The sequence below is a fragment of the Furipterus horrens genome, unplaced genomic scaffold, assembly GCF_987537825.1.
Source record: "Furipterus horrens unplaced genomic scaffold, mFurHor1.1.pri manual_scaffold_5, whole genome shotgun sequence".
Taxonomy (NCBI): domain Eukaryota; kingdom Metazoa; phylum Chordata; class Mammalia; order Chiroptera; family Furipteridae; genus Furipterus; species Furipterus horrens.
The window spans coordinates 128,594,058-128,715,953 of NW_028327175.1; the positions used below are offsets into that span (position 1 = coordinate 128,594,058).

Sequence of the window (121,896 nt, forward strand, 5' to 3'; positions counted from 1 at the left end):
GTAACTCTTGTTTCAAGTTGAGAAATTAAGGGCCCAGATGAGCTTGCCGTGGCACCACAAACAAGAACGCGGGTGGGGTCAGAAGTGACTTTGTAACAGAACCCTTGGGCTGCTCCAATTGAAACAGAACCCATGGGCTGTTTAGTTAGGGGCCCGATTGCCCGCCGCCAGAATTATAACTCTGAATACCAGAGTTTAGTGAAAAGAGAAAGAATTGTTTATTTACACATAGTTCTGCCTCCCTCTCCCAGACCTGGACAGTCTTAGGAAAGTCAGAAACACCGTTTCCCTACTTCCTAGACACAGTTCAGCTTTACCAGTAACTGCCAATCACTCAATTCTGATTGGGGAGGTCCTTTCTGTGCTGTGGTGCCCTCCAGCTCTCAATGCAGAACCGCCTTGATTCTTAGCCTCCTTGTAAACTGCCTTCTTCTTGTAAAACGCATGGATCTCCTCTCCTTCTCAAAACCACATGGCGAGAGCTTCTTCTTTAAGCAGCCTGGAGACCCCTTCCCCAAGCCACATGGAGGGAGCACACCAGAGCGAGAGCCAGAGAGAGAGAGAGTCAGACAGCCAAAATGTCCGCACCTGCTCATCTATCCCCCACTGCGTCCTCTGACCCAGTGGGTGTTCCAAACAGTCCTGACCATTCACAGAACCTTACGTAGGCTCTGTAGGCTTCTTCCGTACCATCCCACAGTCCAAGATCCCTCCCATCTTCCTGAGCCTTGGAAGTAAAGCCGATCTTTGTGCAACAATGTTTCCAGTCACTAGCCCCAGGCATGCAAGGGCATCCTGAAATCTGCTTCCTTTTCCCTATCTCCCAGCCACAAACTCTGGGGTTTGTTTTTGGACTCCCATGTTTCTGTAACAACTTCAGACAGCTATCAGGTTGTAACCAGGGGAGTTACGTGAGGCTGCGGCTCCTAGAGCCCACATCTCAACAAGGAACCTTCCAGATGTGTCCCACCACCCCCGGCATGCTGCCTCATTGAGTGCGGGGGCCCCCTGTCCTGCTGAGCATGGCGGCTCTCACGGGCTGCCTTTACACTCAGAGACATCACCTCACGGGGCAGGCGTCAGGAGCAGAGCTGGGCCTTCCACCCTGCGGAGGGGATTCAGGGCACACGGGCCAGGGACAGGAGGATGCACACACATGCGCGTCCCCGGAAGACACGGCTCGGCAATGCACCGCTGCGACTTAGGATCCAAGCTGCACCAAGGACAGGCTTGGTCACTGGTCTTCTCCCCCCTGGCAGACACCCTCCCAACCCAGCCAGCAAACCAGCTGAGATACCACCGCCCGGCCCCAGTGGGGTCGTTCTGGCTGATGCTGTCTGTCTGAGCCATGGCACCTGTTTGATGAGGGTTTTCCTTCCTTTGTGATTCCCCAGGCGCGCTTCTGTTATGTTCCATAGGAAATGAGTCTGTGAGCAGAAGACCTATATTGATACGTAAATATATCATTTTTTGTTAATGCTTGACATTTTTTTTCATCTAAATTTCAGACACTGACATTAAAAAATCAGTTTCTCTTTATTTGTAGTTATTTTCAATAAAATTTCACCCAGGCTTGGGAGACTTAATATTTACACCCACTATTTCTAAAAGTCTAATGTAAATAAAGATTGAAATGTGAATTGGAAAAGTCACACCTCTTGATATTTGAACAGACTATAGCTGCATATGTCTTCTTTTTCTAATAATATGGCTAGTTTCCCTCTGTTATAGAGCATTTGCGAGTAAAGAGGACACGAGGCAATTTAGAAGTAAATTTGTGGCGTTTATTTACCTGGCCAGGGATGGGTCTTCCCACTTTCAGAAGCAGAAGATGGGAGAGCTGCACCGCCTCACAAACTAAAGGGTTTTTAAAGGCAAAAAAAAAACCCCCCAAAAATTACACTCATGTCCTTGCAGCTGCAGCTGCCAGATAATAGCGGTGGGCGGGAAAAACTACACAGGCGGGGGAAACTACACATACATATACTTTCTATTTTAAGAGGGGCTTCAGCTGATAAACACTTGGCGCACCTGGGGTTACTGGGAGTTAAGATAACAGCCAGCGTGAGCTAGCAAAGGAGCCTCACGGTTGCTGGGATAAGTGAGCAAAAAATAACCTGCCACTGCAGTAAAAAGCAAAAATAGCAAAATAGCAAAAAGAGTAAAAAATGACCTATCACACCCTCCTAAGCTTTTAAAATAATAAGACACTATTTTTGTATTGCAGAACACTCAAAGTTCAGTGTTAAATAAAAAGCAAATAATATTTTTAGCGATGCAGGATCCCAGGGAGCAGTACTTAACATGGATCACTGGGGGCAGTGGGTCCACACATCGGACGGCTACATCAGCATGCCGCTCAGTCCCCAGGTGCCTCTGCCCCGGCCGCGTCCCCAGGGCTTACCCAGGGGTGGCTGGTGTGGGACTCCCAGCGGGAATCTGGCATGTGATCCTCAGCTTATTTGGTGCCTTTCCCAAAAACCCCTTCACATTCTAATTCCCTGGTGTGTTTCTCACCCAGGGGAATATCAGCGGATCTGATCGGTTCTGCTCTGAATTCTCTGCCTGGCTGTCTCAGTGTGGTGCCCGAGTTCCTGTCCTCCTCCTGCTCCTACGCTTGTCCTCACTTCCAATGTGAGTCATTTCTCACGAAGGCAGGGTCTTGACTTCTCACACATGCAAGAATTTTCCATAGATCTTCTCTGTTTGGTCCATGCCAGCTCATTGCTGCCATGGTCGCTATTCTAGTAGTTGCTGGTCGCTGCTCAGCTTCAACTACAGTACGTGTTATTATCTGAAAACATATCTCAGCCCCCTGAGTCACTCTGCTCGTGTTACTGACAGTTGGAACGAAACCGTCCTCTGCTCATGCAGCGGGACATGGTGTTCTGTCATTTGGGGTGTCTCCGCGACACCGGGGCCAGGCTGCCCTCTCTGCTGTGCACTGTCCCGGGCTGCAAGCGCAGGAGCAGTGCCTATGGGCACCGTCGCTGGCAGGCTCCCTCTTCTTCCACGGGGGCCCCAGAGCCAGGCCGGCCCCTGGGAGCAGGCATGTTTTCTCGGGCCAGCTCCGCCCACAGGGTCCCAGGTGCAACACGGAAATCACGCTGTTCTTTGTAAATTCAGACTCATTACAGGCAACCTAGCAAGGCTGCCAGAGCTCTCCAAAATAATCCAAAAAGATACCTGACGAGGGGTGGCGTTGTGAGAGAGACCATGGGGACAGCAGACTTGGGAGGTGAGTTGACTGGAAGATGCCACGTTCTCAGCACCAAGTTTTCCGAGGGGTTTCTGGTCCCTGACACTCCAGACCCCCCCCCCCCCCCCCCCCCCCCCCCGCACAGGAGTCCTTCAGGGAAGAGGCTGCCCTCAGATGGCCTTGAGCCAGCATGACAGGCAGTGGCCTGCGTCCTCTCAGCTCCGTCTCCCAGCTGGGTCCCCCCAGCTCTCTGTGGGAGTGCTGCGTTTCCAGACTCCCTTGCTCTGGTTCCTGGCGCTGGACCTGAGCGTAGTTGGGAGGGGGGTGGGGGCGCTGGTAGGCGGAGCACTTCTCCCTCCCTTTGCTTAAGGGCAGCCCCTCAGCGCCTCCCTCCAGGGTCCCAGCTCCTGCAGAGGCATCTCCTGTGGTCCCAGCTCCTGATGGCACTCCCAGCCTGAGGGTGGGTGTCCTACCTCAGGGGTTGTTGGGTCTCCTGCTCACCCTGCCCTGTGTAGCTTTTCTCTAGCCCTTGTGACCTTGATTCCCACGTGACACCCCTGGGTTGTCAACACCTAGATGGGGATTCTGTGCTCTGATAGGACCCTGGTGAGTGGACACATTCCTCTGGGAAAATAAAGGGTTGAGGTTTTAAAGCCAGGCCCCTGGGTCTTTGTGCCATCCCCTGCCCCAGCGCTCAGGTCTCGGTCCAGCGCTGGCAATGCGGAGTGTTGGCCCCGCCAGCCCTCTGTCAGTCACGTTGGGGGAGGTGGGGGGCGAGGGGGTCAAATGGAAAAACACAGCCGGACCCTTTAATACTGCCCGTCACTGGGGTTCCATAGCTGGCTTTTATCTGGTGCCCAAACTGAAAGCCAGTTTGGAAGCCGTGGTTTTGGTGTTGTGGACGCGTACGCCCACCCCCACCTCCTGACCAGTCCATCGTGGGTCCCAGCCTGTTCCTTCAAGCCCAGGGCGGCTACCAGGGAGGGGTCCTAGGAAGCAGGTGTGCCGTTCACTTGTCCACGCTGACACCGTGGTCTGACTGGTCGGTCGGGTGGCGCAGAAGTAGAAACAGGGCGAGGAGGGGTGGCTCCTTCGCCTGTGCCCTGCAGAGGCAAGCAGGAGGGGCCCAAGCAAGACCACTGCCCTGACTCTAAGTGGACATGTGTTTTCTTGTCCTGTATCTCCACACGGGGGACCTCATCGATACTTGTTTTACGTGCTGGCCTGTTTGTCTCACTGCTGCCGGCTTGGCCCCCCTGTGGCCTCTGAAAAGCCTGCCATGGTGCAGGAGCGGGGCCGGGCCCCTGCGAGGGCAAGCCCGCCTTTCTGCTGTGCCCGCTTGTGCCCTGTGCCACAGGCCCAGGGGTCAGGCCGGGATAGAAGGGGACGTCCGACACAGACAAAGGGGGAGCGACGTGGGCTGCTGCGCCTGTGGGTCCTGTTCCAGCAACAGCTGGTTCGCGTCAGCCCCTCGCCCTTCCGTCCTGAGAGAAGAAAACGCAGTCACGAGGCCGCAGCGTTTCACCGATGGCCTGTGAGAACGACGCCGGGCACCGTGCACTTCCCCTCAGGGTGCCGGGGACCCTAGCGCTCACCGGTCCAGCCTGTGGAGTGAGAGGTGAGGGCAGTGAGGCCCGCAGGTCAGCATGGGGCTGCCGTGCACCAGGCCCTCGGGGAGGCCGCATGCAGCCGGCCAAACAGCCCGACCCCCGCCTCAGGGTGGCGACCCGTCTCACCTCCCCAAGGGTCTTCGTGGACTCGCCCCGGGCATGCTGGGCGCTTCGGGGCTCAGACACAGGGCGGAGCTATTCCGACCGCAGGAGTACGCTGGCCGGGAGGAAACTCAGCTGTCCGTGCAGCCAAGTGCGCATCCCCAAACAGACGCGTCCGCGTAGACGCATGGGCCAGCCTTCGCTTGGGCTTCTAATAGGAAATGTTTCTGTGGAATGCGGATACCAGGAACGGGTGTTGTTAAAACGGTGATTTAGACCATTCTTAGGCTCTGAAGGAAGCCAGCCTGCAGACGAGGTGAACAGAACCCAGACCTCTCTCTCTGGGAATAAAATATGTTCATCTTTGAGGAGCCGGGGAAACGGAACAAAAGCAAAGTTGGCACTTTAAGAAAAATGCACTTTAGACTTGCACGTGAGACTAAGCTAACGCAAGTGTGTCCCCTCCTGCTCCAGACGAAAGCGTTAAATACATAGTTAATCATGTAAGAGTGGCGAGAAGACAGAAGCGAGACAGCAGATGCGCACACGTCCCTGTGGCTGTCCTCACGCCTTGGCCTCTGTTGGCTTTGGCCTGGGATGGGGCCCAGGGGCTGGGGCTAGAACTCTGATTTCCAGAGGTAGATGTGGCTTTGGCCGGTGGAGTGTGGGAGCTAGGATTTGGACCCTGCATCAACTCCAGAGCCTTGAAGATCTGCCTATACCTTAGAAGGGGATTAGGAATTCAAACACGGGGCCCTGCTTGGTGGTGGGCTCTAATTTTATTCTCTCTCAGCAGTACAAGGACCCAAGCCAAAGCATTAACATAGTAACAGATGCAAATGTTGGAGTCCTTAAGGTCTCCCATAGTGATAAATGCGGAACTGTCCCGTGGCCTTCGACCACCCAGAGTTTACAGACTTCGAAGAGAAAACAGCTGAACCAAGGATGAGAGAGCAAGAGAAAACCACATAGATTCGCCATTGTTGGGGGCAGAGCTCAGGAACTATCACAAATGGGGGAATACAAACCTCCGAGAATCTGAAATAATAAAAACGAAATTTGCAAAGGTAAAGATTTTATTTTTAGAAGTGGCTGAGGAAGAGAGAGCCCTAAGGAAAGAAGAGGACAGTGTGAAGGAAGAGGAATTGGAAGGTTCAGAAAAGAATGTCTAAAAGTGAGTGATATGGTCACTAAAGTTAAAAGAAAAACCAAGTTGGGTTAGACAGAGTTGAAGAAAGATTTTGTGAATTAGAAGATAGGTCCGGGGAAATTTCCAAAACACATCAAGAGAAATAAAGATGGCATGTATGAGTGTGATACGGAGTTGTAGGGGGAAGAGTGAGAAGGTCTCTTAGGATATCTAGAAGGAAGGAGTTTAAAATGGGAGAGGAAGAGAAAATGAAAAGATTTGAAAAGACAATGGCCGAGAAACCCCTAGAACAGAAGGAAGCCAAATAGGTTTGAAGCAGAAGAACAAGGTGAGGAAGATCCCCTATCAGATATCAAGATACAGGATGAAGCTGTGATCATTAAGATGATGTGTTATTGGCCCAGGACAGACACATGGGCCGGTGAATGAAATCAGGGGCCTTAAAAATGGACATGGGATAGCTTGATGCGTCGCGGAGATGATTCTGAGTCGGTTGGGAGTGACACGGTGTGCTATGCATTGTGCTGGGACCCTTGGCTGTCTCTAACATGAGGAAAATAAAATCAGACCTCTGCCTCCCGCAGAATGCTGGGAGTGGGGGAAACTAAAGAGCCTAAATGTGCAAAACCAAAACAAGCAAAAATATTTTTAACTTTTTATTAGAAAATATAGGAGAATATATTTATGAGGTCAGGTGGATTTATAAAATGCAATTAACCTACAGGGTTTAATTTAATGTATTTGACTTAACTACATGAAGACATGTTGCATGTCAAAATTCCCTCATCACTATTTAAGAATATATCCTAAAGCAGGGAAAATATTTGCAACACACAAAATAGAAAGTGGCAGGTAAATAAATGGGCAGAGTATATAAATTGGCAAGAGAAGAGGAAACCCAATGAGTCAATAAGTATAAGTGGATGTTTAACCTCACTAGTAATTAAGGGCATGCAAATTAAAGCATCAAGTTAACAAAACTAAAGCTAACTGATGGTGCTGTGGGTGAGGATAGCATTGAGATACAATTGTAAACATGTAGAACACTTAAACATACTAAAACAGCCCTGAGAATGATAAATGTCACATTCGGGATGATGGAATGTGTGTCTGCTGAGGGAGGGGGCGCCCAGGACTCAGAGGGCATTTCAGTGAAATCCGTGAGGTTCTCTTGCTCAGCTGTGTGATGGTTCCCGGGTCCTTATTCTGTTCTCTGTACCTTCTGTGTGCCTGAGGGACCACAGTGGTCCGCATATTTACCACCGTGCGACTGCAGAACATTAAAGATGAGGAGGAAGGTCTGTGAAGCTGCTGGAGGAACGACTGACCCTCCACGAAGGACAATGAGTCGACCGATGACAGACCTGTTGTTGGCGACAGCAGGCGCTAGAAGACCTTGGGATAAAATCATGGAAATAATACGAGATCGTGCCTGCATGAGCCTGTGGCGGCCGTCCTGGGTTACACAGCCAGGCCGCCCCGGGTGCTCTTAGAGGGTGAAAACAGTCCTGTGTGGAGGAGCGCAGTGGTGACTCCACATTAGAAAATGCCGCACTGTCTGATCAAAAGAGGTAAAAAAGGATCATAGTGATAAATGTAGAAACAGTGTTCAGTTACCTGCAGATCCCGTTTGTGATAAAAACTTAGCAAATCAGCAATCCAAGGGTTTATCCCAATAAAGGTTAGGCAACATGATACTGAGCAGAAGCACTTTTGCTGATGAAAAATAAAGGACAGTCTGCTTGTCATCAGCACTTTTGTTTAGTGTGATAGGATTCCTAGCTAATACAATAAGACAAGTAAAGAAGAAACAATAGATGTAGAACTGGAAAGGAAAAATTTAATTATTTCCAGAGGATAGAGTTCATAGAAAACCCAAGTAATGTACAGATAAATTACTAGAGCTAATACTCATCAAGGCTGTTAAATATAGGATGAACATGCAAAAGCTGAGTCTTATTCGTTGGTAATAATTAATTAGAAAAATCCCATTCACTTTATTTCCTCGTGTGGGTTTGAGTTACTATCCAGTGTCTGGTAATTTCAGCCTGAGGGCCCCTTCGCTGTTCCTTGTAGGGAAGGTCTACTAGTAACAGGTTTTCTCTTTCTGTTCATATGGTGTTGTCTTGAGGGATAGTTTGGTTGGGTAGAGAATTCTTGATTGACGTTCCTTCAGCACTTTGAATGTGTCATTTCACCGCTTTCTGATGTCCGTATTTCTGATGAGACGTCCGCTCTTAATCTCATGGGGCTCCCTTGCATGTGGTAGGCCCCTTCTCTCTGCTTTCACGGTTCGTTGATTTTTTTTGACATTTTTATTATGATGTGTCTCGGTGTGGATCTCTTTGGGTTTATCTTAGTTGTAGTTCATTGGGCTTCTTGAATGAATAGATTTGTGTTTTCATCAAACTCGAGATGTTTTTGGCCATTGTCTCTTCAACTATTTTTTCTGTCCCCTCTCCTCAAAATCCTATTATGTATATGTTGATACATCGATGCTGTTCTGCAGGGCTCTGAGGCTCTGTGCATTTTCTTCATTTCTTTTTTTTTTCTGTTCTTAAAACTGAATAATCTCAACTGATTTCATATTTACTGTTTCATCTCTGTTTAAATCTGCTCTCGAACCCTCCCAGTAATATTTTGTTTCAGTTATTTTACTTCTTAACTTTAGAATCTCTGTATAGTTCTCTCTCTTTTTTTTTAATTCATATCTCTTTAATGATACTCTCCATTTGGTGGGAATACTTTCCTTTAGTAGTTTGGACACATTTGAAATAGATGAGCTAAAGTATTTGTCTAGTAAGTCCATTGTTTGCCCCTTGGATCCTCTTTCCACTTCCCCTGCCTCTGCCCAGGAGGTCAGCACTGCACGTTCGCACGTGGGCCCTCGGGCTTCCCTTCTGGTTTGGCACCAGGGGGTCTTGGGCAGCAGTGGGAGACGGGAGCAGGAGGGCTGGGCACTGGGCTGTGTCCCTGGTAAGCCTGGCTGCTCCTCCCTCCAAGCCAGCAGCGCATAGCACACTCTCCCTGTGGGCCCTGGTGGCCATCCCCTCCCCTGTCCCTCTGGTTTCGCCCCTGCACCGACCCTTGCAGTTCCCCTCTTCAGCTTTGTGACTGGTCTCTGCGTAAACTGCCCGATTGTGAGTGTCCTGTTTGTGCGCCCTGTTTCCTGCCAGGACAGTGGCTGATACAGGAGGGTGCGTGCCCACTGTGGGGTGGTGTCGCCTCCCCGGAGGTCGGGGGGAGGTGAGGCAAGTGTGTCACGTATGTGAAGTCTGCCTGGGTGGACGTAGTGTTTGTTATAAGGGATTTCATTGCACAAAGCCTCGGGCCTGCTAAGTTGGATGATCGCCTTACGGGATGAAGCTTCCACCGTGGCCCTTCGAGGAGTTCTGTTGAGAAGGGACACGCTCTGTGGAGCACCAACGGCTGTGCTGTTAGAGAGGACAGTGGCTCCTCAGGCAGGTGGGGATGGTGGGCATCAGCAGCGCAGAGACCTCTGAGCCACAGCGGACTGCACAGGGTGAGGCGGCGCCAGCCATGCCACCCAGGCCCTGGGCACAGGTGGCAGGGGCGCCAGCAGAAGGGTGCGTGGCGGGCTTCCCACTCGCCCAGGGTGCGTGCATCGATGTGTCAGCCTGTCGATGTGCTTCCCGGGTGGGGGAGGTCCTCACTGGTGGCCTTGCCATTCCTGCAGCCCAGGCAGGTGAGGGAGAGCGGGCAGGAAGCTTTCAGTAACGGGGGACTTTGGAAGGGGTCGTGCACTGTGGCCAGCACCCTGTGAGGGGTCCCTCCCACGAGAGGCTGTGTGCACAGTGAAGCAGGAGGAAGCCGTGCCAGGGGTTCGGCTGTGGGAGCAGCCAGAGCGGTGGGACCAGAGTCCCTTTTGGTCCCAATATGAGAAACAAGCTCTTCAGAAAACCCCCTTTTCTTGCTCCGTGAAAACATTGGAATTGGGTTCCGTCAGAACTGTCTCCTACTGCTGCTTGTCAGGACACCTCACACCTGACCCGGCGCTCAGCGAGGCGTCTGCGCTGGCAGCAGGGGCCTGCCAGTTGGGCACAGCAGGCCTCTCCTTCCTTCTGACCGGCTGTCGAGCCCGCGACTCAGGGCCCGGCCAGGCACTGCCCTCAGCCGCGCCCCGCAGAGCTGGCCCAGGCCATCGGCCACCTCAGGGCCCAAGGACTGGTGGCCTCAGTGCACCGCCCCGTGTCTGGACCAGGGGCAGGACAGGCTGCTCTTTGACTGTCACTGAGGCTCCGGGCTTTGAGAGGGAGATTGACAAACCAGAACCTGTTGAGTGAACAGGGCCACAGGGGGACCAGATGTCACGTCAGGGGACGGGGTGTCAGGTGGAAGCCTCAGTGATCCATTTCTGCAGGTTCTCTTGTGCTTAAGGTTCCAGGTGCTGCTCCTCTTCTGCTGTGGCTCTGTCTATGTCATTGTCCCCAAGTCTTATTCGTTCTGCCTCCAAACATGTCTTCAGATACATCCCGTCTGCCAGGGCGGTGGGGGCGGGGCAGCAGTGAGGCGTGTCAGTGAAGACTGAAAACTATCACTATGTGCGCCCCACCTGCCCAGGCCCCGTCTCTGCTGAGGGAGGCCGCCCCGTCCTCTGGCCTCCTGACCCCGCACTCCACTGCGTTGTCCCGCACAGCTTGGCTGGGCTTCCCAGGCATCTGGCCTTGCCCGACAGCACCGGCGCCTGGAGCTGCTCCCCGACCTGGGATCCCGCTGCTGAGGGTCTCGTGACAAGTTTCCCGGCCGAAGGAGTTTGAGAAAGGCTGCCTCCTTTGCTCCGCTCTTTGGAGATTTAACGTGCATTAGACTATTAAAGACCCCGAGAGCCCCAGTGAAGGAAGAAGCCAGCTTGGTTCCCTTTGGGGTCTGTTTCCAAAGCGTCCCTTTGCGAAGGGCGCTGGCCGCACGTGTGCTTCCGAGGCTGCGGCCACAGGCCGGTGGGCACACTCGGCCCCCGACTCCCAGTGGGGCTCAGAGCTCCCTCAGCTGCGCACAGCCTGGCCTTCCGCCGCCTCCCATCACTGCCCGTGGGCGCCGTCAGTTCTGGAACGTTCTGCCTTCATGCAGTCCGCCCTGCCTGGGACGTCCTCTGCCACCTTGTAAGACTTGGCTCAATCCTCGCAGGCCCCTTGGGACACCTGCTTCTGCGTGGCGCCTTCCCTGACCTTTCAGGTGGACCCAGGGCCACCCTGGCTTCATGGCAGTCACCCGAGGGGGCCGTTCCATGGGACAGCTGCTCTCAGGAAGGCCTGCGTCCCCTGCCGGGTCCCCGTGGCTCCAGCAGCACCCCCTGTTGGGAAGCTGGGACATCACCTTGGGCCTGGTTACGTTCTCCCCGTCACCTGGCTCGCCTCACCGTCCTTGGCCTCCACTGGCCCCGCGGCCCCTGCCACCTCAGGGTGGCCTCGGAGAGCAGGCTCCCTCTGCCCATGGGCCACGAGCCTCGCTGTTGTTCCCCAGGGTAGTGCCATGTGTGACAAAGGTTTCTAAGTGCTGGACAGGACCCTTCACTGCCCACGGCATAGTATCCGGCCATCTGTCCGCCACCTGGCTCCCCATTATTTCTGCAGAGAAGGGTGAGAAGGTGGGAGGCCTTCCCAGGAGACGGAGGCAGGCGGGGGGGGGGGGGGGGGGGGCGGGGGCAGAGGCCCCAGGCGGGCTGGTGACAACCGGCTCCTCCACATCCCGGCCCCCCGAGAGGAGCCGTGTCTGTGTTGAATCCCAGGTGAGCATTTGGACGTCATTTTTTAAAATGCTATTTTATAGATGTATGGATATCTTCATTCTCTCTTTTCCTTGTGGGCAAGAGGAGAAATCACATTTACTGAGACCTTGCTGCGTCCCAGGCCCACAGGAAGGGCTCCCCCAGACTGCCGTGCTTTCTGGACTCGCAGGGCGTGTCCTGCTCCCGTCTGGGCTCCGCGGAGCACCGCAGGTGCGGGGGTTTGCTAAGGGAAGGCCTGAGCGGCCCCCCGTCCCACCCACCCCCCCACCCCCGCAGGAAGATGCAGACGCGCTGAAGGCTCGGAGCGTAGATATAGCGTTTTTATCCCTCAAATATCTTAGTTAAGACACATGCATGCTGAGGCATCGTGCTGTTACTGCACAGACTTCGTGTAGTGCAGGCACCTTCCGTGTGCTCCAGGGAACCGTCGCATCCGGGACTTAGTCCTGTTGAGATCCTCGCGTTGTGGCGGTGGCTGCAACCCAGCCACAGCGACCCGGCCGCAGCGTCCCGCCATGTGCCCACCTGGGTGTGAGCGCGCGCCTGCCCCAGCAAGGCCCCCTTGCTCACAGGGGCAGCCCCCCCTTCCCCCTCCGGGCACTTGCAATGCAGAGCCGGGTGCCAGGGAGCGCGCAGCCCCGGCTGACTGGGTCGGTCGATGAACGTGAGTTCCCACATGTGCTCTTCTGTCATTCTCGGGGCATTTTAACCACACGGAGAGTCATTAGAAGATGCGAGGTGGAAAAGGGACGTTCCAGTTCTGGCTCTGAACCTCCGTGCGATGGCGAACGTAGTAGCCCTCCTGCGGATGGATGTGGGCGCCTGCCGCTCTCCTGTCCAAGGAGCCGCCCTCCTCCGCGACCTCGCCAGGAGCCCCGGCCACTTGCCGAGAGCCTGCGAAGTGTGAGCCTGCTTCCCACGCCTCTGGGTTGAGAGGGAGCTCAGCTGCATCGTTTAGAAATTTTAACAACTTCAGTCTCCAACGTCCTTTGAGGTTTGAGAGCCTGTGGCTTGGGGAACCACAGCCTGAGGTGGCCGTGCTTCACACCGTCCCGGGTCTTGTGAGTGCACCAGGGCTGCCTGTGGACTCTTTTTTCATGAAAACCATTAGTTTTGTACTTTAGTCCTCTGCAACCTTAAACTGACTTTTAGTAAATGCCGGTATCCACACTGTCCCATGTGATTCTGCAAGTGAGGTGTAGCAGGCATGGGGCCCCTTGGGTGTTAAATGACCATTGGTTGTTGTATCATGAGTGGGTTTTCAGTGTATCGTCTGACTGGGGAGACTGGCGTCCTTTTCCTGGGGTCTGAAGGCTCCCCGAGATGTCCTGGTCACCTAGTGGACAAGGTCCTACTGGCGCAGTGGGTGACAGGGTTGCTCTTAGGTTCTTTCCCTTCCCGGACCAGAGGCAGGACGAAGCCCCTGTGCCCAGGTGATGTCACTGCATCACCCACATGGGCCAGTTCTCTGCCCAGACCACAAACCGTCGTGTGGATAGTCACAGAGGAAGCTTTGTGCTGGAAGGACAGATGGGAGGGGACAAGGAGCTGGAGCACACTGGTAAGTGCCATCTGGGATGTCACGCTCCAGAACTGTGGGGAAAAAAAGCTCACGTGCCGCCCCAGCATCTGGAGGCCACTAGGTCACTGCATCTAACCTGAATGAGGTCACAGCTGTGACAGATGCAGGCACACCCGTCCCTGCCCAAGGACCAAGGCTCAGAGAGAGAGGGTTCAGATCGTGGCCTTAAAATACATATTTTCAAAGACCTTTAGTTGGTTCCTCTCTTTATATACATCTTAATTTTTATAAGGAAAATGAAGTCTTAGATTCATGACATTTTCTTTTTGTGTGTAATTGCTTCTTTCCCACCAAGTTTATGGGGAAAAGCGCTGTGCACACATTCAAGGCAGATTTTCTGGGACGTGAGGCAGCAGGCGCACAGATTGCACCCCGCCCCCCCCCAACGCACGTGACTTGGAAGTTTTTTGTAGGGACATGCCCTGTGCCGCATCCTGCCTGGAAGAAACGCAGGCTTTAGAACCGGACAGGCAGGTTCAAGTCTCATCTCCCTGCAACCGGTGTCCAGCCCGTGACCTTGAGCATCATTAGTGTCCTTGTGCCTCACCGTCTCCTGTGAAATGGGATGGTGACCCGCGGGGCTCTTGTGTGTAACACAGGAGGGCACCCGGTGGACCTTGGTGACCACTCAGAGCTGGCTGGCTGTGATGAAGGCACCTGGACATTTATTTGAGGGGTCAAGGTCAAAGTCGAAGGGCAGGGATTTGGGTCCAAATTTAGGAGCCATCATCAGAATTCTGCATGCCCTGGAATGGCCTCCCTGGCCTCTCCTGGGGGGAGAGGAAGACCTTCTCAGGGCGCCCTAGGGAAGGTGCCCCATTGGGGGCATTCCCTGGGCCCCTTGGGCCATCCCTGGTGTCCACTGCAAAGTCCTGGCGCCCTGTCTGGCTCTTCCAGCTCCAGAATTAAAGCAGAAGCCACTCCCTCCCTGGACGGGGGCAGCACTTGCTTGTCGGGGAGGCCCCGTAACTGCAAACCTGTGGCCCTTGCCAAGGCTCACCGGTGGCCTTAGTGCCCACGCAGGACACGCTGCCCATCTGTGCGGCCCGGACTCTGAGCTCTTCTTCCCTTTCAGTCAGAGCCCACTGTACATAAGACAGCGCTGGGCCCACCTTGTCCTCCTCCGTGTTTTCCCACATTGTGTGCCATTGAGTTCAAATGCCAAACTGCGATCGGAAGACTCCCGTTCTGATCCATGTGCTTTCCTGGTCACTGTGTAACTCCCTTCACTCTCTCCACATGCTAATAAAGAATGCATACCAGTGTTTTAAAAGGTATTTTTACGTGTTTTTAAAGTTTTAAAAATGAGCCTGACATCCGTTTCTGCACCTGGAGATAGGCCCACGTTATTTTTTTTTAAATGTCTGATTACTGATACTTTTGTTTAACTAAGTTGTGTTTAATTTATGTGCAATTTTATATGTATGTACTCAGTTTCAGCTATCACGCTTTCTTTTAGTACATTTATAATTTGATTTTGCTTTGGTTATAACACCAGTGAATGTCGTTGAAATCTTTGTATGTGCCAATGGCAGGGTCTAAACCGCTTGGGTGCGAAGATAAAACTTACTTCTACTCCCAGCCCATGTCTCTTTATTGAGGAAATCTCTTCATTTCCCCCCTGGGCCTTACGTCCTTTCAGACAAGATGTTCATTGGGAGGCAAACATTGATTTACATAGACAATGAATTTCAGGCTTCTACAGGTCCTCTCTGAGCAGGCGCAGGAACAGCCCCCCCGCGTGGGTGGGCACGGTGCCCAGGGCTCGCTCGCTCGCTCCGCTGGGCTCAGGCCTGAGTGTGCAGGCGGGGAGCTCTGAGCCGTGACCCACCTCTCAGGCAGGGACCTGAGCTTGGAGCAGATCTGCCAGGAACGCGACAGTGTGCTTCAAGGGCACAGCCAGGTGCAAGCAGGAAGCCCTCGCTCGCTGCTTTTCCTCACCAAACCTAACACCCCACCATCCTCATGGCTCTGGCTTCCCCAGCACGCTCCCCGCCGTCCACCTGCACCTCCCTCCCTCCCGGCTTCTTTTCAGATATCCCAGGCCCACTGTGGGGCTGCAACTTATGCTTTCATTATTCGCTGTACTTATGTAATACATTTTATGAGCCTTGTTTTGTTTGCTAAAATGATTTGAAAATCCTTATTCCGCTCTCCCAAAAAAGGGGCACCTGCAATGAAATGCCATTTGCTCCTGTGGACCCTTGAGTTCCAGGGTTTTCCTCATGGGTCTGTGTGCCTGTCCCTTAGGTAAGTAGTCCCCTCTGCTCTAGGTTTGGTGGGCTCGGTCCAGCTGGAAAAGTGGAGGCAGAAGACCCACCCTGAGGTGGTGGACAGAGGAGGGACCTCAGTCAATCAGGGGCCAGCTGACTCAACCTGCCTGAGCGGCGGCCTCAGGAGGGTCTGCATTGTGTACATGTATGTGTATGCATGTTTGTGTTGGAGGTGGGTCTTGCTTATGAGTCCTAACCCAGACCTACCACCCTGAATGTGCTGTGTAAATACTGTGCTTACGAAGGTGAAAAAGTATGCTCACATGTGTTAGAGATTTTTGGTTGGGATTGAACCCTAAAGGGTTTAATTAATCAGCGTATTCCATTCCACAGGCATGTGGCTAACGGAAACTTTTCTGTGTGTGGGCGTCCTCATTCCGACTGAGACTGAACGGCTCGAAGACAGGAGACCTGTTCCTTTCCTTGAATCTGGTCCACCTGTGTGACACATCTGACTCACGCCTTCAAGTTGTGTGTGTACCTTTGTGATGGGGCCACTCTGCTTCCTGGCCCAGCTCGACCGTCACCAACCCCAACATATGCCCCCGCCCCAGCCTTTCGGCAACCTGTCACTCCCTTAGGACTTAGACACACAGTCCAGAGCTGCACTGTGGCAGCCTAGGTACCAACAGCAATGACCAATGAAGACAGTCACACCCCAATTCACTCAAACATTTATGTTTACATGAGCCTTGTTCCATGCCAGACACAGGAGAGGAGCGGGAACAGATGGGGAGAGCCAGGAACAGCCACTTTCTTATCTCTGTACTCACTGCAGCCTGGCAAGGCAGGTGTATGGGGAGGAGTCCAGACAGGTGACTGGACAGAAGATGTGCCGTCTTCTGACTTAGGGGACACAGAGGGACAGGACAATGGAACGTAAAAAGAGAGGTCGGTAGTTAGATGTACGTCTAGGCTTGAAACGAGAAAGAAGTCCGGGCTTCAAAAGAGACTGGGAGGTGCGGGCAGCGGGCAGAGCGCAGGCCTTCGGGAAGGGCCCCGTGCCGCCGCCACCAGCAACGCTTTGTGCAGGGACAGCTGTGTCGCTCCCTGCACACAGTGGGTGCCAGGCACCGAGTAGGCAGACAGGTGCAGTCAGAAAAAGCTCATGTGGGACAGGTGGGTAAAAAGCTCAGAAAATGTAAATGCCACAAAAGCAGAGAAGCTAAAAGGGTATTAGCCTGGAATCGGCGGCACCCGGCCGGGGTGGGGTCGGTCTCAGACGAGAGCGGGCCTAGTTCAGGCAAAGACTCACCAAGTGGAAAAGGGCACCGACCAGCCAGCCCTCAACTGTGCTGACCGCTGAGCCCTGAGGATGGGGTCACAAGCCACGCTCCAAGTCACCTGTATTCCCTTAGGTGGAAGACCCCGAGGAGAGGAGCGTCCTGTGCAGAGAACTGACAGCCCTAGGGCAAGGACCACGTGCGTCCCCACTGTCCAGACATGTCCTGAAGCACCATGAGTCCATTCACTGATCCACTCCTAGTGTTCCCTGAGTACCTGCCCAGTGTGGGGACACTGGGACAGAAGCCCGTGACTCTGGGGCTCTGACGGGGACACAGAAACACAGAAGCATCTACTACGCAGGTGCCGGGGCCCCAGCATCAGGTGGATGGCAGGGACCCATTTCAGGGCTGTGTTTGGCCAAGCTGAAGGCCACGGCTCTGACCTACCGGCCCCACTGGGCCCCCGTCTTAAAGTTGATCATTTCAGCAACCCCAGGAGCCTCCTTCACACTCTCGGGGTGGGGGTGGGGGTGGAACAGACCTTCCAGAGCCAGAAACATATAAAAGCTTTCTTCCCTGACACCCGCAAACAGCATGACTTACAGAACTCACTGAAATTCACAGCAGACATTGTATTAGAACAGATCGCAGGACCAAACACACCACTTTCCTCCCTCTGAAGCCCCTCAGCTAAATATCGTCATCATCCTGACGACGTCCGCTTCTCATTCTCTTGACACACACCCCGTCGTTCTCCTGTTTGGGAAGAAAAAGACGCCTCTTCAGTCATTGAAAATGGTTTCTGTAGCCGCTCTGCTCGGCAACGGCCAAGCCCCCTGCCTGCCAGTGTTACTTTTGTCCTTAAACTCTTGACTTTTTGGTTTTATGAACTTAAATATCAGGTCTTTTAATAAAAGTGTTTGTAACCTATTCTTAAGTTAACACACAATTTTTAAAATTTCCACACAAATACATAGAAACTTTACTAATTAAAAAATAGCACCAACAAAGGCGAACGCACTCAGGGTGACACCTCCCGGCCCTGCAGGCTGCGCCCGCCCCGCCCCCCCCCCCCCCCACGCGGTGTGCGAAGGCGCACTTGCTCAGCTCAGCGCCAAGAACTGTGACCCAGGCCACCTGCTGTGTGAACCCTGAGAAGCGGGGAGAAGGAGGCTCGCCCAGAAACCTAACACGCAACAAAAGATGACCCGCCTTTTCAGAACCTGCGCCCCCAAGCCTGGGTGTCGGCACTGCGCTTACAGGGAAGCGGCCGCGGGTCCGAGCTCCCACTTAGCAGCCCCAACCCAGCAGCCCGGCAGAAGAGGCTCCTTGTGACGTGGGGCAAGCACTTCCCACCAAGGACTTTACCAGGTGGTCTTTAAGGGGGTTTCGGGGGGGTCAGAAAAACAAAAGGATCAAAAGCTGGAGTTGCATGCAGGTGATCGTAAATAATGGAATGGCGACTGGAGCTGTCTCCTCGCCAGAGTGCAGCCCAAGCGTCCGGCAGTGAGCGCGCTCTCGGGGGGTCAGGGTAGCCGTGTCCCCTCTCGGAAGGTGAAGTGTGACAGTGTGTTAGATTGCAGAGGATGGTGAACGTGCCTGCGGGCTCATCACCCCGACTTCGCTGACCAGTCAGCTGCACTGTCCTGGCCCCTCGTGACTCTAGGGGGCAGGAACATCGAAGCCACTCTGAACGTGGGTGGGCCACGTCAGGCCTCAGCGGCTGGCACCTGGCACTGCACCTCAAGGTCACATCAGGCAGGCAGTCCCCATGGGGTCACATTCTCAAGCTGGGTCAAGATGGCTCCCGTGCGCAGAAAGGGAACCTCTGTAACTTTTTCTTTTAAACTGACCAAACCAAGCACTCCAGAGAAGGACCCTGACCGAATTGGATCCAGCTTTGTGGACTGACTCATGTGACAGGCAGCCCAAGGACTGCTGAGTTCAATGTGACATTAGGAGCACTCACCGTCCCTCAGCTTCAGTGGCATCTCACTCGGAATGGTGACAGGACAAAGCACTGCCTACTGACCCGGGACTCTTACTAAAAAGAGCAGAGGTGCCTTATGGACACACCCTCTGGGATTCACTCTGGCTTTCCAAAGGGACCCCCTGGAGACCAGTAGGGCCGCCTCGTAGCCTAGTCACTTCTGCGGGGCTAAGGGGACTCTGCCTACATGACGTCCGCCCTGGGCATGCGTTGCAGTGAGCAATCAGCAAGCACCGGCTGCATCAGCCCCCGGTTGCTCCTGCCCGAGGTCTTCCTCCTGTGACTATCCTGTGGAAGTGGGGGTTCCCAACCCAGAAGTCACTCAACAGTGACAAAGACAAGACGTGCTCTGGCTTCACGCTTCCTGCGTTGTGTAACAGGGAGCCTACTGCTGTGGACAACATGTTTCGTTTGCTTGTGCAACATGACGCAAAAATTACCCGGAAGCGTTCCGTGCTTATTAAAAAGCAGAAGAGCAAACCACCTGCCTTTGTTGCATTTTCCGCAGACCTCTTGGCAGGCCGAGGACCTCTCTGCTGAGACTGAGTCTCCGGCGGGTGCCCTGTAGGAGGGAATGTCACCCTTCTCGACCTCAAGCTTATGAAGCCTGAGGGTGGAGGATTTCCCTTGTCTTCCCGAGTCTTCCAATGGGCTCCCACACTGCTCGCCCTGGCTTTCTCCTCGGCTCCGCTGGGCATGGGCACTGTATCCCATCTTCCGGGTCTCGGGCACGTCCTCCCCTCCTGTACTTTGTCTCTGGAGGTAGGCTTCTGGGCTCCATCTTCTGGGTTTTGAATCTCCACCTTCTGGGAGGGAGTCCCAGGCTTCTTTTCATTCCTCTTCCTTTTAACCTTTCCTGCAGTTAGAAGCAGCACAGGCCTTTGCTCTGCTCCGTTGGTTTTATTTGGGACACTGGACCGCAGGGACGTTCCCTAAAGAATTCAAAAGACATCCACAAAGTGCCAGTCATGAGTAAAGCAAATCTGGAAATCCAACATGGGGAGAAAAAATCAAAAGGGAACTCAAAGGGGAGCGCATTTGGGCATTTTACGTGGGTTACTTTTCTAAGACGCCAGTAGTCTAAGATACTCGCTTTGTCCCCATGGAGAAATCACCGCCTCTGCCGATAAGCCATAAATAAGGCATTTGGCATAAATTCCAGCCCCAGAGTCATATATGTGAACTCTGGTTCTGAGGAGCTCTGGAGGGCATTACAGACTAACACCCCCAGGTCAGGCAGTGAACGCCCCCTCCCCGCCCCCCACCGCTGTAACGAGGCTAAAGCAGAAGAGGAAAATCTACACCTGGAAGTGGGCAAGCCTCCCGGTTAGAACCAACTGTTCTGTCGCGGCTGTTGACAGCTCCGTTCCCAGGAAGTCCACACCCGGGCCAGTGCTGTGGGGGGCTCCGGTGTCTGCACCGAGGCCATTCAGTTCCTGAGAAAGGCTTGTCAAAATCTGGAATGCCCGTTTGGGGCAGTTATTTTCCCAAATTAGCCTAGTGTCTCTCTAAAGCACCACAGGGCTCTTCACTGGGGTCTGCAGTGACTCAGCACTGACGACAGACCCCTTCGGGAAAGGACACCCATGTCTACAAGCAGGGGGAACATGAGGTCTTCCTCTGCCATGCTCTCACAGTGCGTCTTGTGCCCCAGGGGTGGACTGTACAGCCAGAGTTCCTGGGCAAATGATGCAGGGTGGGGTCTGAAAAGGGAAAGCAAGAGAATGGGTGCTGGGGCTGTTGGCGAAGGGGCTGGCTCACTGGCACCTCACTGGAATGCCACTGGTGACTACAAGAGCCAGCACACTCAGACTGAAAACTACAGCTATCTTTTGGGGAGGCACTTGGCAGGGAACACGTAGGAACATTTTAAATGTACAAACCTGTTGTCCCAGTAATTTCACATCCAAGAACTCAGTGCTTAAAGCACGGCAGGGAAACTAAATGCTTCTTTAAGCAACTAGAGTTATCTTTTTAGGACATTTAGATCAAGTGATTCCCCTGCTTAACACCCTCCCCTCAGCTTCTCTTCACATTCTTGATAAAATCTGTATGCTTTTTAAGGTTCCAAGACCTGAGTTATCTAGCCTCTACCCACCTCTCTTCCAGCTGTGGTGGCTTCCAGGCATACTGGATTTCTTCATATTCTGCGAAGGTGGGGAACCCATTCCCCACTCAGGCATTTGTACTTGCTGTTCCTTGTGCCAGGAACACCCTTCCTAATTTTCCAACACAGTTCTTCCTCATCATCTGGATCCCAGCTCAAAAGTCACATTTCTAGAGAAATCTTCTTTGACTCCTAAATTCAAAGAACCCCTCTCATTCCTCAAACAATAAAAAACAGAGCTACCTTGACAACAGCCTCTGCCAGCACTTCTGCCTGGGAGATAGCTGACCCCCCCCCAACCCCCCGCTGCCCCAGCTCATACGCTAATATCAGACATTTAGTTCCTCCCCATATGTCCTGGTGCCTTTCAAACTGCTGCCCTAGTGCTGGAGCTAAGAGCCAGTGAGTCCAAATACAGTCAACCATATACCACAGTATTTAAGTTATGGAATATTAAAGGAGAAGAATAAACTTCATCAAAGATTTTTGCATCCTTTTCTTGGGAAAAGGCATTACCCTCAAGAAATCTATCATGCTCCAAACTCCATCTCAGTGCTTGTTTCCCAGAGGTCTCAACTAACTCAAAAGGGCTTAAGGTTATCAACTCTGACCAATACCTTTCTGTAGCAAAATTCATGAAGCCTGGGCAATAACCACCATGTCTGAGAAGTTGAAGAAATATATTATGAGGTAAAAGGAACAAACTTGGGATAGAAAGATATAGAACAATGACAAATGGGCACCAGCTCCTCAGAGCCATCTTGATTGTCAGAATTCACACATTTAGCAGCTTCTAAGGCAGAGAATACAAGTGGGAGGACAAAACTTGCTCACAGGAGGCCACTGTGGCTGGTATTTGGACCACATTTCTTCAACAGTGCTGGTCACACCTAAGGCAACATCAGGGTCCCTTCTGACCACATGATGCAGGGCGAGTAAAAGGATGTCAGTCCTTTTGAAGGGTTCCAGCTAGCCTAAACTGCTCCCCATGATGGCATGAAGGAGACATTGGCTACCAAAGCAACAAGTAATATGCTATGAAAAAGAAGCATCAACATCACTAAGAAGTTCAGTGGTGGCTGATCTCTGTGGCCAGAACTAACAGGAAAAGGTGCTGTGACAGGCCAGGGATCACTAAGAACAAAGGGGATGGTTAGAATCTGAAACAAGAGAAGCAAGTGATAGTCTATAACTACTCAAAGCCAAGTAGGCACATTCATTATGATCAACAGCATGATCAGAGCAGCAGCCAGAAGGTCACAGTCTGGCCCAAAGAGGTCTGAACCAGAAGGACATCTTGTGGGATGTGACATGGGTCCACTAGGGAGATAACATCATGGTTATCTGGCTAGATGAGCAAAAAAGTGGCTAGTACTTTGGAAGCCTTGGGAAGGCACAAGCAGATGGGTAAGGCTAAGAGATAAACTCTGAAGATTTGGTGTTTTAGTTTTAGGGCTCCAGTAGTTTAAAAAAAAAAAGCCTACCTTACAACCCAGCAATCCCACTTCTGGGTATTTATTTGAAGAAACTCAAAACGATTCAAAGAGATATATGCATGCTTTGTCCACTGAAGTTTATTTATAATAACCAAGACATGAAAGCAACCCAGTGCCCATCAATAGACAAGTGGGTGGAAAAGTGGTGTACATATATACAATGGAATATTACTGTACCATAAAAAAGAATGAAATCTTCCATCTGTGACAACATGGGTGGACCTAGAGGGTATTATGCTAAATGAAATAAGTCAGACAAAGACAAATACCATATGATTTCACTTACGTGGAATATAGAAAAGAAAATAAACAAACAAAACAATAACAGACCCATACATACAGAGAAGAAACTGATGGTTGCTGGAAGAAGAGGGGCTTGGGGGTTGAAAGAAAAAGGGGAAAGACTAAGGTGTACAAATTGGCAGTTACAAAACAGTCTATGCTGTACACCTGAAACTAATATGACATTGAATGTCAACTGAGATTGAAAAATAAAAAATTATTTAAAAAAAAGAATCCCTCTCAAACTCATACTCAGTCACTCCCTTAGCACATAGCCCAAGCTGAAATCACTTCATTCACTTATTGTCTATGTCCCAGTGCCTCAAAAAGTGCCTGGCAGGGCAGGGACTCAATTCACATCCCATAATGAATGAGTGGCCCTCAGAGTTCTCAGTAACAGCCTGTAATGCTCATCAATGGAGGCTTGCTCTACACCATGAGAGGCTGAGAGACTGTCACAATGGGAGCTCTGGATACACACAGACAGGCAGATAGTCAAGAGAGAGTTCAGCAATGTTGTAGAATACAAAAAGCAATACTATTTCTATATACTAGCAATGAACAACCCAAAAAATGAAATTAAGAAAACAATTCCAGAGAGGGAAGATGGCGGAGGAGTGAGGGGAGGCTGCGGTTTCAGGCTCCTGAGACCCGTTTGCAGTTTGGACTAATTGCAGACAGAACATCTCAGTGAACAGCTGGACACTGGCAGGAGTCGAGCCTTGGCACTGCTGGATTAGAGAAAAAACACCTGGGAACAACCTGTTTAGTGAAGATAGTGAAAGAAAAAGGGACAAAACGGGATTCCTGACTGGGGCGGCTGCCCGAGCTGCGGCTGAAAGGACACAAAGGCTTTTTGGCGACCACAGGCTACCCGGGAGAGGAGTCAGGAGGAGAGCGGATCTCTGCCCGCTGGCAGAGACGGGACTCGGCCAGGCAGCATTGGCGCTGGAAGACGGGAGACAGCGTGCTGCCGGGCAAGTGAGAACATAATTCTCCTTTATATTTTTCTCTTGTGAACTGCGGAGAGGGGGGTAAAGTTTGGGGGTGATAGGACATTCTTGAGGAGCGCAGGCGCAGAAGTGCGCTCGCCCACTCCCCACCCTCCCCTTGGATCGTGGGCGGGCATAGGGAAGTGCCCTCATTCACTGGCCCAGGTGTGCAGGGCCGCACGTCCAGGTGCCCCTCGGACACACCCCAACAGACATAAGATCAGTGCCCCAACGGGCGCATGGAGGGCCCACGGAGGGCCCACTGGATATGCAGAAGACTGTGCACAGTCGCCCCTGGCCAGCTCCAGTGGGCACCAGGCCCAAGTGCCAGGCCGGAGCTCAAAGCATTTGCTCAGGCTCTGCTCATGCCCACCCAGGTGGGTGCGGGAATGGTGGGCGGCTGCAGGGCCGGAACAGCAGGCAGCAGCAACTCACAGGCACTCACTTCTGCTGAGCACAAGTGTTTGGGGCCCCACCCTAAGAGGCGAGAGACCAACTCCTGGAGCACTTTGTGGCAGGCCTGAGGCTAGCTCTCGGGTCACCTTATGGGCTCACAGGCGTGCCTGCAAGGACACCTTGGCTAGCTCCAACAGACACCGAAGGAACACGCTGTGCGGGGGCCCACTGCTGCAAGGAACAGGAACCTCTGACCCACCTCATTAGACCAGCTGTGGATACAGAAAAACAAGACAACACACAAATGCTGAACTGATATCTCCACAAAAGAATTCAAGATAAAGTGGATAGAGTGACTCTCAATCAACTAGCCAGAAGGAAGATCCTAACAAAAAGCATCTGAAATATAACCAGACAGCATAAACAAATGACATAAAAGGTACCCCAAGAACATCAGGCTCAGGAGATCAAAGAGACTGCACCACTGAAACCCCCAGATCTACCATAAAGAATCTCATACCACAAAGGTGGGAAGACAAAGCAGACAAATCCAAATAACAAAAACAAACAAGAAGAATCCAACATGGTAAGACGCAGAAACAACCTCTCAATGAAAAGAAAAGAGGAATCCCCAGAAAGAGAGGTAGATGGAATAGACATAGCCCAAATGTCAGACATGGAATTCAAAACAATGGTGGTGAAGGAGCTCAATATACTCGACAACCTCAAAAACAACTACGACAACCTCCAAGGAAGTTACCAACAGCTCCAAGAAAATTACAGGGAACTTGCAGAGAACCACACCAGCATAAAAAAAGACATAGAAACTATCAACAAGAACCAGGAAGAAATGAAGAATACAATCTCTGAACTGAAAAACACAGTAGAATCAGTCAAAAGCAGACTAAATGAAGCAGAGGATTGTATTAGTGAGTTAGAAGACAATGTAGGAAAAAATTCTCAGATGATACAGCAAAATGAAAAAAGACTGAAAAAGTATGAAGAAGAGGTAAGGGAGTTACAGGATAGCATAAGGAGGAACAATATAAGAGTAATCGGAATTAAAGAGGGATCAGAAGAACAAGGAATAGATAAACTGATAGGGGAGAAAATGACAGAAAATTTTCCCAACCTGATGAGAGAAAAAGTTATGCAAGACCAGGAAGCACAGAGAGTTCCAATGAAGAGGAACCCCCCAAAACCCACTCCAAGGCACATCATAGTTAAAATGGCAACATTCCAAGACAAAGAGAGAATCCTAAAAGCAGCAAGAGAAAAACAGCAAATAACTTACAAGGGAGCTCCAATAAGGCTATCGAACAATTTCTCAACAGAAACACTACAAGCCAGAAGGGAATGGTCAAAAATATTTCAAGCAATGAAAAACAAAGGCCTACAACCAAGAATAATCTACCCAGCAAGGCTCTCATTCAAAATGGAAGGTGAAATAAGGAGTTTCTCAGACAAAGGAAGACTAAAAGAATACATCTCCACCAAACCAGCATTGCAAGAGATGCTAAAGGGAATATTCTAAGAAAAAGGAAGAGAAAAAACAAAAAAGAAGAGTAGAGGAACAGAGGTACAAAAGGAAATGAATAAAACATGTCAATAATAACTTTAAATGTAAATGGATTAAATGCTCCAATTAAAAGACATAGGGTAACGGAATGGATAAGAAAACAGGACCCACATATTTGCTGTCTACAAGAAACACACCTCAAAACAAAAGATTTACATTGACTGAAAGTAAAGGGATATAAAAAAATATTCCAAGCAAACGGACCTGAAAAAAAAGCTGGGGTAGCAGTCCTCATATCAGACAAAACGGATTTCAAAGCAAGGGCAATAAAAAGAGACAAAGAAGGACATTTCATAATACTTAAAAGAACAATCCATCAAGAAGATATAACACTGATAAACATATATGCACCCAACATAGGAGCACCCAAATACATAAAGAAAATACTAGAAGACCACAAGAAGGATATTAACAAAAACGCACTCATAGTAGGGGACTTCAACACTCCATTATCAACAATAGACAGATCATCCAAGCAAAGAAACACCAAGAATATACAGGCATTGAACAACACACTAAACCACATGGACTTAACTGATATATATAGAACTTTTCACCCCAAAGAAGCAAAATATACATTTTTTTCCAAAGGCACATAGGACATTTTCAAAGATAGACCACATAATAGGACACAAAACAAGCCTCAACAAATTCAAGAAAATTGAAATCATATCAAGCATCTTTTCAGACCACAATGCCTTGAAACTAAAAATCAACCTCAGAGAAAAAAAATCAAAGACACCCAAACTCATGGAGAATGAATAACACGCTATTCAATAATGAATGGGTTAACAATGACATCAAAGAGGAAGTCAAGAAATTTCTAGAAACTAATGACAATGAACACACAACAGCCCAAAACCTATGGGACACAGCAACAGCAGTCCTAAGAGGGAAGTTCATAGCAATACAGGCATATCTGAGAAGGATAGAAGAAGCTCAAATAAAAAATCTAATCCTAAAGCTACAAGAACTAGAACAACAACAACAAACAAAGCCTAGGGCAATAAGAAGAAAGGAAATCATCAAGATCAAAGCAGAATTAAACAACATAGAGACTAAACAAACAATCCAAAAAATCAACAAAACTAGGAGCTGGTTCTTTGAAAAAATAAACAAAATCGACAAGCCTCTAGCCAGGCTCATCAAGAAAAAAAGAGAGAAGACCCAAATAAACAAAATCAGAAATGAAAGAGGAGAAATCACAACTGATACCTCAGAAATACAAACAATTGTAAGAAATTACTACAAACAACTGTATGGCAAGAAATTTGACAACCTAGAAGAAATGGACAAATTTCTAGAAACATATAACCTTCCAAAACTGAATCAAAAAGAAGTAGAAAGTCTCAACAGACCAATAACAAAGAAGGAAATTGAAACTGTAATCAAAAATCTCCCTGCACACAAAAGCCCTGGACCAGATGGCTTCACAGGAGAATTTTACAAAACATTTAGGGAAGAACTAACTCCTACTCTCCTCAAACTATTCCAAAAAATCCAAGAAGAAGGAAGACTCCCAAACTCTTTCTATGAAGCCAGTATTACCCTAATCCCAAAACCAGGTCAAGACAACAAAGAAAGAAAACTACAGGCCAATATCACTGATGAACAGAGATGCTAAAATCCTCAATAAAATTTTGGCAAAAAGGATCCAGCAATACATCAAAAAGATCATACACCATGATCAAGTGGGATTCATCCCAGGGATGCAAGGATGGTTTAATATTCGCAAATCAATAAATATAATACATCACCTAAACAAAATGAAAGACAAAAATCACATGATCATATCTATAGATGCAGAAAAAGCATTTGATAAAGTACAACACCCATTGATGATGAAAACACTCAGCAAAATGGGAATAGAGGGAGCATACCTTAACATAATTAAGGCTATATATGAGAAGCCTGAAGCCAACATCATACTCAATGGACAAAAACTGAAAGCATTCCCCCTGAAATCAGGAACTAGACAAGGCTGTCCACTCTCTCCACTTCTATTCAACATAGTGTTGGAAGTCCTAGCCACAGCAATCAGACAAGACAAAAAAAAAAAAAAAGGCATTCAAATCGGGAAAGAAGAAGTAAAACTATCACTATTTGCAGATGACATGATAGTATACCTAGAAAACCCTATAAACTCCACTAAAAGACTACTCGATATAATAAGTGAATTTGGCAAAATAGCAGGGTACAAAATAAATATACAGAAATCTAAGGCATTTCTGTACACCAACAATCAAATATCAGAGACAGAGGCAAAAAAGAAAATACCATTTACTATAGCAACAAGAAAAATAAAATACCTATGAATAAACTTAACCAAAGAGATAAAAGACCTGTACACTGAAAATTACGCAACGATGAAGAAAGAAATTAAGGAAGATACAAATAAATGTAAGCAAATACCATGTTCTTGGATGGGAAGAATCAACATCATCAAAATGGCCATACTACCCAAAGCAATTTACAGATTCAATGCAATCCCTATTAAAATACCAATGACATATTTCACAGACCTAGAAAAAATACTCCATAAATTCATATCGAACCAAAAAAGACCCCGAATAGCAAAAGCAATCTTGAGAAAGAAGAACACAGCAGGAGGAATCACGATACCAGACATCAAACAATACTACAAAGCCACTGTGATCAAAACAGTCTGGTACTGGAATGAGAACAGACATATAGATCAGTGGAACAGAATAGAGAGCCCAGAAATAAACCCAGGCCTCGATGGTCAATTAATATTTGATAAAGGAGGAAGGAACATAAAATGGAGTAAGAAGAGCCTCTTTAACAAATGGCCCTGGGAGAACTGGACAGGGATGTACTAAAAAATGAAACTAGACCACCAACTTACACCACACACGAGAATAAACTCAAGATGGATTAAAGACTTAAATGTAACCCGTGACACCATAAAAGTTCTAGAGGAAAACATAGGCAGGAAACTTTCAGATATCCCACGTAACAATATCTTCATGGATACATCTCCTAAGGCAAGAGAAATAAAGGAAAAAATAAACAAATTGGACTACATCAAACTAAAGAGTTTCTGCTCAGCAAAAGAAAACATCAGCAAGATGAAAAGGAAACCAACCATATGGGAAAACATATTTGCCAATGACATCACAGACAGGGGACTGATCTCCAAAATATATAAAGAGCTTATGCGACTCAACATCAAGAAAATAACAACCCAATTAAAAAATGGGCAAAGGCCCTGAAGAAACACTTCTCTGAAGAGGACATACAGAAGGTCCATAGGCACATTAGAAAATGCTCAACATCACTGGCCATCAGAGAGATGCAAATAAAAACCACAATGAGCTACCACTTTACACCAGTCAGAATGGCCATCATCAACAAATCAACAAACAACAAATGCTGGCGAGGATGTGGAGAAACAGGAACCCTACTGCACTGTTGGTGGGAAGGCAGACTAGTGTAGCCACTATGGAAAACAGTATGGAATTACTTCAAAAAACTGAAAATGGAACTGCCTTTTGAACCAGGGATTCCACTGCTAGGATTATACCCGAAAAATCCTAAAGCCCTAATTCAAAAAACTTATGCACCCCTATGTTCATAGCAGCCCTGTTTACAATAGCTAAGTGCTGGAAAAAGCCTAAGTGCCCATCTGTAGATGAGTGGATCAAAAAACTGTGGTACATTTACACAATGGAATACTATGTAGCAGAAAGAAAGAAGGAACTCCTGCCATTTGCGACAACATGGATGGAACTGGAGAGAATTATGCTTAGTGAAATAAGCCAGGCAAAGAAAGCAAAATACCATATGATATCACCTAATACAGGAAACTAAAGAGCAACACAAACAAATGAACTAAACAGGACAAAGAATAGAATAGTAGTCAGTAGGGGAAAGGGGGGAGGTATAGAAGGGGGATAAGTAAGGGAAGGGTCTAATCAAGGAACGTGTGTAAATGACTCATGGACATGGACAATGGGGAAGGATATGATTGTGGGAGAGGGGATGGGCTGGGTGGGGGGAGCAATGGGGCAAAAATGGGACAACTGTAATTGAAAAACCAAAAAATAAAAGAAGGAAAAAAAAAAAAAAAGAAAACAATTCCACTTATAATACCATCAATAAAAATAAAACAGCCCTGGCTGGTGTGGCTCAGTGGATTGAGTGTTAGTCTGCAAACCAAAAGGTTGCTGGTTTGATTCCCAGTCATTGCACATGTCTAGGTTGAGGGCCAGGTCCCCAGGTATGGGTATGTGAGAGGCAACTGATTATTTCTCTGGCACATCAATATTTCTCTTCCTCTTCCCCTCTCTTCCCCTCTCTCTAAAAATAAATTTTAGAAAAAGAATAAAATACTTGGGAATAAATTTAACAAAAGAAGTACATGAGTTGTCCACTGAAAAACAAAGCATGTCAAAAGAAATTAAAGAAGACCTAAACAAATGGCAAGGCATCCTGTGTTCATAGATCAGAAGATTTAATATTGTTAAGATGCCAATACTCCTCAAATTGATGTATAGGTTGAACCCAATCATTATGAAAATCCCAGCTGACTGCTTTGAAGAAATTGATAAACAGGTTCTAAAATTCACAAGGAAATTCAAGGGACTCAGAATAGCCAAAACAATCTTGAAAAAAGTGAAACAAAGTTAGAGGGGTCACACTTCCTGAATTGAAAACTGAGCTACAGTAATCAAAACAATTGGGACTGGCATAAGGACAGACATATAAATCAATGAAATGGAACTGAGAGTCCAGAAATGAAATTTCACATTTATGGCCAACTGATTTTTGACAAGGTTACAAAGACAATTCAATGGAGAAAGAATAATTTTTTCAACAAATGTAGCTGGAACCAGTGAATACACACTGAAAAAAGAACGAAGTTGAAGCCCTTCCTTACACTATACACAAAAATGAACTCAAATGGATCAAAGACTTAATATAAGGCCTAAAACTCTCTTAAAAGAAAATCTTTGTGACCTTGGGTTAGGCAAAAATTTCTTAGAAATAACACCAAAAGCAAAAACTACAAAAGAACAGATGAACTGGAAATCAAAATTTAAAACTTTTGTGGTTCAAAGGACACCATCAAGAGAGTGAAGAGACAAGTCACAGAATAGGAGAAAATTTTGCTCATCATATATTCAATGAGGGATTACATCAAGGACTCATGTAACTTAATAATAAAAAAAAAAAATGGACAAAGGATTTGAATACACATTTCTTTAAAGAAGGTATAGATATGGCTAAAAGAAACATGAAATGATGCTGAACATCATTAGCCACTAGGGGAATATAAATAAAAACCACTAGGATGGGTATAATTTTTAAAAATGGAAATTAACAAGTATTGACAAGGATGTGGATCGACAGAAACCGTCACACACTTTAATGGGAATATAAGATGGTGCAGTCACTTTGAAAAACAGTCTGCTAGTTCCTCAACAAGTTAAACACAGAATGATCCAGCAATTCCACTTCTAGGTATATACTCAAGAGAAATGAAAATAAGGTCCACACAAAATGTGTGTACATGTTCACAGCAGCATTATTTATAAGAGCCAGAAGAGGAAATAGCCCAAATGTCCATCAGCTGGTGAATAATTAAACAAATGTGATCTATTCACACAATGGATAGCCATAAAGAATGAAGTATTGACTCTGCAGTGGGACTGAGCAGATCGGACTTCTCTCGTTCATGCACCTCGCTCCGCTTCCTCCTCAACCATGTCTGACAAACCCGAGATAGTCGAGACTGAGAAGTTTGATAAGTCAGAATTGAAGAAGACAGAAGCACAAGAGAAAAACCCACTGTCTTCCAAAGCAACCATTGAACAGGAGAAGCAAGCGGGAGAACTGTAATAATGCCAGCACTGCCAATATGCACTGTACATTCCACAAGCATTACCTTCTGCTAATCCCTTAGGCCTCAGCTTACATGTCATCACCTCCAGGAAGCCTCCACCAAACCCCAGGTGATAGGCACTATTAGCTTCATCCTTCAGATGAGGAAATGGAGGAACAGAGACGTTAAATGATTTGCCAAAAATCACACAGCTAGGAAGTAGAGCAGATGAGTTTGAAGCCAGTGCAGACTGAATCTGGGCTTTCACTCAGTTATCACTTGCTAACCCAGTCCTAAAAGCATGGTCCTGGGGCCACTAGCAGCAGAGGCAGCTTCACTGGGAACTTCTTGAGCATGCAAATTCTCAGGCCCCACTCCAGCCCTACTAGATTAAACTCTGGAGATGGGTCCGGCAATCTGTGTTTAAACAAGCCCCTCACCTGCTTCTCATGTGCCCTTAAGTTCAAGAACCACTGGCCCAGAGAAATTTTCTGCCATCAAATCACTTGCTTTTCGGCACTTGCTCCCTCTGGAATCCTTGGTAGGTCTAGAAAGTGCCACAGCTGAAGAACTGAACACTGTCCACCCTCTGACTTTCTAGATATTTAAAATGTTTTCTGGAGCTTTGGGGACCCAGGGAATGTCATCTTCCCCCTTATAATAAGTGTATGTGTGACTCATTCCTTCTGCTGTTTAATTTAAAAGCCTTCTTTCTTGTGCCCATCAACCTTGGCTAGGAGTTTAATAAAAAAACACTTTAAGGTCCAAATCACTTTCATCCCATGATGGTAACTACAGCCACCTTCTAGAAAATTCTTTTCTAAATTATATTTTACCGAGTAGGCTATTACAATTGTCCCAATTTTCTCCCACTGCTCCTCTCCACACAGCACCCCTGACTCCCTCAGGAAATCCCCACATTACTGTTCATGTCCATGTGTCATGTGTATCAGTGCTTCGGCTACTCAATTTCCTATACTGTACTTTATATCCCCATGGCTATTCTGCAACTACCTATTGTAATTCTTAATCCCCACACCTCTCCACCCATCCCCCTACTGCCCTACAATCAGGCAACCATCAAAACACTTCTCTGTATCTATGATTCTGTTTCTGTTGTTCTTGTTTGCTTAGTTTGTTTTTTAGATTCAATTGTTGATAGATATGTATTTATTGCTATTTTTTGTTCATAGTTTTGATCTCCTTTTTCTTAAATAAGTCCCTTTAACATTTCATATAATAATGGTTTGGTGCTGATAAACTCCTTTAGTTTTTTCTTGTCTGGTAAACTCTTTATCTGCCCTTCAAATCTAAATGATAAGCTTTGCTGGGTAGAGCAATCTTGACTGTAGGTCCCTGCTTTTCATGACTGAATATTTCTTGCCAATCCCTTCTAGCCTGCAAAGTTTCTTTTGAGAGATCAGCTGACAGTCTTATGGGAACTCCCCTGTAGGTAACTAACTTCTTTTCTCTTGCTACTTCTAAGATTCTCTCTTTAGCTTTAACCTTTGGCATTTCAATTATGATGTGTCTTGGAGTGAGCCTCTTTGAATCCATCTTGTTTGGGACTCTCTGTGCTTCCAGGACTTCCATGTCTATTTCCTTCATCAAATGAGGGAAGTTTTCTTTCATTATTCTTTCAAATAGATTTCCAATTTCTTGCTCTTTCTCTTCTCCTTCTGGCATCCCTATTATGGGAATGTTGAACCTCCTGAAGTTGCCCCAGAGGATGCTTATACTATCTTTGTACTTTTTGATTTTCTTCTTCTTGTTCTGGTTGTTTGTGTTTTGCTCCTTATGTTGCAAATCCTTGATTTGAATCTTGGCATCATCCATTCTACTGTTGTTTCCCTGTAAATTGTTCTTTATTTCAATTAGTATATCCTTCATTTCTGACTGGATCTTTTTTATGCTGCTGAGGTCCTCACTAAGATCCTTGAGCATCATTATAACCAGTGCTTTGAACTCTGCATCTGAGAGATTGCTTATCTCCATTTCATTTAGCTCTTTTTTCTGGAGTTTTGATCTGTTCTCTCTTTTGGGCCATGCTTCTTTGTCTCCTCATTTTGGCAGCCTCCCTGTGTTTGCTTCTATGTATTAGGTAGAGCTGCTTTGACTCTGTGTCTTGGTAGTGAGGTCTGATGTAGTAGATGTCCTGTAGGGTCCAGTGGCACAGCCTCCCTATAATCCAAGCTGGGTATTCACAGTGCACCCTCTGTGTGGGCTGAGTACACCCTCCTCTTGTAATTGAGCCTTGGTTGCTGTTGGTAGATCAATGGGAGGGATTTATCCAGGCCAGTCAACTGCACAGACTGGCTGTGACCACTTACCACAAACCTCAACCTCTGTGGAGGATCAGCTGTGCAGGGGCAGGGTGGTGGTGCTCTGATGTGGTCTGTGGCTGTCCACTGGGTGCACTGGCCATGGGGTTTCCTGGGTGGTACAGGCCATGGTCAGCCCTCACCTGTGTTATACCCAGGGCCATCCTGCTTGGGCTATAAAGCAATCTGAGATGGCTGCTACTAGTGCTGGGCTTAGAGATTCCCAGAGGAAGCCAAGCTGTGAATCTAGGCTGGCTGCTGCTAGTGCCAGGCCTGGGGCCACTTTGCAAGATGTACCTGGGCTAGGGGCTCACTGAGACCAGCTGTTGTTTGTTTGAGAGGGTTTAGGAAGTTGTGAAGCATTCACCAAGACCAGCCATTCATATAGAAAAGCCACTTTTAACAGCTTCGGTAGGCCCGGCCCATAAATTGAGTGGGACGGAGCCTCAGGGGTTCTCTGGGGTGGGACAAACAGTGTTAGCCAGGTTGATGGAATCTCAGATATGGCACCCTCCTGCTGGCTCTTTGGCTCTGTGGGGTTAGAGTTCAGAAAGGGAAAATGGCCTCATCCTGCCTTTCTGTGTGGGAGAAAGCTTTGTCCCAGATCTTGCCTTGATGCCAGACACTTCAGTTCCTCCTCATATGCTACTGGTACCTTTCAAGCTGCTATCCTGTCACTGGAGCTCAGAGGGAGTGGGTCTGAGTAAGTCATTGTGTGGGTTCTTCAATAGGAGCTGCTTGGAACTCCAGCTGCTTATTCCACCGACTCAATCCCCACTGGTTTTTGCAGCCAGAAGTAATGAGGACTTATCTTCCTGTCACTGGCATCTTGGATTAGAGCTAGGGCTCCTCACTCCCAAGATATCCCTCCTGAATTCTTACCCACCACACATGGATATGGGACCAGCCCATTCTGCATCTCCCCCAACACCACCACCAGTCTGGATGGACGTGATTTCTTTAATTCCTTAGTTGTCAGACTTCCATTCAACTTAGTTTCTGACAGTTCTGAGTGATGGTTATCCTATAGTTTAGTTATAATTTTGATGTGGTTGTGCAAGGAGGTGAGCCGAGTTTATCTATGCCATCATCTTGACTGGTAGAAAATTCTCAGTTCATGGAGGCAACAGTCTGCAGCTTCTCCCTAACACAAAAATTCCTATTTTTGAATAGTCCAGCCAATTTCTATTACTCTGAATGTAGTCCTGATCATAATGTTGTTCTGCTTCAGCTTTAGGATTGAACCAGAAAGAATGAATCCTAGAGAATGAGCTGGAGCAAATCCAAGTTTCTGCTGTTGACCCTCTGCCTCCTTCCACACTCCTCTCAGTGTCCTGGCACCTGGACACAGTCCTGCCCAAAGCTGGACAACTTCTTTAGGGGATCAGATCAGCATCAGAAAAAAGGCATAAGGAAACCCTTCCCCAGTGACACAGCTCAGCCAGAACACCTCAAGGGGAACGCCACAGCCAACAAGCCCCATTCACACCCCCAGACCTTGGAAAGAGCTTACTGGATCCCATTCTCTTAAAACTGGGGGAGGGGGACAGAAAGGAGATGCTCTGTCTGCAGTCACTCAGGGGCCCAGGCTCCATCAGACTGGTGACTCTGCCCTCCTCCATGCCCAAACAGTCCTCTCAACTGTGCTGGTAAAGGGGGTAGAGGCACAAGTTTTTAGGGTCAAAGTTTGTAAGGGGCACAAACTGTTTCTGCTCCACATTGCATCAGCCAAACTCAGTCACAGTGGCCCACTGAACTGTAAGGGAGCCTGGGAAATTCATCTGGGTAATACCCCAGGAAGAAGAGAACATGGATAGTGGTGACCAATAGCTGTCTGCCAGATAATGCACTCAAGATGTTTAAAAATCAAATCAGTGATGTATCCTTAATCAGCCAAAATAGTACTGTACTGTCACACACAGCACAAAAGAAAAAAATGGTTAATCATATAGGCAGTACACAATAGATTATACATACAAAGACCATTTCAACATCAGCAGGCCTGAATTCCTGCCTCTCCCACCCCCTGCAGAGGATAAGAACTTGAGACTCCATCTTATCCACCCACTTTGAGAAGGGGACTGAGAGGAATGGGGGATGGCAATCCCAACCATGTTATATCTGAATTCACGTTATCAAGACGTTTTACTGTATTTGTGGAATTCATACATGAACACAGGAATGGCTCTAAGGTGCTGTGAAGGCTATAGAGAAGAAAACCTGCATACCTCTCTTTCTAAACCCCTACCTTCCTCCACTGGAAGGCATCCTCCAGGAAGCCCTCTCCACCAACGCTACCCTGCAATCCCCCCACCCCCACCACACATCAAGTATTATCAGGTTCCACCTGCTTGCTCTGCAGTGCCCCCTTTACTTTGTCCATATTGCTAATTAAGAGTCTGCTGTTGGCCACCCAGGGCCTCAGTGTTTTCCTCTGTAGTCATCAGGGGAGTGCACTATGTTACTCCACTTCCTGGCTGAGCGGTCCCAAGGCCACCAGAGCCCAGGGCCAAGGCCCCAGATGTCAGGCTCGCATCCCACGCAAGCTCACATCACACTAGGGGCATAGACCAAACTAGGCCAGGGCTTACCTGGGAGGCCCCGCCCCGACGCCTCCACTTGCATATTTATGATCAGCCCTTCGGCTCCTGAGTCAACCAAACCTGCCAACACCCGACTCTCGCAGCAAAGGCTAGTCTACCCTATCCTCAAAGTTCCCGGAATTCTGGCGTCTTGTTCAGGGCTGGGGTGGAGGATGTGGCTCCAGGCCCTTCAGGGGACAGAACCGCAGCACTGTTCCGGTCCTCTGCGGGTCCCGAAGCGCCCTGGGCGAAGGCCCCAAGCTGCCAACCCCAGTCCTTCGCATGCCAAGTCTTTTTCCAATAGACACCGCAGTTAACCTGCGCGGATCATCCATTTTACAGAAGCCAACACTGAGCCCGAGTTTAACTAGAGAACTGCCTACAACACTCTCCTTCTGCGCCGCCTAGGGCCCTACTTACTTCCAAGCTCCAAACTCAGTGAGCTCTGGGAGTCAGCCGCACCGGGGCGCGCACTCATGCAATGGCGGAGCCCGCACCCATTCACACCAACCAGCCGCTGGCTGCCACACCTCCCTCCCTCAGGGGGACAGAAGCGTGGCCGCTGCCCACGGCTGCGAGGATCCAGAAGGGGTGGCAGAGGCTTCTAGCCCAGTGCTCCAGGGTGCAGGGCGGGCTGCCCCCCCCACCCCCCCCACCCCCCAGTGCCGGGGAGCGGAAAAAGGGGCGCGCGGGCCGGAGCTCCGGGGAGGAAGCGGGGACCGCTCCGAGCAGATGGAGCGATAGAAGGGCGCGGGGGCCACTGGAACAATCCTGGGGCACGAGGAACTCACAGGGATGCTAGAAGAATCCGGGGCGATGGGGAGCGTGCCAGGGCGCGATTGTGGGCGACCGTCCACAGAGCCGAAACAGCTGTGCTGCGCTGTGTGTAGGCATCGGGTCCGTCCACAGCAGAGCTCAGGCTGGGGAGGGGTGCGGCCAGACTGGTGCACCGCGCAGCGTTCACGTGGCCACCGCAGCCTCGGCTGTCCGTCAGCGTGCCAGCAACCGTCTCCCAGCTCCAGCGAGATAACCAGCGCTGAGCTGATGACTGCCCCGCCTGCTGAATACGCCGCCTTCGGATGTAACGTACAAAGGTGGTAGGGACACCGTTCCAGGGGGTAATTCCAGAGGAGGCAGCCAACTCCTCCCCGCTCACCCACCTGCCTTCACATTCTCTGCTGTCTGCCTAGTATTTCAGTACTTTCCAAAATCACTAGTAATCCCATTTCAGTGTTTGTAGAAATTTCTATGTATAAGGTTAGAATATTTTTATTATAGGAAATTGCTTGATTATTTTTCTGATTTCTGCTTCGTAAAAACATGACAGTTGCAGTTACTTGTGTCATTATTTGATTCGGCGGCGGCGGCAGCCGTCCGTCTCGAGAGACGATGGTGTAGCTTCTTAAGAGTCTATCTGCACCGCCAAAAATGGCTGTGCAGTCCGACTCGGGAGTGACACGGTATCTGTCTCCTCCCGTGTTGAATCGACATCTTGCGATGACGCTGGAGTGTCCTCTCCAGTGAAGCTGAAGCTACAGAGCCTGGGCAGGGTGATATGGAGGGTCTGCTGTTGCCCATGCAGCAGACCCCCCCTCTCTTCGCAGCTGAAGGGTCCAAGGGAAAGACGGAGTCGATACAGCTTGGCTTCAGGTGTGCCGCAGGAGTTGCCGGTGTTGACTACAACGTCAAACCGCCTTAGGGACTCCGGCTCCGGATTTTCTGTCGGGGTTTACTCCCTTAGCCTTTCCCCTGAAGAGGTATGCCGCAAGGCAGCGGAGGTTTTTTGGAGTCAGAGTTTTCCTTCTCTGATGTGCCCTGACTGGAAGATCGAACCAGCGACACTTAGCTCGCAGGCCGACGCTCAATCCACTGAGCCAAACCAGCCAGGGTACATTATTTGATTAATGTAATTAAATATTATGTTCCTTACCTGTCTAGGGCGTTGCTGTATTCTTACCTCTTAGAACAGGCCTGGCATAATAAAATAAATACCTGTGGAATGAATGGATAAATATGGAAAGGTATAAAGAAGAAAAGGGAATACAACTAATGATAACTACTGTGAGGATTTTGATAGTATATCCTTCCAGATAGTTTTCTAGTGAAATTTTAGAAATTTCACAAATATTATAGTAATAATAATGGGGATATTTATTGAGCAATTTATCTCATTTCATTGTCACGACAGCCCTATGAAGGAGGTTCCATTAACTCTGTTTTACATATCACAGAACTGAGGCTTATAGAAATAGATTTGCCCAAAAGATTTCTAAGGCAAAGGGCATGCATACTTCAGGGCTGTGCTACTCTGTGTTGTAAAAGGGGAGAGGAATTTGAAGGATCTCACAGGTGAGAGGGAGGGAGGAGAAAGGGAAAGGCTTCCAGTAGGGCAGCGATTTTCAACCAGTGTGCTGCAAGAATTTTTAAAACATGCACTATCTATTTAGTCTGGGGCACTGACCTCTTTTTCCTTAGATTGCCAAATAAAAAAAAATGACAACAACCAAAATAGCCTTTTGGTGTGAATGCCCTGTCTTGAACCATAACTATATAGGCCATATAACAGATTTGCATCTTATTGGTCATGTGGCATAATAAGGCTGTGTCTGGTTAATTCTTGGTACCAGAAATCCTTATATAGGCACCTACCTGAAAAGTCACTTTGGAGAAAAAAAGAATAGTGCAAATCAATCAAAAGTACACCTTTTTTAGGTCAGATCAGCAAAAAATATATATTTTGGTGTGCCACAGAATTTTAGTTTATGTGTGCCATGAGAAGGAAAAGGTTGAAAATCGCTGCAGAAGAGCAATGGAGATGTTTAAATAGTTTGCTAACCTCACTCCCTATGCCCCAAAGAGTTTTAGTCAAAGACGCCTTGGGCTGGAATAGTGTAGGACCAAATTCTCCCATGGAACAAGAGGGAGTGCTGAGGCTTTGTGAAGGTGAGCCCCAGGCAAACACAGAGACCACCAATGCAGCAGACCAGGGACAGAGGGACATTGACATCTGGGTATGTGTGTGGATATGCAGTTGACCCTTGAACAACACGGGTTTGACCTGTACTATTTTTGATCTGTGGTTGGAAATTCGTGGATGTGGAGAGTCAGCTGTATGCACTGAGCCACACCATTTTATACTGGAGACTTGAACATCTGTGGATTTGGGTATCCGAGAGTGTCTTGGAAGGCAGAGTCCAAGGAACAACTTAAGTTTGGGGGAAGTCAAAAGCTATATGTGGATTTTTAAAAAATCCTCACCCAAGGATATGTTTATTGATTTTAGAGAGAGGGGAAAGGAGAGGGGGAGAGAGAGAGAGAGAGAGAGAAACATCATGTTAAAGAGAAATATCTATTGGTTGCCTCCTGTATGCACCCTGACTGAGGATCAAACCCTCAGCCATTTTTTAAATTTTTATAAAATTATATTTTATCAATTTTGCTATTACAGCTGTCCTGATTTTTCCCATTTGCCCTCAGCCCCCGACCCCCACCACCTAGCATCCCCCACTCCCTCAGGCACTCCCCACATAATTGTTCATGTCCATTGGCCATGCGTGTAAGTTCTTTGGCTACTCCAATTCCTATATTGTACTTTACATCCCCATGACTATTTTGTAACTACCTATTTGTTCTTAATCCCCTCAACTCTTCAGCCATCCTCGCATACCCCCTCTCCCCTCTGGCAACCATCAAAGCACTCTCCGTTTCCATGATTCTGTCTCTGTTCTTCTTGTTTGCTTAGTTTATTTTTTAGATTCAATTGTTGATAGATAGGTATGTACAGTATTGCCATTTTATTGTTCACAGTTTTGATCTTCTTCTTCTTCTTAAACAAGTCCCTTTAACATTTCATATAATAATGGTTTAAGCCATGGCTGGTGTGGTTCAGTTAACTGAGTACCGATCTGTGAACCAAACTGTCGCTGGTTCAATTCCCAGTCAGAGCACATGCCTGTGTTGCAGGCCAGGTCCCCAGACAACCACGCATTGATGTTTCTCTCCCTCTCTTCCTCCCTCCTTTTCCTTCTCTCTAAAAATAAAAAAAGTCATTTAAAAAATGGTTTGGTGATGATGAACTCCTTTAATTTTTTCTTGTCTGATAAGCTCTTTATCTGCCCTTCAAATCTAAATGATAAGCTTTGCTGGGTAGAGCAATCTTGACTGTAGGTCCCTGCTTTTCATGACTGAATATTTCTTGCCAATCCCTTCTAGCCTGCAAAGTTTCTTTTGAGAGATCAGCTGACAGTCTTATGGGAACTCCCCTGTAGGTAACTAACTTCTTTTCTCTTGCTACTTCTAAGATTCTCTCTTTAGCTTTAACCTTTGGCATTTCAATTATGATGTGTCTTGGAGTGAGCCTCTTTGAATCCATCTTGTTTGGGACTCTTTATGCTTCCAGTACTTCCATGCCTATTTCCTTCACCAAATTAGGGAGGTTTTCTTTCATTGTTCTTTCAAATAGATTTCCAAGTTCTTGCTCTTTCTCTTCTCCTTCTGGCATCCCTATGATGGGAATGTTGGAACTCCTGAAGTTGCCCCAGAGGATGCTTATACTATCTTTGTACTTTTTGTTTCTTCTTTTTTCTTGATGTTCTGGTTGTTTGTGTTTTGCTCCTTATGTTGCAAATCCTTGATTTGAATCTTGGCATCATCCACTCTACTGCTGTTTCCCTGTAAATTGTTCTTTATTTCAATTAGTATATCCTTCATTTCTGACTGGATCTTTTTTATGCTGCTGAGGTCCTTACTAAGATCCTTGAGCATCATTATAACCAGTGCTTTGAACTCTGCATCTGAGAGATTGCTTATCTCCATTTCATTTAGCTCTTTTTTCTGGAGTTTTGATCTGTTCTTTCTTTTGGGCCATGCTTCTTTGTCTCCTCATTTTGGCAGCCTCCCTGTGTTTGCTTCTATGTATTAGGTAGAGCTGCTTTGACTCCGTGTCTTGGTAGTGAGGTCTGATGTAGTAGATGTCCTGTAGGGTCCAGTGGCACAGCCTCCCCTATCACCGAAGCTGGGTACTCAAGGTGCACCCTCTGTATGGGATGAGTACACCCTCTTCTTGTAGTTGAGCCTTGGTTGCTGTTGGTAGATCAATGGGAGGGATTTACCCAAGCCAGTCAGCTGCACAGACTGGCTGTGACCACTTACCACCAATCTCCACCCTCCATGGAGGATCAGCTGTGCAGGGGCAGGGTGGTCGTGCTCTGATGTGGTCTGTGGCTGTCCACTGGGTGTGCTGGCCCTGGTGTTTCCCAGGTGATGCAGGCCAAGGTCAGCCCCCACCTGTGTTATGACCAGACCCACCCTTTCTGGGCTATAAAGCAATCTGAGATGGCTGCCACTTGTGCTGGGCATGGAGATTTCCAGAGGAAGCCAAGCTGTGAATCTAGGCTGGCTGCTGCTAGTGCCAGGCCTGTGGCTCACTAAAGCTGGCTGTTGCTTGTTAGAGAGGATTTAGGAAGTTGTGAAGCATGAGCCAGACCAGCCATTCATATAGAAAAGCAGCTTGGATGGGCTCTTAAGTTGAGTGGGATGGAGTTTCTGGGGATCTCCAAGGCAGGTCAAACAGTGTTAGCTAAGTATCAGTTTGCCGGCTCTCTGGGGGGAGGGTTTAGGAAAGGGACAATGGCCTCTGCTCATCTTGATGCTAGACACTTCAGTTTCTCCCTGTATACCACTGGTGTCTTTCAAGCTGCTACCCCTCTTCTGGAGCTCAGAGGGAGTGAGTCTGAGTAGGTGAGTCCATGTGTGGATTCTGTAAGAGGAACTGCTTGGGGCTCCAGCAGTTTCTTCCACTGACATAATCCCCACTGTTTTTTGCAGCCAGACATTGTGGGGACTTATCTTCCTGGTACTGGAATCCTAGCTGGGGGGGGCTGGTGTGGTGTTGCGACTCCTCGCTCCCGAGAAATCCCTCCTGAATTTTTTATCCACTACACATGGATAAGGGACCAGCCTGTTCCTTGTCTGTACCCCTCCTACCTATCTGGATGGATGTGGTTTCTTTTAATTCTGTAGTTGTCAGACTTCCATTCAACTTGATTTCTGACAGTTCTGAGTGATGGTTATTCTATATTTTAGTTGTAATTTTGATGTGGTTGTGCAAAAAGGCAAGCTGTGTCTGCCTATGCCGCTGTTTTGACCATAAGCTCCCTTATTCCACTTTGCCTTCTACCATTTTAGTGCATGGTATGATGCTCCAATCAACTGAGCCACCCAGCCAGGGCAGTTTTATGGAGATTTTAAACCACTTTGCAGTTGGTGCCCCAAACCCATATCATTCAAGGGTCAACTGTATTTACATATTTCTTAACAAGAGTGGACCTCTATCTATTGCTCATTGTCCCCTTCACCACTAGGTTGTAGATACATTTCTCTGATGAAGAGTCACCTGTAATTTGCAATGCCTGCTCTGACATGCCTTTTTGGGGATGCAGAAAAAGATGATATTTACAGAGCATTCACTCTGTGCCAAGCATTGTTGTAACTGCTTCATGAGCATTATCTCTTTTAATTCTCATCACAATTCTTATTTTCCCGACTTCATACACAGGGAAATGAATGTAGGTCAAGTGACTTTCCCAAAATGGCAGAGCCAGGATTTGACCCATGTTTGGGTATATATTGGCCCCTCCAGTGTCCTGTCCCTAAGTCTAGACTCTTTAGTTTTGAGGCCCCTGAAAATACAGATTACTTTGGGAGAGCAAAGTCCTTCAGCTTACCACTGTTATGGCCTCTGCAGAGAGTAGGTTCAAGTTTATGAGGCATGGGGTGGGGGCCAATAAATATATAGGCATCATCTTAGTAGGTGGTGGGATAAATGAAAAAGAATGTTCCTGAATACCATCATTGAGTGTTTTACCCTTTGGTCTGGTCAAGTTTTGAAAAATGTAAGACCTAGAAGATATTATTTTGGTTTGAAGTGTTGGCTCTTTTGTCACCTTAAAAAACTCCTCTAGTTTTTGGAAAAACACAGAATTGTACCTGAAATTCTGACCATAGGAAAGTCAGGCAGAAACAAAGAGTCTGAGTTAATCTGTCCAAGCCCAAAGCCAGAGGAAAAACAAATAAACAAACAAACAAAATCCAATATGTAAACAGACTGAACAACTTATAGCTCTGTAACCATGGGCAACTTCTCTGAGCCTCTGTAATTTTTGTCTGACCAGCAAGTGTCCTCTTTCTTTGCACAGGCATCTTCATTTGTCTTCAGGGAACCATCCCCCACCCCATTCTCAGTTAATGGGAACAGCCCTCCCTATCCCCCTGGCTTCAAGAATAGACCCATGACCAGACCTGGCCAATCAGCATATTCCACCCCTTTACCCCACTGATTGGTTCTGAGATAAGCATGTGACCCAATCCAGGCCAATGAGACATTAACCTGGGTCTTTTATAGCAGCTATATAAAACAGAATCTCTCTTTTCCAGAGTGTTGTTGAGCTGGAAGAATGTAAGCCTAAGGTTTCTGGACATTCATTCTTATGGCAAATATTTTTGTGCTCCTATTGTGTGGCAAGTATTGTGCTAGGAGTTGGGGGAAAGGGAAAACAAAAGTTTCTCACAGCCATTATTCCATACTGTTATAAACTGAGAAGTGTGCTATGAGTGAAAAGCACAAGCCCTGGATGCTTTGGCTCAGTGGATTGAGCATTGGCCTGCGAGCCAAGTGTCGCTGGTTCGATTCCCAGTCAGGGCACATTACTAGGTTGCATGTCAGGTCCCCATTTGGGGGCATGAGTGAGAGGCAACCACACAGTGATGTTTCTCTCCCTCTCTTTCTCCTTTCCCCTCTCTCTAAAAGTAAAATAAACAAATAAGTTATTTAGAAAAAAAAAGAAAAGAAAAGCACAGGGGGCAATGAGGGATTATAAAGGCAAACCTGGTTAAGAAGGCTTCTGTGAATAAATGACATTTGAGTTGAGCTCAGAGGGAGGGGTAGACATCACTTCCAGTAGCTTTAGGAACACAGGTATCCTGGGTGGGTCAGCAAGGAGGTGTAGATCAGATCATTCTCCTTTAACCACCATACAAAGTTGTTTATTGAATAATTTTGGGGGTAACAAAAGAGAATTAAATATAGGAGGGAAACAAACTGTTTCCTCAATGTTACAGTGTTCAAGAGGAAAAATAAACCCTTCACAGGGGACCCTTTGTTGGCACACTCCAGTTCTAAGCCTTTCTCTCCTGTCCTGAAGCCTGCCCTTTCATCTCTCACAATGACAAACATCACCTCTTCAAGTCCTACCACAAAAATCCCTCTCCCTACCCATATGGATTTGGGTTTTCTCCCTTTCTCCTTCACCAGAGTAATCCATGGGACTCAGCCCACAGGATGCAAAAGATATCATCAAGAAAGTGAAAAGATGACTTCTGGACAAGATGGAGGCTTAGATAGACATGCTGCATCTCCCTCCACAACTAAGGAGGAATACAACTACCTCAAAACTAGAGACAACCAGAAGTTCCAGAAAATAGAGCTGCATGGAAGTCCAACAAAGATATAAAGAAGATATACTCATCCAGACAGGTAGGTGGGGTGGAGAGGACCCAGTGTGGTGGAGGCAGCAGCAGTGATGGTGACTGTGGCAGGCTGGCGGAAAGTGCAGTCACACATTTTAAGAAGTTGGAAGGGACACCTGGGAAAGATTCCCAGCCCCAGACCAGACTGCGCAGCTCATGGTCCCAGTGCCAGGGAAAATAAAGTCTCATTGATTCTGACTGTGCAAACCAGTGAGGGTTGGGGTGGAGGAAGAAACTGCCGGTCTCTCAGCAGAGTCCACTTGTTTAAAGGGCCCCCACAGTCCTAGAACATCTGCAAACCAACCTACTCTGGGAACAACAGCCAGGGCAACAGCTAGAGCCTTGCAGAAGCTATGACATGACCACTCTTGTCTTTTGGTGTCAGATAAAATTTCCCAGGCCAAGAGACAAGACAAAGAGGCTGACAATTCCATCACTACATTAAGAGTTTATTAAGCACGTCTGGCCAAGATGGAGGCCTAGACTGACAAGCTCCATCTCTCTCCACAACTAAGAAGGAATACAACTACTGCAAAACTAAAATAACCAGAAGTTCCGGAAAATAAAGCTACATGGAAGTCCAACGTATGAAGTTATAAACAAGTGGTGCTCGTCCGGATGGGCAGGAGGGGTGAAGTTGGGGTGGAGAGGTCAAGCTGTGCTGGCGGGGCGGCAGCACCAGTGACCAGCGGCGGGACAGCGGTAAGCAAAGACACCAATATTTAAGGGGAGGCAAGAAGCACATGGGGAACACCCCTAGCTGCAGACCGAACCCTTTAGCTTGTGATTCCAACACCAGGGAAGGCAGACCCCCATTGCCTCGGACTGTGAGGCCCAGAGGGTGTGGGGACGGAGGAGGAGGCTCCCAGTCTCTCAGCGGAGAGTGAATAGCAGGAATCCATCTTGGACCCCAGCCCCCACACAAAGTGCCACAGTGTGGTGAGAAGCATCACCCAGTAGTGACGAGTGCACGGGGCTCTGCCCCTATAGTGTAGGAGGTGTGACAGCCCCACCCAGGAAGCAAAAACTGCCAGGATGGCAGGGATAATGATAGAGATCCCAATCACGCAGCTGACCAGAAAGCAAATACATGAATTAATGGACGAATAGACAGATAACCTATCTGAGGCTCAGTTCAGAGCTATAAGACAGCTTACAGAAATAACAGCGGGACTTAATCAAGACGGGGAAGGAATGAAGACTAGTCCTGCTGAAATGAATGAAAACACATACGAAACAAGTGGTGAGGGAAAGAAAATCAGGGGTCAAATCAATAAATGGGAACATAGGGTAGGAACAAACAGTCAGCCAGTGCACTGAAAGAGGAAACAAAAAGTGAGGAAAATGAGAAGACACTCAGAAACCTCTGGGACAACTATATGAGAGCAAACATCTGAATTATAGGGTTGCCAGAAGGTGGAAAAGAAGAACTAGAAATTGAAAAATTATGTGAAAAAATAATGAAGCAGAACTTCCCTACTTGGGGAAGGAAATAGACTTACATGTCCAGGAAGCACAGAGAGTTCCAAATAAACTGGACCCAGAGAGAACCACACCAAGACACATTATAATCAAACTGTCAAAAATTAAAGATAAAGAGAGAATCTTAAAAGCAGCAAGAGAGAAGAAGAGACGTATGTACAAAGGGGTCCCAATTAGACTATCAGCTGATTTCTCAAAGGAGACTTTACAGGCAAGAAGGGACTGGCAAGAAATTTTCAAAGTAATGAAAATCAAAAACCTACAGCCACGATTACTCTATCCAGAGAAGCTGTTATTCAGAATAGGAGGGCAGAGAAAGTGCTTCCAGAATAAAGTAAAACTGAAGGAATTCATTAGATTCAAACCACTGTTATATGAGATGGTAAAGGGATTTGTTTAGAAGGAGGATCAAAACTATGAACATTAAAATGAAAAGTGTATCACAACAACCAACAACAGAAGCTAGGGAATCAGAACAAAGGCAAACTAAGTAGGCAACAAGAATGGAAAAAGAATTATAGGTATGGGGAACATTTTTGGGGGAGGTCAGCGGGGAGGGGGAAGGGGGGAAAGGGAGGGAGATGGTCCAGGAATTAAGAAGCATAGTAGGAGGGAGTGGAGTAGACAGGAAGATGTTGAGAAAAACTATATGCACAATCAATGGGCATGGACTCGGGTTGGGAGGGGGACTACTGGAGGGAGGGGGAGTCACTAGGTGGAGGGTTAGGGTGACTGGGAGCAAATGGTCTGACTACTGGAGAATGCTTTAAGTAACTGTGGGGGGATTACCTAGAGAGGTCTCTGCGTCCTTCTTGTGGCCACAGTGGGTGATCATCCTGAAGATCAGACCAGTCTGGCCATGTCCAGATTCAAGTTCAGTGAGTTCTTCTGTTGGGTAGCTCCAAAGAATAAATTTACTTCTGATTTTTTCTAATTCCACATAGCAAGAGGGAGTGGCCTTAACCAAGGATACAAAACCACTAGTTCCAGGAATAGTCTTGCTGCCAACACTATACTGGGTCCTGGGGATATAGCATTGGATGAATCAAGACACCATTACTGGCCCTCCTAGAGTTGACATTCTAGCAGAGGCAAGTATCATCCCAGGAGAGACTCATGCTTGAGGCAGGGGGTTGGGGAGATTTATGTGGAATGCCACCCAGTGATTGGTTCCCCTGTAAGAACTCTCACGGTGATCATGCTGAGGTACTGAGAGGGTGTGGACACCCAGGTCCCTGTAGACCCCACCATAACCCCCTCCATATGTACAAGGATCTGTTTAAGTGCATGACACACATTACCACATTTAATCCACTATGATGTGGCCATGTGGCCAGAATAGTGCCTGACACATTGTAGGTGTTCAAGAAATATTTGCACAGTAAATTTAATTCTCACATCAAATTGTGTGAGGTGGGTACTATTATCATCACCCCATTATCGGGATAAGTGACAGGTCCAGAGAGGTAGCTTTCTTAAGGTCACAGAGCTAGTTAAGGCTAAGGCTGTGTGATTTTGGTGTGGGTGGGTTTACCCACTCTATTGGTTTCCTAGTGCTGCTATAATATAGCACCACAAATTTAGTGGATTAAAACAACAGTTATCTTACAGTTCTGGAGGTCAGCAGTTCTAAAATCAAGCTGTCAGGCACCCTGTGTTCCTTTACAGGGGCTCTAGGGAAGAATTATATCCTTTAGTGTTTCCAGCTTCTAGAGGCTGCCTACATTCTTTGACTTGTGGCTTCACCATTCTGACCTCTGTTTCTGTCTTCACACCTCCTTCTCTAATTCCTGCCTCTCTCTTATAAGGGCCCTTGCGATTACACTAGGCCTACCTGGATAAGTCAGGATAATCTCCCCATCTCAAGATCCTTAATTTAATCATATCTGTAAAGTCTCTTTTGTCACATAAAGTAACATAGTCACAGGTTCTAGGAAATTGGATGTGTACGTCTTGGTTGGTGGGGGGCATTATTCAGCCAATTACATCCACTTACCTATCTTTACTGTGCTGGATTTCTGTTTGTGATTTTCCTTAAATATGCACAGGAATGGATAAGTGTACGTGTAATTATAATTAGAAAACAGCCCTGGCTGGTTTGCTCAGTGGATTGAGTGCAGTCCTGTGGATCAAAGGGTTGCTGGTTGATTCTGGCTCAGGGCACATGCCTTTGTTGTGGGCCAGGTCCTGTGTTGGGGGCATGTGGGAGGCAACCAACTGATGTTTCTCTCTCTCTCTTTCTCCCTCCTTTCTCCTCTTTTTAAAAATAAATAAAGTTAAAAAAAAGAAAACAAGTAGACTAAAAGGAATTGCAACTCCTGGGGCAAGAGGAAGGGGAATAGAACTTGGGGATGTCAAAGTTGACTTGACTCATCTCAGTGTTCATTTGTTATTAGAAAATATTTAAAGCAAATATACACAATGTCAAGCACATCTGGGTGGCGGAAAATAGAGGTTTGCTGTGTATTTACTGTATGATGTATTTGCTCTGTATTTACTGCATTAAAAAACCACACTGAAACAGTCAACGCAGGAGAGACCCGCTTCTGCCTGAACAGCTGAGACCAGTTACTGGCTTCTCTGGGTGCGTTTCTCTCAGTAAGATGATGGAGGGGCCCGCACGTGCCAGTAATCTACAACCTTCAGTGATTTCACTGCCTGGACCTGTGGTTCTTACACTGCGGGGCCAAGGGGCAGGGACCAGACCACCGGGCCACGCAGGGCTGCAGGGCTGATCCAGGAGGTAAGAGTAGGGAGCCCGTGGGACAGGGCCCCCCTCAAGCCGGCCGGGAAGAGCGGCGGCGATGTACCGCCGCCAGGTGGCCGGGCGCAGTATATACCACATTTAAGGAAGATTAAATGCACACATACCTGAGAATTAAACATTGATGTTTAACGTTGAGGAACTCCTCTTACCTTTTTAGCGCTGTGTTCTGACAGTAGTTGCTGCTGTGGATAATGAGAGAACTATGACTCCGAGACACAGAGAGAAACCCGGCGAATAACATCTTGAGAGGCCTTGAAGAGCCCGGCGACACTGGACATGCGCACACCCACAGGGGCGGGATTTGTAGATCACGTACTGCCGCGTCATTAAACTAATATAGTCACAATGGAAAGGGCAGGCAAGCGGGAGGTAGCGTGGCCGAGTGGTCTAAGGCGCTGGATTTAGGCTCCAGTCATTTCGATGGCGTGGGTTCGAATCCCACCGCTGCCATACCGTTGTTGGCTTATTCTTTTCCATCCTTCAGCCCATTCTATCCTTTTTTCCTAATCTCCTAATTAATTTCTCTTCTCCCAATTACTCTTCTCCTAATTTCTCTTCCCCTAATCTGCTTCCTAGGGCTCATTTATTTATTTATTTATTTTTGGTTTAATGGAATTGAGGGGGAGGGGTGGGAACGAAGAAACTGCAGCACACACCACAGGCCCTCTCACTCCCTAGCCTAGTACACAGACTCACCAATCCTGCTACCTAAATAAGAAGGAAAACACTTCCTATTTCCAGGAGAAAGCATCTAAGATCTTTTGAAAAGTTCCCAACAGTCATTTAATGCTTTGAGGCCTGAGGCCACAGGGAGTGGGCCTCTTAACCCAACAAGTACAAGTTAGGTGGGGGTGATTTTAATCACGACCTGAGTTAAGGAGGGTCCCTTTCTCGCTAGCTCTTTGTACTTTGGAGTACTCCACTGACTCCAGACCTCCTTGGCAGAAACCTGCCAGGTGTCCCTGGGAGTCAGGGTGGAAGGCTAGGGTATCAGGGGCCTGTCCCACATGGGGGTTATTAACTTTAAGGTCCAAGCTTCATAGATCCACCTCCTTCTTGGTCTTCAGTCTTGGTTTAGGGGCCCCTCATTTATTTATTCATTCAACAACTACTTATGAAGAATCTACTATGGGCCAGAAACCAAGCTTACCATGAGGCTATAGAACAAACAAGGCAGATACATCTTTGCACTCATAGAGTTTATAGACATTGTAATCTCATTAATTATACCTCTGAGGAGTGTTATGCAGTGCATTATGCTAACCTTGCCCAGGGTCAATGGAAGAAGTAATATTTAGTTGGGACTTGAAACTGAGAGATTAGCCAAGTAAAGGGGAGAAAGAGGGTTCCTGGTGAGTCTGAGATGCTGTGAAAGCAACTCAGGGAACTGAACAGAGAGCAGCAGTGGATGAATAGCAAAAGATGAGGCTGAAGTGTTAGGCAAGGAGGGCCATGAATGCCAAGGTAAGGCTTTGAACTTGATCCTGAACTCATTGAAAGGTTTTAAACCAGAGGGTGGCACGTTCTGATTTTGGATTTAGAAAGTTCCCTCTGGCAGAAAGAACAAGAGGTTTCCCTCAAAACCCACAGCAGATGTCTAAAAGAAAGGAGAGCAGCTTGTACCATGGTTGTGGCAGAAGGGGTGGGATAGAGAGACATTTTGGAGGTGGATCTGACAGACTCACTGATGAAGACATGAAGAAGAACGTGTTTAAAATGTTACCAGGTTTTGGGTTTGGGCCACTGGGTGGCTGGTGGTGTCTATTCTCTCCGTTGGAGGGAACACAGGATGAAGAGGAGGTTTGTGAGATAGATAATTTCAGTTTGATTCATACAAATTTTGGGATGCCTGTGGGACATAGGGTTGAGTAGGAGGTTGGACATAGAAGTCTGGAGGTCTAGAGAACACTTCACACAGATTTAGGAGGCATTGGATACAGGGGCCATGGGAATGTGTGAACTCACCCAGAAAGAGTGCATATAGGAAGCAGAACGGCAAGGATAAGAGTCCTTGGGAACATAATCTCAAAGCAAGGACAATGGAAGAGAAGCCAGTGAAGGAGATAGAAGACTGGCCAGAGACATAGTTGGAAAACATGTGTGGTGTCATATAGACCGAGAGTATTTCAAGAAGGAGGGAGTAGCCAACTATGTTGAATTCTTAGTAAGAGGCTTGGCAAAATATAGACTGAAAAATATCCATTAGATGAATGATTTATGGACAAGGTCATCGATGACCTTGATTAAAACCATTATGGAATGGGTTTAAGAGAAGAAATAAAAACACAAGTGTAGACAGCTGATCACAAAATTTGGTTTTGGGAAGTGGTGGAGTGATAGCAGTAGTGCGAAGGGGAATGGGGAGTCAAGGGATGGAACTGGAGGATGTTAAAACAATAGAGAAAGAGCTTCAGCACACATAGTGATTTATTATGTCACCTTGGGCTGTCCATGGTGACAACTCTGTTTTCTGTACTCATGTTTCTGCTTAATGTCTACAAGTAAGCTTGGACCTCCTACTTGCCCTCTTAGAACCTCATAGAAGGCTAGCTATCTAGGCAGCCTCTAAAATGCTCGTGGGGACTCAGTTTGTTGGGTGGAGCTGTTTCCTCCTTTTCTGCTGGGTAAAGACACTTGAGAGGAAGGAAGCTTTCTTGGTATAATAATCCATGCTTTAGATATTAGACCTTCTGAGTATCAGGAGAAGAGGTTATTTAGAGAGACCCCAGAAAACAAAGAAATGATTTTGCTTTTGGGTTTCAAAACCTGAGTTTTGCCAGTAGATGAAAAATTTAGAAGGCTATGTGAACAGGAAAAGCCTGTTTTCCCTGTCCTAAGAACATATTTCTCAGGGTTGGTAGAGAGAAGAAGGTGAGAGCAGGATAGTTTACATGCAAGCATTTTACTGAGAAGAAGGGAGACCAAGAACTTCCAGTCCCAATTGGAGCTGAGAGTGAGGAAGATCACAGAGCTCTACCCAAGCCTGACTTGGTCCAGGTGCACAAGAGAAGAAACGACCATGTATCTTGTTTAGGCCAGTGGGCCTGGGGCAGCTCCTCCAAATTACCCCAGCTGCAGTTGTAATCTCCACCCCCTCTTTGACATTAGACACAACCCCAATTTCCTCACATGCAAAATGATAGACTCTACTGTAAGGGTAACCCTAGAAATTAAATAAAAACATATGGGTGAAAGCCCTTTCAAATTGTCAAGCATTAAACAGACATAAAAGATTATTATTGAACTTTTAAAAATTAAATGCACATGTACAGTTCAACCTAGCAAAGAAGAGCATACACATTGTAGCTGCTTCACAAACTTTCTTCATTGTTCAGCAGAGGGACACATAAGCTGTGGATGCCCAGCCCCCACAATGGCCACGTTGGCTCTGATTAACACTTTCCCTCCCCTCCGCCACAGATTTTTTAGGTATGTCATTCAATAGTTTGACAGGCCAGTTCCACATGTGTGTTTTATGATATATACATAGATGTATTTATACACTGATCTTGGTATCCATAATTACCAAAATGATAGGGAGGCACTGCTTCTGTGGAAAGCAGGGCTAGGTAAAGAAAGTGTGTGGTTTTAAACATCAAAGATTGCGGTGATCACCACTGATCCTTCATTAACTAATAGAAACAATACTAAATTATAAAATATGACCAACTAAGTTCTAATTCTATTATAATTATATTGGTACTTTTTTGAGACGTTTAATTCTTTAAAAAAGTTTTTGTTGTTTTATGTCACTGTTTACTACACTGAGTGACCCCCAGACTCGTAAACTGGAAACCCCAAACGGCCAGCCTGGGTTGGACAGAAGCATAAGTCTCGTGTGTTCCTCCAACACTAGCTATAGACCTGCGTAGTGAGCAAACCCAGAACACGACGGTAGGAGAGGTCAAACACAACGCTCATAGAATGGGTCTAATCCAAGATCCCAAGAGGATCTCAGGACAAGCCCAGAGAAGCTTGGGCAGCAAGGAGGTCAAGAGTCCATAGAAAGGCTAGAGCAGACAAGAAAAACTTTGCAAACGCCTCAGCCTGCACTAGCCAGTAGAGACGACAGAGGCCAGGCCCCGGGAACTCCCCTGGTGTGGTGGAGGCTGAGCAGAAGGGTTTCGAGGGGTTAGTGGGGAGGGCAGGGACTGGACCCAGAGGGAAAAGCAACCAAAGGCTGAGCAACCAAGGGGCGGGCTCGGGTGCACCCGTAGGTCCAGAAAAAAGGAGATCAGAGCAGAGGAGAATCTGGGGGCGACCCAGGACTGGACGAGGTAGGGAGAAGACCCGTTAGATGGAGCAGGCCTAAGGCTAGGACCGCATCGCTAACCGGGCCAGACCGGTGGGAGAAGTAGGACCAAGACCGAGAGGGTGGGCTGGGGCTTGGCCCTGGTTCAAGGGACGGGGAAGGGGTTTGCCTATACCCAGAGGGAGGGCAGGGCGGGTCTGTGGCCAGACCCCCTGGGGGCAGACGGTCAGACCAGGGACCGCTGCAGGCCTAGGAAGCACAGGACCAGGCCGAGCAGGCCAAGGAGCAGCAGCAGCCCGAGCAGCAGCCGCAGGACCATCCGTGCCGTGGAGCCGCGGGGCCTCCGGGTCGTGGACTGCACATATACCTCCACTGCGTCCGCGAAGTTGAACTTGTCAGGCGCGTAGCCAAGCTGCGCACGGGCCTTAGCTATTTGGAAGGTGTGCGTCACCGCCACGCTGTGCACCTGCGGAGAGAAGCCTGGCAGTTGAGGGGCGGGACTAAAGGGAGTGGGAAGCAACCTCCACGGCAATTTAAAAGGACCGTTGTACTGGGTCTTGCTCCTACGAAGCCCTGCTCAGGGAGGACCTCCTCTCTCTTATTTCTATTTTCCTACGAGGCTCCGCCTTCAGGATGCCTTTTCTGCATTTCCCCACCCTACCACTGCACTCAGTCCCCAAAGAGCAAAAGCATCACCTCTGCACTTCCCCTGCCGTGGCCTAGCACAGCACTGTTGCGCGAGAGGCCCTTGATAATCTGGAAAAATGCCTCCAGGAAACGCTCTTGGCTTCTTGGTCCTCACCCCAGACTGAGGCGGAGCCCAGGGCGCAAACTTCAGCCCTCGCTAAGTAACTAAGCTTCTCCAAAAGAGGAATTCAATTATGCAGCGGTGATTATTCTTCAGGGTTTGAGCTGAGTTTCTGTGTCCAGGTGGCCTGGAGCCCACAAGCTTCGAGAGCAATAATGCAGCTGTTAGTTTCAGAACTCACATTCTGTACTTGACCTGGGCTAAATCTCCTTTAATCCTCTGAGGTGGTACTGTGAGTCTCCCATCTCAACCTATTTGAAAATTGAAGTTCAGAGAGATTAAGTGACTTGCCCAGGCTCACATAGGGAGCCAGATTCCAGCTCCTGCTCTTCTGTACTGTCCTGGAACTAAGAGGATGCCAGCCTCTGTGGACCCTGGGAAGGGGTTCACTGGCTGCTTGATTCTCCCATGGCACTGAAACAGCAACCGGTGGTCAAGCCCTGAGTCTTAGATCCTTGTGTGAAGAGACAAGGAGAGAAGTCAGTTCTTGTCCCTTTTTGCCCCAGCTAGTAAGTTCAGGCTTTGGGGTAGGGGCAACAGCTATGAACTAGATAAACAGGGTTCTGGAACCCAGTATTCTCAGAGCTCAGGCTTAGATGTCACTTCCAATGGGAAGCCTCCCTAACTTCCTCAGAACTGGCTTAGGTGACCCTGGTGTGTGACCTGAAGTTCTTCCTAACTTCCCCCAATCACTCTTAGGCATAAGACCTGGGTTCCGGGAATTCAGGTCAGATTTTTGCTAGCTCCCAATAAATCTGCTGCCCCCAGGAACTGTTGACACAAGTAACTGCCTGTGCCCTGCGGTCACCCTGTTTAACAAAGATATCTTTCTGCTGACAAGATTTTAGCAACTTCCCTGTTCTTAGAGCATACTTCCCTATCATTAGCTCCATCTGGATCTTTGAAAGTCCCACCAACACCCCCCACCCCCTTAAAAATCCTCACTCTGCTGTGGCTTGCTGCTGCAGTCACTCCAGACTCAGCCCGTCTGCTTGGACCTCCCCAACAAGGGCTTTGAACTGGTTTACATGTTTCCTCTCGTCTTCCTCACAAGAATCTAACAATCACAGTATTGAACTGTCTGGTTATTGGGCTTCCTTCCCCTCTGGGCTGTGAGTTCCTTGGGGTAAGGACTATGTCTTGAAAGGACAAAGTTGGTACCATTTGCTATCATGGCGCCATTTGCCAAACAGGCCTATGACCTTGACCGCCATTTTACTCTTCTGAGCTTATGTCCCAGGACTGGAAAACTGGAAAAGAACAGAATGTGACGGCCACTCCCGCCCGCCCCTGCCAACCACTGGCAAAAGATAACATTGGAGCAAACTTCAGCTTATGCAAAACCAACTGAAACCTCCTATGTTGCAATGCCGCTAACAGCCCAGCAGCCACACAACATCAATCTCCCCACCCCCCAACCCTTTTATAATCTAATAAAAAACGAAAGCCCCTGCATCTTGCTGCTGGTAAATCTCTCCATATTTAAGCCCCTTTCCTCCCTTGGAAAGTGAATAAATCTTTGCTCTCTGCATTTTCTTTGTGAATTCTTTCACAGCTTTTGTCACCAGCCACCTTAATTAACATGTCTTGCCTTCATTGCTCAGAAGAGTGGCTGGCACACAGTACATGTTGAATGAAAGGCTATCAAGTCAAACTAGAGAGCTGGTTGCTGTGCCATAGACTGACGAACAGAGGGCGCCAGAGCCACATTGCCCAGAAACTTCCCCAGGTAACTAAGGATCCTTTGCCGATGCTTCTTTCTGTGGCCCAGTCTCCATTTCCTAAATTAGCCTAAGCTTGGAGTGTGAAAAAAATTCCAGAATGGTGTGACTTTGGACAAGTCACTGACTTTTCTAGTTCTCAGTTTCTGTCAGAAAAGGAGATCATAATCATAATTTTTTTTGCCCTTCCTAACTTACCAGGGTATCAGAGAAAATCAAATGAGAGAGTGGACTGGAAGCATTTTGCAAATAACATCAAACAGCCAAAAAGTTTACAATCTGTAATAAAACATCCTCTTTTAAACTGTAAATGCAAATAGAAACTACGTCATCATTATTTGAAAACAGTATTCTGTACAGAGTGCGTACTTAATATATACTTATTCAGTAAGCATAATGGTAAAACTAGAACCACAAGGCAGTGTGTGTGTGTGTGTGTGTGTGTGTGTGTTGAGAGTTGGCAGAGATGGTGGGGAGTGAGTGGTGGTGTTCTAAAAAGTAAATGTCATGGAGCCTGCTTTTTGGAGCCTCCAGTTTGGCTGGGAGGATAAGCTTGATGAAATGGCAGTAATAAGGGATGGGCTTGAAGCTGTCATGTTTCATCAAGAGAGCACAGCCCAAGCAGAAGCCGAGAGTCTGGATGATTATGAAGGATCTAGCACTAGATTTGAGCCCACATGGAAGGTTCTGAGACCTCTGACAAGCATCCAGCTATGGTGTCAAAGGTGTGAGGGGTGGTGGCAGTGGAGAAGGAGTGGGGAGGCAAGTGAGGGTGCCCAGGGACACAGGGGCTCCCCCAGCAACAGCTGGCTTACCTCACTCCGGGTGAGCAGTGGTGGGACACTGCAGATGGGCCTCAGGGCCAGGTGCAGGTACTCCATCACTGTGGCTGTGTGGGAAGAGAGGTGCCAATGACCAGGATGCCTGGCTCTAGGCAAGCTCCATGGGGTCCCTCAGAAACAAATCAGTTGGGGGTGTTATTTGCCTTGCTAGGGGTAGTCTTCACTTTGCAAAAATGTTCTGTCCTTGGATTTCTCTAAATCAGCAGTTCTCAGCACAGGCTGGGGTGCCTTGTTTGGCTGAGAAATGTTTCACAAGTAAGTTGTTATTACATTTTAAGGATGAACTGAGCAGATTCAAACCTATCTCACAGTAAGGTCTGCCTCACTTCTATTTCAATCTGCTCTCTAGAGTAGGAGAGAAGGAAGCTGGTGTAGTGGTTCTCCACTGGGCTGCACTCGGGACTACTTTTAAAAATGCTGATGCTTCCTTCCTCTGTCCCCTTGCTTCCCGCTGATGCTGATGTCATTGTTCTGGGGTATGGCTAAGGCATTTTTATATTGTAAAAGCTCCCAGGTGATTCTAATGTGCAGCCAGGGTTAAGAACTTCTGAGTTATAGTTAGCTCCCCAGGAAATGTGGGTTTCTATACAGCCCTCTAAGACTGGCTCATCTTTTCTCGGCTGGTTCAAGGAGTATCAATCACTGTGGTGATGTTGTGCTTGAGAAGCACCTGTGTGCCCTGGTGGACAAAAGTGTGCAAGCATCCAGTACAATTAAAACACAATAGGTCCAGTCAAGATTTTTCAGGAATACAGCCAACTGTTACTTGAGGGCCACCTGTCTCCTGGGTGGAATACTTCATGCCTAACACATACTCTGCATTCCAGCTGGAGGGAGGCCAGTAGAGGGGTGCTGGAGGTATGAGTAGAGACTGATCTTCAGGGTGAGGAAAAGAATCTAGGGTCAAATCAGGATGTCCATGTGTCTAAAAACAGCCTTAACTTCAGGGTGACCTTGTGGGACAGGACAGTCCCATGGCTCCCTTTCCTCCTGATTTGCAATGCCTTCCAGCACAGGCCACGGGGCTGCGGAGTCAGCCACCCAGGTGTGAGTTCTACCCCTCCTGCTTCTCACTGTGGCAGGTAACTAACCTATCAGAGCCTAGTTGGGTCACTATTGGGTCACTTTGACAATGGACCCAATACTACCCACCTTGCAAAGGGAATAGGGTTTAAACACGGCCAGAACTAGGGTGAGTGTAGTGATGTGTTGGGGCCAGGTGAGTATAGATCAGGCTTGGAGCACTTGGACCATGAGAATGAGAGTCTCCTTAAACTTTGTGCCTTCAGCGACTCACTCACCTCCACCTGGTCCTGGCTCTGGGTTTAAAATGTTGTAAGGCATGTCTATCTAGCACATGGAAGTCTTTTAGTACCTACATTCTTTTCCTTACCTGTCAGGTAAACCCAGGAAGTAGGCACCTGGATCCATGGTTGGCTGTACCCCAGCTTCTCAAACTGCAAGGAAACATGGCCTGAGATGAAAACAGTCCTTCAGGGGCTATTGTGGAAAGGCCACATATTCCCTTTACCCCAGGCGAACAGAAGTACCTCCTGGACCCTTGCTCAACCACCCCACAGCCCGTCCCAAGCTAGTCTCAAAATGATATCCACACCTTGACCAGGAAAACTCAAGTAGGAATTGAATGCATGGGGGGAGAGGTTAACTTGAGATCATTCAAGTCATTAAAAAAAAAAATCCTCACCTGAGGACATGTTCACTGATTTTAGAGTGAAAAAAAGGGAGGGAGGGAGACAGAGAGAGAGAAACATCAATGTGAGAGAAACATCCATCAGCTACCTCCTGCAGGCACCCCAACTGGGGATCAAACCTGCAACCTAGGTATGTGCCCTGGCTGGGAATTGAACCCACAACCTTTGGTGCACAGGATGATGCTCCAACCAACTGAGCCACCTGACCAGGGCTCATTTTGTTTTTATTTACATCTGCCTACATCCAAAGACACTCCAAGGCATTTGCATAGAACCTGATTTTTCTAAAATTTCTATTAAAGGGGGAAAACTAGTATATGTGTGGAGGGTGGTAGAAGATGCATGAAGAAATGGGCTGGTACAGCATAAACTGAGAGTTTCACTTGTATAAAACCATAGGAGTCAGAAAGACAGACAGTAAAAAATGGTGTCAAGGAGGTGGAGAAACTAGAAACTTACTCTGCTGGTGGGCATGTAATATGGTACAGCCACTTTGAAAAACAGTCTAGAACTCCTCAAAAGGTTAAATACAGTGATACCATGTGACCTAGCAATTCGACTCCTATATATTCTATGGAAATATAACCAAGAAAAATGAAAACATATGTCCACACAAAAACTTATACATGAATGTTCATAGAAGCATTATTGATAATAGCCCCAAAGTAGAAAAACCCAAAATTCTATCAACTGATGAATAGATAAACATAATGTACAATATCTACAGAATGGAATATTTTTGGCAATAAAGAATGAGTACTGATATGATCCATGCTATGACAAAAATGTGTCTTGAAAACATTATGCTAAATGAAAGAAGCCAGTCACAAAAGACCACATATTGAATGATTCTATTTATATGAAATGCCCAGAACAGACTAATCTATAGAGAAGAAAGTAGATTAGCAATAGCCTAGGGCTAGGGGGGAAAAGTCACCACTAAAGGATAGTTTTTTTTTTGTGGGGGTGGTTCCTCTTTTGGAGGGTGATGAAATGTTCTAAGATGTATTATGGAGATGGTTGAACAACTCTGAGTATACTAAAAACCATTGAATTGTATGTTTCCAGTAGGTGAATAATATGGTATATGAGTTATAGCTCAATAAAGCTGTTTAAAGTTGACATTTGAGGGCCTGAATGCCTCAAGGGTGTATCCTTCAGTACAGGGTTCTGCAGCCCCTTTGGCCAGGCCCAAGGAGGAGTTTGTGGGCTGCTGGGAGAGTTGGCCAGGGTTCTGGGAGGGGCTGCCATCAGGAGGCCCAAGAGCGAACACCTCCCTTCGTGTTTCAGGCCACCTACTTACCTTTTTGTGAGCCTCACCACACAGTATGATGGATCACAAGCCAAATTCCATAGAGTGAGCAGTCGACATAAATCAGGAAGCAGGCTGGGATGACTATGGCGAACTGGAGGAGCACAAGGCCCCCCAAAGGGGCAGCCACAACTCAGCTCCAGTCAGTTCCAATGTCACCCAGGGAACACTGTTTCCAGAACTGATTTTGAATGTGAAATCTTCTGATTTTTTAGAAGTAGAAAAGGAGGACAGGGAGAGAAGAGGTGGGAATCCCTGAATTCTCACTCAAGGTGGGGGTGGGGCATCTGGGCACCTACCAGTGGGGCCATCCACTCAAAGAGGTTGACGCTCTCCCCGTCGTTGATGTAGTATGCCTGCCCGCTCTGGGTTGGGGGGATGCCAGGAAAGGGGAACAGTCAGGTACCTGCTCACCACCTGACTCTACCTGTCAGATGGCTCCCAACAGCTGCCCAACCCCCGAGTTCTCCTAAGCAGCCACTGAGGAGTCAAGGCCAGTCCTCAGCCCTGGACAGACCTGGGCAATTTCCTTTCAATTCTGGAACTGACTAGCGGTATGACCCCGATGGAGTCATTTAACCTTTTTGTACCTTAGTTTCTTCATCTGGGAAATGGACGGATAGGAATGGAATCTCTTGGGCAATATATTATAAAGATTAAAGGTGACAGTGGATATTAAATGCTTAGCATTTGGTGACCATCATTTGGGATCAACAACACCTACCTCACAGGGTCACTGCTAAAAACTAAAGATGCTCTATAAAGACTCTCTCCCCTGCTGCACTCCCACCCCAAGCACCCCTGGGCCAACAGTCCCACCAGCTATCTTGGGTTGGGGAGAAATGTATGTGAGCCAGGAATCCCTTAGGGATGGGCACCCGCCTGTAGCCTGTGGTGGGGGGAGGAAGAGTGGGGAGCATTGCAGGAGACTCACGGCCACGTAGCCCTTGGCCGCGGTGAGGGCCTCAGCTGCTAGCACATGTGCCTGCACCAGATTGTGTACATGCACCCAGTTCATTCTTGTCCTGCGGTCCCCAAATCGGAACATGAACAGTCTCTTCTTGATGTGGCTCTGGATGGGGGTTGGGGGGTTGGTGCAGGGAGAGGAACAGTGAACACAGACCCAAGCCTGGGTGGCTTTAAATTTCTTCTCTTTGTTGGCTGGTCTTAAATTTGTAGCTCTAGACCAGAGCCCTCAGCATCGACCCCATGTACCAGGAGTCTGGTTGTCCAGCAGTCAATGCAAACTTGGCCGGTCCTGGAGCCAGCATCTGATCTTTGCTCTCTGTCGACTTGCTCCTCTCTCCCATCTCAACTGACAGCACTCCAGGCACAGGCTGAAGCCCTCGGCCACCTTGCTCTCCCTTCTCTCACATCCCTATCCAGCTCACCTGCAAGTCCAGCTGGCTCAACAGTTACAATCTGTCCAGAATCGACTGCTTCTCATCACCCTGCCTGCCATCCTCTTCTCTCACCTGGATCCCCAAAAAGCCTCCTAAATGAATCCCCCTGCTGCTGGTATCCACAAGGCCAGGGGATCCTTTTAAACCCTAAGTCAGAGTACGCGTCTTCCCTGATCAGAACCTTCTGGGGTTCCCATTTCGCCAGGCTGAAGGCCTGTTCTGACAATGGCCCTTCTGATCTGGCCCCAGCTCTCTGACTACAAACCCCCTTTGCTTTTCAGGCTCCAGCCCAGCCTCCTCCCGGGAACATGCTGGCAGGTTCCCACCTCAGGGCTTTGCACTCGCTGTTCCCTCTGCTTGGAGAGCCCTTCCTCCAGATTGCTGTGTGATGTACTCTCACCCATTTAAATTGATGCTCAATGTCCCTGCTTGATGACACTCTTGACTGCCGGCCCTCCCAGTTTCCTCATCCTTTAACATCTTTCATTTTTCTCCATAGTACCTGGTACACTTGAATATTCCTTGTCACTTACAATGTTTATTACATATCACCTTGTGTGAGAACATAAGCCCCACAAGAGAAGGAACTGTGGCCTGTTTTGTTCACTGATCTGTTCCCAAACCTAGAGCACTAATCTTTCTCATATCCAGATTTGTGCCCAAGCTTTCTCCTCTGCAGGGACCACCTTCTCTCTACCACCTCATTTCCTTGGTTAGTTCCTGCTTCTCTTTCCAAACAGGTCAGGCATCACTTCTTCCAGGAAGTCCTCCTGGACTTCCCCTCTCTAATGTACTCCCATCGTCTTGTTCTTCCCTCTAAACAGCCCTTACCACACTGAATCTGTGACCATGGAATCTGTCTCCCTGACCAGGCAGTGAGAAATCTGAGGACAAGGCCTGCCAAAGCCCCACTTGTACCCAGCTTTCTCTGGAGAGGGGTTTTTTGCATGAAGACCCTTGTGCTGGTGGCATGAGATGAGCCATCTGTTCCCATGGAGCCCATGTCTGAATGGGGACAACAGGCTCCCTTCTGTCTCTTTGGAGCCATAGCTCTGTGTCTGCCCAGCCATGGCTGGCAAACACTGAGAGTTGTTCTTGGTGGGCCTGATGGGGCCTGGGTACCTCCAAGAACTAAGGGACCCAGGCTAGGGACACTGTCCCAAGACTGACGCAATGACCATGGGTTGGGAGGACCCTATACACGAGAATGAACCAGGCTCCTCTTGTGTCTCAGACCCAAGGCTGAAAGACATACCGCCACACGGGGCAAGTGCCTCTGCTCTTCAGGGCCGTAGATCCCCGGGGGCCGGAGCACACATGTCCGCAGAGTGCCTCCTCCTAGGACACAGGGGAGGGCAGACGGGGGAGGGATAGACCAGCAGGGAGATGGAAAGAATGACTTTCCACATCTCCTGGTCCTTACCTGGACAGGTTAGCAGGGAAGACAGGCCCTTGGAGTTTCTTCATTCAATTAACTGTTCTCTTAGTTAATTAGTCATTCAACAAACACTATTCAGAGATTTCCCCCTCTTCCCCTGCCCTCTGCACTGGGCATTGGCATGGATGCTGTGGGGAATCTAAAGATGACCAAGAATGGTTCCTGCCCTCATGACGTTCACAGGCCAGTAACAGATAAGACCTAGAGTAGGTATGTGCATGGCCTTTGAGAGATGTGATTTCCTTTGACTCCCTACTGTGCCCATTACAGATGTACACGGACCCATACTCCCTCATGCCAAGAGCTGCAGTTTTTTCCTTTTTCTGATCATCAGTTAAATAAAGACTATGATGACTCTCAGGGAGCCCCTATTATGTGCCTGGTGCTCTGGTAAGCTGAAATTTTTCTCCCTAAAGGCAACCCCCTGAGTCCAGGCTCAGGGGAGGGATGTGATTTGCCTAAGGGCACACAGCTCAGCCTCATGGAGCTGAGATGGAGGACCAAGGCCCAGCCTCTTTCCACTAATACCCCTGCCTCTCTGTGATATGACATAAAGAAAGGACAAGACTAGAGCCGTTGGCACAAACACCTGCCCCCACTAACTCTCATGCTGCCCTGTGCTACAGGGTTCCCCAGAGCAAGACAGAGTTTGGTCCAGGGCTTCCCAAATTCTCTGCCAGGGAGCCCCCACTTGGAGGGGTGGTGAACGTGTCTCTCTCCCGTGGGAAAGCCTGGGAGTTTAGTCTGAAGGGCTGCCACAATATTTTTATTGATTGATTTTAGAGAGAGGGAGAGAAACATCAATTTGTTGTTCTCCGTATTTAATATACTCATTGGTTGCTTCTGGTATATGCTCTGCCTGGGGATCAAACCTGCAACATTGATGTAATGAGTCAACGCTCTAATCGACTGAACTATCCAGCAAGGGCTATTTCTTTCAAGTCTTAAGAAAGCCTAAAGAATTTTCAGTGCACTCCCACACTCCATTTGTGTTTAAAATTTACATTTTTAAAAATTAGTTATTTGTAATTATTTGACTGTCAACTCCAACTCCTAATTGAGATGGAGTCTTCTGGATGATGTTCTACCTGGGGAACCCCAACCAGCTGCATCCCCAGTTTGGAAAGCCCAGTGTAGACCATATTCTAGGACCAGAAGCCCATTTTCTTTTGGGGACCCCCACCCCCTCTACATGAGGTCTAGGAGGACTGTCAGTCTAAATGTGTCACTGTCCCCTGAGCTGGTAGCCATGGGACCCAAGCTGGGCCAATGACACGTTCTCACCCAGGAATGTGACTCTAGCATCACTGATATTGGGACCTAAAATCCTAGGAGTAGGTTTACCCAAAAGACTGTTCATCCACTCCTGCCACCCAGGTCCCCTGAGCTGCCCCATCGCTGTTCCTTCTAAGACCTGGCAGTCATTTTTCTGGAAATATATTTTCCAGAAGCTGTCCCACATCTTTCCAGTGGAAGTTCCCTTTTCCCCATAAATTAGCCAGAGCCAATGTTTCCAGGTCACAGCCAAACACCTTGTCTGCTTCTCCATCCAATACCCTCACTTGACAGTGAGGTCCAGTGTAGTAGATTGAGTGGTGGCCCAGAAAGATCTGTTCACGTCCCAGAATCTGAGGACAGGCCCTTTCTGGAAAAAGGATCTTTGTACATGTAACTAAGGATGTCAAAATGAGATTATCCTGGATTATCTACGTAGACCCTGAATTCAATGTCAAGTGTCTTTATAAGAGACTCAGAGAGAAAAGACAGATGGAGAAGGGAAGGCCATGTGAAGACAGAGGCAGAGACTAGAGTGATGCACCCACACATCAAGGAACAAATGGAAGAGACAAGGAAGCATTCTACCCAAGAGCCTGGATGGAGTGCAGTCCAAATGATATTTTGATTTCAGACATTTGGCTGTGACCTCTGATAACTGTGAGAGCAGAAATTAGTTGCTTTAAGCCACCAAGACTGTGGTAATTTGTACCCAGAGGCAGGAGGACACAGCCAGGTTCACACTGAGCTGGGGGTTTGCAAATCTCAGGGCTCTGCCTCAGGGACCAGGCAGGGCCTTTCATGCCAGATTAGAGGTGGAGTCTCAGAGACCTGCTTGGGTAATAAAGACTGGAAATAACCCAGGGTGATGGTGGCTAAGCTCTTGGAAAGCAGGTGTCAGGTGAGCTTTTCTGTAAAGAGCCTGCAGCTAATTTAAACTCTGGGTGACCTGAGGAGGTCAGGTTGCAGGGACAGTGCCTGGTAGGGCACTCGGCAGCCACGTCACAGAGGGGCCGGGCCCAGGGTATCCATGTCTCTTTTGACCATAGAAAGCTGGGGATGCTCATATAAATAATTCTTGGTCAGAGGATTAGGTGTCTAGCTTGTATGCTGCTGCTCCAGTAGGGGACGCCCTAGGTAGAGAAGGGAATTCAATTGCACAGGGTCAAACCTCTGAAAAAACACAGCTGGAACTTCCTGGCAGGCCCAGGGTGACAGGGTAAGATAGAAATGATTTTGGAGGAAAGAGCGCATTCTCAAAGAGATTTTAATTGCAGCTGTAGTGTAGCATGGTAGTTAGTCCCTAGGCTCTGATATTAAAGCCCTGGGGTAGAGAAGAGGTTCAAATCGCATCTCTGCTACCTAATTTCTGTGTCATTGTGAGTTAAGTCAGGTAACCTCTCAGTCTCAGTTTTCTTCCCTGTAAATTTCAGGGGTTTATAATTGCAAGCATCCTTTGCTTTCCAAATCCAATTGGCCCCTGAGTTTAGGTAGTGAGGGTAACTGAGTTTTCTGAATTTTTTTTTTTTTTTTTTTTTAGTTTCTGAATTTTGGAAAGCAAATAATGAATGTCTTTGGTTCCTGAGTTTGGAAAATAAGAGACCTACAGATGCTGTGAAGAGTTATTAAGATTTTTGTCTATAAAATTAGCAATGTAAAATAAGGCCTGGCATGTAGTAAGCAACTGATAAATGCAGACTGTCCATATTCTACTTTTTAATAGTTTCTGTCATTATTTTATCCTCATACAAGAATCTTGAGGTAGACTTCACCCTCATCCACATTACTTTACAGATGAGGAAACTGAGGCACTGAGAGGATAGGTACATTGCCAAGATCAGGTAGCTAAGAAGTGGTGGAGCTTGGATTTGAACTTGGTTAGGCCTGATGTCAGTTCGTGCGTGCATGGCCATGGTGCCATATTGCTACCTGTCTACATTCTATTATCATTTCTCTATAGCCAGAAAAGGCAATGCTGTGAGGCACAAGGCCAGTTTTTCTGGGACTTATTGAGAGTTAAGCTTTAGGGCCCCTCACTTGTACCACCTGTCCAAAGTGTCATATCTAATTCCATATTCATAATTGTGTGCTCTTTTATCTACAGAGGTCCTTAAACTGGATCCACTTCAATCTGGTCTTTTCCCCATCAGACCATGAACAATGTGAAGACAGAGACTGGGCCTTTTTCTGGGCTCTATCCCTAGTGGGGGGTGGGCACGTAGCAAGTGCTCAGATTTGTTGAATGATGAGTGACCAAGGCCCTGGGGAATGTCCTTTGAAAGGAAGGTGGACCTCAGAAACATGTCAGCTATAAGCTAAAACCACACATATCTTTCAGGGAAGGCAGCAGGGGGCACACACATTTGTTGTGAGCAGAGCCCCATGATACTTACCTGGGAGAGGTGTTCCATTGGCCATGAGGGTCAACTGGTCAGCGATGGCTTTGGTTCGGGAGTAGTGGTCCATGTGCTGTCAGAGGACAGGGAGAACAGAGCCCCCACAGGGGACACCGACATTGCTGGCAAGGTCTGCACAGCCTGGCCAGGCCTAGCCCAGCCCCAGGGCTGACCTTGGCTTCAGACCACACAAGGGTTGGATTCTGGGGACTCTCAGTGGGAAATGGCCAAGCCCTGAGCCACACTTTTCCCTCTGGGGGGAAGCCATAGGAGCAGTTCAGGGGAAAGGAGCTGAGTTCAGGGTAATAACACAACCAAGGGCTCCTTGACTCAAGGAGGCTCCTGCCAGCCCCACATGCCTGCTCTGGGACACTGATTCTGAATGTGCCACATGTAGCCCTTTAGGGTTCACATGGTACTTTTGCATACATCATCTCACTTCCCACTCTCCACAGCCTCACAGGGTGCATATCATGCCAAGAAGAAGAAAATAGAGGGTCAGAGTAAAGTGACTTGCTCAGGGTCAGACAAGGAGCAAGTGTCCTTCCTGGCTCAAGACCAGGTCGGTCTCATTTCAAAGTTCCTGTTAGAATGCCCAGCTAAAATAGAAGTGGGCTCGTGTCACACGGTGTTGTGACCCCTTCTTCCTAGGACTCACCCTATGTTGTGGAATGACTCTGGATCTACCCACCCCTTCCCCATGGGCTGTGGTCCCAGGCCCACTTCTCCTGGAAGCCGGGTACCTTCTCCAGAGGGAAATATGGCACAGAGTCCTCATCACCCTGTTCTATGGGCTTCCCGCCGAAAGCGACATTGACGGTGCTGGTGTAGACAAGCCTTGGAACCCTCTGGCGGACACAAACTATGACGACAGATGCACAAAATCACACTCACACACATGGACAATATGTGCCCCTGAGGCGGTGCTAACCCCTGGAGCCCTCCCTGAATGTACAGCTGCTCAGGACGGAAGGATGTCCTTAGCTTAACTGGGATGAGGGTCTAGTCCCTGGTTTGTGGCCCCCTAGATGCCATCCCAGCTCACTCCTCCTTCTCAGTGTGGCTGTGGTTCCTGAACTACCTTGCTAGGGACAGGTCATAAGAAAGTCTCACTCAATGGGGACACAGAAAAAAAAAAAACACTCTAAAAACAGAATAAAGAGAGATGCAGGACGTGCCCAGAGAATCCAGATGGGGATCTTCTATTTTGGTACTTTAGTGACTTTACTTACTCCCTAGGCCCTGAGTGCAAACTCTGCTTCCCGTGTCCCCAGACATGTGAGGCCACGGTAACCCACCCCATGCAGGAGTCTGGGCAAGTCTGCAGCACAGGAAGGACGTGCTTCCCACAGGCCCTCCGCTGGGGTGGGCAGAGGTGGGCCTGTGGCAGGAGGGAGAGAAGCAGCAAACACATGGCAGGCCACACTCGGCTCCAAGTGCCTACCATCAATCACCAGTTTGGTGCCACCGACATTTATAGATTCAATCTGTTCTTTTTGAAGCTAAAAAAAAGATAAGGTGGGAAAAATCACAGAGCTGCCTCCCGCCTTGTCACTGAGGCTGTGAGGGCAGACATTTATAGATTCAATCTACTCTTTTTGAAGCTAAAAAACAAGGTGGGAAAATCACAGTGTTGCCTCCCGACTTGTCACTGAGGCTGTGAGGGCAGGGACTGCAGAATGTCCAGCTCAGAGCCAGGGCTCTCAAGAGGTCCAAGAGCAGAGCAGAGCCCCGGGCTCCAGGCCCAGCCCTGCCACCATCTCCCTGGGCAATCAAGGAGGCTCTGTCCTCCTTTGGCCCTCAGTTTCTTCCTCTGTAAAATCAGGGCAGACCTCTTCTTGTGGTCAGGAGGAGCTGGTACAGTGCTTAGCACAGAAAGGGGACTCAAAATGTGTTGGATTGTTTCCTTGCCCCAGAAGTGTGTTTCCTTATCTGTACAATGGACACAGTGACACTGTTTACGCCCTAGCAAGGGAGCCAGAGTGTGAAATACTGTATAGGAACAGCTGGTTTTCAGTGACACCAGCTTGTGTGCCAGGGACAGGGCGAAGCTTTACATGTCACCTAATCCTTACAACCACACTAGGAGGTGGGTTCTACATTGACTTTTAAACTATATTCTTGCTGCAGTTGTCTTTGTTTAACAGGTAATTCAATCACAAGGTTAAAAATCATTCAAACAGTTAAAAGGGTTTACCGTGAAAAGGAAACTAAGTTCCCTCCCACTCCTGATTCCATCTTCCCTTGCCCTCCTCAGAGGCAACCACGTTTCCAGTCTTGTATATTTCTAAGGATAATCTACACTTACTAATATTACCACATATGGATGTGTAAATATATAAATATTAACTATAGCTTTTTTTTTTATTAAACAAACAGGATATCAAACACTGTTTCTACTACTTGGAAATTGTTCAGTATCAGCACATATTGAGTTATCTCATTCTTTTTAACTTCATTGGGTGGACATATCACAATTTATATAAATAGTCCCCACTAATGGGCATTTTTTATTATTTCCTTGTTTTGTTATCAAAAACAGTGTTGCAAATATGCAAATAAATATAATTTCTGAGTCAGAGTATGAGTAGATTTTGATAGATACTGTTGATGTAAGTACCAGTAACATCCTCACTTTACAGATGAAGAAAGGGAAGCTCACAGAGGTTATGTTAACTTGCTCTAGGTAACACAGCTAGAAGTGGCAGAACTGGCATTTGGTCCCACGATGCAAAATGCAGGCTGGATGTAGCCTAAACCCTTCCTTGGGTAGGTGAAGAGCATTAATGAACACACAGGCCCAAGGGGTAGGGTAGGCAGAGCCAGGATCTGACCTGTCTGTTCACTCCAGGTACTGCATGTGAGGTGCTCACCTTTTCAGCACCAGACATTCCATGGGAGGCCACATGGAAGACACAGTCCACTCCTTTGAAGGCATGGAGCAGGGCTTCCTCATCTCGGACATCAGCCTGAAACAGAGAAGGAAGAGATGGGGTAGGAGGTTTGAGTCCAAGGCAGAAATACCAATTGTGCACCTTGCCAGGTCCCAGTCCTGGCCCTCTGACCCCACCCAGGCCGAGCACCTGTAGGGCCAAGAAGGCTGTGGGGCAGGATTTATATGATTCTACAGGTTACCATCACCATCCTCAGCCCCACTTATCAAGCTGGGTCACAGGAGCTGTGATCAGTATTTCCCATGCACTCTCTCATCAAGCCCCCATGAGACCCTTGTGAGGCAGATATTGTAGTGTCCCCTTTCTATGGATGATGACATGAGGCTCAGAAGATGTGGAGCCTTGTGGCCATGGCTGTCCAGCTGGGAATTGCCAGGGTTGGAGCTGGAGCTTAAACAGCCTGTGCTCTTTTTCAACACTATGCCACTGGTTTCATACCAGATACTGTCTCTGGACCTCCACCACCCCACCACCAGCCGGGTGCCCAAGCAGTCTCCCAAGACCCTCATCACTGCACCTGGATGAACTCAGTCCCTGGGGACAGCTCCCACTGGGGTCTGCGGAGGTCAAGCAGGATGACAGAAGTACCACTCTTGGCCAGGCTGGAACCCAGGCTAAAGCCCAGGTAGCCTCCTCCTCCAGTTACCAGAACCTTCTGCTTACGGGTCTGCACAGGTATGGCTTGAGTCTTCTGCTGCGGAGCTGGTGGTGGGGCTGTCATTGGCTCACTGGACTTGGAACCAGTTCCAGACCCACGTCTGAGCCCAGACCCTACCCCTGATCCAGGTAATGATGCAGCTCCTTGCCCAGGGCCCAGACCTGAAGAAGCAGTAGGTCCAGGCCCAGGCCCTGAAGCAGCACCGGGCTCCAGGCCGGGTCCCGAAGCAGCACTAGGCCCCTGAGCAGCACCGGGTCCTGGCCCAGGTCCTGGCCCAGGTCCCGGAGCAGCACTGGGTCCTGGCCCGGGTCCCGGCCTGGGTCCCGAAGCAGCACTGGGCCCCTGAGCAGCACCAGGTCCTGGCCCGGGTCCCGGCCCAGGTCCCGGAGTAGCACTGAGTCCTGGCCCGGGTCCCGACCTGGGTCCCGGAGCAGCACTGGGTCCTGGCCTGGGTCCCGGCCTGGGTCCCGGAGCAGCAGCAGGCCCTGTCCCGGATCCCAGAGCAGCACCAGGCCCTGGCCCGGGTCCAGACATAGCACCAGGCTCAGGTCCAGGACCTGAAACTACCGCAGGCCTCGGCCCAGGCCCTGACTCAGGTCCTGGGTCTGAGACCCCTCCGCAAGCCTGGCAGACAGGGCAGCTCTTCTCCCTCTGGCCTGTAGCTTTGCAAGCCTCTGGGGAGGAGCTTGTAGGGTTGGGCTTCATTCTCTACTGAGCCATGTGGACCCAGGATCTGTCCACCTGTAGGGAAAATAGAAGAAGGTATGTTCTAGAGTTGTTCAAGTCACATGGATGATCAGACCTCTAGGGGTTAAGGGGAACTCCTGGGTTTTCAATGAACCTGTCCCTTTCAGGATCTTGAGAACTTCCAAGTTACCTTACTCAGAGAGTCAGAGACAAGGCAGTCAGGTCTTGGATTTTACATCTGGGGATAATGAGGCCCAAAATCATCCTGCATGGCTGAGATTTACACCAAGTATTTGTGACTTCTCTACCAGTTCCTTAAAATCCCAGTTCTGCCCTGGCTGGAGTGGCTCAGTGGATTGAGTGCTGGCCTGCAAACCAAAGGGTTGACAAGGGTTCCCGGTTCCATTCCTAGCCAGGGCACATGCCTGGGTTGTGGGCCAGGTCCCCAGGTGGGGGCATGCAAGAAGCAACCACACATTGATGTTTCTCTCTCTCCCTCCCTATCCCTCTCTCTAAAAATAAATTTAAAAAATCTTAAAAAAAAAAAAAGAATGGTAACTCTATTTTTAAAAATCCCAGTTCTCATGTAGTACCAGAGGAAGACAGATCAAATAACATCAAACCTCACCAGATTGGGGGGTGACTGCTTTCTGAGGAGCTATAGAGGGCTTCCTGGAGGAGCAAGAGGAGGAAGAGGAGGAAGAGGGGGAATCTATATGGGATCCAAAAGGGCTCTGTGCCCTGGAAACTTACACATGCTTCCAAATGCTGCACCAACCCCTATTCTGACAACTGTTGCCTCTGGCTCTCCCAGGTCCTCTAGCAGTACAGGTAGCTAGCACTACAAGGTCTTCCCAGGCCCACCACAGGCTTCAGGGTTAGGTCTATGGACCTCAGGGGCCAGCACTTGAGGAGCCTGTCCTCACTCTAGACTTAAAGGAAGCTAGGTTGTCAATCCGTGTCACCATCATCATCCCACCCTTCCCCACCTTCTGCTGCACCTGAGGATGAGGCTGGACCAAGGGGCCAGAAACCATCATCATCATTAATAACAGCAGGAACCATGTTCTGTAGGCCCACTATGTGCCAGGCCCAGTGGATACAGAGATAGGTAAGTCTCTGCCCCAGTGGCTATAGTGGCTGTAAAAAGAACAGGTGTGACTGGGTGAATGAATGAGGAGCCCCACGGTTGTTGTTGGTGGTTGGTGGCAATGGGGCAGGGACCCTGACAGCTGTAGGGTCTGATCTTTTCATTTCCTCTGTCACTGCCCTGTTCTCCAAAGCTTTGAGTGAGGAATAAAGTCATGCCCTGTACAAGCCCTGGCACTCATGGGTTTAACAAGGGGAAGACAGCCCCAAATCTGAGTCATCACAGAGGATGAGTCTGATTCCTCCAAAGGGAGGAGAGAGGATGCAGCCCCAGCATAGGGTCCACCTCTACCCCGATCCTGGGGACTCTGTCCTAGAGAAGTTCTGCGGGTTGGACCAGAGCAGTCTTTCTATCCTATGGGATGATTTTAGTGACCAAGGCTGGACACTGCCTTGGGTACATTTTTCTGAGTGTGCCCTTGGACAAGATGCTTAAAAGCTAACAGTACCTCAGTATCCACAGATGTAAACGGACCCAAATAACCCTGGCCGCTCCATTAACCTCACACGGAGGTCATGAGACGGAGATGGCAATGCCCTGGACAAACCACTGGACGCACAGTCTGGAAGGGCCCTGTTGGGTGGTGTCCCCAGCACCTAGAACTGCACCAGGCACCAAGCCAACCTTCACTAACAGCTTCGGAGAGTGGGAAGCCCTTCAGGGCTGCGTCTGGGAGCGGGTGCTACAGCCACTGATGGCGGCCACTGATGCATTTAGTTCTGGGGAGTAGAGATTACTGTTCTCAGCATGTAGAGATGGAAACTGAGGCTCAGAGAACATTTGCAAACTTTGATGTGACTCTAAAATAGGGTTTGGTGAAAGGGGGTTGGGATCGACCCCGCGTCCATTGGCCTCTCCGGGCGGCTAAAGCGGGTGCCCCCCCCCCCCCCCCCCACGCCGAGACTGGCCTGGTGCCCGAAGCTCAGGGCGAATCCTCCCTTCCATCTCCCCCAGCCTGCTCCTCGCAAACAGCGCTCACCTAGCTCCGCTCCCAGCGCTTGTGCTCCCCTAGCTCTGCTCCCAGCGCTTGTGCTCCTGGCGCTAGGGCTAGCGCGCTGCAACCTCCAAGGACCTCCCGCCAGACGAGCCTGGCGCTCCAGGGCCTCCGCCTCCTCTGAGCTGGGCGGGAGCAGGGGGTGGTTGGGAGGTTTGGGGGCGGGGCCGGGCTCCCGGACTGCCCAGTGTCTCTTCCCTGCTGGCTCTGTATATCGGAGACCCTCATGCTCTTACGGAGGGGAAACTGAAGCCGGTTGACGGGTGAAAGGGATTGTGCAACCTGTCCTCACTCCTCAGCTATCCATCATCCCACTCATTGTTTCGTCCATCTCTGTCTATTCAACCGTCCTCCCCCCACTAAACAAATTTTTGCCCATCCATTCTTTCGTCTATACGTCTGTCTTTCCACCTATCCATCGAACTGTCCATCTATAATTCACTTCATATGTCTTCCTCCCACCCACTGCCTACTCTTCCTTTCTTTCATTCTTTCATCCATCTCTGGGTTCACCCATTCTCCACTGCCTTCATTTCATGCTTAAGGAATACTTCTTCAGCGCACGCCTTTCTTTCCCTTGCAGAAGGACCCAGATGGATCACACCATCCCTGGAAAACTTATTTGTAAGTGGCAGTAAGCTGAGAGAGGGACAGGCATGTGCCCAGCAACTGGCACAGCCACTCTGACAGCGCTGAGAGAGCTGTGCACCCAAGGCCAGTTCAGCACAAGGGCTGGTTACTTTGGTCTGAAGAAGGCCACTGGAAAGGCTTCACCCACAGGAATACCCAGTGGGCACAACTGGCTGTGGGAGAGAATAAACTAAATCTTAGCCAGCACGTGCTATGTGCAGAGGGTAAGGTATCTTGCTTAGTCCTCATAACTGTTTCAGGTCAATTTTAGAGACAGGGAAATAGATTCAGAGAAATGAAAGAGGCTCAGAATGTAGTGGGCAAGGCATGGGGCAGGGTTTAAATCTTGGCTCTGCGGCTTTGGGCAGCTACAAGGCTCAGTTTCCTCGTCTATAAAGTAGAACTGGTGTATACTTTACAGTTGTGACATTGTGAGGCTTGTAGCTAACAAAGTATATGCAGAATGCTGAGTGCAGTGGCTGCTCAGTCGGTGCTGAACTGGTGGCAGCTGTTATCACTACATGAGAGGTTATGATTCAACCCCCATTCCTGTGCTTCACCACTTCACAAACCATGTCTCTGGTCCATCCTTCCATTCACAAAGATCAGCCCCTGTCTCCCACCAGCAGAGCCAAAGAACTCATGTTCTCTCGCCCAACTGGCTGGTGCTGTCCTGCTAGGAAACATAGTTTATAACACAGTGGTTATGGGTTGACTTATGCCCTATCCCCAATTCATACATTGAATTCTTAACTCCAGGTACCTCAGAATGAGACCTCAGTTGAAAAAGAGCTATTACAGATGTAACTATAGATGAGGGCATACTACAGTAGGGCCCTAATCAGTATGAGTGGTGTCCTTATAAGGGGAAATTTGGACACAGACATGCACTCAGGGATTCCATCACATGAAGATTGCAGGGATACTGCCACAAGCCAAGGAACTACCAGAGGTTAGGAGAAGGCCCAGAACAGACCCTTTCCAGTGACTTCAGAGGTAGCACAGCCCTGCTAGTACCTTGACCTTGAACTTCCAGCCTCCGGAACTGGAGACACTACATTTATATTTTTTAGTCACTTGGTTTGTCATATTTTATTATGACAGCTCTATCAAAGTAATACAGCCACCATTAGCAATTTTTTCTGTGTGGAGGTGACACAGAGGGCAGCTGTCCAAGACAGTGACCAGACAAATCCACTGTGTCAGAAACTGTGGTCACTGCTGTCAATGGAGATTGGCCAAGCCAAGGCTGTGTTTTTGAACAACTTGATCAAATTTTACTTATATAAACATCAATGTATCCACCACCCAGATCAAGATAGAGAACATTTCCAGCATACCAGATGCCCCGTGTGACCCTTTTGTGCCCTCCCCACATGCTGGGTAACCACTATCTGACTTCAATAGTTTTGCCTGTTTTTGACTTCATGAAAATGGAATTACATAGTATGTACTCTTTCTTGCTTTTTTTTGCCCAATATTGTTCATAAGATTGATGCAGCTTGTTGAATACAGCTGTCATTCATTTTTAAAAACTGGTAAGTAGTATAGTATTCCATTGTACAAATATGTCACACAGATGAATGTTTATGTTGGCAGCCGTCCGTCTCGAGAGACGATGGTGTAGCTTCTTAAGAGTCTATCTGCACCGCCGAGAATGGCTGTGCAGTCTGACTCGGGAGTGACACGGTATCTGTCTCCTCCCGTGTTGAATCGACATCTTGCGATGATGCTGGAGTGTCCTCTCCAGTGAAGCTGAAGCTACAGAGCCTGGGCAGGGTGATATGGAGGGTCTGCTGTTGCCCATGCAGCAGACCCCCCCTCTCTTCGCAGCTGAAGGATCCAAGGGAAAGACGGAGTCAATACAGCTTGGCTTCAGGTGCGCCGCAGGAGTTGCCGGTGTTGACTACAACGTCAAACCGCCTTAGGGACTCCGGCTCCGGATTTTCTGTCGGGGTTTACTCCCTTAGCCTTTCCCCTGAAGAGGTATGCCGCAAGGCAGCGGAGGTTTTTTGGAGTCAGAGTTTTCCTTCTCTGGATGAATGTTTATATTGTTTGCAATATTTGGCTTCTATAAATAAAGTTTCTATAAAACATTCTTCAATATGTCTTTTGTCATACATATGCACTCATTTCTCTTGGAGTAGAATTGCTGGTGTAGAGTATGCATAGTTTTTACTTTAGTAGAAATTGCTGCACAGTTTCCAAAGTGGTAAAACCAATTTACATGCCCCTTCCATCCCTGCTATGTACAAGAGGTCCAATTGCCCTGTATCTTGATATTATCAGTCTTTTTATTTTTAGCTACACTGGTGGGTATGTAGTGGTATCTCATTGTGGTTTTAATTTGCGTTTCACTGATGAGTAAGGTTGTTGAGCACCTTTTCATATACCTATTGTCCATTTGTATCTGTTTGAGTCTTTTATCCATTTAAAAAAAAAAACTGAGATGTTCATCTTTTTCTTATTGATTTGGAGTTCTTCATATATTCTGAATAAGTCTTTTAATAAAGCTTTATCTCACCAAAATTTTATACACACATGTACCAATGATCACTTCAGTTTAAAAGTAACTTTGATCCTATTATAAAAAGCAATTTTTCCTGTCTTAGAAAATGACCCCAGATTACATAATATGTGATACATTCATTTCATATGTACATGGTAGGACTGGGCCAGCAGACCCTGCCTAATTCTCACATGCTTAAATAGGAGACTCTCTCTGGACTGGGATTCAGAACTGACTCATTCAGTTTGGTTGAGATGGGGGAGGGGGGCTGGCAATGAGGCTCCATGTTTCTTCTTCCTCCAGGATGGGCTGAGGTGAATCTGCATATACCCCTGGACCAGGGTGATGGGAAGCACAGAGTGAGGGGACCAAAATCTGGCCTCTGGTTTCCAGAGCTGGGCTCCCACAGCTTAGCTGCATGCTCAATGTTTACTACATGTCTACCACGTGGCAGGTTCTGGGTACCAAGAGATGGTTAGGGCACCAGCCTCTTGCTGAGAGAACTCATGGTCAAAGAGAAGAGTTGACAAAGGGAGCAAGGAAGCATGGCATGGAGTGCAAAGTGCCGTGAAGTGATGTCATCTCTACAAAGATGGATGTTTGATCAGGATACTATGGGAGGAAGGCTGGAGGCTTCCAGCTCTTGATGGGTCACAGGGACATCTTCGGAGTAGAGCCAATGCCATTTGAGCTGTGCCTTGGTGGATGAACAGGAGTCACCAGTCAGAGGATGGCAAGAAGGACATTCTAGGTAAGAAGCTTGCTGCAGGGCTTCTCAGCGAGTGACAATTTTGTGACTGGAGTGTAGGGCATGTTGGGGGACAGGGCAGGAACATTAGGGTAGATCCTGGGATGGCAGAGCCTTTCCTCTCTCAGCTTCCAGGGAACCCTTGTGCTGGAACGGTGTTTCCTGAGGTATGGGCCACAGTTTGCCAGGGCACCTCACCTTCAGGGTCAATATGTGCTTAGTGGGTGGGTCTTTGTAGAATGACCTTTCTGTTTAGAGGAAACATTATTTTTGATCCCTTCCTATAGTTACTACTGTCCACAAAACAGAGCATGCTTCATTGCCCTTAGTGGGCACTCAAAAGGTGGGGAGTCCATCCTCTTACCTGAGATGACTTCTCTAAAAAGAATGACCTTTTGTTATGTATTGTTTTTCTTCTGTAACTGAGACCTAGTGGACAGGAATGAAGGAAGATGGTCCCCTCAGTGCTCAGGTTTCTGGGCCCGGGGGAGAAAAGCATAGCAGAAGGAACTCTTGGAACAAGGGTGCCGTGACCAGGGCAGTAGGACAGGCACCACATGGCAGGTGGGAGGGGCTGCTTGAAGGGCATACCTGAATGACTGGGCCTGTCAGAGGAAGCTTCTGGCCTTGGTGATCTCCTGGGCTAATCTTCTTAAATCATCTCCTTCAAATAATGGTAACATGAAGTCCTTGAAAAAGAGAAATCAGTATTATGTTACACCCATTAAGTGACTAGATAGGACCGGAAAATCCAAACTCTCAGAAGAATTTTAGAGCTAATTAAATGCAGCCTCCTACCCAATGCAGAAAATCTTGTGGGCCTCAGCTTGCATGTTTCCAGGGACAGGGAGCTCACTGCCTGCTAAGGGAGTCATTCTGCGAACAGGATACTTTGAAAGATGATGTCTAAAAGTCAGTGTAGGAAGGTGGGCCCTGGCTGGTGTGGCTTGGTGGGTTGAGTGCCAGCCTGCAAACCAAGGGGTCGCCAGTTCAATTCCCTGTCAGGGCACATGCCTGGGTTGCAGGCTGGCAGGTGCGCAGAAGGCAGCCACACACTGATGTTTCTTTCCCTCTCTTTCTCCCTCCCTTCCCCTCTCCCTTAAAAAACAAACAAACAAGAACAAAAACCCCAAGATGATCTCTGGCCTTCACTGAAGTCAGCAGGGTGAGTGGTATATGCTCTTATCTCACTGTTACTCAGTAAAATCTATTCAGCCCTTTCTCTATTTGTTTTAGTAAAACAGCTTTGCAGACATGCTTTTTTCTTCTGTCAACCAATGAAATTCCAGAGTTCTCACAGTTTGCAAGAGAATCTAAGAGAGAGATGAACTGTCCCTTCTCCCTGGCAGCATAGTGGAGATGATCCTGTTCTGCATCCAGAAATTATTCAGTGTCTGATTTGATAAGGCACTAAACTGAGAACTTTCATGACAGTGTTAATTTCTTTTCCTATGTAATAAGGACATGCATTACTTTTATTGGTTCTGTCCTCTGTATTATTTGTAATATTTGGCCCTAGCAGTTACTTGAACAAAAAAATCATGCAAAGTACTTGACTTTAAAAATTATGCTATGTCCTGGGACATAATATTTAACCTGAAAAAGAAATCTGGAATTCTGGTTAGTTGTGTTATTTGATGATTTGTTGCCCTGAAAATGTTATAATTGACAAAAGAATGTTCTAAAAGGTAGGAATGTGTGCATAATTTTTCTAGTAGTTCAGAAGAGGATCACTTATGCCTTTCTCTCATCCCACACATATGATGGAACCCATGACATTACCAGATTTATTACTTAACAAACCATTCAAATGTCTGTTTCAATGGATTTAACAAAGGGAGACAGAAATATGTAGGAATTAAAGCAGAGAGCTTAGGAGTATGGGTCTGTGAGCTCAAAGTATACTGTTGACTCTGACTTCAGGTATATTCCCAAGCCTGGCTAAGCCTGTTTCTTCATCTGCTAAATGGTTAGAAGAATGGCTGGGAGGATTAACAGATGTCGTCTATATAAAGCAACAGACCTGTATATAGTAAGTGCTCAATAATGCAAACTGTTGTATCATTAAATAATACCCAAACCTCCGCTTCTTTCCTAACCTTGCAGCGAGTTGGTTTAAGAGAAGAGCATCAGAGAAGCATAAGCCTGTTAGTCAATCCTTTGACAAGAGAACAGGGATCTTTTCAGTTAGGAGGAAAAGAAACTATGCCTGTTGACATTTTCTTGAGCAATTTCAGTGGCTCTACTACCTACCCTTTTATCCATGAAGCCCTTGGTCAGCAGGCCTTGAATTTGGAAGAAGGGGTCATCACCAACAAGGCAGTGATAGCGCCCTTGAGTGAGGGAGGCCAGATTTCTCAGGAAGTTAACCTCCGCCCTGTAGCGTGGGACAGAGAGGGCTGGGGCCAGGACGACTGACCCAGCAGGCCAGTTCCCTGGGAGCCCAGCCGGTAGGGACCTCCCGGGGAAGTCTGCGGGACAGAGGGACTCAGATCCTGGGCTCTGTGCCACCGAGGCCCTGTGAGCATCATCAAGCCCACTCTCCCAGCCTGTCTGTGGGCAGTGGCGGCTGCCGCTGCCTCATGACACAGACTGACCCTGTTAAGTGTCACCACTTAGATTGGACTCCACAAAGCACATGGCCGGCACACTCCGGCACCTTCCCTAATTGGAAATCCATCCACTGCCTACTATGTGTTGGGCCCACTAGTGACACTATGTGACCTTTATGGAGTTTATGGTTTAGACACAGAAATAAAATATGCACCTAAGTAATCACATATTAGATAATTACATTATTTGCCAATAATGTTAACTTTCTCTGAAGCACTTAAATCTCCCTCGCCTTACACATGTTCTTCTTTGGCAGTTGTTTATAAAAATAATTATAACAATGTTGCTTTAAACCTTTTCCCTAAATATTCATAAATGTGCTCCCAGAAAAAAATGGGGCGGGAAAGCATACCATGTGGCTAGAGGAATCAGTTCAAACCTATTTCCTTGCTGCAGAATAAGGAGAATGGGCCCTAGTGCTGAGTAAGTTAAAGGTACAGAGAGGGGGCTTTCAATCTGGTGTGTTCCTTCCAAGTCCTCCCAATTCCTGACTCACGGACTGGGCCCAGGAGGGACCAATATCTGATGGGAGTCCCTGGATTAGGTGAGCTGCTCAGCCCATCTCCCTGTGACCCACCTGCCACTGCAGCTCAGGGAAATGGTGTGTACTTTCACATTGCGCTCTTCCTTGAGCCTTTGCACTTAGAATAAGGCTGCAGCTTGTGTCTGGCTTCCTATCAGTCAGGAGGTACAATCCTTCCACATCATGAAAACTGAAAGCTTTCTGAAAGAGTGTGCAGTTTGTATAGTTCAGGGGTGGGTGCTCACCAGGAAGAGAAAAACCAAAGGCCTGCTGTCCCCAAGGAAAATGTGTGCGACTTGTTCATTAAGACTGAGAGTCTCCCCTTTCACCCAACATGGACAAGGAAGCTGCCGAGGTTTAGAGAAAGAGCATAGTTCACTTACAGGCTAGTTAACCCCACACAAGTCACTTAACCTCTCTGAGCCCGTGTCTTCTCACTGGGTTTTTGGGAAGATTAAATGATTTAACATTGAGTACATTCTAAAGCATTATGCAATATCCATATATGGGGTAATGCTACTTCTTTTTTGGTACAAGGTCAGGCTCAGGGCTGTAACTTGCCAGTAATGCTTGCAAGACTGAGGTGCTGCCCTGAGCACGGAGATGGGTTACCCACTGCATGGCCTGGTGACATTATGTGTCTTGAGGGCTCCACTGGAGAGTCCTGCCACAGTTGTAGGTCCTTGGAAAAGTTGATCAGGTTAAAACTGGGGGGGGGGGGTGAGATTGGTTAGAATGGTCAGTCTATATTGAATTCTGGTGAAGTAACCTCCCTGACGATTGTTCATGCCTGTCAGTGAAGACCCTCACAGGGAGCCCCAGGGACCCTTGGGGAGAGGGCTGTAAGCTACCTGAGAATAAGTAGGTTCACAGTCAAGATTCTGGGTGCAGAGAGAAGTAAATTTAAATACCCCTCAACCACTTGCAGGTTATGTGATCTCAGGCAAATTATTTAACCTAAGACCTAGTTTCCTTTTCTGAAAAATAGGGATGATAATAACAATAACTCTTGGGGTCTTTGTGAGAATTGAGTGAAACTGTGCACGTAGGTACTCAATAAATGTTTGCTCTTTTTAATATGAAGGCAAGAATGAATCCCATCTTAGGACCAGACTCCTGCTGCCCCTTAGGGTCAAACCTTCTGAGTAGAGAGAACAAATAACCCACTGCCACCACCCCTTAAAGATCAAGTTCAGCCGAAATCACAATTCAAGGTGGTTCGTTTGCTTTGTCTGCAGTTGGCCCTGGGCCTGAATAGGATTTCTAAAATTCACTTTACTTCTACAGGAGAATTCAATATTATTTTGAGCTCAGTCAAATAAGATGTTCACTAGAGCATTTCAGAAATGTCCTGGCCCTATGGAACAGTGAGTAGGGAGTGCCCTTGGCTAGGGAAGCCCCAGGAACTACCCCTTTGATTTTCTTCCGCCCCCACACTCCTACCTTTTACCGGTCACAGTGCTTCCTCAGCTGCTCGCAAATCAGCAGAATCAGCTCTGTCTTCACCTGTTGCAGGACCTTGAGGTGTGCAGCAGGACGCACACTCTCTTCTCCAAAATGGCACCAAACAGTTGGCAACTCCCTGCTCCAGGTGGGTTGGGGCAAAGGCAGGGAAGGCATGAGGGGTCATGCCTTCTGGCTACTTCTCACTGTAGCTCTCAAATACATGACCTTGCAATACCTGCTGCCTGACTGATCATTGATCAGCTGTCAACCCACTGGGAGATGGCCTTTGTGGTGTTGTTAGAGGGGTTGACTCTCCTAGGGCAGATTTGGTTGGTGGTCTGGGCTTTGGGAGATGAAGATTTAAGCTGTGGCTTTGCCTGTGATCACTTGTACAAGTGGTTATAACTGCCTTGGGCTTGAGCTTCCTCATTCCTCAAGTTAAGTGATTGAACTAAGTAGTGTCTCAGTATTGTTTGGGGCTGGAAAGATAAAACAGAGCACAAAGTCTGTTAACTGACCAACAGAAATAAACTGAGCATCCACCATGTGCCTGGTGCTGTGCGAAGCGCAGTGGTGAGTGCCAGAGCTTGCAGTCAGGCAAGGGAGACAGATGTAGAGCTATGCCAAGGGCTCTGACAGTGTTAATGAGGCACATAATGGGGAGAATCTGAGTTGGAGAGATGTGGGTGGGCAACAGATGAGCAACAACTGCAGGATGCATAGCAGTTAGCTGAGGAAGAAGTCGGGTGTGGAAAGAACAGCCTGTGAAAGAGACAGAAGAGCATGGCCTGTTTGAGGGACAGAGAGAGGGTCAATGTGGCAGAATAACAAAGGCTGAGAAGGGAGAAGGGACAAGAAAGAAAGCTGGAGAGGTTGTTAATAGATTGGGGATTTATCTCAAGGGGAAACAGAGAGGGCCAGTGACTTGCCCAGGGTCACTCAGACTGGCAGTGACAGCTGAGATTCATACCCAGGTCCTTTGATCTACACTTTAAAGTAATCACTAACCACTGCCCCTCCAGAGGCTTTGCCAAGTGGCAGTCATCACTATAACCCACTGCCAGTGGACTGTGAATACTAAAGGACTGGACCAAATGAATTTACACAGGACCCTGAGTGGTCCACACAGGGCTCTCTGTAAAAGGTTCCTGCCCTCCTTCCTCCTATTTCCCCAAGAACTCACCCAGCTCCAGAGCCTAAACTGCCTCCCATCTAGTTTTAGCTGTCTGCCTGGCTTCTTGGGCTTGATGCTTGGCTCACGTCCTAATCCTCAGCACACCCTCCTCTGGGATGTGAGTCAGTTCACCTCTCCCAGAGGGGCCTTGATGCTCTTTGTAAAGAAGAATGGGGGACTTCTTCTCTGTCAAAATACCCTCATCTCTACCTTCGTAGGTGGTTCTGTGGGGTTCAATCAAGACTAAATTGAGCCTTTATAAGCTTCTCAGTCACACCCAGAGAGGCAAGATGTGGAAGATGACCTTGCAGAACACACCTGGATGACCTGAGTCCCTTCTGATGCTCTTTGGTTCGTGCTCTACCTCCTTGTCATTTGGCACCTTGCCTGACCTCCAAACCCAGAAGTCATGCTGTACCTGGATGACCCTCCTGGCCTAATCCCAGGCCTGACAGTTTGTGGGTGTCTGGACTGGGAAGGACTGACCCTGGCATCCCCGAGGTTGACTTTCCTCTTCCCCTGAGTCCCTTCTACCCTCCAGGAGAGCAGGCAGGCTCACCAGACAGCAGCCACTGCAGCCTCTGGACATAACGTCTCATTACCTTCTTCAGGCATGTGATGTACGCTTTCATTTCCTGGGTGTCCACTGAATGTGTCTCACCATCCCCTGGATTAATGCAAGCAAAAGCAAATTTCCCCCATCACTATTTCTTCATGTCCCCAACACTCCCTAAAATAGTTTTGTCCACTGGGGCTCATAATTTCCCAAACACTGTTAAGCATACATTTTTGTTTGTTTGTTTTATAGCTTTTCTTTTATTATAGTACTAGGTGTATGGTTCTAGGTTGGAATGAGAAATTGGGATGATGGTTTTGTGGTAAATGTGGTCACTGTATTAATGAAAAATATAGTATCTCTAAATTTTAAAACAGAAAAGCCTTTATGGTAGGATGGGAGGTCCATACATTTCAAACCAAAGGGTGACCTTGGATGGAGAGGGAGACAGCATGATTGAACTCCCTTAATAATTTTCTGATGGATGCCTTTGAATTTGGTGGCTACTTTTAGCATTATAGTTTTGGCTCATGTTGATAATGTTGTATGAAAATACAAGGAGAGGAAAAAGCATGGGGTCTTTAAAAAAGCATGACTAGATTTTAATTTTGCACTAAATACACCTGTTCCAGTGTCAAAGCAACAAGAAAACAGGATTCCAAAAGTAGAAAAGAGAGAAGAGGAACCCCTCACTTCCTGTGATAAGCCCTGTTCTCATCATTCTACCAGGAGCATCATCAATATTGGAGGAGACAGTTCTTGTTGGTGAGTACGTCAGCCACTACCCTGTGCTCTCAGCCAGTCTGTGACCTTCACTCCAGCGGGCCAGTTGAACCTGACTATGGCCCCAGGCTCCCTGAGGGGCTCTCTTTTCTTCCAGCAGGATTCTGCATGTCCTGTTCTCCAAGAGCTCCCCCACTTTTTGGGGTGGGATTTGGCAGGAAGAACAGAAGCCACTGTGCACACATTCATGTGAAGTTCTCCCCAACACACGCTGCCACTTGTGGCTGAGAAGAGGCGAGAGTTGGGAGAAAAGACCACCAATAATAAAATTCCAACTTACATTGACCTCTACACTGGGGAAGATGCTGCAGTATTTGGCTGCTGCCAGCCTCTGTATCAACTTCTGATGAGTGCAATTGGGACCAATACATCTGGAGATCGCCATCTTCAGTTCTTTTAGCCCATAATTTGCTATCCACTTTAGAATAAAAAAAAAGAACTATTATCTTGGGTAATTCAGGCTGAAGTGAATTATTGTCTGACTCATCTATTAAAACCTCCTCTTTGAAATCTGTCTCATGTTTGAACTGTGGGGTTTCTTGGTCCTCACTAAGAGCAGCCATTGCATGCAGATTCCGTCCCTGGCACTGGGGACAGATGTATAAGAAACAAGGGAACAGGGTACAAAATTTATTGAATATCTGCTACTCCCTAATCTGGTGGACATTGTTGCTTCCCCAGCATCATTCAACTTTCCCCAACAAATTTGGGTGGAAACCCTCATTGTCCTAAAGGTCACACTAGATCCAATGAGGATAATGTCAGTCTTTTTGTCACAATGAGTTACAAGAATGAGCAGGCTCCTCGTAGTCAGAACACAGCATCCAGGATTGACCAGTCAGAACCAAGCTCAGACTTCATTGAATGGTCAGCGGAAGAAAAGTGTTCAATCTTCTGGATGAACAAGAAGGGGGATTTCTGTTGCTTGCAACAAAAATGGTCTAGCACTACTAAGAACTTGACAAAATATACTTCAATTAGTCATCTATCCTATTTGATAGGTACAATTCTCCTCATTTTAAAAATGAAGACATTGAGCCCCAGCCAGTGTGGTTCAGTTGGTTGGGCAGTGTCCCAAAGACCGAGGCATCACTGGTTTGATTCCCTGTTGGGGTGCGAGCCTAGGTTGCAGGTTTGGTCCCTGGTTGCGGCACCTAGGGAGGGCAGCCCATCAACGTTTCTCTCTCACACCAATATTTTTCTCACTCTCCTTCTCTCTCCCTACCTCTCTCTCTAAAATAAAAAATAAAATAAAATAAAATGAGGCCATTGAGATTGAATAAGCCAAGGGACTTGCCCAAAGTCACCCAGTTAGGAAGTGGCAGGCTCAGGTTTCAAACCTTGGTGTATTTAATCCTTAGCAAGCAGGTTTCTTCTCACTTCCACCTATGCCGGCCCTCCTAGAAGTAATGGCTGATAGAAGGAATTATTGCTTAGGGGGACATGTGCTGGTGCAGACAACTTAATACCTCTTGGCTTGAGCAGATTGTATCTTTTCTGGGCAACTCAAAAAAAGAGCTAATCTTTCTTATGCTTCTTTGAGGGTACTTCCTGTACACTGAGCCTGGGGGAAACAGAGTAAGGTTACCTTGTGTGCTTCTTTTCCCTTCCCTCCCCTCCCAACATCGTTCCTTTCATATGTCAATTTCTCTGTCAATTGAGTCAGATATAAAACCCCTTAGGTGCAATATGCTGAGAGGTCGAAAGGAAGGCTGTAAGGTGTATCAGGGCAAGCCCACTTGGGACCTCTCTTCTCCACACCTCAGTGAATGGTTCCCAGGATCTGTGCCATTTCAGAGCAATGAGGCTGGCCTGGAGACCCATCTCCACTCCCTCCTGTCAGCCTAGGAGTTGAGGACTCTATCCCTTGTGGACAGAGTGGGAGTGCTGCACCCAGGGATCTCAGGAAACCTTCAGAATTGACTCATCTCATTCTCTGCCAGTATTAAGACTGCATGTCCATTTTCCTGGTCTTGGAGAGCCGAGTGGTGTGAGGATAGGCCTGGCCCAGAGGCATTGCTGCCCGTACTCTTGGACTGTGGGTGCGTCTCCTCCGCACGGGGCCTGCAGACCTTACAGTTCTCACAGGACAAGGGGGCTGTCCAGACACCTATATCCTCCACTACCCACATTATTCCCAGTCTCCGTATAAAACAATGAGAGAGATATCTCTGCTTCCCTTGACTGGGTCCTCCTCCTCTGTTCTGCAGTGTCCTTTCTGGCTGACTGGGCTGCAGCTGGAAGGCAAGTGACCTGTGGGCTAGAGTGAGTGCTTCTCATATCCCGTCTCGATTCACCCTCTGCTCCCCAGTTTACAGGTGAGACAAGTGGGACTCCACATCAGTAAGATGAAACCAAAGATTCCACTCAGGTCCTGTGGATTCCAGGGCTCTGCTCTGAGCCACTTCGCTGTCTTTGACGTTGGAAGTAAGATAGACGCTCTTAGGTTTTAGGAGCTGAGTCTTTTCATAAAAACACCCCTGCCTGTCACAACGAGCTGCCACTGGTCATTATTCTGAGCCTCTCTGAGCCTGAATATCTTCATCAGTAAAATGGGGAGCTAATAGATTACCTGCTACATAGAATTGATTCTTATAAGCTTTAAATGGAACAGTCTTAGCAGAAGAGCTGGTACATGATTAAGACTCATGATCATTGACCATTTTAGTTACTATCATTAATAACACGTCTCAGCCATGTCCGTGCCCCCACCCCCTGTGGCCTGCCTCACCTGGTGGGTGCTCGCTTTGCCACTGAGTGGCCTTCACGCCACAGCTTTCAATAAGTGACTCCTCTCTCCATCAGGGTCATCTCTAATGCTCTAGAAAACAGGCAGTCTTTCCCATCAGTGACCTATTTTCTGTGGCAGGCGCACCCCAGTCACACCAGCCTTAATCTGTCAATTAGGAACCTTTTCAGGGAGGGGCTTAAGGGACTAGATTCTTCAGACATTTTTGCCTCATTTCCTGCTGCAGATTCAGGGGAGGCTCTCCTGTTTTTGTTTGTTTGTTTGTTTTTCCTGTAGTATAGTGCTCTTTATTATTTTTTAATAGTTTAAAAATTTTTTCTTTCCTCTTACCATTTATTCCCCTTGTGCCTTCTTCCATCTCCTTGCCAACCCCCTGATCTGTACCTCCCAAGACTCTGGTTTTTGAGGTTAAAAAAAAAAAGTGTGTGTGTGTGTGTGTGCCAGCAATGTCTTCATCAGTTACCCACTCCTTTTCCCACGGGACTAGGACTTCTGGGCCTCCAGCATGATAGGCAGCCATTTAGGTAACTATGCCCTATTGGGTACCTCAGCATTAAGGAAGGGGTCCCTTCATCATTGGGCACAGCTGGAATGTGGTGAGAGTTAAACAAAATCACCCAGGGCCCTGGAGCAGCTGAGGCCTCTGGTTGAGCTGCTGTGAAAAAGGCCTGGAGATGCCACTCCAGGGATCCCCAACCCTGGTTTCAGGAAGTCCGTGAAAGGCCTCGGCATGGCCTAAGCCACTCACACTGAGTCAGCTCAGGCAGTTCTGAAGGCCCAAGAGGCAAACCCTGTAATTATGGGTTTTCACCTCAGAGTTTGGAAAGGTTCCTGAAACGTGGTGGAGTTCCTTGGAGGAGGACAGTGCCTGTGTGGACAGCATCAACCAGAAACAGCTCCCCTGGGACGGGAGTGCACCACACTGTCCGGGTGGATGTCCTCACTCTGAAACATGATGGTTCATGAGGTCTGTCAGTTAGTGAAATGCTGAGGAGCTAATGGATTTCTTTGCTCCTTTTGCTCACAAGTACCATGGAGTCTGGAATCTCCCACAGTCATAGCTCTAGAGGCCTCTTCTGGTTCTGAGGTGGGTATTTTATGCTGGACGTATCTGACGGACTGTGACTGGAGATAAATACCCCAGGGCCACCCTGAGGCTCCTCTCAGGCCCCTGCTAAGCCTCAGGCAGCTGCAGTCAGAGACCATTAGATACCCCAATATCCTCATTTCTTTGCCCCTGAGAGACCCTCCAGGATAAGCCCTCCTCCCTTACAGCCAAGGTGGGTTTTAATTCCATGGGGTCCTTAGGACCCAGATGGCGATCAAACCTGGGATAGTTAGGCAGAGCGAAAGGTGGTGGTCGTGGTGGTGGTGAGGCCAGTGGTGCTCCCAGAGCTGAGAAACAGGTCCCCCAGTGGAGTTCCTCTCTCTAGAGGCCAGGGCTGGAGGCAGCCACAAGACATTCTCCATTGAGGACCCTGCCCCTGGCCCCAGGGTCTGAGGGCCTGGTCCAGGCCACTTCAAGATCTAGGAAAGACCAGGAGACAAGGTGGAAAGAAAATCCTGTGTGTTATTAGGGAGGAAGAGTCAAACCATTCTGACCACCGAGGGGGCTGTGGTTTTGCAGAGTTTCTTGGGCTGACTTCTTTGCTTGAGCATCTTTGGCTTTTCTTTTGGGAGGGCTGCGCTTCCTAGGTCTTTCCTGAACTGGTTCTTCAGGGACGATACTAGTAAGGCACACTGAAACAAGGATTGAGAAGGTTAGCGACGCTTGAGCCACAGTGCATCTCCAAGCAGGGGACACACACACACACACACACACACACACACACGCACACACGCACGAGAGAGAGAGAGAGAGAGAGAGAGAGAGAGAGAGAGAGAGAGAGAGAGAGACTGGGCCTACTGGGATCCTTAGACTCTTCTTTCTGTTCCTAGAATGCCTCCTGGGGCAGAGAGCCCTGTGCATCAATCTTACTAGTAATAAGTACCATGTATGTAGGGCCTGGGATGCACCAGGCACTGGGTCAGTTAAAACCTGGGCATCTCAAACTCTCAAACTCAGTTGGGCAAGTGATATCTTATTCCCATTTCACAGATGAGAAAACCCAAGCTCCATCAGTGTAAGGGATTGCCCAAGGCCACACTGCTAGTATACAGAGGACCTTCAATTCAAACCCAGGTGGGTATGGTTCCAAAGCCAGTGCTCTTTCCACATGTGGACCCAGCATCCACATATGCTGGTCAGCTCAGCACGTGCCTAGGGCTAACTCTGGATGCTGGCAGAACAGTGTGTGATACTCGGTTCCTTTGCCCACACATTTCTCAACTGCCGGAAATATTCTCTAGTAATTATTCTCAATCAAAGCATGAGGAGACATTGTTAGAATGTAAATAACATCCTAAGGAAGGGCAGATTAAATCATTATTGCCAATGAATATCTTGTGAATGAGTTTATCAGACGAGGAAACTGGACTGATGTGCACCTGAGAAGGGGTTAAAAAAACCCAGCAACAAAGAGGGGCCCTTTCAGGGAGGACAGTAAAGGCACATTTAGGGGAGCTGACCCAATGACAGGGAGGAAAAGAATGTTAAGAGATGGCCCTGCCCTCCCTGGAGCTTACAATGTGTTGTTCTGCAAATGACAGTCATTAAAGTATGAGTCAGGTTGAATCTCCTTCTCAGGCTCCTCTGCCTCCCCACCCTGACCACAGCCAGTGACCTGCTCTCTGTCCATCCCCATGGCTTGAACTGCCCCAGCCCTCATCTCTTCCTTCCTGTCTGAAGGGTACCCCAACTTGTTATCTCACAGGCCCCACAAACTCACCTCTGTCCCTGGCACACCCTCTCAGCGCTTATCACGATTCCTCCTCCTGTTCTCTATCTCTTGATCACTTGAGAGTTACTTGGTAACTTGGGAGTTACTCTGGGATTTCTTCTCCTTCACCCCATATAGTCAATCAGCCACAAGTTTGATTTTTCCCTAAATCCCTAAATGTTCTCATGCACATTCCCTTATTTCCATTCTCATTGCTATGGACAAGATCTGGCCCCTTTCTACCTCTCTAATCTCACCTTCAACTGCTCAGTTCCCTTCTCTGAAAAAGTGACATTTTAGTGAGTCTTGAATAACAAGGAGAAATCCATGGACCATCTGGAAGGGGAATGGCAGGCTGAGGACATAGCAGGTGCAAAGGCCCTGAGTTTACGAATGAACTCGGTGTGTTCAAAGAACTCAAAAGAGGCCAGAATGCATAACTCACACACCTGAAACCCCTCACGTTTCATCTGAAGACTTGAGGGTCAGTGGATCAGGATATGAGGAGGGAAGCTAATGCGGCATGAGTCACGTCATCCAAAAGATATGTTGACATCTGAACCCCTGGTACATGTAACTGTGATCTTACTTGGAAATCGGGTGTTTGTAGATGTAACTAAGATGTTAGTTAACGAGATCACACTGAAGAAATGTGGGCTTTTAATCTAATGTGACTGGTATCACTACCAGAGGAGAAGGGACACAGACACACACAGAGGGAGGGAGGAGAGCTATGTGAAGATGGAGACAGAGATGGAGTTGTGCTGCCATAAGCCAAGGACACCACCTTTCTTGTGCCGCCAGTGACAAGGACACCCTCCTTGACCAAACTTTAGTCAGGATTCTCTGAACCCTCTTCTCAACTAGGATTCAACTCTGGCCTGCCAAATCCAGTTTTAGCAAAAAAGTCTTGCTAAGTTCGTTTAGTAAGAAGCCCCCACCCTTGATATCTGATCAAGTTCTTCACCCCCTATCCTGACATCTAAGTCCTTAATCTGCCTTCAGCAAGAATCCTTCTCAGTTCATTTAGCAAGAATCCCCCTATCCTTGAAAGCTAATCAAGTTTCTCTTAGTAATTTTTCATCCATGACCCTGTCACTCTGCTCATTGGCTATAAATCTCCAGCTGTCTTTGCTGTGTTTGGAGTTGAGTTCAATCTCCCTCTTATTGTAATAATCTTGCATAAAGTCTCCCTTGCCATTTTTAACAAGCATCCAGTGCAATATATTTTCTTTAATACCAGCTGCCACTGAGGGATTGTACCCAGAGTTTTCAGAGGAAACATGGCACTTCTGACACCCTGATTTCAGACTTCCATCCTCTAAAACTGTGAGAGAATACATATCTGCTGTTTTAACCCTCCTAGTTCATGATACTTTGTATGGAAGTCCCAGGAATAATATAGAAGTCAGTGCATTCATTTGCCCCACCTCTAAAGCATACCTTTTGGGAATAGTTGAGAGCTTTTCCCATCTCAGACATGATGTTGTTGATGTCATCACTTTCGTAAATGCCTAGAAGCAAAGCACATCATGAGCATAGGGAAGAGGTGTACATACTGCAAGTGTCTGTATCTGTACACAGAAGAGCCATGTGGAGGTGACCTGAGCTGGAGGGGCAAGGTGGGATCTTAATGGGCTGAGCTGACCAGCCCTCACCCCAACACAGTCCAGAGGCAGTTATAATGAGGTTACCATCAGTGGGGCTGTCCTTGGGACACAGTACCCTGGCACCCAGCCAAGAGCTTGCAAAGGTCCTACTATTCCAGTGAATAAAATCATCCATCTTGGGATTAAAGTGGCTACCATCAGTAGTGGATATTGATGACAAGGTCAAGAGCAACTAGAGGATAATAAGACAGATTCTGAAGTTGGTCTGGTTCACCACTTACTACCTGCGTCCTACTTTTAATCCATGTGAGATGTGGTGGGGAAGAGAGCTTTTTTGGCATCTGCTGTTTTTCAAATGTCTTCAGCTCACAATAATTTTTTTGCCCAAGTGGCATATTTTGATTCCCTACAACTATCACAAAAAAATTTTGTTGCTCTGTGCTCCACTACAACTGTCTTGTCACTCACTTGTTATGAACATTCCCCCTTTGGGAAATACTAAACTAATTGACCTTTAGAGCCCCTTGCAGCTCTGACACTAAAATATTTTAAAATAGTTTTACTTTTCTTTTTTTACTTAAAAAATTGTGGTAAAACATACATGACATAAATTTATCATTTTAACCATTTTTTAAGTGCATGGGTCAGTGGCATTAAGTACATTCACATTGCTGTGCAGCCATCACCACCACCCATCTGTAGTGAGTGTGTACTGACTATATAAACAGCAGTTCTCCATTTTTAAATGTGATTTTCACATGCTGCTTTTCTGGAATATATCTAGGGCACAGGGGGGTGACGTTGGCACTGAGATACCTAGAAAGAAAGAGGTGGAGGAGCCAGCCAATCTTACACACCTGTATCTCCAAACCAGTGGAAGCGGCCACCAGCAGCCTGGGTGAGCTTTCGGTAGGCAGAGACCGTGTCAGTGCAGCTGGCATAGCAAGCAGGGGGCATGGTGTCCATCTGCGGCTCGCCCACATAGAAGAGACACACATTCAGCTGGAGGTCGCAGCCTCCACAGGACTCTGCCATGTAGGAGCTGAGCGTGGGCTGTGGGGGAGAGAAGGCAGAGGGCTCTTGCTGCTGCTGACCTCAACCTGAGGGCCTACTATGTGTCAGGTCTAGTACTTGGCACTGAAGATAGAATGACAAATGAGCTGGGTCACAATTTATCTTACTAAGGTAAAGCTGGGGAGCTGGATCCAAGAGCCTGGCAACACCAAGTGTTGCAGCTTGGTTACAACCTGGGAACTTGTTAGAAATGCAGACTCTCAGGCACCTAGGCCAAAGCTTTGGAACCAGGATCTGCATTTGAACATTCCCGGGTGATTCTTCTGTACACTTATGTTGAGTTTGGAAACATTTGCTAGGCGTCCACCTAGGGGAAAATGTGGAGTCATGAAGAACAGGTATGCCTAGGAGAGGGAGTACCCACCATGTCCTGGTCGGGAATGCCCCCTGTGAAGAGGTAGATGCCCTGTGATTGCTTTTTGTCTCTGTCCTTGAAGTCCACTTCCACAGCCTTCCGCAGGGCGCTGAGGATGTTCCTGCTGCCCTGACACTGCAGGGTCAGGGCCCACCTAGAGGCAGGAAAGGCCATGCTGAGGGAGGCCAGGGTGACACCAGGAGCAGACATTTTCTGTCATGCTTATGTCTGTCCCAGGGCAGGAATTCTATTCCCAGTGGAGAGGGGGACAGAGAAAATGGCACCACCCGGACCACCTTCAGACATAGTAGGTTCAGCCTCTGCCCATCACCTACTGCCAAGCGCTTTGTAAATTGTTGTGGCTCATGGAAACCATCTCGGGCCTCCAGCTTTCGATTGTGCTTCCAAACCTTGGAGGGAAGGAAAGAGGGCTTGTTCTTAGGCCAAAGATTGCTCCACTCTGTGCCCCAGCTCTTTGGGCTCTGCAAGCTCTAAGGAGGCCAAAATCTTAATGACACCTCCAAAATGTTAGGGTGTCATTGGCCTGGGCCAGCCACAAGATTTTCTTGCTGGTTATGACCTGTCCCAGTACATTCACAGTGAGGCTGAGCTGGGGCTCTCAGTGGAGACATAGAGACAGGGTCAGCTTTGGCCATCTGGCCAGACTTCCCTCCTGACCTGTTCTGGTAACTGGTGTTATCAGTGTGAATTTCCTCATCCCCTAGGAAGGGAGTCCTTTCTCCCTTTTTAATCTCCCCTAGCACACTGATTCATGTTTACAACACATTTTCACTTTCTATTTGTACCATTGTTTGTTTATTTTTTAATATACATCATTTCATCTTTTCTATGAGACACATTTAAATTCTTGAGAAGAAAATTTATCCTCTTCATCAAAGTAAAGGTGACTCCTCTCTGGTTCAAGATTGATTCCTCCTCCTGGATTCTTGATTCATCATGGCCACTCTCTTCTGAGACCTTGCACTTGCCTGTCTCAACATGCTTATCTCCCACTACAAGGCCTTAAGTTCCTTGAGGACTGGCATTGTGTTTTAACTACCATGTGCCTAATGCCCAGCACAGTGCCTGATGCACAGCAGGTTTTAATAGAAGTCTGTTGAACAAATGAATGAATAGTTGGATAAATGAATGAAAACATTGTCTAACATGTTTCTATAAATACTTTTTCTATAGAATTTATTAGGAAAAGTTTAGGCTCTGGTACAGAATAATATACAATATTTACTGCTGACTTAATAGGTTTAGAAAAGCTCCTTATTAGATGTGAAGTTGTATAAAAATGTATAGTTCAAATGGGTTCCCTTTCTCTTTCTCTCCTAATTAGTGAAAATGGTATGCAATTAAAATATGTATAAAACTATGTATATATTTAAATTATATGTAACTGTGCATATTTAAAGTATGTATAAATTATATACATAATTTTAATATTAATATATAATATATAGTTATATATAATTTAAATATATAGTTATATATAATTAAGAATATATAGTTAAATTATATAAAATATTTAAATTTTAATTAATTTATATTTTAAATTTAGATGTAAAGTTATGTATATATAATTTAAATATACATTATATTTATATAATTTAGTTTATATAATTTAATTATACAGAGCTACACATAAAACTGAAATCCTAAATAAAATATTGTGCCTTATTAGACTCAAACTGGGAACTAAGACTGGAGTATGCCTGGGGGACCTTCTTTTTCTCTCTTGTGTTTATCACCTTGGAAGCCAAGTGGGGCAATGGGTGGAGTTACTTTATCCTGGCTGATCAAGCAGTGTATTTTGGGGCTGCTTTTTACCTTAACCCCAGTGGGACTGTTCTGCAATCACTTAATTATTCAATGCCCCAAACAAGATCATTCAAATCAGATAAACCTACGGCTGTCCCAGGATGCTGGGTGCTCAGAACATCTGTTGTTCATTCCCCTTCCAGAAGCCTCAGCCCAGCGGTGAAACCATGCACACCAACCTTCCCCATCAGGAACTGGGAGCTTACGCAATGACATTGAAAGCGTCCTTGTTGGACAGTTGCTCCTCCAGAAGAAGTCGCAGGGAGTGCTGGATATGAATAATGTACATGGAATTGCTCGCAGAGATATCGAGTAGTAAAACCACCCTAAACAGAAACACAAGCTTTAAGAGGAGAACTGAATCTCTCAGATAGTGTTCATTTTGTTCCATTTTACTATTTAAAGTGTTTTCCAGGGGAACTTTATGTGCCAGATTCACATCTGGTCAAAATCTTCTCTGTGGCTTGAGGTCAACAGATGTGGGTTTACGACAGTAGACTTAGAGGGTTATGGAACCTTCTCTCTCAGGAGGTCCTATCATGGAATAAATTCTCATGGAACAGATGGTTTAAGGGGCAGAGGCTGCATATAATAATATGTATACTTTTCCTTGTTTTAAATAGCTGGGATTTAATATTATTATAGGTTGAGGTCTTTGAAGGAAATACAGAAGCAAGGTAAGCAAGTCAGATGTAGACTTATGTGTATCTGGGCTTCTGGGGAAATGTTGTATCTTCTTGTTTCCTTTTTCTGTTTTAAGATCTCTAGCCCCACTCAGCCTTCTTTTACTATTTTAAAGTTTATATTCCTACCTCTTGCCTCTGTTCTCATTTTGAGACACCTATGAAGAGCAAAAGAAAGTCCACTGGGTTTAGAATCAGCAGACCTTGGTTTGAGTCCCACTTCCTGTGTGGTCTTAGGCAAGTGACAAAACCTCTCTGATTATTGGTATGTTTATATAAACTATTTTTAGTAAGACTCCTCATAAGATTGTGTTAAGAATTAAAGGATATAATAGATGTAGAGTATTACAAAGAATACAATTTCGTAAGGGTAACATATCAAATAAGGTATGGAATGATAATAATGGTTATAATGGACACCTGTTGCTTCCCCCTACTCGGTATCCATTACCTCTCTGGCAAGAGCATCCTGATTTTCCTTTGGGAAACACCTCTGCCCCTGTCAGTTGCTGTAGGTAGAGCTGACCCTACCCCAAGCTTTGAGAGTGGGTGTTTGACCCTAGGCAATGTTCAATCACACTACCCTGGCCAAGGTGAAGAACTCATGGATGGGCCCATGCCCCAAGCTCTGGGAGTGCTAAAACTGGTAGAAAGTAAGTTGGGAGCTTAAGGTGGCTGGTGGGAAGCCTGCCTGAAAACAAAGCCATCAGAGAAGAAAGCAGAGCTGAAGATGGAGACAGATTCCTGACGTGCATGAACCTCTGGATCAAGCCATGCCTGAAGACAGTGGTCAAATCTATTCTGGAATTTTTAGTTACCTTAACCAGACTTTACTTTTTTGTTTTAGCCAATTTGCACTTACTTTCTGTTGCTTCTTAACTGAAAGAATCCTGAGCAACACAATAATATTATTGATGTTGATGATGATGGTGGTGACTTTTTTCCTCCAGGGGTTCTGTTGAGTGATTTGCTGATCCTTAGTCTAAGCAATGGTTTCTGTGCTACTAATAGGGAATCCATGAGTTGGATAAGTGTTATGTTGCACACCAAACCCATGAATAACAAGAATGTTATTTGGGGGAAAGTACCTTTTTTCACAGATGGTTCCCCAGTTTCTTCTGCTGGCCAATGAGAGCCACTCAATCCGCCTCTCATACATCCGCATAGCTCTGCTGAGTTGTTTCTGCAAACCCATGGGTCACACAGAGTGAACAATTGCACAAAAGGTGGCTAATTAAAGGGTCTATGAGGAAAGGGACATACCCCAGTTGGCTTCTGGGAATGGTGTGTCAAGGCCATGGGTATCCAGGCAGTATGAATATTCCACTAAATCATGGACAAGTCTGATGCAAGACCATGAAGGGGAGTCAAAGTATTTTATTGCCCCTTATGGGGGAGGAGGTAGGTCTTGTCCCAAAGGATTAGATTTTTTTTTTTTTCCTTTTGGCTTTTGTTAGATGCACCCAGGTTTCTGCTTGGGGATGGGGTGGAGAAAGCTCAGAGGTGCCTGTTGGGGGAGCACAGTCTCTGTTTACAAGAGAATTCAGTCGATGGCTTGGCATCTCCACATTCCTCAGCACCTTGCTCCCATTCCCCCTCCTCTCACCCCATATTCTGACTGATTGAACCCATCACTGACCTGGTATTTATAGAGCACAGGCAGGTCCACATGAACATTCTTCACTGTCCCATCATACCATTGAAACTGTACCATTGCCTTCTGCACTCAGGTGTGGCCAGGAGGGGGCGCAGGTGAATGGAAGCACACCGTGAGGAAGAATTTTAAGTTTAATTTGGGCACTGGGACTCTGACCACATGTAGGGTCAGATTATGTCCCTGCTTCTCCCCCGCCCACACACCACAGGTCACTGCCTTGTCTGGAGCTGTAGCAGAGGACTGTCAGAACAGTGGTCCCTGAATGAACATGCTGACAGCAGTCAGACTGCCATCGCAGAAGGCTCTTCTGAACACTGGAGTCTTGATTACAAAATATGGCTGGAAGCTCTGGTAATAAGAGTGAGAGACCTTAAAAACACACTAGCCATGGGTTCTTGGGCTTGGGAACCCAAGTAGGCCTTCGTGGACACTTTGAAAATCAAATTTGTTCATCTTGTTCTTTCATCCTCCACTAAGTTCTCATATACATGTCTTGAAGTATCACTCCATCCACTTAGTCATCCATCCCCCGCTTGAATCATCCATCTCTCTTCCCTTTCACTCTTTGATCTTTCTATTCATCTTTCCATTCATTATTCCTTCCATTTCTCCAGTTTCCTATCCTTACTTTAATTTTTATTTTCATCCTTTTATCTTTTTTATCCTATCTTGTCATTCATCCTTCCAATTTTCCCCTTGATCTGTTCACATTTCCAAACATACATACACACAAACATCTGCCTACATTTCCATGTATTCATCAACATTTTCATCCATCTATCCATTCATCCTTTGTTTCCTTCTTTCTACCCACTCAGTTATCCAGTGAACATTCATTGACTGCTTTACTTGTACTACATATTGGGGATAGAGAGTTTTTTCTTTTAAAGGGCTCGTACTCTGGTGATATTCAGACCTGTAACAAATACACATATTGACACAGTATAGGAGCTAAAGTAGAAGTTTGTACAAGGTACAGTGAGGACACAAAGAGTAAGTGTGCTCTGAGTGAGGTAGAGGAAAACCTTCGTACTGGGGTTAACTGTGGTACCCAATTTACTCCCTCTTGCCCATCTCCCAAGTTTCATTTTCAGATGGGTGGGAAGGCTGCATCCCACTCTGGGCTCTCAGGCCCACACTCCTCAGACTCTACCTTATGACTCTTATTTTCTGAACTCTTAAGAAGGGAAATGTTACAGAGGAGCTCCCCTGCAGAGGACAGAGAGAATTCTGAATGTGAGTCACCTCATGGATAGTTGACGACACCATTTTCTGGAGGATAGGCACAAATTCCTCAATGGGAGAGAATGCATTGGGCATCAGAACCTGATAAAGGCTTAGCTTCTTGGCTGTAAAAATAAATGGTGGGGCTTGAGGTACTACACATGAAGACCCAGAGGGTTAATGGCTTTTAGTCAGAGACCTGAATCCTGGGTTCTTCCCCCTTTGAGGATTTACCTTTTAGGCCATTGTCTTTTAGCCATTCTGCAGACGTCTTGTCCAAGTTTGGGAACTCAATTGTGAGGGGAGCTTCATGCTTTGGGGGTTTAGGCAAGAGACCTCTGAGTGGCACTTTTGCAATCTCTGTAGAAACCTAAGTTAAAATTAAAAATCTTCATTACACAACCATATTTTAGAGCTGCAAAGTTGTCAGTCTCCCTCACCTACCCAGTTCCCCTAAGGGGAGAATCTTAAAACATTATCTGGTAAATTAAAGGTAGTTTGCTTCCCCCTCTCACCATCCCCATCTCCTTTTCTGGAATTTCAGGGGAAGAGAGATGTTTCCAACAACTCTCCTCCTTTCATTTGCTCATTCTCCTGGCCTCTTCCCCACCTTTAGCATTAAGATCAGCACCTGGGCCTCCTGATGAGAGGTGGCCCTTCAGTGGGTTCAAAAACACAAAGCTTCAGGGAACTAAAAAGTAACTTTACACCAGGATCATGTAGGGAGCTCTGATCTAGCCCAGCCTCCCTTGCCCACATTTATAAACTGAACACCTGAGGCTATGAGAGGTTTAATCACCCAGCTTGTGTAGGAGTAAAACACAGAACAGCAATTCCCAAACTTTGAACATTTAAGCACCGTTTTCATAAATTTTGCTATATCTGAAAACCATTGTACTGTTATGTACTCAGTTTATTTTTATTTTTAAAGTATATTTTATTAATTATGCTCTTACAGGTGTCCCAATTTCTTTTCCCTTTGCTCCCCTCTGCCCAGTAACCCTCTTCCCTCCAGCAATCCCACCCCTCTTAGTTCCTGTCCATGGGTCATGCAGGTAAGTTCTTAGTTCTTTTGCTTCACCCTTTCCTATATATAATTCTTAACATCCCCCTGTCTATTTTGTTTCTACTAGTTATTCTTCTTAATCCCTGCTCCATTTCTCCCTTTTTCCTCCTTCCCCTTCCCATCTGATACTCCTCCAAATGATCCCCATACCTATGATTCTGTTCCTATTCTGGTTGTTTGCTTAGTTTGTTTTTTATTTTTTAGATTCTGTTGTTGATAGTTGTGAGTCTGTTGTCATTTTATGCTCATAGTTTTGATTTTCTTTTTAAGTCCCTTTAACATTTCATATAATAATGGCTTGGTGATGATGAACTCGTTTAGCTTTATCTTGTCTTGGAAACACTTCATCTGCCCTTCCATTCTAAATGATAGCTTTGCTGGATAGAGTAATCTTGGTTGTTGGTCCTTGCTTTTCATCACTTTGAATACTTCTTGCCAGTCCCTTCTTGCCTGCAAAGTTTCTTTTGAGAAATCAGCTGATAGTCTTATAGGCACCCCTTTGTAGGCAACTCTCTGCTTCTCTCTTGCTGCTTTTAGGATTCTCTCTTTATCTTTCACCTCTGGCATTTTAATTATGATGTGTCTTGGTGTGGTCCTCTTTGGGTCTAGCTTGTTTGGGACTCTCTGTGCTTCCTGAACTTGTATGTCTATTTCCTTCGCCAAATTTGGGAAGTTTTCCTTCATTATTTTTTCACTTAAGTTTTCAATTTCTTGCCTTTCCTCTTCTCCTTCTGGCACCCCTGTGATTCAGATGTTGGCATGTTTAAAGTTGTCCCAGAGGTTCCTAAGCCTCTCTTCATTTTTTTCAATTTTTGTTTCCTCCTTCTGTACTGGTCTACTGTTTTTTTCTTCCTTATGTTCCAAATCATTGATTTGAACCCTGGTTTCCTTCTCTTCACCATTGGTTTCATGTGGATTTTCCTTCATTTCAGTTAGCATAGCCTTCACTTCTTCCTTTATGTGTTTGTCATACTTAATATTATCTGTCAAGTCTGTGAGAATTGTTATCACCAGTGTTAGGTTGGCTATCTCCTTTTCACTCAGTTCTCCCACTGGAACCTTGATCTGCTCCCTCTATTGGGCCATACTTTGTCTCCTCAACTTGACAGCCTTCTGTGTTTGCCTCTGTGTCTTAGGTAGAGTTGTTGCAGTTGTTAAGTTGTAAGGGGTGGAGCCTTAGGTATTCATCAGTACTGGGTGACCTGTTTTACCACATTGTGGCACTATATGTAGAGGAGGAGTCTGAGAGGGAAAAATGCCACTTGCTCAGCACTCATTCCTTTTCCAGGCACCTCTCCCGCTTTTCATATGGGACTGGCAACCCTCTAGCTGTTGCTTGGTGATGGTTCCCAAGTGGGTGGGTCTATGGACACTCTCAGACTGTGGGGGCCATCTAAACAAGCAGACTGTGCTGAGAGACTGGTAGTTTCTTCCTCCATCCCAACCCCCACTGATTTTCACAGTCAGAAGCAATGAGGCTTAATTTTCTCCAGTGCTGGAACCATGAGCTGCATGGTCTGGTCTGGGGCTGGGATCACTCCCCAGGTGTCCCTCCCTACTTTAAAAATGTATGACTGTGCATTCCACCAACAGCTACAGTCACTGCCCTGCTGCTGCCACCACTGCTGCCACCACCACACCACATCCTCTGCCCCAGCTCTGCCCCTTCTACCTGTCTGGATGAGTATTTCTTCTTTATTTTTATTTTTTTTGTTGGACTTCCATGTGGTTCAACTTTCTGGTACTTCTGGTTTTTAGTTTTTAGGTAGTTGTAATTCTTTCTTAGTTGTGGAGGGAGACACAGCATGTCTACCTATGCTTGCATCTTAGCCAGAACTCTTAGTTTATTTTTAAATCAAACATGTGACTTAAAGCTTTTTAATATTCAATTTGATTTTCTTTAAAAAACAGACTCCTTTTTGTACTTATAAATTTTTAGAAAGATCTATTACTACCATAATGAGCTAGTTTTAAATTTATAACATTAAAAAATATCAATCCATGTATCACCTTATAATCTTGCAAACCACATATAGTACATGCATTTCATTTTGGGAGACTCCTAACAAGGATTTGGCCATCCGACAGACCTAGGTTCAATTAGACTCAATTGTTTTCTAACTCAGTGATCCCGATCACATTATTTAACCTCTAAACTTCAGTTTGCTAATCTGTAAGGGGGCATTAATTAAGGACTGTGCCCATTTTATATTGCACACTCAGCAAATTAGAACTATTATAATTACAATACTAGTCATCATGATTATGTACAATCATCAGAAGAACTAGAACTAAAGTTTAGGACCCCATTGTAGGTGCTGTTTCTCTCACTGTAACCAGCCAGTATAAATGCATCCCAGTACTCTTCTGTCCACAGCTAAGTTTTCTGTGCCATCTAAACCGCATATAGCTTTTATGGTGCTTGTGCTATTGTGCCCATGTTAAATCTGTCATAGAAGAGGGATGTTGGCCCTGAATGAAGGACTGGGGGAAAAGGCCATTTTCTAGATGCTGTGTGGTTGAAGTTTTCATTATTCTCCAAACTGGAAGAAGGGGAAGGTGGAAGGGGTAGCAGGAGCCTGCTGCCCTTTCCCCAAAACACAGTTTTGAATTAGAATATCTACCAGGCCCATTTCTGGCCCAATGGAAGACCCGCCTAGCCCATCAGCTCAGAGCTATGAGGCTTTGCCTTGTTTCACTTTCAGGACATGGTGGGACAACAGACAGGTGAAGAAGGAAAATGGAGTGAAGCCCACTGAGTGTTTCAGGGAGAAGGCCTCAGAATCTTCACTCACACCTACCTCCTTCATGACACCTGTCCGCTCCTCACTGGGGGTATTGTGGTGCAGAACCTGGATGTGGCCCAGGAGGCTCTGGGCCTTCTGGATTTCTTCCAGTAGCTTGTCAATGTCTGGGCTGGTGCAGATCTGGGGGTGGTAGGAGCAAGCAGCCATTCAGAAGTCACTTAGCTACCGGTAGTAGTCAAGGCAAGAGAGGGCAAGGAGGGATGTCAGTTTAAACTTGATGTTACAAACTGAGGTCTGTGTATGAGACAGAACTTGAAAATGCATTGTGTTCCATTTATACAGCATTGGCCTGCAGTGTTAAGTAACTGAAGGGTGATCTAACCTTAAAAATGTGAAGAAATACTTTATACCCTCTAGTAAGCTGTGATAATAGTAATAATTTTAAAAGGACTATACTACTGCTGGTGGGAATGTAAAAGGGTACAGCTGTCATGAAAAACAGTTTGGTGGCTCCTCAAAAAATTAAACAGAATTATTCTATGACCAAGCATTGACACTCCTGGGTATATACTCCAAAACTTGAAAACAGGGACTCTGATACTTGTACACCAATAGTCACAGCAGTTCACAATCACCAAAAGGTGGGAACAACCCAAATGTCCATTGACTGATGAATGGATAAACAGAATGTTAGAATATCCATAAAATGAAATATTATCACCATAAAAAAGAATGAAGTACTGATACCTGCTACAACATAGATGAACCTTGAAAATATTATACTAACTGAAAGAAGCCAGACACAAAAGGTATATGATTCCATTTAAGTGAAATATCCAGACTAAGTAAATCCACAGGAGCTGTGTGTGTATGTGTGGAGAGGGTGTCAGTGGGGAGTGACTGCTTAAGGATATGGGATTTCCTTTTGGGGAGATGAAAATGTTTTGAAAATAGATAGAAATGGTGGTTGTATGACATTGTGTTGGTATCAATACCACTAACTATACACTTTAAAGTGGTTAACTTTATGTTAGGTGAATTTCACCTCATTTTTAAAAAATGCAAAGAAATCACACACATAAAATAATCCAGATTTCTAGTTCTTCTTGGAAACTCAAGAGGATCTGGCAACACTGGCATCACATTCCTACAGAGGTGACTGGTGGGGGCTGAGCAGGGGCACCTTTTCAGGTGGGGCAGGTGCTGTCTAGTTCACCAGTTCCCACCACTCTCTGTTGCTTCCCTCCAGAGTCAGTTGTCATTCGTGCATTGTTGTTTTGCTCGTATTAAAGAAAACAATAAAATTTGTTGTATCTATACCTCCATCAATAGTGGAAAAATAACACATAAGAGGGCCACAGGTTTTAAGACAAAATGTTTCTTAAGCCAGCCAGTTTCATTTATATACTGGACCTTTCTAGTGCATGGTCTGTTGACCCCTACAAACAAAATCTGGGCAATGAGGTAACAAGAGGGGATGTTGCTGAGAAGGCATTTCCTGACTTTGGTTCATGTGAAATGCTACACTTCGTGACACCTAAATATACCTGTGAGATGCAACTATTTGTTCACTTCTGGCTATTAACAGTTAGTAGGCAAGACGCAACACGTTAGCTGAACAGATGGCTGGATTCTCAATCTGCCAAATGGATTTACAAACACATATGCTAACTGTTTCCTCCATGTGGACACAGGGTAAGTGATGTCATTATTAACTGGGACAAAGACACTAATGGATGAATTGGTACAGAATTGATTGCTCATTCAGAATCGACTGCTGTGGGTACCCTGCAAGAGCAAAGGTCTATCTAGGAGAAAGAACTGAGGCAGCCAGTTCAGACTCAGAGCTTCGATGGAAGCAGAGGTAGGGTGAGGCCCATGTTGATAGCAACTGGATAGACTCAGGGTTCTATCCACCAGGCTTTAAAAGGCTTCTCACCTTACAGCTGTATAATCAGCTCATCATACATGCTGACCAAAGGATCTCTTGTGACTCATGTCCCAGTTCTTCCCACATATTTACTTTAACCTGATTATACCTGTGTAAGTCCATTGATCTTGGGGAAGGAAAGGGAAGCAAGCACACAGCATGGTCTGTCCTGGCCCAGGTTCCCAGGCACAACGGGGTAGGCATGGAGGAGAGCAGCAGCAGCAAGCATACCTCCATCCCTGGGGTGTAGCAGTGGTAGTGGCCCCCAACAACTTCTGCAATGTTCTTCAGGATAGCCTGTGGGATGGTGGCAGGGTCAGCCCTCACTAGGGCAATACCAACACTCAACATGCTTTTTCCTTGACCAAACCTCCCAATTCTCCAGACTTCCCATCTTACCAAAGGGAGAACTAGGTACAAGAGAGTCATGCTCTGGTCCACAGCTTGGGGCCTTATAGTCTGGCACTGCTCACTATGGCCAATCCAAGGGAAACCTTGGAAAGTCTTTGGTACTTACCAGAGGCACCTGATCATTGCATTTGTAGGTGACAATGTGGGTGTGGAGATCCCTCCCCATAATGGACTGTTGGATGTAGTCAGACAGGATTTCAAAAGGTTGATCTGGGCTGAGGAGAAAATGGAACAAGAAGGGGCCACCCTAGCATGAGGACACACCAGAGCAAAATGATAATTTCTAGGGAACATCCAGAGTCTAACCTACTACCTGTGTCCCAAGTCACTTGTGTAAGATGCAGGGCAGAGTAAAGCACAGGCCTGGCCTGCTCTGGTGGCCCTGTGGACAGATGACCCATGAACACAATCCCTCCATCAAGCATGTGTCAGGAGTCACGTTTGATGATCTTTCTTCAAACACTGGTTTGGTTCTATAGCCCCCTTTATGTACTCTGTTACCCACTTAGGAAAGGAGACCTACCAGCTTCCTAAGATGATAACCAGGGAATTCAGCTCCTTTAGAACAAAGGTTTTCTTCAGGGCTTGCAGCAGATTGCTGCCTCTGTCAGGTTGCAGGTGCTTTACCCAGAGCTTGAATTCCTGAAGACTAGGGTGGACAGGAATGGAGACAACAGCAGCATAATCACAACATTCTGCAGGATTCCAGGCCCAGGAAAAATGGAGCTCATTTCAGCCTAACAATAGCTCTTTGCAGTGGACATGTTTATTCCCATTTTATAGGTGAGGAGACTGAGGTTCAGAGTTAGGAATTGCCAAAATGATACTGTAAGCAACTGGCAACACTAAGAATCCAAACCAGGTCTGACTCTAGGACCTGAGCTTCTAGTGACACTGCTGTCACAGGGTCTGAGGCTAAGACTCTTATTCTACCCACCCTGAACCTTTCAATTCTGCTGAGAGGTAGACTTCAGCCTGAACCATGAAGTCAATGCTCTAACACTTAGAGGAGTCTAAGAGAAGGCCATGGCTGTGTGGCCACATCTCATGTGGATTGGGGTACACACAACTGGTAACAGAGAAAATGACTTAACATGGTGCTTTCTTGGTTATATATTGAATACCTTACATGGTTCTAGTGACAGAGTTCTGTTCTTCCCATTTCTTTTTCAGTATGCCCCCACAAACCTCCCCTCCTAAATCTCAGCTTGTTGCTAGAAGTCTATCTCTCATTATTATAACTGTTGAGTCCCCCTTTTAAATAGAGAAAGAACAAATTCAGGCCTAGAGCCTTCTCTAGCCAATAGGTCTCAAGCTGGGATTAAATATCATTGTTTTGTTTGCTATCTTTGTATTTATTTTTTGGCTACTTTCTAATTGTGGCAAGGATTTTGGGCTTCTCAGTTACGGTACTGATAGAGAGTTTTCTTCAACAATAAAAAGGGTTGCTATAAATAAAACTGATAGCAGTGCAAGTGGTGCAGAATAAATAATAGTACCCATGGCAGAGATGTGATGAAAATCACTTAAGTTCAGGAATGACTAAAGTTGAGAAACTCTTGGCTAGATGATCTCAAGGTCACTTACTGGTTGGACAATGGAGATCAAGGGTCTAACTAAGGTGGAAATCATGCTCTCATTTACTGAGTGCCTTCCACATAACAGTTACTTACTTTTCATTTCATTCTCACAACAACTCAGTGAGGAGCAGGTATCCTCGGCCTCATTCTGCTCATGACAGAGGTGAAGGGACTGGTCAAGTTCACCCAGTAACTGTCAGAGCTGGGATTCAAAGCCAGCACTGCTGGAACTGAGCACTTCTCTACCTGGATGGGTTCTTCTTTACAGTCAGCTCTGGGCAAGGGGATCTCCATCCCAGAAACCTAAGCTTGTGGATTTTCCTGGACTCTGTTCTGGAATCTAATCCTGGCTCTGCCACTTTGGGCATGCTCCCTAACCTGAGATCCAGTTTCCTCATCTACAAAATGGGGATAATAATCCTATTCCATGTGTTGGCTACAAATATGAAATAAGATAGTACATGCAAAGTGGTTACCATGGTACTTAACACATGGTGGGTGATCAAGGATATGCCCTTCATGGTATAAGTAAAAACTCTTACATACCTTTCCTCACTCTGCCCTCCCAAACTAGAAACTCCCAAATAAAGGACTAACTAAATTGTAGTATATATATGCAATGGAATACTGTACAGCCATTAAAAAGAATAAGGAGTACCTGTATGCACTGAGAGGTTAGGTGCAAAGCCAGTTGCAGGCCAGTGTAACATGCTGCTGCTGGATTATTTTTTAAAAAATTTTAGAGGTGTTATTTTATTCATTTTAGAGAGACAGGAAGGGAGGGAGAGAGAAAGATAAACATCAATGTGCAAGAGATATATGGATCAGTTGCTGCTCGCACACCCCCAACTGGGGACCTGGTCTGCAACTCAGGCATTGTGCCCCAACCAGGAATCCCAACTGTTGACCTTTTAGTTTTCAGGCCAGTGCTCAATCCACTGAGCCACACCAGCCAGGGCTCCTGTCTAGGTTTAAATAAAAGAAGATGAACACACAGGTGCATGTGATAGGCTATCTGTGGAAGCAAACAGAAGAAACTGTTACTGGCAGGAGAGAGGAAGACTCAGGTGAGGGAGACTCATTTGCTATTATTTATCCTCTCATACTGTTTGAATTTTTGAAGATGAGCATTATTATTTTCATCATAATAAAACTACCTGCTAGTTTGCTGAATAAAAATGGTGTCTTGTGGTTATTTTGTCTTTTCGTTCGATGGATTGCTTGTGAGGGTAACCCCTTTTCCAAAAGTTATTGGTTCCTGGTGTTTCTGCCTTTGTGAATTGCCTGACGGGGTCTTGTGTTTGCACTTCAATCATGCAATAAAGACACACTTGGGGATGAAAATGACCACATGAACATCCTGGGGAGGGCTGGGCGGTCACTCACATGGAGGTGCTGACGACCACGGGGTCAGGCCAGAGGGCGCTGGCGGTGGTGCTGAAGGACAGGACGTACAGCTTCTCCTTGCCACTCAGCTGCTCATCAATGAGGCTCTGGTGGACAGAAGTGTCCGGTAAGGAGTTAGTTGGTTATTAACAAAAGAGAAGGAGGCCAGACGTCTGGTTAGGCCTGATGAAGTCAGGGAACAGCAGTTTCAGTCACCGGAGGGAGTGACGGCAGCATTTGGACAGCATCCCTCCTAGTTGACTAGGCAGGAAAGACAGACTTACGGCCTCCCCCAGTGGCAATGGGCATCATTTCTCCAGACTAACAGGGGAGGGAGAAAACAGCGAGGGGTAATTCCTGTTACTGAGTCTGTGCAGTAGAAGCCGATGAGAAGGCAGAACTTTGAGCCAAGCTGCGACCATAAAGGGGAGGAGTCTAGCCTGGGAAAGTCTGGAGAAAGGCTCAGATTGGAGGAGGACACTGAACGGCAGACACAGGAAAGTAACTGTATAGTTTGAGAGAAAGGCTGCTTCCTCTGAAGCCCAAGGGAATATATGGAAGCTAGATAAAGAACCCCAGCATGTGTCCTCCTTGGAGCACACCCACTTGAATCTCCCTTTTGAGAGTACTTTTGTCTTCTTTTTTTCCTAAACTCTAACGGTCACCACAAGACTTGCAAACAGTGGAGGAGCAAGTAGTGAGAGAGGGCTCTGCTTTTGCCTCTGTAGCTTTCTTTCCTGAGGCCACGCAGCTGTTATTACAGTCTGCCTGCTTCCTAGCTCTCCGAGAATATATTGTCATTTTTTTTTGCTCTAATAAATCTTGCCACTCTCACCTACAGCTCCTCCTAAGTGAGTGTCCCTGAAATTCTTTCCCCACAACATTGCAGAAGAGACCACTTCCAGACCGTGCAGGGCGTATCTGCCTAGGTCTTGGGGCTTCCAGTGATGGAAGGACATCACTGGCTCCCAGAGCAAGGGGCCATGTGGAGCCCAGCTTTCCCTCTCAAACTGCGGCTGGTCCGCCGGGGTGGGGTATGAACTGTGCTGAAGCAGGGTCACTTGAGGTTCAGCTTAGTGGACTCACGCTGACTTCCCACCCACTGGGAATATGGGATGAGAGTTGTAGTTGACTCTCCAGCCTGTCCCATGGTCCTATGTGGTGGAGGCAGGATGTGGGCCTTCAGCCTGAAGATTAATTGCATGCCCTCAGCCTCGCCCCCTGCTCCAACTGCAGACTGCTGTTCTCGTCTGGAGCAGCTCCCTAGGGGTGCCGCACACGGGGGTCAGAAATGTGGGTGGGATGTGTGTCTTGGCTATCCATTTCAAGTGTGTGCTATGGTTGAACCCTTACCTGTGGCACCCAGGAGGGAAAACAGAGGTGGGGGGCAGTAGTTTCTCTTCGAGGCGTGTGAGTTGGGGATGGAGCAATAGGTGCACCTCAGGCTGTTTGATTGATATTCTTAAGCTATAGCTGGTGAATATCCAACAGGGGTGTCTTGAGACAGAGTTAAGCTAGTAGGGAGTGCCACGGAGAGAATACTAGAAACCCACACTCCAAGGGAAAATGACTTTGAGGTTGGGTTTCTTTAACTGCAGATGTTAAGTGTGAACTGCTCTTTGTAAAACACATAATTTTGCATTTGCTATAAACAAAGTTGGCTCACCAGGCACAAATGGGAGGGAGGGGTGGTGGGAATGGTTCCAGGACCTTCTCTGTGCCCAGAAACTTACCATGAGATCATTTTGAAATTCTTCTTTCCTGGGGCCACTGCTGATGGCTGACACATCAATGAGGATTCCAACTCTGGCCCCCTTGATGAGGCCAAATGCCTAAAACAAAAAAGGGCTCCCAGAAATAATCAGCACAACTCTGTGTTGCTCTGAAGCCTCTCACTGAGAAGCTCTGTAATGGGAACTTCTAACCTTCCCAGACCTCAACAAGCAGCAGCTAAGGAAGGCCCATTTCACAGAGGAAGGTGCAAAACCTAGGTCTGGGATGCTGCTCCTATTTTGTGGCAACCTGTTCTTTAGGTTTTTGTCATTGATATTTACTGTCTACTCTTATGAAGTAATACAAGTTCATTGTAGAAAATTTGGAACCTGTAGAAAGGCATCCTTTATAAGAGATAAAATTTGATACCTCACTACTGTGGATGAAAAAATGGCCTCATACTAAATCTGACAAGCGTAAGGGAGGCCTGCATGTGGGACTTGAAAACTCAGAGACTGCCCTGGCTGGTGTGGCTCAGTGGACTGAATGCTGGCCTGAGAAGAAAAAGGTCAGCAGTTCGATTCCCAGTCAGGGCACATGCCTGGGTTGCCGGCCAGGTACCCAGTTGGGGCTGTGTGAGAGGCAACCCATTGATATGCCTCTCACACATTGATGTTTCTCTCCCTCTCTTTCTCCCTCCCGTCCCCTCTCTCTAAAAATAAATGAATAAAGTCTTAAAGAAAAAGAAACTCAGAGACCAAAGTAACCATATGGGGTGGTCTGAAATTGAAACTTCCTAACTAAAACCAGTTAATGGCTGGTATTTTTCTCTATCAAAAGTCAAACTTCACCTTAACTGAGCCTGTCTTCTTTGTTTATTTTTTATTTTTGACATCTATCATAACATACCTGATAATATACTTCTGGAATATCAAAATAATTTCCTTTTGTCCAGACCCCTCAAAATACAACCACCAAACCAGAGCAGAGATCACCAATCCCTTCATTGTTATTGTTATCATGCTAATTATTGACTGTTAACTATCCTGAACCCATCAATATAAAAGAAGTATGAGAGGGGAACCCCCCAAAAAACCAGAACTATTTTTTGGAGGATGGGCCCCTTGTAGTACAGGCTTCTTCCACTAGGTGAGTGTTCTAGGAACCCACCTGTATCAGTGTACCAGCTGACATTGTTGTGAGAGGCGCGCTAAGCTTCAGTGAATTTTTTTTGAAGACTCTTTCAATGCATTTGCCCATTTCATGATGGGTGATTTATGAGCACACCTGCCCACACTGCACTGAGTGTTCAGCATTTTTTGACCGAAAAAAGGGCATGACCCTGTGCCCCACTCTCCCTGTTCAACTAATCTCAACCTGAGCGATTTTTTTGTGTGTGTATGTTTCCCCAAATGGAAAAAACCCTCAAAGGGAAAGATTTTGCTGATGTGAAAGAGGTGAAACAAAAAACAGCAGAAGCACTAAAAGACATCAAAATTGATGAGTTCAGAAACTGTTTTTGATAGGTGTATAGCATCAAATGGAGAGTACTTTGAAGCTGACTGAAGTTTAAACATGTAAGAATAAATACACAATTTTTTATAAATAAATTCTGTAGTTCTGGGGGGTCCAGCCTCATATGTGTCAATTCCTTTTACTTTTTACCCAATCCCAGAGATTTGCCTGCTTTGCTTTCTCCCACCTCCCTAATTTACCACTGATAAATATCATGTAACCCGCTTATGCCTCCTTTTTGTATAAAATAAGGCACAAAACTGCCATTCTCTGGAGCACTTTCACAATCTGTTAGAGATTTTGCTTCCCAGCAAGTGTCATCAGAGTGGCTCAAATAAACTCATAAAAATTCTTACAGGACTGGACGCTTTTTGTGTTGACACTATATCAGTGTATTTAATTTCATTTCTCTGGATTCTAATTTATTGTCTCTTTCTCCACCATCATAGATGGATGTGTGAAGCTCGCTGGCTGCCCTGGTATTTCTGTGAGTTTCTAATTATGTTTCTAACCACTATTGCCATCTACCTGTTGATGCTGTTGGATTCTGCATGTACTCATCCTGTTATAGCTGCACTGTGAGTTAGAATTTTCATTCACATGAAACTGATAGTTTTTGAGGGGCTGCCGGTTCGATTTCATGCTTTTTGCCTTAAAGCTTGTGTTATTGGACACCCCATTTTCCTGTTTAATTCCCTTTCATGCTCACAGAGGTGAGTGTTTTACACCTCTCACACCTCCAACATTCCCTTTCTGCATTCTCTTGGCAAGTGATTTTGCCTTCAATTTCACTAAGAAAACAGAAACAAACTGAAGAGTTGGAGTTTTTATTTAATATTTCCAGCAGAATCTACCAACTTTCCTGGCCCTGTGCCTTTGCATTTTTCCTGTTGCTACGAATCTAAAGCTAACTCTCCAAGTCCTACAACCAACCCTCTGGCTTGCTAGACAAGTGCTTTGCTCCTGTAATCACTCTTCTCCTGGACTACCAGTTCTTCCCTCTCTACTGCCCATCTTACAAGGAAATACATATTTCAGGACCCCATCTCACCTGCTACTACTCCATTTCTCTGCTTTCCATTTCAGCAATGTTTCCTTACCTATCATTGCTCTGTGACCACCTGTTAGGCTCTCCCCTCCTCATTCCTTTAAAACCACATTTATCAAGGTGACCAATGAACTGGCTCCTGCTAAATCCATGTTGTCAACTCTGGAACTCTGAGAAGCTAGCATAGGAAACAATTTGAAACAAGCTGAAACACTTAATAGTACACTGCTCTTCTTTCTACTCACTGGCCAGTCCTCATTCTCCTTTGCCAGACAAACTCTCCTCCTCTTCCTGAAAACTAAATATTGGGACGGCCCCGGAAACTCGTTCCTGCAGGTGTCAGCCATGGACTGACAGTATTACCGTCACTGGAGAGCTTGTGAGATGCAGCATTTTAGGTCTCACCCCAGACTTATCTAATTAGGGTCTGCATTTTAATAAGATCCCCTCAACCCCTGGGGATTTGGCTGCACAATAACATTTGAGAAACCCTGACCCATGTGGCTCAGTTGGTTGGGCATCATCCTACAAAGCAAAGGGTCACAGGTTTGATTTCTGATCAGGACACATACCTGAGTTGCAGGCTCAGTCCCTTGTTGAGGCACATACAAGAGGCAACCAATCGATGTTTCTCTTCCTCCCTTTCTCCCTCCATTACCCTCTCTCTAAAGATAAAATCCTTAAAAAAATAACATTTGAGAAGCACTGGGCAAATGCTCAGTCCTTTCTCTCCTGTGCCTCCTGCAGGGTTTCTAGCCACCACATTGTTGGCAGTTTGGGCCAGATACTTCCCCTTCACAGGGAGCTGGCCTGTGCACTGTGGAGTATTTAGAAATTTCCCTGTCACCCTCCCTTCCCAATTGTGACAACCAAAATTTCTCCAGAAAATGCCTAAGGTGAAAACAAATGGTGAAGCAGCAAAGCATTAATTGGAGGAAAACAGGCTAAAACAAACAAAAGAGCAAATCAAAGGTTAATTGGCCCATAATCACTCTTTTGCCCTCTGGGACTGAGAAAGACATTTAATCAAAGTTTCAGGAGAAGTTATGTGCAGATGATCAGACTTAATCTTATAAATCCCATTACTAGTCTGTGGTTAAGTGGTCCAAGGCACATCTGTTCTCACCTGCCCAAGATCTATTTCTTCTTCTGGTAACATCATCTGGCTTTCTAGGTACAACCATCCTCTTCCCTTTGAGGTTTGGTGGGTGGGGGAGTTACCCACATTCCCCATCTTCTCACACCCCCTGGTTTTCCTCAGGAATAAGAACTAGTTTCACTCCTAGCCAGTTAGTATATCTCATTCCCTTGGTGATGGTGATTGGTCTAAATTGGCCTAGGGAGAGTCCATCCCAGGACCTGGGAAGGTGTACTGAGAAAGGTAGGTGAGGTCCCTATCGATATGTCACTCTAGCTGGTGACATGTAAGCTTAGAGCTGTTGATGATCATCTTCTCAAGTCTGGGAACACTCTTCCTGAGAAGAAACCAACTCAAGGAAAGTAGAGCTCAGAGACAAAGAGGTGACATCATTTGAACCCCTGGATACTGCTGTGTCTCGGTTTCTCATTTATGTAGGTCAAGAAATTTTTCTATATGAAGCCAAATTAAATTGGAGGTCTATCATTTGCACCTGAAAGGGTTCTAACAAATACAGAGGAAATGAGTGAATGGGGGTGGAGAATGAAATCCACATTTGTTACCTTTTTGCTGTTTTCTGTGAGCCACTGAATTCTCTGTTGATAAAGTTCAATAGCTCTGTCAAAACACCAGAAAGACTCATCACCCAAGGTCAGCTTTGTCACTGAGCGACAGCCACTTACATGGAAGGAAAGTATGGATGGGATTATTTCTTAATGTGTCTAAGTTTTTGGGAGAGTGTAAGGCAGGTTTAGGAGAGAAAACTGCAGTACTTGTTTGCTAGGGGTACAGAATGGAGGGGTTGTGAGAAGAGCACTGTGTGGATGCTGCTCCTTGCTGGTGCCGTGCATACTGCAGGCGGCTGTGGTTTGGTGGGATGGGAGTGGGCCCTGAGTGCGGACAGGGAGGTGGACGTGGGGGTGTTCTCATGAGGAAGGTGGAAGAACACTCTTGCTTTTTACAAATATGTCCTTTTGGGGAAGACTTCCAAGTCACCTGGGGGTGATCATCAAGGTACACATGAGACAGTTCAGCAGTACTTTCTCTGTGTATTAATGAACAAATGAAACTTAGTTTCCAAAAAATAAGTTGCAAACAATTTCAATGGCTGTTTGGAGATCAGCATGTAACAGGTGCTCAACCAAAATACTCAATCACTGGAATTTAACTGACTTGCCCTCATTAAAGTCTGTCAAGATTTGGGGGCCTAGGAAAGGGCAAGGAAGGCCTTTGGATATGAAATAAATCATGGTGCATTGGGTGGTGCGTAGTTTTCAAGCATACACAAGTATGGAAGGGCTAACAGTATGAGCTTCATAATGAGACAAGCTTGTCCTGGAGACCCACCTCTGCCATTATTAGTTGTGTGACCTTGGACAGGTGTGGTAACCTTTCTGAGCCCCAGTTTCATCATCACCAACATGAAGATAATAATGGGACTTTATCCAAGTCGATTTGCCAAAAAAGTCAATTTACTGAAAGTCAATCCCTTGAAAATCAATTTGCCAAATGACCAATTAACTGAATGGACTTGAACACTCCTTAAAATGTTGAATTCATGATTAAAACCAATCAACCAATATGCTGCAGAATTCTTTAAAACCTCTTTAAACCTTTCAATCCAATAAAAATTACTATAAAAGTTACAGTCAAATGTTTTGATAAATTTGGCAAATTGGTCATTTAGCTATTGAGATTTAGTTAACTTTAGAATAATACTATATTTCAAGTTGTTCTGAGGATTGAATAAGATAATGCATGCAGCCCTTAGTAGAATTCCTGACACACTAACAAATCTTAGCTGTTAAGTATTATTATAGCTTTGTAAGAAACCTCAGGTGAACAGTAATCACAGGTCACAGACTGCATAGCCAGGATGGAAAGTAGACATGTACTACAAAAATCTGGTTCAGGAGTGTGGAGCCTGCATATTTTGACATTTACAAAAGCATTAACCCAATCCATTGGTCATTGAAAGTGGTCAGTCTTAACAATTACACATCTAATGAGGCTGTGAGGTTTTATGTGTTTATCCAAAGAAATCATTGACTTTAGAAAGTTGAAAAAACTGATATGGTCCAACTTCTTTAAATTAGAAAATGGAAATTGGGGCTAGAAGTGGGAAGAGATCTGCCCAAAGTCCCACAGAGATTGTTATCTGAACAAAGTGATCTCCAAGCTCCTGAAAGGCAGTAATTCTTGAATCCTGGGGTTGCTGGGAGGACATTGAGAAACATACTTACTCAGAAAGCTTTGCTTCAAACTGCTGGATGATCTGGAGTGAGAAGTGCATTTTCTTCATGGCACTGCTGCCCTCCTCCCTGAAGAAGCAAAGGCTATGAAGGGGTCGCTCAGGCCCAGGGGGCCAGGTGTGTCATGCAGGCTTAGGGGTGAGGAGGCGGCTTCAGACTTACAGCACAGCTGTGCCCTGGCAGATCAGGTCAGCCAAGGTGAGCTTCTCAAGCTTTAAACTGTGAGTTGAAAGCCAATTTTGCCAGTCATCCCATGCTGAGGGCTGGGTCTCCTCTTCCTGTAACCTCTGTGAGACAGAGCCAGAGTCAAACAAACAGCCTTGGAAAGAGAGGGCAAGGCTGAGGATGCTCCAGATTCCAGGCTCTCTTCACATGGGTGCTCAAGACCTGCCAACTCTGACGGTCTTACCTGAAAGCAGTCTGGTCAAGATCTCGCCTTACTGAAGGAACAGAATATGGAGACCTGTGATCTGGGCCAACTGCCCTGGAAGTCCAGTTCCCCTCTCCCACCTCATCTCTAACAAGCAGCTGGACAATTCCAGGGCCACTCAGTATGGCCTGCCTGTGAGAGACTGAGTCTGCACATGTACATCAGCCAGACCATGTGTGAAAATGGAACTCCAACCTGCAACCTCTACCGTCACTGGCCTGCAAGGGTCAGGACTTGGTCAAGGAGGCCAGGTTTCTTATTGTGTTGACTCTGCTTCCAGCTCAGGACCAATCAAAGAAAGTCATTTACGTCTGGTTTCTGGTTAGGTCCCTCCAGCTTGACCCTGCTGACAGCTTCTTCCAGGGCACACTCTGGGCCTCTCTTCACTCGAAAGCTTTCTCACTCTGCTGCCAGCCTTTGGGTCTCTGCCAAACACAGATGATGGTGGCTGGCACTACTGCTAGAACAAACTGAATAAATGTCCTGTTTGTTTTCATTTGGCTGGTCTCCGTTTATTTCCACCTTGTCTTCTCTATGTCATTTCAGGTGGATGAGTTCTGCCTCCATATCAGTCTGAGGGTCCCCAGCAAACAATTGTTGACTAATGGAAGAGGGAACGGGTGAGCTACACAGGATGGGACAGAGGGTATAGGGAGAGGAAGAGGACAAGGATGGAGGGAGAGTGGGAGAGAAGAAAGGACTGTGGCACTGTTTGGAGATTTCAAGTCCCTTGTTTATGACTCATATGAAGTTATTTTGACCTAAGACTGAAGCTGTTCACATTGCAGAACCTGTGTCAGGACGTTGTCATGACACCTGCTGTCATTGGTCCCCAGCAGCTCAGCAGATTACAGGCACTGCTGGGGGCTTAGCAATAAGAATATGTGGAGAAGCAGCTATAGGGATGGGAAATTTAGCCTTTCAATGCAAGAGTTTGTGAAGACTCACCAAAGAGTGCTCAGTCTGGGCAAGCGGACTCTTACCTGATCTACATAGTCCTCCGAAGACCTTGGGCATTAGCTCCTGCCTTGGTTTTTACCAGTGGTGGTAAGAACCATGTGCAGCAGCCCCACAAAGGAGACCATCTTGCCATCCACAGAGTGCCATCATTCCCTAGCAACATGCTCGAACAACAAGAAACTTTCCCTTTGCAGTGGACGTCAGCTAAGCCGTCTGTTCTGAGAACCAACTCATCAACTGGTAGAAAGGTACACCTCCACTGAATTTGGACTTTACTTCCCTTAAATTCTGTTTGCCTTAAATAACTGTAACTTCATTCAAAGTATGTTATTTCTTTATTGGCTTGCTAAGGGACATTATCCTGTTGCTACTGGCTTGTGAAACTATTATAATTCCCATAGTGAACTGGTGTTAAACAAATTACTGGCAAAAACAATCTGTTTCTGAGTATAAATTTGCTGCCCAAACAAATGGGATTCTCCATTTACTAGCTTTGTGATGCTGAGCAAGTCTTTCTTCCCCTGTAAGATGGGCATCTGAGGCTTTGGTACAGAACAGGGCCATGAGTATTTTTGCATAAATAGTCTCAACAATAGTGGAAGGTAACCACAAAACAAAGAGAACAACAATAGAATGCTGTTATTATGTCCCAGAAAGAGAGGATTGTGCCTCAAGTTTTGTGCCTGAGGATTGCTTTCTCTCTTTCAAAAGGAAATTAGCAAGTGTTAAAGAAGTGTGAAAAATACTAGTAATTAAAGCAAATATTTAAATAGCACTTATTATGTGTCAAGCACTTTCCATAAATTAACTCATTTAATTCTAAAACATAGGTTCTATCATTAATCCCATTTTACTGACAAGGAAACCGAGACATAGAGAATTTAAGTAATTTGCTTGAAGTTACACAGCTAGTAAGTGGTGGAGCTGGGATTCAAACACAAACAGAATAGTTTAAGTCATGCTTGTGACCGCAACAACATATACTGTCTTTAAATTAGCACAAAACTGTGACTATCTTCATTAGGAATTGTGAGAGAAGAGACTGAAAAGATCACTTTCGCATTATGTGATTCTCTGCTAATTAGCGTCCTGTCCTTGAACAGCCTGCCTCACGGCCACATACGAAACACTGCCAACATATGAACGCTAGATGTCGCCCTTCTCGTATTTCAGTTCTCACCCTGGTCGGTGATAATGCCTTTCTCCAGGAAAGTGGATTTTGTATTTTTAATATTTGAAGATTCACTACTAAATATGTTCTAGATTTTGAATGTAGAGCATAGTGATTACATTCTAAATGATGAGCTTTACAAAGAGAATGGTAAGGTCTTTGTGTTGGGGTGCTCCCTTCCCTCTTTCTCACTACTACTCACTTGTGAGGCAAAGGAGGCCCTGACTGTGGCTAATAAATGTACGACTGGTCCTTATACACCTGAGAAGTCACATATTTATATAAAATTAGATGAAATAAAGATATATCTTCGACTTCTGAAGTCACTGAAAGAATCCCTCAGAAACTGAACTCTATTGAGATGTCCTCATTTTCTTTTAATTAAACTTGCTTTCCATAAGTGCCAATTCTTGAGAAAAGTTAAGACATGACTATTCCTGATTGTTTAGTTGCTAGCATTGAAACTATCGTTTTGCACTGATATCATTTCACAGATGTGATATTTAAACTCTAACATAGATTAGGTGTTTATGGGTCAGGCCTGCACCTGTCTACCTCTGAAGACAATTGTTTCTGTGGTATAAAGGATTGCGAGTTTGAGACAATCCACCCACCATCTTGGGAAGATGGCTCACACATTGAGAGTCAGCCTAAAACAGTCCTGGTTATTCTAGAGGTTAATTCTTCTTCCATAACTCTCCTGCTCCAGCAGCAATTAGTGAAACTGATTTTTAGATCTAGATTTTAGGGAATCCTAATAGAAAAAAAATCTCAGGAAGGGGAATTTTAGAATTTAGCTCCTTAGACTTCAGACTTTGATAGCATGGACAGTCTTCTTCGCATGCTCCTGAATATTTCATGACATGCCCAGGAGGACTACAAAATTTTTACAAACAGCATAGACATTCTTCAGTCATTTCTAAAAGCAGGGGATTATACATAAATGCTTAACCAATCTTTTTAAGTCCTAGGATCCTATGTGAAAACAATACTCAGAGTTGGACACATTCTGTATTCCTGCATTATGATTTGTAAGCACCATGACTTAGTTAAAGCACAAAGATTTTTACCAGTAAGTCTTGTGTCTGGTTAACGTGTGTAACCAGTAGTCCATCATCTGGATTTTGGCCAAGTCCACTGACATCCTTCTGGTTCAATTGCTTCCTTGGGTCTCTGTCAGTGTTTCTCTTTGTGCTACAAAACAAAGTGATCTGATCAATGCCCCAGCACTGGATGTTGATTCCACACTGACAGTGCCTCTAAAAACATTTTTATTTCTGTGCAGTAAATGGGGAGGGTTCCTATAGAGTCCTAATAAAATATAAACTCTGGGTTCATGAGAAATTTTTTAAGATTTTATTTCTTTTATATTTAGAGAGAGAAGAAGAGAAGGGAGAAAGAGAGGGAGAAAAACATCTGTGTGTGGTTGCCTCTCACATGCCCCCAACTGGGCACCAGGCCTGCAACCCAGGCATGCGTCCTGAGCGGGAATCAAACCAGCAACCCTCTGGTTTGCAGGTTGGCACTCAATCCACTGAGCCACACCAGCCAAAGCAAGAAATTTTATTCTATTGTTCTGGTGGATAACTGAATCCCTCAGGTATGAGATAATGCAATGACCAGTTACTTGTCTCACTATAAGGCAGGCATTTTCTCCCTCAACTCCTCAGAGCAAAATATTATTGTCATTATTTTCATTTGCAAAGTCAGAAAAGATGCTTACCAGTGATTTTCTAGATACTTATTATCTTGACTGTGGGAGACATGGCTAGTTTGTGTAGCCATCATAAAGACACTTAAAGCTTGTTCTCCTAGGGAGGAAAAGAATTCCAGAGAAGAGAAGGGTAAGCGCAGCATTGAAACAACATCCTTGGGGGTCTCAATATATGGCTCAACTCTCCTTTAATTCATCTAATAAATACTTATCAAACACCTATGAGGTATCAGGCTTTGTGTTAGGTGCAGAGGATATAATGGCAAACAAGGTGACAAGGGTTTCTCACACTTGGTCCTTTTGACATTTTGGACTGGATAATTCTTGTTGTGAGGTTGTCCTGTGCATTGTAGGATGCTTAGTGGCATCTCTGGACTCTGCTTTATTAGATGCCCCCAGGTTGTGACAACCCGAAATGTTTCTAGACATGGCCTGTTGTCTCCTGGGAGCATAATCATCCCCAGCTGAGAACCATCTCCTGCTAGATATTGTACTTGTGCTTTGTAGAACTTGATTCTAGAGGCAGAGACTGGTGTTTAAAAAATTAAATATATTAATTACAAATTGTAGAAAGTGCTATTAAAGGAAGTAAACAAGATGGCATAAGAGTGATCAGAAAGGACTGTACTTTGCATAGTGAGGTTGTCAATGAAGATAGATGCCTTTTGAGCTTAGACCTTCTTAAAGGATGAAAAAGAGGTGGCCAAGTTAATAGCTCGGTGAAGGCTGCACAAGACACAGAGGACAGCAAATGACCATAGCAATTTCGAGAAGGAAAGGAAAGGAAAAATACTGATTTTTTTTTCTCTGAGAACTACATCTTCTCTTAAAAGGCTGAGTCCTACAGCATGCCCTTCACAGCTTATTGAATCAGTAGTAGAAACATATTCAAGATGTACTGATTAGATTCTATGGAATTTGAATTGAGTTGTGGGGCCATGATGTACATTCAGAAGTAGGAAGAGACTGTTCTCAAGAGAAAAGTGGAGTTAGTGGTCATTGTTGCCTTTGGTTCCCAGGGCCACTCTGCGGGCTTCCTCCTCACTTTCAGCCTGCACCTTCTCAGCCTCCTATGCAGGCTCCTCCTCCTCTCCTGAGCATTTTAGGTCGGTGTTCCTCGCGGGTAAATTGTGAACCTTTTCCTCTTTTCCTCAGGGATCTTGTCCTTGTTCATGGCTTGATCTACCACCTATATGCAACAATAACTTCCAACTATGTGTCAAAAGTTCAGACCTCTGACTCCAGACCTAGCTGTTCATTGACACTGGACATTTCCATCTGGAGTATCTCAAATCCAATGTGGCAAGACTGAATTCATATTCTCTACAAACCTATTGTCTTTTTATTGTTCTCTAGTTTAGAGAAAAGAACCACTATCCATCTACTTATCAGTCAGAAACCTAGGAATTATTCTTGACAACTCATTCCCCATATCCAATCCATCACCTGATCTTGCCTGTTTCTCCACTTAACTGTCTCCATTGACATTTCTCTTTTCCATACCAGACCAGCCCAGTCATTTCTGCCATAGACATCAATCATAGACCCTAATTGGCCTTCCTATATGCCCAAGTCCTTCCACCCAATCTTTTCTCCTACTAAAGCCCAAACGATCTTGTAAAGACAGAAATCCAATGTCACGTCTCTTCTCTGTCCTCTTTAACACTGTTCAGAGACTTCCCTTCATTTCTAGGATGAAGAGTAAGACCCTTATGATGGCATCTGAGCCCTTGTGTGGTCTGGCTGCTGCTGACCTACCCCTCGAGCTCTCCCCCTTCACCACTGGACCCGGTTTCTGTGTCCACAACACCCTCACCCTCACAGGAATGCTACCATTCTCTCAACTACAAGCCACTTCATGTGCTATCTTTGTTTGCTCTGCAACATTCTTCTCCCAACCCACTGCTCCTAGAAACTGCAGCCTAAATGTCACTTCTTTGGGACATCTCCAGCATCTCACTTTATTCAGGTTCCTTTGTGCTATATAAATTTTCAGAGAACTATGTTCTTTTCCTGCAGCACACTTTAGAGTGATACATTCATTAGTGTGATTTTTAAAAACCAGCATCTCTCTCCCATTAGGTTGTAATTGACATGAGAGCAGGGACTGGCAGTTGATAAATATTTTGAGGTGGGAGGTGAAGGGAGAGAAGGAGTTTGAGAAACTGCCTTGGGTCTTGAATTTCTAATTACTTATCCTAGGCACTTGCGACAACTGACTTCATTTTCTGGTCTCAAGCTAGCTCATTGAGGTTTTTGTTATTTGCAACCAAAAAAAAAAAAAAAAAAAAAATACTGGCAAGATACAGCAGGTAAGAAACTCCAAATGGAGATGTAGCTTGAACATGAGTGTGCATTCTTATGAAATTATTAAATAGCCTAATGATGTGGCAACTTGCTTTTCTCTTTTGAATCTTTAATCCTTTATTCAAAAGATTCTTTGTTTTTTTTTTGGCAGCACCAAGATAATGTGGCAATGTCTTAAAAAATAAAACTGGCTTTACTTCAGTAGGCTTTGCTGGGAGACTCAAGTGACAGGGACTGTTGAGAGAAACACCTCATAAATAGTGGACACCCCATGGTGTCTCAGGTCCCTTTTCAGTGAGTGATTAACACTTAAGGAAATCAAAGAGGCCTGTGGCCCATGGAGGAGTGCTATAGAACAACATGGTGTGCTGAGAAAGAGTACTGGACCTTTGGTTTCTTTCTTTGTCTGCGAAAATATAGCATACTGGTATTCTACAAGTGCTGCCTCTTCAAGAACTTTTAGATGAACATTTATAGAGTGCCTACTGGGTGCTAGAGAGAGCTGGCACTGAGGAAGCTGAGGTGAAGGGAACAAAACCCTTATGCTCAACACCTTGTACAAATAAACCCTTGTTCGGGAGGTCTTCTTTGAGAATCCCATCTCAGTACCCGCCTGCCCCCCCCCCCCCCATCCTGCTTTCTTTCCTTCTCCTTGCCATGTTTTGTCATCTGATGTTATTTATTTACTTATTA

The 121,896-nt window shown here is 46.6% G+C and overlaps 3 protein-coding genes, 1 long non-coding RNA gene and 1 other non-coding gene across 6 annotated transcripts; 2 read left to right on the top strand and 3 right to left on the bottom strand.

Moving 5' to 3' along the window:
• Positions 1-17,500: 17,500 nt before the first annotated feature.
• On the bottom strand, positions 17,501-49,514 carry LOC150009794 (uncharacterized). 2 transcript variants are annotated; one of them, XR_016511203.1, is made up of 4 exons: positions 49,358-49,514; positions 38,409-38,470; positions 19,367-19,810; positions 17,501-17,644 (listed from the first exon to the last, which is right to left on the bottom strand). It is a non-coding gene; the product is annotated as an uncharacterized LOC150009794 (long non-coding RNA). The 2 variants fall into 2 exon arrangements; XR_016511202.1 differs by lacking the exon at positions 38,409-38,470.
• On the top strand, positions 31,458-31,592 carry LOC150009795 (thymosin beta-4-like). Its single transcript, XM_090279220.1, has one exon. It carries the CDS (start codon positions 31,458-31,460, stop codon positions 31,590-31,592), a length of 135 nt encoding a protein of 44 aa, XP_090135346.1.
• A 107-nt stretch (positions 49,515-49,621) lies between the features above and the next one.
• TRNAL-UAG (transfer RNA leucine (anticodon UAG)) lies at positions 49,622-49,703 on the top strand. The gene has a single exon. It is a non-coding gene; the product is annotated as a tRNA-Leu (tRNA).
• Positions 49,704-52,015: 2,312 nt separating this feature from the next.
• On the bottom strand, positions 52,016-72,957 carry SDR42E2 (short chain dehydrogenase/reductase family 42E, member 2). Its single transcript, XM_090277780.1, has 12 exons — positions 72,841-72,957; positions 69,884-70,765; positions 69,286-69,381; positions 67,857-67,914; positions 67,156-67,274; positions 66,410-66,485; positions 62,559-62,641; positions 60,835-60,972; positions 60,200-60,265; positions 58,270-58,333; positions 56,850-56,923; positions 52,016-53,971 (listed from the first exon to the last, which is right to left on the bottom strand). Exons 2-12 carry the CDS (start codon positions 70,727-70,729, stop codon positions 53,732-53,734), a joined length of 1,860 nt encoding a protein of 619 aa, XP_090133906.1. The 5' UTR covers positions 70,730-70,765; positions 72,841-72,957; the 3' UTR covers positions 52,016-53,731.
• Positions 72,958-77,111: 4,154 nt separating this feature from the next.
• Positions 77,112-118,987, bottom strand: VWA3A (von Willebrand factor A domain containing 3A). The gene is given in 36 exon segments (XM_090277779.1): positions 77,112-77,171; positions 77,334-77,431; positions 78,996-79,119; positions 79,933-79,998; positions 80,000-80,079; positions 80,440-80,520; positions 80,522-80,585; positions 81,329-81,398; positions 81,401-81,460; positions 83,058-83,135; positions 83,138-83,165; positions 84,118-84,255; positions 85,307-85,401; positions 85,964-86,090; positions 86,584-86,658; positions 88,180-88,326; positions 90,849-90,919; positions 91,873-92,068; positions 92,454-92,598; positions 92,780-92,854; positions 94,478-94,597; positions 96,043-96,137; positions 96,594-96,674; positions 97,857-97,960; positions 98,070-98,205; positions 101,703-101,828; positions 103,810-103,875; positions 104,096-104,204; positions 104,513-104,638; positions 106,956-107,062; positions 108,689-108,787; positions 112,933-112,987; positions 114,613-114,690; positions 114,784-114,908; positions 118,253-118,376; positions 118,906-118,987. Coding segments are annotated over 36 exon segments (3,465 nt in total). The 5' UTR covers positions 118,971-118,987; the 3' UTR covers positions 77,112-77,140.
• Between the last annotated feature and the right edge of the window lie 2,909 nt (positions 118,988-121,896).

Bases quoted from the DNA above. Each gene is read 5' to 3' on its own strand.
- LOC150009795 (XM_090279220.1), top strand. From the start codon at position 31,458: ATGTCTGACAAACCCGAGATAGTCGAGACTGAGAAGTTTGATAAGTCA.
- SDR42E2 (XM_090277780.1), bottom strand. From the start codon at position 70,729: ATGAAGCCCAACCCTACAAGCTCCTCCCCAGAGGCTTGCAAAGCTACA. The intron at 56,924-58,269 runs GTAAGGAAAAGA...CTTCCCACACAG, and splicing joins TTCCTGGGTTTACCTGACAG to CCACAGTGATGGAGTACCTG. The intron at 53,972-56,849 runs GTAAGCCAGCTG...TTCTCTCCGCAG, and splicing joins CACTGCTCACCCGGAGTGAG to GTGCACAGCGTGGCGGTGAC.